The following is a 144,179-nucleotide window of genomic DNA, read 5'->3' as shown; positions in this document are numbered from 1 at the left end:
TACATACTTCCATAGCATTCCCCTCCCCCACCACAAAAGTAGAAATATCCGCTTGCTATGCTAATGCCATAGGTAAATTCAAACAAAAAGGAAAACATCATCAGCCCCCTTTCCTCGTACATTAGAGTTGGAGGGAAAAAAGGTCAACTTATATCTGCCAATCAATAGGAATTTAACAAGTCCCAGTCTTCCACAGCAAGACACACATATTTCTGCTTTGAAGACTGTGAAGAGTTGCTCTGTTCCTTCTCTGGCTCCTCAAAAGCTCTCTTCTTGCTCTTCTTTGACTCCTGGCTTGAGAGGGCTTCGTGTTTCAACAGTGGTCCATGGCAATCTGGGGCTTTCTCTTTATAGAACTGGAGTTTCTCAGAAGAATTCATGTGGGCATCTGCCAGGTGACACTTCACTGAGGCTTCTGTTCGAGCCCGCTTCCCATCTGTAAGGGTGACAGACGGAAGGGCAGTGAGCTTTCCTACACCGCTGCTAACGGTTGCCTAAGTCCAGAAAGATGATCCAAGGGAAGTGATAAGAGGCCCAAACAGGGTGAGGTTTGGATTAATTTTATTCCCTTTTGAGTGCCCTGTAAAGTAACTTACAGCAAATGCACCAGCACAGGTTGAAGGTATGTACTCACACTAGAGTATCACAGATTTGGATTCAAATCTCGTATCTGCCACTTCCTGGATAAATGACCTCGGGCAAGTGACTTGTCTGAGATTCAGTTTTCTCATCTTTAGAGGGATATAAAACCTATTTCATAAGGGTGATGTGAAGATAAAGTAATATAAGGTGCTTAGCACAATGCTTGGCACAATAGTAAAAGCTCGAAAAATGTCAGCTATCATTACTCAAAATCTGGACTTGACTCTGTCTTCTAAAAACAGTCAAGTTTGTGGCACAACTCTAGCAAATGATACAACCTTATCCTATAGTTTTTGGTTTGCCCTGAATTTTTCTTATTTTTCTACCTTTATTTTTCCTTCACTTCGATTTCATCCTTTAACTCCTTACAGAAAAAAGTACGGTAAAATACACATAACATAAATTTAGCATTTTAACCACTTTTAAGTGTATAGTTCTGTGGCATTAAGTACATTCACATTGTTGTGCAAATATCACCACCATCCACCTCCAGAACTTTTTCACCTTGGCGAAACTAAAACTTGGTATCCGGAAACTAAAACTTGGTATCTATTAAACAATAACTCCCTACCACTCCTCACCTCAGTCCCCAGCAACCACCATTCTACTTTCTGTCTCTATGAACTTGACCACTCTAGGAATCTCGTAAGACGACTCATACAACATTCGTCTTTTTGACTGGCTTAATTTCACTTAGCAGAATGTCTTTAAATTTCACCCATGTTATAGCATGTGTTAAAATTTCCTTTCTCCTTAAGGCTGAATAATATTTCATTGTATGTAAATGCTACATTTTGTTTATCCATTCATCTGTCAATGGACACTTGGGTGGCTTGTCCCTTTGGCTACACTTTAATTCCTTTTTAATGTTCTGTATCTATCTACTTTTGTACCACTGCAAATCTTTTCTGGAACAAGATGGGATATCAATAAGCACATGTGTACATACATACATACATTTAGTAAGTTATTTCCCTGGTGCTGGTACTCAAAGCTAAGTGTGAACTTACACTGTAAGCTGTGCTGACAGAATACAAGTCTCAGTGATCTAATTAAGTCAATGCTATCATAATTAATTTTCCCACTGAGTGAAGATGAGCTAAGCGCTTTAAGGGCAAATAACCTAAGGGCAAAACACTCCAAAGGAAAGGGAATTTCTCACAGAAATGCTGAGCTGCTGTTCCAGGCTCCGAGGTTTCTCGTGGCTTCACAGCTTCCGAAGTCACACGCTCCCACTGCAGAACAATCTAAAATGTATTTGGAAAGATCTGAATCCAAACAAAATCTCAAGCTTTTAATCTCAAGACTTCCTTGTTCCCCACCCCTCTCTTTCCATAAACACAAACCCCCGTGGTAATCTTACTTCAGATGATGGTGATAAGAAAAAGAACCAAGTCAAGTCTGGATTTTCTGTTTTAAGGCATGAGTTGGTCAGAATACAAACATGCTGGATATACATATTTGCAAGACTCAGAAAAAATCTACAAAGCTGACTCCCTATTTTCATCTCTATTCCAATCTAGAAATAAACTGCATATCCTTAAACTAAATACTAAAATTTAAAACCTTAGTCATAATACTTTTCACACATTCCTAGACTCACTTTCATGCCTTAAACTATACCAACCATAACTCACTCTTGTACGTGTGTGAAAGGACCATGTTTCCATATTCTCATGACACTTCATGATCAGTTTCCATTTTTTTAAACTGCTACAAATATATTTTTATTACAAGCTACTACAAATTCTTTTGAAAATTTGGTTTAGTATAAACTACACATAAAGTAAACAATTATTTCACATATAGCACAAGTAGCAAGAACTTTAAATTCAACACTTCTCATGGTATGCAATGAAATGATCATAAAAGAAAGTCAAGACAAACATTTTCAGGTCACAGAGGCAGCACAACACATAGTTTAAGAATATCGTTCCAGAGTTAGTTCCACCACTTACTAGCCAGGGGACCCTTGGCAAGTGATTTAATTTCTGTCTTTCAATTTCTTCATCTGTAAAATCGGGAATAATAATAGTACATAGCCCACTGGGCGGTTGTGAGGATTAAATGAGATAACATACATGAAGGGTTTAGCAGTGTCTGGAATATACGAAGCACTCAATAAATCTTAGTTGTCATCCCCTCTATGATACCTCCCTCCTGAGCATGGAAAATGGGGACAGATCTAAAAGAATGCTAAGATGAACTGAATCTGGTGGCTCAGGGGACAATAAGGAAAACTGTGCTTCTACTAACAGAAATAAGAATGTCAATTAGGAAGAGCTGTTTGGGGATGGGGAAGAAGAAGACAAGCCTGGTTCTGGACAAGCTGAATTTGAGGTGCCTGGCAGAGATTTATGGTGAATATTTAGGAACAGGTCTAACGTGTAAGAGAAGGTGATATCATTCCCGCAGGGACAGTAAAGGCTCTGAGAACAGTTCAGATCACCAGGACAGTGGGTGGAGATAGAAGAGAAGAGAAGAGGAAATGAGGAATCAGCAAGAGCTAAAGGGAGAAGCGAGAAAGTTAGGGGATACTGAGCAGGAAGGCCAGAGAGAAAAAGCATAAGGCATGCATGTTTATATCAGAACTGCAGAAAAGCCAAGGAAGGTGAAGAATGAGATCACATGCCACCTTCAAGACAACACCTGCAGCAGAGCCGTGGGGGCCAGAACTAGCTTACAAGGGCTTAAGAACTGAGTAGGCAGTGAGGAGGTGGGAAGGTAAGAAAAGAAAACAACTCACAATCGCAATGGGGGATGAAGAACATGTTAGAATAGAAGTAACATGTTTATACACAGAAAGAAAATGGCTGACAGAGAGCGAGATTGAAGATGTAGTGGTGGGGCAGTAGAGGAGAAATAATTATTAGTAAAATATCACAGAGTAAGCTGGAGATCTTAGGGAACAGAACTGAAAGGAAAAGAAGCCACTAAAGGGCTTATCACTGGAATAAAGAGGCATACCTGTTCCCTTAGATAGGAGGGAAGTGGGGTATGTTGCAGAATTGGAGAAATTTTGAGACAAAGGGAAGTAAATGGACTCCTGTTAGATGGCCTCATTTTTCTGTGTCACCTGCTGAGAATGAGGCAGGAGGAGGATGGAGTCGGCCTGAAACAGTTTCAATAAGGATCAACAAAAGATAGATAAAGCACTGCTGCCAAGTCCTAGGGCCCAGCTGAGATTGCATGGTGCTTTCAGTCCAGGCTGTTAGGTATTTTACTTCATCCTTAGCTCTGCAAGAAAGGTCCTGGTTTCTGCATTTTACAGATAAATAAACAGAGACTCAATGTTGCCTAAGTCGTATCCCTATTGGGTTGCTGAGCCAGGATCCTAACTCAGGCCTCTGACCCTACAGCCTATGCTCTTTCCACCATGTCACCTGCTACCATAACCAAACTACACCAAGTCCTTGTAAGACCATCCCACACCTGTCCCAAGTCTACTGGATGTATCTAGGATTCTTCCAGCACTATAAACTTTGTCTGGCAATGAACTGTTGTTAATGATTTCAGCATGCATTTTCACAAACTTCAAAGTGTTTCTGAAACACTGATTCACCAGCACCCCTTCTTGCTTACTTATAGAGAGGTGATGCTACAATCAGGTGGTTGGATAGGTCCACCACCATGCATTATTGCTTGGAGCCAAGGAGGGATCCAGAACAAAAAGTTTGGTGGGTCCTCTAGGCCTCCACCAATAAACATTGGTTTAAAGTGTCTGAAGGAGAAAGGCACCAGCCACAGGGAGGCTGGCATCTACTGGTGCTCTACTACTTGGTTACCTTCTGACTCTCTACTTAAGTCTGTATTTTACCAACTTAAGGAAGACCATCAAAAAGACAAGAGAGCATCAAAGTTCAGCTAAGAAGCTGAAAATGGAAGGGCTCAGTCTGCTCAAACTAGCATGGTCTGATCTGGAAATATGGCCTCAATACGTGTCACCAGTGTTTCTGCCAGTACTCGGAGGATATCGGCTTCACTGAGTTGGACTAAGCGAACTTCCTTGAATGGTTCATCCAGGACATCTACCTTTCCAAAGAAACAGTCCTAGTTCTTTGTACATAAAATTTTTAAAACTTCAAAAAAAAAGAAAGAAAGAAAGAAAATGGGAGAGCTCAGGATAAAAAAAGATGTTTCTTGGGCTTCCCTGGTGGCGCAGCGGTTGAGAATCTGCCTGCCAATGCAGGGGACACGGGTTCGAGCCCTGGTCTGGGAAGATCCCACATGCCGCGGAGCAACTGGGCCCGTGAGCCACAACTACTGAGCCTGCGCGTCTGGAGCCTGTGCTCCGCAACAAGAGAGGCCACAACAGTGAAAGGCCCGCGCACCGCGATGAAGAGTGGCCCCCGCTAGCCACAACTAGAGAAAGCCCTCGCACAGAAATGAAGACCCAACACAGCCATAAATAAATAAATTTAAAAAAAAAAAAAAAAAAAAAAAAAAGATGTTTCTTCACTAAGGCTCTAAGAGTTAAGAAACTTGCCCCCAAAAAGGGAAAGAGTTAGATTTGTATTCTTATCAGTGTGACTTATTCTCTTTCCAGTATACACACACTGCTAAGAGAATCTGTCCTTGTGAAGTTGGGTCATACTGCTTTTTTGCATAGCAAGCAAGAATTCATTTATTTTCTGAGTCATTTATAAGAAGGCGTTTTCTTCTAGGTCCCATATGGATGAAGCACAATCTAACAAACAGAGCATGAGATTTAAGGACTGGCATCTAACACCTTTTCTTAAGTAACTGGGTTAGTTACAAGGCCATCAGTGTCTCGGATCTGACTGAAGATGACAATTCAGCCAAGGAATACCAAGAGGATTAACATTTCTTCAAGTGTTGAATAAGACACTTGGAATTAAAATGAAGCCACATTAACTGTAGGGGAGAAAAATCTGCCTTACCTGGTCAGCCCAGCCCTCTGTCTTGCAGTTACTGTGATCAAATTCCTTCAAAGGCACTTTGGAGTGAACGAGACCTATGTGGGTCTGAAGCTTGTGTTTGACAGCTTTGACGTCCTAGTAAGGGAAAACCAGAACACTAATGCACACACATCTGGTTAACTCTTACTTGCTTTCAGTAGGAAATAAACACCATCACAGATACCAGTCCTTTCTAAATGTCAATTAGCAGAAGCAAAATATCAAATTGTAAGTTTGGAAAAGTAAAAGAAGGGAGTAGAAGTCTTACCTTGAGTCCTGTCCCAGAGATATCTAAGCAGTTTAGTTTTCTAAAAGAAAAGAGGTATCCAATCCCTGCATCTGTGATCTCAGGGTTACCTAAATGTCAAAACATAGATAGTATTCTGTTATAGTTATAAGTATTGCTACAATGCCAACAATAAGCTCAGGAAAAAAGGCCAAACAATGATAAAATAGAAAATACTGAGTAAACAAGCTTTTCAGAGTAAATTGAATATAGAAATCTTATCTTTCCTATTGTAATGTGAAGGAGCCACACTAGATGATCCTTAAGATCCTTCATAGCTTTAACTTTCTAGGAGTTGGGGGTTAGTAGAAAAATTAATGAAACAGATAGTTATTCCAAAGGGTTTAATTTGGAACCATATGAAAACAACATACATAAACATGTATTAGAATGGTATATTAGACTTTGTTCACAGCCATTTTACCTCCAAAGTAAAAGATTATTTTAAAAAGATTTTCAAGGATACTGAGGCACAGAGACTATTAATATCTCACTAACCTGCATTTTTTTTTTAATCCTTTCTTACATATCACCTTCTCATATCAGAGAGTACTGCATTTAGCACTGAGTCCTAAAGACCATGAGCACAGTGCCTGGCACATTGTAGACACTCACAAAATATTTGTTAAATGAATACACTTCCCTGGGAGGAAGGGAGGGCATTCATTATTATCTTCATTTCACAGAAGCCAAAACCAAGGCTCAGAGAGGTTAAATAACTTGCGCAAGGGCACGCAGTAGCAGAGCAAGGAGTGTCCTCTGGCCTCAAACCCCTGCTCCTTCTATTTTTTTGACACCATACCATCCTGCCACATATTTAATAAATGCTCAGTTAAATCATAAATGATCTTACCATCTTTCTATTACTGGAGTCAATAACTGGCTCATTCTGAGTAAGTTATCAAAACTGTGAATTTCATCCTGATTTTCACCAAGCAATTATTGATAAAAAATGACCTAGCTGACAGACACTATGGATCAGCAACTCAAAGAAAGTAAAAATGAGCCAAACGTCCTTTATATATGCTGTGAATATGATGAAAGGTTGCTCTGTCTGCAGAGAGTAAGTGGCATGGGTGAATCTGTAAGGGCTTTTACTACCTTACAGAGGTGGCACCATGCCAGGAAAGGTATTTGGCCAGAAGTCAAGAGCCTCTGGCTTTAGGTCCTGCTCTGCCATTAACTTGTTGTGGCACCTAAGAAAGTCACCTCCCCTCAATTTTATCACCTCTCAAACAAAGGGGAAGAACTAAATGATTTCTAAGTCTATTCTTCCAACATTAATCATCTATAACTTCTAATAAAACTTACAAGATAAATCTAATAATGTTAGATTTTCAAGGCCTCTTTTCATCACTCGAACTGGTGCCGTCATTTTCCGCACCCCAGCATCAGATAAACAATTATCCTTCAGGTGGAGTTGAGTTACACTAGAAAACAAAGTCCATAAGTAAATTGCTTAAAGAGCATTTGAGAAAGTCTAGTCATGAGAACATACTTTCATAAATTTCATTCAAAAATATATCTTCTAACCTCTGCTATTTCACACATAATGCATTTAACAGAGTTAAAGATCTTTTGGTGCTACTTCAGTTGCTAAGTGAGGGTTAACTTACAGATCAAAGTGTCATGTAGTACTAGTCTCAGATGGCAGAGGGCACTAAAGGTATATGGTGGAATGAGGTAAACAGGGACTTCATTAAGGATATAAATACACTTGTTTATCACAAAAGCTGCATTCCTGACAAATGCTGTGTGAAGACCAAAACCACTCTAAATATACTGGGAAAGTCTGCTAAAGAACTCCTCTGAGAATTCTTTATGCAAAGCACAATTCTTTCATTCTAATTATTTTATAAATCCGATTTCAGACTGAGTTTATAAGGTACAGACATAACCCAATCCATTCAGTTAACCTGTAACTGGTGTTATTAATGTGTTCCACTGTCCCCCACGCAAGAAATCCGAACCTTTACTAACCTTGTACAAAGATACCTTTGTACAAGATGAACCGGTTTGCAGGGCAGAAATACAGACACAGATGTAGAGAAGAAACGTATGGACACCGAGTGGGGGAAAGTGGCGGGGGTGTGGGTGTGGTGCTGGTGGTGGGATGAATTGGGAGATTGCGATTGACATGTATACACTAATATGTATAAAATAGATAACTAATAAGAACCTGTAGTATAAAAAAATAAAATTAAAAAAAAAAAAAACATTTGTACAGGGCAGTACGTAGGTATCACTGTCCTAGGCAGGCCCCAAGAAACAGGTTAGACTCAGGTTTGTAGTACTGTTATCCTTCTGGGTGTTTATTAAACCACAAAGGAATCCATCTGGCCTTCTCTCTGCTGGCCATACTGAGATCAGTCGGATTATTTGTGAATGGTGTGAACTGGATGATTTCTTTAAATTATGGTTCTTGAAAAGGATTTATTTGTCTGTCTTTTAATAGTTCACTTTTTAAATAATTTATAGTTCATTGGCAGTTAAAATAGAAAATGATAATGACTGTGGAAATTGTATAACTTCTCATCTCTTGCTAGAATAAACCAGGGCAAAATCATTTTTCAACGCAGGTAGCGTCAAGTACTATATGTTGAAATAAAGTTTATTTAGGTAAAGAACCTAGTGACTTACTTTCCTAAGAGTTGTCCAATCTATACTGCTTGTACCAAGTAAATGGAGATTGAATCGTTTTAGAAAAAAAAATTAGCAAATAAACACAGGATTGGGAAGTAATCAACATTCTTCAAGATGATCCCATTGGATCATCCTTTAAAAAAAGAAACTAAACAATTCATCTACAAATGGTGGCAGGTCAATACCTAGACAGGGCCTCATTGGTGAGATGTTCTAGAAGTTCATGCTCATCTCCAAGCTTGCAACAGGATAGATCCAGGCAGGTCAGCTCCCGGAAAGACTTAATCTCCTCGAGTTTTTCTGAAATCACCAGATATCTGCGGGGCGTGGAGAGCAATCAACAGCTTTTCTTTTCCTTCTTTTAAAACATCACTGTTTGTGGCTTTGTGACACATCAACATTCCATCAGGACAAGGTACTATGTAATAAGCAGACTTTACTGATTACTATGTAGGCACAGGTTGAATTTTTTAAGCTAAAAATCTTTTTACGTGATGGTAGAATAAAAACTTTAAATAAATAAATAAAAACATATGAGCAAAGGCCGGACACGAGAGAAAAAATCTGCTTTGTTAGAAGTCAGACAGACCTTGGTGTCAGTGCTGGGATTTTATCAGAGAATTCCCAAACTTTAGGATACTCAAAATTTTAATCACTCATTCTTTTAAGGTTGCTTTTTATCTAATGCTCAGTATCTAGTGCTTTGAAAACTGGAACAGGCCAAGAATTCTGGGTTCTAACCTGCACATCCCCAAGAACATACCAAGATATATTTGACAGTCAGGTTTTATCTTTTCTATTCAAACACAAGTTTGAGTAGCTGCCCACGTCACTGTGCCACTGTTATCCTGCTAACTTTACTCCGAAAGTATGTGCAGCATGACTATTATAAGAACTCACTCTAAACTAGACGGTTATTAAGGCAAACCTGTGAGCATGAACACTTTAATTACACTGGGGCATCTTGCCAAACTGCTATCGGGAAGTATCAGGAGGCCTCTGGAGAGGAAAAGATCAAAAAGACACTGCACAGCCCAGGCTATGGCCTCCACCCTGCTTTCTAGTTGTCCATCTATTTCGTATGATGTCAGTGAGAAAAAATGAAAAGGGATTAGAAGTGACAGGAAACAGGAGAGGAGTCTAAGAGAACAGGGAAATGCTTGTGGGCAAGAGCATGCCTTTCTCATCCACTTTTCTCATGGATGTCTAGAAGTTTCCACAGTGAGATGGTAAGCTAGGATCAGTGGGGTTATACTTAAAAGTGTTCACATTTCTCTACTGTGGCCAGAATCATAATTACCAAAAACAGCACTGAATAATCCAAGGACAAGAAGGGAGTTAGATCTCTTTTCTTCCTACTTCCAATCAGAATAAGATGTACTGAAGCTGATCGCTGGCCTGACTGCTGGGTACAGATGGCCTGGGGCACTGATACCCCCTCTAAGCTGCCTGGTGACTGAGCTCAGCTGGGTACACAAATGAGCCTTATTTACTCAGACATATTTTAATTGCATTGTAAATAAAGCTGCTGTTTTCCATCTTCCAATCACAGAGTTGAAGTGGGTTAATGGGAATTTGGGGAATTACTGGCAATTACAGAAAGGAAAACACACATCCTTTGATCAGTTAACCAGAAGATATTTAGTAATTCTGAAACAAGGGTTATCTGGGAAGGACACAACAACGGATAACATGATTAACAAACATTACAAAAATCAAGGCAGAGAAACGAACATGCAAAACCACAGACACTACTACATGCTTATCTAGGACGTAATTGAAGTTCTAGGGTCTCGCTCAAAATTAGTCTTCCAACTTGCCCCTTAAAAAGTTCAGCAGAGTGTAGTGGAGAAGCAACAGAAACAGCACAGATATTTTAGTGTCAGACCTGAGTTTGGATTCTAGCAATGCTAATTACTTGTATGATTGTAAGAAACTTACTTAACCTCTGTGAGCCTCAATTTCTCCAGCTAGAAAATGGAGCTGATGATCACTTCCTTTAAGGACTATTAAGAAAATCAGAAAAAATGTTCCAAAAGTAAACGGCATCTCATAGGCCCTCATTAAATGGTAGCTATTATAATTACTTCAGTTACACAGGGTGATATTTTAAGGCAAATAACTTGCCTCCCTGTGACCACCAGTGGGATTAAAAATCACAGGGAGGAGACAGTTTTGTCGGGTTGAAACCCAGTTGCAAAGACACTGGCTTCTCCCTTTTGGCAGGCAGCTTTGTGACCCAACCCCACAAAGCAAGTGCCTGTACCTACACGATTATCTTATTTTTCAATTATTTTCTCAAGCTCTTTCCCCATGACCTGAACCCTTTGGTGCTGGTAAAACCTTTGCTGCTGCAGCTTCAGCTGAGAATTGCAAATGCAAACCCAAATCTCCTGCCTTCTTCCTATTTTCCTCTGGGGATTCAAAAGAAGGAAAGTTTTTGATCACAACTGAAAAATCTTACTCTTATATCTGAATAAAGCAGCACTGTCTTAGTTATTGTCTTATTTGTAATTGTTGCAATAAAATACGAGCCAAAAGATTGTTAAAAATGTTTCTTATATTTTTCTGATTATAAAAGTAATACACATTCCTTGGAGAAAAAAATTAAGAAAATCTGGAAAACTATGAAGAAAATTAAAACCAATTTCAATCTCATTACCTAAATTACATTTCAGTGGGTTTCTCTTTTTTCCCCCCTATATATGCAATACATATAGAACTTTCTATTTTTTTTTACAAACAAAATTGGGATCATACATATAATTTTAATTTTAATTTTTTTCATTTATTATATAATGAACATTTTACCATATCATTTTAAATGATCTTTGGATATTATCTTAAAAGTTATACTCTATTTCATTATATGAATGTACTATAATTTACTTAATTAATTTCCTCTTGTTGGATATTCAGCTTTCAGATTTTCACTATTACAAATAGTACTACAATGAACACCCTTACGTGAAGTATTTGTTCTCATATCTGATTATTACATTAGAAATTAGAACAGACTCTTAATAAATGGAATTAATGGGTCAAACAAATGATATGAATATTTTTAAAGCTTTTGATACATATTGCCAAGCTTCTTTCCAGAAATGCTACATTATGTGCTCATCAAATGTGAATGAAAGTGCTATTCTCATCCAATTTGACCACTGGAACAGTATGCAGACATCATAAATGGATAAAAAGCATCTTCACTATTGTGAGAAATACTTAAGGTATAATGGTACATGGAGGAAAAAACAGAATACAATTTATAGAGTATATTCCCAAATGTATAAAGATATATATAATGGTATACTATACTGCTATTTAAAAAATCTACACATATTGATGGTAAATGATTTTCAAAATATGTGAAGAAAGCAAAGTGCCTACCAGTGTGAGCACTGTGCTGCCGTTTGTATAACAAAGGGGACAGCTATACATGCATGTATATGTTCAGAATATCTCTGGAATTATGTAAAAGAAATTGATAACAGTAGTTGCCTCTGGGGAAGGGAAACAGGAGAGAGATGGGAGGGAGGCTTATGTTCCACTTTATACCTTTTTCTGTTTGTGTTTAAATTCTTTTCTGTGTATTTTTTCAAGTTTTTCTTTTTAATTAGTAGATGCCTTGAAAGTCATTTTACACGATGGTGGTATAAAAATTTTAAATAAATCAATAAAAGTATATGGGCAAAGGCAGGTCATAAGAGAAAACATCTGCTTTGTTAGAAAATAGACAGACCTTGGTTCTGGTGTTGGGACCTTATTGAAAATTTCCAAACTTTAAGACACTTGAAATTTTAATCACTTATTCTTCTAAAGTTGCTTTTTATCTAATGCTCAATATCTAGCGGTCTGAAAACTGGAATAGAGACGGGAACTCTGGTTACTAATCTTCACATCCCCGAGAGCATATCAAGAGATATTTAGCAAATCACATTTTGTCTTTTCTATTTTCTCTTTCTAGAAAAGTTGGTAGAGGAGTATTTTCTACCTAATGGAGGAGCTGTGACAATCAACTAATCCTTGTAAAGTGTTTTCAAAATAAACCTAAGTGTTGTCTGGGAGGGTAAGGGAAGGGAGAAAGACAATGATTTTTCTCAAAATGGCCTACCACTTTGTGTATGGAAATTCTAAACTCAAGTGCTGTTTGATGGGGAAAGTGCCCAAGCCCACTAAGCCCCAGAGCTTGACAGAATTCACACACCCAATAAAATACTCACTATCGTAATCAGAACACCCACCTGTTTCGCAAACACAAGGAGCAAAGCACCAGACTTCCATAGGCCTCTGTAAATTTCTGTAAAGCCCTCAGCCCTGCACCTGGCTCTGTGAATTTCTGTCTGGCTTCAGCAGCAGAGAACAGCTTTTCAGCAATCTGCTCAGGAAAGCCAATAAGGGAATCAATGTGATCAACATTGTCAGAGATGAAGCCTAGGACGAGGCTGAAGAGGGATTTGGCAGAGTACCGAAGATTCCCCTCCCGGGTGTATGTGAAGATGAAATGATCAGTCTTCTCTTTCTGTGCAGTATCATCTTCCCTGTTCATGCAAAGCTCCACCGAAAAGCCTTTGGGAAACAGTCTGAAAGGCCTTGGTTTCTGCAGGCTACTCCTGACACCATCCAAGGCCAGACTGACCATGTGCAGTTGCCCATTTTCTCGCACGTAGACGGGCCCTGGGTCCAGGTGGTTTTCTGAGTTGAGGTAGTAAGACATTGCCTTGGTTGCAACTGTAAAAGCAAGGCACAAGGAAATCAAATCCAATTAAAATGCTATTTGTAACGTGTAACTTCATCTTGCTGTGCCCAGAGCTTTATGAGCCTTCCAGGCAGGCCCTGTGGCTGCTTTGGGGAATCAAAGCTTACCAGTTGCCTGTGAACTCTGGCACTGGAGGTTACCTCTATTACCTCGACCTGGAATGCCCTCTCCTATGCTTCCCCTTTTCTTGTCTATCTGGTGAACTCCTATTCATCTTTCAAAAGTCAGCTCAGATCTCATTTCTAAAATTCACTCTAAGGGAGTTATCACAGAAGTGGTCAAAGAGTCACCTACAAGGAAAGTCATGGCAGCACAGCTGATATTAGCAAAACAACTGAAAATAACCTAAATGTTCAACAAGGGTGTTATTATATAAATGATGATACATCCACACCATGGAATGTTATGCAGCCATTAAAATGATAAAATTTTTTATTGATTTGCAAGTTACAAATCATACACGTGGAATTTATTTCTGTTTTTTTTTAATTAATTTATTTTTATTTACTTATTTTTGGCTGCATTGGGTCTTCGTTGCAGCACGTGGGCTTTCTCAAGTTGCAGCGAGTGGGGGCTACTCATCGTTGCGGTGCACGGGCTTTTTATTGCAGTGGCTTCTCTTGTTGCAGAGCATGAGCTCTAGGAGGCGAGCTTCAGTAGTTGTGGCACATGGGCTCAGTAGTTGTGGCTCGCAGGCTCTAGAGCACAGGCTCAGTAACTGTTGCACACGGGCTCAGTTGCTCCGAGGCATGTGGGATCTTTCTGGACTAGGGCTCGAACCCATGTCCCATGCACTGGCAGGCGGATTCTTACCCACTGCGCCACCAGGGAAGTCCAACTATTTCTGTTTTTTAAAACATGTTTACACACAGAACAAAGGCTAGAAACTAATAGCTCCCTTGCTACCTTGGCACCTTCCACACATTTCTTTATTGCACTTGGCCCACAGTTCTGCTACTGATTTATTTCTGGGCGTGTTCTGCTGATTTGAGCTCCTTGAGAGCAGGGATCATGTTTAATTCATCCACCCTAACAACATAGTGCTCTGGCATGTAATAGTCCCTGAGTAGATATTCATGGAACTATAGTTTACTCCTTTGCTAAACCTTACACAGACCACAGGCAACATGGTTTTTTGGATCCACAAATAAAGACCTCCACCACAAGAGCTAACTAAAAGCTATTAAGGTGTGATGCTTCCAAGGGCTAGAATAGCTTTTAGTTAGCTCTTGTGCCTTAACTTCTTCAGTTAGCTGGCACTTCCGAAGTAAGGCAACATATCAAAAACAGCAGGGTATTTATGCAATCATATGGGTGACATTTTGGTCTAAGCGTTAACTGAAATAAACACTTGCTTTCCTGAGGAACCGTGAGGTTTCAAAATATTCGAGAAATTGCCACGTTAAATAAAATGAAAGTATATGATTATCATTGCTACAATTTTTAGGTAAAACTTAACATAAGTCAAAAAGCCGCTATTATCTCTAAAAGACTCTGACTTTTAGAGTGAACAAACCCAGCTTCTTCTGCATCAATGCAGGTCTAGGATGTAGCTCTGAAGCCACTTAAAAGTGTCAACAATCAATCAAGTCAGTGATCAAAAATGCTGAGTCTCTGGAGATCAAACACTGATCCTGTTTGTGGGTATCAGTATGATCCATGTTTCTCCTGAGGATAATTATGTGTGTAAAAGCACATCAGAAAAGAGGGCCCTGCCACGCCCGAGAGCCTCTCTCCTCCCTGCCCATCTCCTTATGCCCTACTCTCTGGCTAAGCCATACTACCCAGGTAAGTTGGCTGTGCTCTCTTGTCTCACTGGTCTTTGCACATCCTGCTCCCTTTGGCTGGAACACCCTTCTCTGCTTCCCTGACCTAGCTAATTCCTAGTTATCATAAACACTCAGCTCAACCACCATCCCTCTCCTGGGAAAACTTCCTAACCCCTGCACTAGTGCACATGTCTATCTGGTTTTCCCAGAGCACCAATGTCTCTTTCTACATAGCACTTTGCACTGTGTACTGTCCGTTCACTTGCTAATATTCCCAAAGCTGTGAGCTCTTTGAGTACACGGCACTTAACTTGATTCATCTCTTTTCTTTTCCAGGCCCAACACAGAGCCTAGCTTGAATAAATCCTCAACAGATATTTGCTGAACCAAATGAAGAGGAAGGGTGAGACCTCAAAAGGACAGACTTAGTACTCTGAGCTGCAAGGCCTGCTGATACTGTTGCTAGGAGCCAGCTCCTCTACCAGGCAACAGCTGCAGACTCCTCCCCCTCTCACCAGACCCTTCTGCAGGTGGTAGAAGCAAAGAGGATGATGGGAGTATATTGCTACTGGTACTACCAGGGAGGAAAAAAAAAATCTAAAAACCAGAAAAAAAAAATTGGCTAGCTCTCATAACCCATACTCTCGCCAGTATTCAGTGCCTGCTGCTAAGGAGATACTTCACTTATTCTAAGCTTTTCTTCCAGGAGTAAGCACCTGGCCCCTTCAGTCTCACAGAGTTTAATCTTGATAAGGAGATAAAGCAGATCCCTTTTGGTCTTTATCTCTGGATTTGGACATTCAGAGTCCTACTCTACCTGTAGATCAGAAAGTATGGCCCCAAACCAGGTATGGCCCCAAACAAGAATGACTTAATTTTAAAAGTAGAAAGACAAATTCCATGGAAGATAACATATTATAAGTAATCAGCACACTATAAGCTTCCTGGCAACGAAATAGGGTCTGCCTATCTGTAGTACCCCTAACCATCACCTGCAATAGTGTCTTCCATAAACTTTGGAGTAAAATGGACAAATGGATGAATGGATGACCACTTCCGGTGAAAATCCAAAAAATCTGATTCCATCCAGCAGAGGGCACAAGTAGCTTGGGACCAAAGTGAGGACACTTACCCAGGCTGCCTCGGCTTCCATGGATCATTTTCAAAAACGGCACAGTTCTGGCTATATTTTACCTTTAAATTACTCATCAAATGCTAGTTCTCTTTCTAAATGATGAAAAAAATCAAATATTTCCTGAAGAGTAAACCCACATCATCTGTCCAGAAACCCCAAGGGCTCTCTGTTCTTCAACTATGATACCTGAGGAACTGACCATGGTCAGGAAATCCTGGTGACCTTTGATTTCTACTACTAAATTTGTGCATCTTGCACTCTCACAATAAGGAGTTTCCTGAGAGTTTGTGAAGTACTATAAAATGATCTAAGAATTGAATTAATGTTTAAGCCTCTCAAGGTTAAGAACCATAAAGGTGAGAAAATTCCAAACAAAGCTTCTGTAACTTGGCTTTGCTTGGGCCTGGCTGTTACACAGAGTGATCTATTATAAGGGAGCCCCTCAGGAGACAGGGCCTATTCTATACCATGGCACAAATACTACATGAAAGCTCAAGCTCTTTCCACTGCATGATGCTGTCTCTCAAGAATAAAAGTATGACATCAGCCTTAAGGATAAAAAAATGTTAAAAATTAATCTCACCCACCTGTTGGATCCCTCTGGTATTCACTGACTCAAGCTGGGGTGGGGGGGGGGAGGTGAGAGAGGGAGGAGATAAAAAAAAAACAGTGCACAACTGAGGAAAGAGTTGGTGGGAACAGAGCCAGGACAGAGCTACATTGAGGCCTCCCCTCCTTCCTCTGCCAGGGCAGAAATTACCCAAATCCACACACCAGGAAAACACCTGTCAATCCATGGCCTTCATCCCAAGGCTGCAGACACCCTTGGTTTATTTGAAAATGCAGTATTCTGAAGAAAGTTTCTAACATAAAAACCTGAACAGAAACTAGTTCCAAACCACCAATAACCAACTAACAATCTCAAGTTTATTGTTCTGGGTCACCACCATTATCCAGTTTTCAACTCATTTCTGTTGTCCTATATAACTTGCACTTTCCCACCTGCCTTCTCACCCATACCTAGCTCCTTACTTCCCTCTTAGAACAGGCCAATCTCTCCTACATCCTGACATTTCACAGCTTTTCTACCTGCCAACTCTAAGCTTCTCACACAAAATCCAGTCTCCACACCAAAAATCCTAATCCGTCCCCTTCACCCACGCCCAGCTCCCCTGCCCCCACCTCTCAAACCTCACGCCCTTCCAATCCTTCCATCCCTTCTGAAATGCGGCTCCCTGTCGCCCAGCTGCAAGCCCACCTCCACCTAGCTCTCCTTCCTTCCCCCCCCCCACCATTCCACCCGCACCCTCTCTAACCCCCATGCACTCTTCCTCTGTCCTTCACCATGTACTCCTCCCTTCCTCCTATTCTGAGATTCCCTCTCCCAGGACCCCAAACTCTCCATCTTTTTCCTTGTCTTCTGCCCTCAACCTTCAAAATCTCCTTCCTTCACGGCTCACTATGCCCAACTTCACAATCCACAGCCCCAACTTCTCCCTGCCCCCAAAACCCCACCCCTTCTCCTATTCCCATCCTAGATCCTTTCCTCCTTGCACTCCTCTAATCCCACTTTCCCCCTCCCCAGTACTGCAGTTCTCCCTTTCTCTCTAAATTCCCACGCATGTCCCTCCCCAAATCCACCCCAGCTAATCCTGCTCCATTTCCCACCCAGGCCCCGAACCCCAAGTCTCACACGCCCCCATACACTACCCCAGCACCCCAACTCCACCCTTAAACCCATCTCTGACAACCCTAGACCCTCACACCTTTCACCCAACCACACCCCAGCCCCGTCCCTCTCGGTCTTCCCCTCCCCCATTCCACCCCTCCCTCAAACCTCACACCCGCCCCCACTCGCAGCCCCGAGCTCGGTGAGCGGCCCAGCCCGCGGCCGCCACCTACCTGTGCCCCTGCCTGGGGCAGCCAGCGGCAGCTCCTCGCTGACGGCTCCCTCCTCTCGCGGCGCGGCTGAGGGGGGAAGCGGCTCCGCGCCCCCGGCACAAAGCTAGGGAGGGTGGGACAGAGAGTGTGCGGGAGAAGGTAGGGGGCTGGGGACAACCTGCGCCTTGGGACCGCGGGGCTGGTGGGGGCGGGGGGAAGACTGGGCAGGGGAGGCGCGCTTGCGCGATACCCGGCATGAGGGGCGGGGTCGCGCTTGGAGGCGGGGCCGGACCTGGGGCCGGCGACCTGAGGGCCTAGGGCTCTGAGCAAGGAGAGGTGGGGATTGCGCGTGCGTGCTCGCGCGAGGGCGGGTCCCGTGGGTCTCACAAGCCCCAGGGATCCAGCTTAGCTGGGGGAGGGTAAGCAGCGCGTGTTTAGGCGCTTGCCTAGGGAAAGGCCCTTGGGCGGGGCTGCGGAGCTCAGCCCGCGCAGTAAGGAAGAGCACGGGGGCGTGGTCTGGGGGCGGAACCTGAGGGAGACTGGGCGCGTAGAGCCGGGAGTACAGCTGTGCGCGACCGGGATCTCGGAGGAGGCTGAGCGGGAGGGAGGCGGAGCTGGGGACCGGCGCGCCGCGCAGGGTGGGGCAGGACGGGGCAGAGCCTGTGGGCGGGGTGGAGCGAAGAGCCGGGAGTAGGATTTGAGCGCCCGCGAACTCCGCGGAGGCCTGCGGGAAGGGAAGGGGGCGGGGCGGTAGGGAGAACCCGAGGCCCGACAATCAGCGCGCTTGGAGCTAACCGGTGGCCCAGGCGAGCAGGGTGGTTCGGCGGGCTCGGCTGGCACGGGGGAGGTGGGAGCCTGGCTAGGCAAGGCCGACGGAGTTGGGGGGATGCTGGTGGAGGAGAGAGAGAGCGAGCGTGGCTGGGGGTTGTGAGGAGACGCGCGGCGCGGAGGCGGACGGTGGGCGGGCGCTGAGGTGACCGGGATGGTGGAAGACTGACGCATGACGCAGGTCTGTGCACTCCCAGGAGTCCTAGAGACACTAGTGCCATCCCACGAACTTTCTGGAAGCCAGAAATAATGTTTTGACCCCCAAAAGGGAAAATCAGTTCCAAATAGAAATTAATAAAGTATCCAGATGTAACCTATTAACTGGAACGTAACCCATATACTTAAGAATTATATTTGATGTAGGATGTGGGTTCATATAATATATTTTATGTAATTTGGGGCCGGGCGTCCAAAAGTATGTTTAGGGCCCTTGGAGCTCTTGAAATGGTCTTGAACTGAGTAGAAGGGTTTGGGACGGAGGTGAAAGGGTGTTGTCAGGGCTGGTTGCCTTTCAGGTGATACCAAGCTGTAGGCCCTGGCCCTGGGGAGGCAGAGGATGGCCGTTTTCTATTTACACAAAAGTTCCCAGTGGATGATGTTATGGGAAAGGTTTTGAGGAGTCTGATTCTAAGAGTACCAGATGCAAGGGGTACTCTTTCCTGACCACAGGAAGAAAGTGAACTGAAGGCTTGGCGCAGAAAGCTTTTCAGAAAGAAAGGTTACGTGAACTGGAGGTGAAAGGGTTGGGTAAGTGGCACTGGGTTTAGAGGAGAATAAGGCATCAGGGAAGTCCAGGGTCAGGGAGTTTTAAAAATGCAAAGGATGGCACCCCAGAGTGCACCACCTTTGATGAACTGAGGCCCTGTGTGAACACGTGTGAGTTAAGTAAGGCACCCCAGGATGGGGGGTTAGATTACATCCTGAACCTGCATTTTGGAGTTAAGGAAGCAACATATATGTTGAGTTGTTTTATGGGTTTCTTCGGGATTGGTGTGCCTCTTTCGCATTAAGCGCAACAAAGGAACCTTAAAGTGAACCCAAATTCTGCCACTTCTTACTTGTTATTTAAATAATTCCACCCAACACAGGAAAAAGGAAGGGTATTGGTGGCTATAGGAGGTATGAAATGAGTTTTGTATTAAAGTACATGTTTGCTTCCTTCAGACAACTTAGGTGGTAAGAATGTGACGTAAGAAAAGAACTGAACATTTGGAGAATACACTCTCTTCTTTATTTATCTACTACACGTCAATGCTAGATATATTTCCCTAAAACATATTACTTTTTTAAAGCAAATTCTCTCCTTAAGTCTCCAACCCCCACATTTCCATCGCCAAGTAGGTTACCACAGGGTTTTTCTACCTCTGCACTATTCACATTTTCCGTCAGATAATTATTTGTTTTGGGGGACTGTGCTGTGCAGTGTGGAATATTTAGGAGCATCATGAAATGCCCACTAGATGCCAATAGAATCACCCCCCCACCCCCAGTATGACAGCCAAACTGGCTCTAGACATTGACAAATGTCCCCTGGAGGGCTGAATCACCCCCAGTCCAATTGAGAACTACTGGACTACAGGCTAAAGCCTACCATCTTTACCTGGCTTTCAAGTTTTTTCATTATCTGTTCCTAATCTACCTTTCCTAGAATTTCAGTCAGGCTAAAAGAACCCCAGTGCAAGAATTCTTTCTCTGGTTCCCTCCGTAGCTTATCACCTAGTCTTCTTGGACACTTTCAGGGATGGAAAAGATTAAAAATCTTTACTTTGCTGGAAAGTTCTTACATATATGATGTCTTCCTGCTTACAGTTTGTATTTGTTGAGTCCAGTTCAAATCCTTTTTCCATTTGTGAAGACTTGTGATATTAAAACTTGTAGTCACATTTCTCTCACTAAATTATCTCTTCTTGAAACGATATTCTTTCAACTCCCTCCATGTAACATAGTTTATAGATCATCATGAACTTTCTGTTCTCCTCTGAACAATATCAAGCCTGACAATGTCCTACTTAAATTATACTACCTAGAACTGAACACAGTATTCTAGATGTGGATCACACTATTTGCACATAACAAATTATTAGTTTCATGTTTGTCCATTCTCCCTGACTCTGAGCTTAAAGGCAAAAACCAACTCTTAAGTCACCATCTTTGTCTTAGGTTTACATAGTCAAAGATTACTACGTAGGTCTTTGCATTACTAGCACAGTGCCTGGCCCATAGTTGGTTTTCAAAGATTTTGGTAGAATGTAGTTCCTTCTTAGCTACATTAATGTAATTTAAAATAACATTCCTTTACCTTTGGGGGCAGATATAGTACACTCTTGCCTTATAGTGACTTTGCAATCAACTAATCCTCTACATGTTATAGATGAAAGGTTGGCAAATTTTTTATCTAATAAAAAAGATAGATAATAAATATTTTAGGTTTTATGAGCCTTATAGTCTGTCACGGCTATTCTGCTCTGTCACTATAGCACAAAAGTAGCCATAGACAATATATAAATGAATGAGTGTGGCCATTTCTAATAAAACTATTCATGGACACTGAACTGTGAATTTCATATTTCATATAATGTTCATGTGCCACAAAACATTTTGATTTTGAAAAAATATTTTAAAATGTAAAAAACGTTCTTAGTTTATGGGCCATACAAAAACAGGTGTCAGGGTAGGTTTGGCTCACAGGCAGTAGTTTGCCAGTCCCTGATCTAGGCCGTTCCTTGATTTTTTAAGTCTGAGATATATTAAATATCTTATTCATTGCAACCTATCTTTCCAGCTTGCTCAGATCTTTTTTTTTTTTTAATATTTATACTTAATTTTTAATTAAATTAATTAATTTATTTATTTATGGCTGTGTTGGGTCCTCGTCTCTGTGCGAGGGCTTTCTCCAGTTGCGGCAAGTGGGGGCCACTCCTCATCGCGGTGCACGGGCCTCTCACCATTGCAGCCTCTTTTGTTGCGGAGCACAGGCTCCAGACGCGCAGGCTCAGCAACTGTGGCTCACGGGCCTAGCCGCTCCGCGGCATGCGGGATCCTCCCAGACCAGAGCTCGAACCCGTGCCCCCTGCACCGGCAGGCAGACTCCCAACCACTGCGCCACCATGGAAGCCCTGCTCAGATCTTTTTGTGTGCTAATTCTTTCATCCAGCATATTAGCTGACATCACAACTTTGTGTCATCTGCAAAACTGATAAACATTTTTTCCATCCTTAATTAACAATAATCTTGAATGGGATAAGGATAAAGGTCTTCCATAGTTCATTTTGTTCCATTAATCACCATTCTTTGAGTACTACCATTCCAAGAATTATAAATATCTACCTAAAGTACTGCCTATCACCCATCCCATATTTATTCATCTCATCCACAGGTTGTCTTGGGATGCTTTGTCTGAAGTTTTGTTGAAATGTTCAGAAATATCCCTAATAGTTAGTAACTCTGTCAAGCAAACAAAAGAAATATGTAGGTTTGGTATAACTTGTGAATTAATGGTACTGTTGCTTTCCAATTTTACTACTTTCTTGTTTAGATTTTCATAGCCATCCTTTTAATAATAATGAAATTTAGTAATTTTAGAATTTTGTTGAAAATTCACATCCAAGTACATCAGTCTCTATTTCCAGGAATTCACCGTATTTTTTTGTCTTCAAACTAATGTTAACAGTGTTCATATAACACCTGTTCTCTGGTATCAGTAGTATTAAAAGCTGTAATAAGATTGGCAAGAAAAAAGGCAAAATAACAACATATTAGAATATATGCTTTTTTCTTGACCACTGCTTTTAACACTTGACCAATCTTACCACAGCTTTTAACACTATCAATACTAGATTTTAAAAATCTAGAAAATGCACTTTGTGCCAATAAATATAAAAACTAGGAAGAAAGAATTTTCTCAAAATACAGATTTCAAAATTGACTCAAGAAAGTGTAAAAAACCTGAAAAGAACTATTGAATTGAAAATAGTCAAAAATCTACGTACAAACACTTTACTAGGCTTATAGGATCCAATAACCCAGCAAATAGAAAAATAAGGGAAGCTCTCCAACTTCTTTATGTTTGGGGTACAGTCTAAATTCCAAATCCGGACATGGACTAAATAACAACAAAAAAAATTATAGGCCAATTTCACTTAGAAATATATTTGCAAAATTTCTAAAAATAATAGCAAACTGAATCCAACTATGGATAAAAATACCAATACACCTTGGCTGTGTAGATAGAGTTTATGCTGCGAACTGGGGATGCTATAACATTAGAAAATCTTGATTTAATTTATCACATTATAATTGGCTCTGTGGCTTAGTTGGTGAAAGCGCCTGTCTAGTAATTTATCACATTAACAACCTGTAGAAACATCTATATGATCACCTTAGTAAATGTTAGAAGAGCATTTGATAAAATTCAGCGTTCATTTGTGCTTAAAAAAAAAAAAGCTAACAAACTAAAAAGAAGGGAATTTCTATAACCCAATGAATAGTGTCTAACAAAACCTTCAGTGAGCATCACATTTAATGGTGAAATGTTAGAAATACTCCTTGTATGGTAAAGAATAAGATTTTTTAAAAAATAATGTTATTTTTTTGAAGCTCTCATTTATAGTAGCAATGGAAATGATGAGGTATCTAAGAGTGAATCTAATGAAAGAGGTGAAGATATGTTCGTAGAAAACTAAAACAATTTAAGGACTTAAAAGAAGTCTTAAATTAATGAAAAGATACTCCAGATCCATGGATTTGAAAACTCATTATCATAAACATGTCACTTCTCTCCTAATTAATCTATAATGGAATTGAATTATAATAACATCTCAGAAAATGTTTTAATATAATTTAACAAAACTGTAATAATCAAGTATAAAGCATAAACCAAAAAATTTTTGAAAATTAAGTAGGGGAATTTACCTTACCAGATATTAAGATTTATTCTATCTTATTCTATCCTTTTACTTTCATATTTAGAGTGTGTCTCTTGAAAAGAGTACTTAGTTTTGTTTTTTTTTCTTCAGTCTTATAGTGTTTAGTTTACTAACATTTAATGGAATAATCTGTGTGTTTGTACTTAAATCTGTCTTCTGGCTATTTATTTTCAATTTGTCCTATCTGTCTTAATTCTTCTTTTCTTCCTTTTCTACCTTCTTTCAAATTTACCATGTATTTTATGGTATTCCATTTTTTCCTCTCTGTTGGCCTCCTTCCTATAACTCTTTATGTTTTTTAGCGGTTGCTTTATCCTAAGTCTAGGATTATAACATGTATCCTTACTGTTTTTTTTCTTAACATCTTTATTGCAGTATAATTGCTTTACAATGGTGTGTTAGTTTCTGCTTTATAACAAAGTGAATCAGCTATACATATATATATATCCCCATATCTCCTCCCTCTTGCGTCTCCCTCCCACCCTCCCTATCTCACCCCTCTAGGTGGTCACAGAGCACTGAGCTGATCTCCCTGTGCTATGTGGCTGCTTCCTACTAGCTATCTATTTTACATTTGGTAGTATATATAAGTCCATGCCACTCTCTCACTTTGTCCCAGCTTACCCTTCCCCCTCCCCGTGTCCTCAAGTGCATTCTCTACATCTGTGTCTTAATTCCTGTCCTGCCCCTGGGTTCATCAGAACCATTTTTTTTTAGATTCCATATATATGTGTTAGCATACGGTATTTGTATTTCTGACTTACTTCACTGTATGACAGACTCTAAGTCCATTCACCTCGCTACAAATAACTCAGCTTCGTTTCTTTTTATGGCTGAGTAATATTCCATTGTATATATGTGCCACATCTTCTTTATCCATTCATCTGTCGATGGACGCTTAGGTTGCTTCCATGTCCTGACTATTGTAAATAGTGCTGCACTGAGCATTGTGGTACATGACTCTTTATGGTTTCCTCAGGGTGTATGCCCAGTAGTGGGATTGCTGGGTCATATAGTAGTTCTATTTTTAGTTTTTTAAGGAACCTCCATACTGTTCTCCATAGTGCCTGTATCAATTTACATTCCCACCAACAGTGCAAGAGGGTTCCCATTTCTCCACACACTCTCCAGCATTTATTGTTTGAAGATTTTTTGATGATGACCATTCTGACTGGTGTGAGGTGATGCCTCACTGTAGTTTCGATTTGCATTCCTGTAATGATTAGTGATGTTGAACATCCTTTCATGTGTTTGTTGGCAGTCTGGATATCTTCTTTGGAGAAATGTCTGTTTAGGTCTTCTGCCCATTTTTGGATTGGGTTGTTTGTTTTTTTGATATTGAGCTGCATGGGCTGCTTATATATTTTGGAGATTAATCCTTTGTCAGTTGCTTCGTTTGCAAGTATTTTCTCCTATTCTGAGGGTTGTCTTTTCATCCTGTTTATGTTTTCCTTTGCTGTGCAAAAGCTTTTAAGTTTCATTAGGTCCCATTTGTTTATTTTTGTTTTTATTTCCATTTCTCTAGGAGGTGGGTCAGAAAGGATCTTGGTGTGCTTTATGTCATAGAGTGTTCTGCCTATGTTTTCCTCTAAGAGTTTTACACTTAGGTCTTTAATCCATTTTGAGGTTATCTTTCTGTGTGGTGTTAGGAAGTGTTCTAATTTCATTCTTTTACATGTAGCTGTACAGGTTTCCCAGCACCACTTGTTGAAGAGGCTGTCTTTACTCCACTGTATACTCTTGCCTCCTTTATCAAAGATAAGGTGACCATATGTGCGTGGGCTTATCTCTGGGCTTTCTATCCTGTTCCATTGATCTTATATTTCTGTTTTTGTGCCAGTACCATACTGTCTTGATTACTGTAGCTTTGTAGTGTAGTCTGAAGTCAGGAAGTCTGATTCCTCCAGCTCCGTTTTTCTTTCTCAAGATTGTTTTGGCTATTCGGGGTCTTTTGTGTTTCCATACTAATTGTGCAACTTTTTGTTCTAGTTCTGTGAAAAACGCCATTGGTAGTTTGATAGGGATTGCATTGAATCTGTAGATTGCTTTGGGTAGTATAGTCATTTTTACAATGTTGATTCTTCCAATCCAGGAACATAGTATATGTCTCCATCTGTTTGTATCATCTTTAATTTCTTTCATCAGTGTCTTACAGTTTTCTGCATAGAGGTCTTTTGTCTCCTTAGGTAGGTTTATTCCTAGGTATTTTATTCTTTTTGTTGCAGTGGTAAATGGGAGTGTTTCCTTAATTTCTCTTTCAGATTTTTCATCATTAGTGTATAGGAATGCAAGAGATTTCTGTGCATTAATTTTGTATCCTGCTACTCTACCAAATTCATTGATTAGCTCTAGTAGTTTTCTGGTGGCATCTTTAGGATTCTCTATGTATAGTATCATGTCATCTGCAAACAGTGACAGTTTTACTTCTTTTCTGATTTGGATTCCTTTTATTTTTTTTTTCTTTGATTGCTGTGGCTAAAACTTCCTAAACTATGTTGAATAATAGTGGTGAGAGTGGGCAACCTTGTCTTGCTCCTGATCTTAGTGGAAATGGTTTCAGTTTTTCACCTTTGAGAACAATGTTGGCTGTGGGTTTGTCATATATGGCCTTTATTGTGTTGAGGTAGGTTCCCTCTTTGCCTACTTTCTGGAGAGTTTTTATCATAAATGGGTGTTGAATTTTGTCAAACGCTTTTTCTGCATCTGTTGAGATTATCATATGGTTTTTATCCTTCAATTTGTTAACATGGTGCATCACATTGATTGATTTGTGTATATTGAAGAATCCTTGCATTCCTGGGATAAATCCCACTTGATCATGGTGTATGATCCTTTTAATGTGCTGTTGGATTCTGTTTGCTAGTATTTTGCTGAGGATTTTTGCATCTGTTTATCAGAGATATTGGCCTGTAGTTTTCTTTTTTTGTGACATCTTTGTCTGGTTTTGGTATCAGGGTGATAGTGACCTCATAGAATGAGTTTGGAGTGTTCCTCCCTCTGCTATATTTTGGAAGAGTTTGAGAAGGGTAGGTGTTAGCTCTTCTCTAAATGTTTGATAGAATTCGCCTGTGAAGCCATCTGGTCCTGGGCTTTTGTTTGTTGGAAGATTTTTAATCACAGGTTCAATTTCAGTGCTTGTGATTGGTCTGTTTATATTTTCTATTTCTTCCTGGTTCAGTCTCAGAAGGTTGTGCATTTCTAAGAATTTGTCCATTTCTTCCAGGTTGTCCATTTTATTGGCATATAGTTGCTTGTAGTAATCTCTTATGATCCTTTGTATTTCTGCAGTGTCAGTGGTTACTTCTCCTTTTTCATTTCTAGTTCTGTTGATTTGAGTCTTCTCCCTTTTTTTCTTGATGAGTCTGGCTAATGGTTTATCAATTTTGTTTATCTTCTCAAAGAACCAGCTTTTAGTTTTATTGATCTTTGCTATTGTTTCCTTCATTTCTTTTTCATTTATTTCTGATCTGATCTTTATGATTTCTTTCCTTCTGCCAACTTTGGGGGTTTTTTGTTCTTCTTTCTCTAATTGCTTTAGGTATAAGGTTAGGTTGTTTACTTGAGATGTTTCTTGTTTCCTGAGGTAGGCTTGTATAGCTCTAAACTTCCCTTTTAGAACTGCTTTTGCTGCATCCCATAGGTTTTGGGTCATCGTGTTTTCATTGTCATTTGTTTCTAGGTATTTTTTGATTTCCTCTTTGATTTCTTCAGTGATCTCTTGGTTATTTAGTAATGTATTGTTTAGCCTCCATGTGTTTGTATTTTTTACAGTTTTTTTCCTGTAATTGATATTTAGTCTCAGAGCGTTGTCGTCGGAAAAGATGCTTGATACAATTTCAATTTTGTTAAATTTACCAAGGCTTGATTTGTGACCCAAGATATGATTTATCCTGGAGAATGTTCCATGAGCACTTGAGAAGAATGTGTATTCTGTTGTTTTTGGATGGAATGTCCTATAAATATCAGTTAAGTCCATCTTGTTTAATGTGTCATTTAATGCTTGTGTTTCTCTATTTATTTTCATTTTGGATGATCTGTCCTTTGGTGAAAGAGGGGGGTTAAAGTCCCCTACTATGATTGTGTTACTGTCAATTTCCCCTTTTATGGCTGTTAGCATTTGCCTTATGTATTGAGGTGCTCCTATATTGGGTGCATAAATATTTATAATTGTTATGTTTTCTTCTTGGATTGATCCCTTGATCATTATGTAGTGTCCTTACTTATCTTTTGTAACAGTCTTTATTTTAAAGTCTATTTTATCTGCTATGAGTATTGCTACTCCAGCTTTCTTGTGATTTCCATTCACATGGAATATCTTTTTCCATCCCCTCACTTTCAGTCTGTATGTGTCCCTAGGTCTGAAGTGGGTCTCTTGTAGACAGCATATGTACAGGTCTTGTTTTCGTATCCATTCAGCCAGTCTGTGTCTTTTGGTTGGAGCATTTAATCCATTTACATTTAAGGTAATTATTGATATGTATGTTCCTATTACCACTTTCTTAATTGTTTTGGGTTTGTTTTTATAGGTCTTTTCCTTCTCTTGTGTTTCCCACCTAGAGAAGTTCCTTTATTATTTGTTGTAAAGCTGGTTTGGTGGAGCTGAATTCTCTTAACTTATGCTTATCTGTAAAGGTTTTAATTTTTCCGGCGAATCTGAATGAGATCCTTGCTGGGTAGAGTAATCTTGGTTGTAGGTTTTTCCCTTTCATCACTTTAAATATGTCCTGCCACTCCCTTCTGGCTGCAGAGTTTCTGCGGAAAAATCAGCTGTTAACCTTATGGGGATTTCCTTGTATGTCATTTGTTGCTTTTCCCTTGCTGCTTTTAATATTTTTTCTTTGTATTTAATTTTTGGTAGTTTGATTAGTATGTGTCTCGGCATGTTTCTCTTTGGGTTTATCTTATATGGGACTCTCTGTGCTTCCTGGACTTGGGTGACTATTTCCTTTCCCATGTTAGGGAAGTTTTTGACTGTAATCTCTTCAAATATTTTCTCAGACTTTTCTTTTTCTCTTCTTCTGCTGGGACCCCTATATTTCGAATGTCGGTGTATTTAATGTTGTCCCAGAGGTCTCTGAGATTGTCCTCAATTCTTTTCATTCTTTTTTCTGTTTTCTGCTCCCTGGCAGTTATTTCCACCATTTTATCTTCCAGCTCACTTATCTGTTCTTCTGCCTCAGTTATTCTCTTATTGATTCCTTCTAGAGTATTTTTAATATCAGTAATTGTGTTGTTCATCACTGTTTGTTTGCCCTTTACTTCTTCTAGATCCTTGTTAAATGTTTCTTGTATTTTCTCCATTGTGTTTCTGAGATTTTGGATCGTCTTTACTATCATCACTCTGAATTCATTTTCAGGTAGGTTGCCTATTTTGTCTTCATTTATTTGGTGTTTTAGGTTTTTGCCTTGCTCCTTCGTCTGTAATGTATTTTTCTGTCGTTCCATTTTTTGTTGTTTTCTTGATGGGTGGTGCTTGTATTCCTGTCTTGCTGGTTGTTTGGCCTGAGACATCCAGCACTGGAGTTTGCAGGCAGTTGGATAGAGCTGGGTCTTGGTGCTGAGATGAAGACCTCCCGGAGGCCTCACTACGACTGACATTCCCTGGGGTCTGAGGTTCTCTGTTAGTCTAGCGGTTTGGACTCGGAGCTCCCACCACAGGAGCTTGGGCCCGACCTCCGGCCTGGGGACCAAGATCCCGCAAGCCAGTCGCTGGGGGTTCCTCCCGTCCCCTTAGGTGTCCGTGGTCCCCCACCGGTGCCTGGTAGGTGCCCTAGATGTGAGGAGACACGAATTCCGTATCCTCCTAGTACGCCATCTTGATTCCGCCCCATCCTTACTATCTTACTCTACTTTGAATTAATAGCATATCACTTCATGTTCAACATAAGAACTTTACAAAAGTACTTCACAGAAAGCACAGTGTCATTTACTTTTCTATTGCGTTTTGTGTTATTATTATATTTATTACTTCTACATCTATTAAATTTCTACCATTCATTAATATTGTTTTCACTTTAGTCAGTAGTCTTTTTTTTTTTTTTCCTTTTGGCCACGCCATGCAACATGTGGGGTCTTAGTTCCCTGACCAGGGATCAAACCTGTGCCCCCTGCAGTGGAAGTGCAGAGTTTTAACCACTGGACTGCCAGGGAAGTCCCCTACTCAGTAGTCTCTTAAAGAAATTTTAAGAATATTGTTTTATGTTAGCAATATATTTGCCATCTCCAGTGCTCTTCATTCCTTCCCACAGATCCAGGATTCAACTTGGAATCATATCCAGCCTAAAGTACTTCATTTAATATTTTTTGTACTGTGGGTCTACTGGTAACAAATACTTTCTGGGTTTTTTGTCTTTATTTTGCCTTCATCTTTTTTTTTGGCTGCGTTGGGTCTTCGTTGCTGCATGCGGGTTTTCACTAGTTGCGGCAAGCAGGGGCTACTCTTTGTTGCAGTGCACGGGCTTCTCATTGCAGTGGCTTCTCTTGTTGCAGAGCATGGGCTCTAGGTGCACGGGCTCAGTAGTTGTGGCACTCAGGCCCTAGAGTGCGCGGGCTTCAGTAGTTGCGGCTCACAGACTCTAGGGCATGTGGGCTTCATTAGTTGTGGCTTGTGGGCTCTAGAGCGCAGGCTCAGTAGTTGTGCCGCACGGCCTTAGTTGCTCCATGGACATGGGATCTTCCTGGACCAGGGATCGAACCCATGTGCCCTGCATTGGCAGGCAGATTCTTAACCACTGCACCACCAGGGAAGTCCCTGCCTTCACTTTTAAAGGATATTTTTGCTGGGTATAGGATTCTATTTTTTTTTTTTCAGCACGTCAAGGATGTCATTCCTTTTTCTTTTGGCTTCCACTGTTAATGATAAGTCAGTTTTGATTCTTCTTGTTTTCCTGCATATAAGGTGTTTTTTCCTTGACTGCTTTTAACTTTTTCTCTTTTCTTTTATTTTCAACAATTGACTAAGGTGTGCCTAGGTGGGATCTTCTTTGTACTTATGCAACTTATGGTTCACTAAACTTCTTGGATCTGTCGGTTTATGTCTTTCATAGATTTTGGAAATTTTTCAGCCATATCTCCTTAAATTATTCTTCTATATTATTCTCTTTCTCCTCTCCTTTTGAGATTCTAATTACATGTATTTCAGACTAGTTTGATATTGTTTCACAGGTATATGATGCTCTGTTATTTTCATTTTTTTCCCCTCTGTTTCATTTTGGATTATTTCTATTGACCTATCTTTAAACTCACTGACCTTTTCTTGTGCTGTGTCCAATCTGATGTTAAACCCATCTAATGAATTCTTTATTTCAGATATGGTATTTTTCAGTTCTAGAATTTCCACTGTGTTCTTTTTTATAGTTTCCATTTCTCTGCTAAAATTCCCCTTCTGTTCACCCATTTTGTCCATCTTTTCACTGAATTCTCTGATCAATTTATAATTCCAGCACCTGGGTCATCTGTAGATCTGCTTCAAATGACTTTTTTTTAAGTTCTTAATTTTTAAAAAGTTTTTATTTTTAAATTTTTTATTGAAGTATAGTTTCTCTACAATATTATCTTAATTTCAGGTGTACAATATAGTGATTCAGTATTTTTACAGATTATACTCTACTAAAAGTTTTTAAAAAATAATGGTTATTAATTCCTTGTGCTATTCAGATGACTTTGCATATTCGACATAGTGTTTAAAAGAACAGTAGACACTGAAGTAGATAATGTTTTTTTCCCAGAGAGAACACACCATTTTCTTTGTCTGGTAGCTAGGATAAGGGGCAGATCATTTCAGTCCAACTAGGGGTTATGCTGGGATTGTACCGAGTTGTAGTTTTATTTAAATTGTTTCAGTTTACCTCTGATTTCACATATTTGAGAGTGAGATCAGTTCCTTCCTTCATCAGGGCTTTGGGATCTAAGTACCCAAGGCCATAGAAATCTTTCTTTGCTTTTTAGCTCACACCCAGTTTCCTGTGAAGCTCCACTTAGGGGTTGATTTCCTTGATCTGATTAAGACTTGAGCTGGGTGGGGGCTGGGTTACTTAGTTGCACTTCAACTCTGCTGTACATAACAACATGGATAAATCTCAAACACATAATGATGAGTGAAAGAAGCCAGATACAAATGAGTACAAACTGTATGATTTCCATGTACATAAAGTTCAGGTGAAATTAATCTGTAGCATTAGAAATAAGAACCACGCTACCTTTGGGAAGGAGAGAGGGGTAGTGACGAGGAGGGGGCATAAGAAGGGCTTGTCTCAAATGCTGGTGATGTTCTGTCTCTTTACCTGGGTGGTGGTTACCTGGGTGTGTTTACTTTGTGAAAATCTATTGCACCATATACTTAACGATTTGTGTTCTTTTCTCTATGTGTGTTATAGTTCAAAAACAAAAAAGAAAGTGTGTATGGTGGGGGAGGAGCTCTTGCACAAAAAAACAAAGTTAAAAAGAAAAATCTAGCTATAGAATAGAAGATATTTGCAATTCTATAACAAAGGACTTGTATCCAGGATATTTTGTTTTAAATTTTTCTACAAATCAAAAAGAAAAGAACAGAAGGAGAAAAAGCAACCCAATAGAAAATGAGCAAAGGATAAGAAAAAGCAAATAAGAGAAGACGAGGCCTGCATAGCCCATAAACATGAAAAGGTATTCAACCTCACTGGTAATCCTGGAAATACAAATTAAAACCTTATTGAGGGCTTCCCTGGTGGCACAGTGTTTGAGAATCCGCCTGCCAATGCAGGGGACATGGGTTTGATCCCTGGTCCAGGAAGATCTCACATGCTGCGGAGCAACTAAGCCCATGTGCCAGAACTACTGAAGCCCTTGTGCCTAGAGCCTGTGCTCCACAACAAGAGAAGCCACCGCAATGAGAAGCCCACGCACCGCAATGAAGAGTAGCCCCCGCTCGCCGCAACTAGAGAAAGCCCACGTGCAGCAATGAAGACCCAACACAGCCAAAAAATAAAATAAATAAATAAATAAAATAAATTTATTAAAAAAAAAAACTTATTGCGATACCATTTCACACCCACGAGATTGGCTAAAGCTAAAATGTCTAACAATACCAAGTTGGTGAGAATATGAGGGAGCAGAAAGTTTCATACACTGCTAGTGGTAATGTAAATTGTTATAATTTAGAGATCAGATAGATCAGTTATTGACTTGGAGATACAGTGATTCTAAATTTCTACAATTCTACAAAGAAAGATACTCTTTATTATAAAGATCTTGTCCCACATTTGCCAATGGATACATGCACAAGGATGTGCATTGCAAATTTGTTTTTAATAGCAAAAAATTGGAAACAGACCTAAATATCCATCATTAGAGAAACGGAGAAATACCTTACAACAGTTAAAATGAATAAAGTAGATTTACATGTATCAACATAATAAAATCTTGAAAACACAATATTGAATGAAAAAAGCAAGTAGCAAGGGGTATATATACTGTGAAAACATCTAAGTTTTAAAAGAACAGTACATATTGATACATATATGGTAAAAGTATAAAAATATAGTCAGGGACTTCCCTGGCAGTCCAGTGGTTAAGACTCTGCACTTCCGCTGCAGTGGGCGGGTTCGATCCCTGGTTGGAGAACTAAGATCCTGCATGCTGCGTGACTTGGCCAATAAATAAATAAATAAATAAATAAAAATATAGGAAGGATATTCACCAATTTCAGAATAGCTGTTACCACTGGGCAAGGAAGAGAATAAGGACAGTAAGGGGCTACTTATTTCTTAAAAAAAAAAAGTACATATGGAAAAATGTTAACATCAAATCTGGGAAGTCAGTACATAGCTGTTTAATAAGTGTAATATTCGCTCTACCTTGTTGTTTGTTTACTTGAAATAGTTTTTTTTTTTAAAGTTAGACTGGGGCTAGGGTATGAGGTGTATTGGAAGCCTTTCTTCCTTTTCCAAACACTCTTCATCTTTTAATTCTTTATAGATACAGCTTTCCCCATCACTTTACATCTATATATTGGTTTGTGCCTTATCACCAGTAGATCAAGGAGAAGGGTGAGTTCTGATGTAATCTATGGTCTTCCTTGTGTCTTACCCTCCGGGGTTCATAGTAGAGCTCAACAATATCTTTTCAGTATGCTTTTTATCAGACTTAAAATATTACTCTCCAACAGAAATGTGTTTAAGTTCAAGAACCAAGTGACTGATTTAGAATTTAAAAATAATTGAAAAGTTGTCTTTTTTCATTTCACATTTCTGCTCAAAAAAAAAATACCGATTGTAAAGTATTATTTAAGATTTAAATAATATTGCTTGCCATTTCAATTGATAAGTGTATGGATAAATAGTTATAAAGTGTCTGTTTTTATACTCTTCATTTTTTAAAATTTCTGAATTATAACTATATAAACACTTTTTAAAAACTTACCTACTAAGTCGTGTCACTCTAGCGTATTAACTGTTTCCATATAATTATTGAGGGTTTTTAATTTTAGAAACAGAAAAATTATGTTGGTGTTAGGGACTTCTTTTGTGGAGTAGAGTAGTGTAAATACTCATATCTCACAGATTATCCCTGGGAGAGATCAGAAGTTTACATAAGTAAATAAACATGTTAAGAGTCCCTCCCACTTGTTGAATAACTTGGTTGGTAAGCTTTGTGCTAGGCAACAGGCTTTCTCTCTCTTCCTTTGCTCAGATAAAATTCAGAGAATAAAAAGGTTGCTTTTGTTGTTATTGTTTTGTTTTGTTTTCCTTGCAGGTTAAACACTTTAAGATGAGAAACATTGATGTTTGTTTGAGCTCTGAAGGGACTGAAGTGATTTTAGCTACATCAAGTGATGAAAAACACCCACCTGAAAATATAATTGATGGGTAAGAGTTACTGTTCTTTCTTCCTTAAAGTCTTAATATTAGGTCAGTGAACCCCCTCAGTACCTCAGTACTGAGATTATGTGTTTTACAACAACTAGCACTGTTAAACATAGTTTAATAAATGTCTGGTGAACTAAATTACCTGACTACCCACTTTAGTACCATCCCTGGAGCTAATTCAGTTGTGTATATTTAGGGTCTTGATCCTTTTTTTTTTTTAAATTTCTTTATTTAATTTATTTATTTTTGGCCGTGTTGGGTCTTCATTGCTGCGCGCAGGCTTTCTCTAGTTGTGACAAGCGGGGGCTACTCTTAGTTGCGGTGCATGGGCTTCTCATTGCGGTGGCTTCTCTCATTGTGGAGCATGGGCTCTAGGTGTGTGGGCTTCAGTAGTTGTGGCACACGGGTTCAGTAGTTGTGGTGTGTGGGCTCTAGAGCACAGTCTCAGTAGTTGTGGTGCATGGGCTTAGTTGCTCCGCGGCATGTGGAATCTTCCCGGACCAGGGCTTGAGCCCATGTCCCTTGCATTGGCAGGCGGATTCTTAACCACTGTGCCACCAGGGAAGTCCCTGATCCTTTTCTTTATAATTCCTAAACTGAACTTTTTATAAAAATAGTTTTTAAAGATGTGGTCTAACAAGGCAAAACTTCAAACAACAGCTACCTCATTTTATGGAAGTATACATTTTAATATCTGGTTATGGTTTTATTCCAAGTTTTTCTTGGTAAATAGGAATATAAACAGTGTGACTTACTATCTACTGCCTATTTTCTTTCTGGTCTAAGCAACATCTTTGCTGAACTGAATGCTTCACTTCTTGCTACCCACCTGCATTGTTTGGTTCTCAGCTTCTTGATATCATTCCAGTTACTGCTCTTCACTGTGCTAGAGCTTATTCTAGGTAGAGATAGATATCATTCTCAGACTTCTAAATTCCAGGAAAAAAGTAGTTAATGGAAGAACTTCCTTTTTTAAAAGATTGAGGTATATGGGACTTCCCTGGTGGTTCAGTTGTTAAGACTCTACACTTCCATTACAGGGGGCGCGGGTTCAATCCCCAGTTGGGGAAGTAAGTTCCCGCATGCCACAGCCAAAAAATTTAAAAAAAAATTGAAGTATAGTTGCTTTATAATATTATGTAAGTTTCAGGTGTACAGTGTAGCAATACACAATTTTTAAAGGTTATACTCCGTTTATAGTTATTATAAAATATTGGCTATAATTCCTGTGTTGTACAGTATATCCTTGTAGCTTAATTATTTTATACATAGTAGTCTGTACCTCTTAGTCCCCCAGCCCTATCTTGCCCCTCCCCACTTCCCTCTCCCCACTAGTTTGTTCCCTTTATCTGTAAGTCTCTTTCTTTTTTGTTACGTTCACTTGTTTGTTTTATTTTTTAGGTTCTGCATATAAGTGGTATACAGTATTTGTCTTTCTCTGTCTGACTTAATTCATTAGCAAATACCCTCCAAGTCCATCCAAGAAAAACTCCTTTGTTAATAGTTCTGGCAATTTTATTACCCTCTTGAGTTCTCTTTCTTGGTATTTGTACAGTGATCTGAGTTTGACTCATGGGATCATATAATTTTAGATCTGGAAGGACTTACGAGTTCATCTTATCGAAAGCTTTCATTTAAACTTGTGGTAAGAGAGGTCTAAAGAGGTCAGGTACTTGTTTTAACTACTGAAGGCAGAGCCAGTTGTAACATAGATCTCGTGGCTCTTTGTGTTCTATTGTGAGGTCCATGTATCTGTATAAAATTCTAGTAATTGGACCTGTTCCTTTAAGCCCAGTTGTTACCTCCTCTCTGACTGACATCTGTCCCTTTCCCTCAGGTAGGATAGTTTCCCTTTTCGGTGGGCTCCAGTAGAATTTGATATATACCTCTATTATCTTATTTATTCCTTTATTATATAATTATTTATTTTTAATGTATGTCTCCCCTCTCAACTGGAAATTTCTAGAAGTCAGAGACTATGACTTCATCTTTGACTCCACAGTGTCTTAAAATATTTGTGGAGTAGCTTGTGAATTAGACCATCAAAGATTAGTCATACATACACTCACACGTATACACATATACATACACACATACTTACATATATTAATATATATTTGCATAGGGCTTTATAGTTTTATAGATGTTATGTCATTAGACCCTCACAGTAAGCTTGGGGAGTAAGAGGCCAAAAAAAAAAGTATTTTCAACCTCATTATAAAGACGGCGAAAAAAATGATCAGAGGTAAAATGACTTACTCAAAATCATACAGATAAGCAAGTGTCAGAATCAAAACTAACACTCATGTCTTCTAACTCCCAGTTTCTAAAACTTAAGGTTTGAATAAAAAACTTAATATATGTGCCTCTTAATCCTTCTTAGTTTTTTATTTTCTGAAATTCAGGTAATAGTTATTTATCTCACTCTGCCTTAGAGTAGAGATATAAATGTGGGAACTGCTATGAGGATCACAGACCTATAGAGATTTACCTTAAATCGTTTGCCAGAAATAGAGATCTTTCCAAAAATACTCCTTGTCTTTGATTGGAGATAAATCAAATTTTCAAGGCAAGATCAATTTACCTTACACCCTTTTGGTGACCTTTCTTTCAAGGGAATATGTTTATAGATCATTAAAATTGGTTGTTATATGTAACATAATATTTTAGACTTTATCAGTCCATACTAATGAATAAGTACATAATATTTTTTAGATTAGACAAAGACCCTTAATACAGAAAACTATATGGAGTAAAGTAGTTACTGACCCGATAACTGAACAGAGCACGTCAGAGACTTTTAATTCATATGCATTTCCAACAAATACAATTAGATTTTATATAGTAGATAGTAGAATTTATTCTCTGCTCATAAGTTGATTTATCTAAATGGAAGTAACAATAGAATTATTCGGAGAAAACAGTGCTATAAATTTGCCCCTAATGGATAGTGCTCCCAATTCTCAATTTCCTCAGAAATAGAGTTTTAAAAAGTGATTATATTTCTACTTCCTCTTGACTCTACTTTTGACCCCTGGTGTTTAACATGTCAATGAAAAAGGAGAAAAATTCTACACAAGAAAAATAATGAGTTAGAAAAAGTAGAAGAGAGAAAGAATTGGTTCCTTTGGCATAATGTAAAAGAATGAGAGATTCACAGTTAAAATTCCTGGGTAAGTGAACTATGTGTGTTACTTTGGGCTAAGAATATATGTGTTATTCTTTGAGCCTCAGTTTCCTGATCTGAAAAATGGGAATAATACCACCTTCCCTGACTACCTCAGAGTTGTGAAAAAATTACATGACTTTTTTTATTATCACATGAGATGATAGATGTTGAACAGTCAATGGCTATAAGGCCTTCTTTTAAAGGAAACTACTATTTTGATGACTTCATATTACTTAATTACAGGAATTCAGTTATATGTTATTTTAAAATCCAAGTGCATCTCTACATATCTTTATGTCATTGCATTGATCATGTTCATTAAAAGCACCCAAGAAAAAACATAGGGCAAGTAAATATTGTTTAATTTATTTAAATAAATAAAATTTTAAACCATATAAATATAAATAAAAAGAAATTATGAAATAGTAAGCATAGTATAAAAAAAATCAAGAATTGTGAGTTAGAGACCTGGATTCTGTTTTTTTCTTTTTTTTGTAACACCTTTATTGACATATTATTCTCATACCATAAAATTCAACCATTTAAGATATACAATTCAGTGGCTTCCAGCATATTCAGAGTTATACAGCCATCTGCACAATCCATTTCAGCACCCCAAAAAGAAACCTCACACACTTTCATTGTCATCCCCTATCCCCATGAGCCCTAGACAACCACAGATCTACTTTCTGTCCCTATAGATTTGCTTATCCAGACATTTCATATCAATGGAATAATATATATGTTGTCTTTGGACTGCCTTCTTTCACTTACATGTTTTCAAGGCTCATCCATGTTGTAGCATGTATCAGTGCTTCATTCATTTTTATTGCCAAATAATTCCATTGTATGTATATGGAAAATTTTATTTACCCATTCATCAGTTGATAGATATCTGAATTGTTTCTACTTTTTGGCTGAATTTTCCCCAGTTTTATTAAAGAATACCAACTTACAGATCCTAGGAACTCAGCAAACCCCCAGCAGGATGAATAAGAGACCACATCATAGCCAAACTGCTGAAAAACAAAGATAGAGAAAATTTTTAAACAACTGGAGCAAAAAAATACATTACATACAGGAGTACAGTGGTACCAGTGACAGCCAACTTTGCATCACAAGCAGTGGAATTCAGGTGACAATGGAACCGTATCTTTAAAATGCTGGGGAAAAAAGAGAAACAAACAAATAAGAAAACTGTCAACCCAGAATTCTGTGTCTAGTTAAAATATCACTAAAAAATATAGGATATAAGAAAGACTTTTCACTTACCACAAACAGACTTGCATCACAGGAAATGCTAAAGAAAGTTCTGCAGGTTGAAATGATAAAATACTAGATGGAAATTCAAACATTCAGGAAGAAAGTAAGTGTATTGGAAATGGTAAATATTTCAGTAAATATAAAAGACTATCTTTTCTTTTAATATTTTTGAAAGGCAACTAACCACTTAATGGGAAAAAACATTTTGTATTGTGGGATTTATTATATATGTGTGTATAAAATATATTAAAACAGTGGCACAAAAGTGGAGTTCAGTGCAAATTGACTGTCATGAGGTTTGATAACCTTGAGAGCAGCCACTAAAAATAAGAGGTATAGTTAAATAACTCATAAAGGAATTAAGCAGCATTAAAACTTTTTTTGATTCACTCAAAAGTAGATAGGAAAGGAGGGAATTACCTGGTGGTCCAGTGGGTAAGACCCCACGCTCCCAATGCAGTGGGCATGGGTTCGATCCCTGGTTGGGGAACTAGATCCCACATGTGTGCTGCAACTAAGAGTTCACATGCCACAACAAAAAATTCTGCATGCTGCACCTAAGAAGTCTGCATGCTGCAACTATAAGCCCACGTGCTGCAACTAAGAGCCGGCACAGCCAAAATAAATAAATAAATTTTTTTTAAAAAAAGTAGGTAGGAAAGGAGAAATGGTACAAGAAAAAATAGATGGGAGGGACAAATAAAAAATGAATAGCAAGACTTAAACCCAACCGTATCAATAATTGTATTAAATGCCAGTATTCTAAACACTTCAATTAAATGGCAGAGAGGGTTATACTGGGTAAAAATGAAAGACCCAAGTACATGGTGTCTGCAAGAGATGTACTTTAAATATAAAGTCATGAATATGTTGAAAATAAAAGGATGAAAAAGATGCACCCTATCAATAGTAAGCATGGGAGAGTGGCTGTGGCTATAGTCATATCAGACAAAGTAAAATATAAGATAAGGAGTATTTCCAGATATAAAGGGGACATTTTATAATGTTAAAATATCAATTCTTCAGGAAGAAATAACAATCTAAATGTACATTGACCTCATAATTGATATTAAAAATACATAAAGCAAAAACTGACAAATGGGAACTTCCCTGGTGGTCCAGTGGCTAAGACTCCACCCTCCCAGTGCAGGGGGCCTGGGTTCGATCCCTCGTCAGGGAACTAGATCCCACATGCTACAACTAAGAGTTCACATGCCACAACTAAAAATCCCATATGCCGCACCTAAGATCCTGCATGCTGCAACTAAAGATCCCACATGCCGCAACTAAAGATCCTGCATGCTGCAACTAAAGATCCCGCATGCCACAACTAAAGATTCTGCGTGCCGCAACTAAAAGATCCCGCATGCCACAACTAACGGTCCTGCATGCCGCAACAAAGACCTGACACAACCAAATAAATAAATAAATACATAAATATTCTGACTTCCCTGGTGGCACAGTGGTTAAGAATCCACCTGCCAATGCAGGGGACATGGGTTCAATCCCTGGTCCAGGAAGATCCCACATGCTGCAGAGCTACTGAGCCTGCATGCCACCCCTACTGAGCCCACGCACCGCAACTACTGAAGCCTGTGTGCCCTAGAGACCGTGCGCCACAACTACTGAGCCCACGTGCTGCAACTACTGAAGCCCATGCGCCTAGAGCCCACGCAGTGCAACAAGAGAAGCCACTGCAATGAGAAGCCCACGCACCACAATGAAGAGTAGACCCTGCTTGCCACAACTAGAGAAAGCCCGCATGCAGCAACGAAGACACAACACAGCCAAAAAAAAAAAAAAAGAATGTTTTAAAACTAGTAATTAGGGCTTCCCTGGTGGCACAGTGGTTAAGGATCTGCCTGCCAATGCAGGGGACACGGGTTCGAGCCCTGGTCTGGGAAGATCCCACATGCCGCGGAGCAACTAAGCCCGTGCGCCGCAACTACTGAGCCTGCGCTCTAGAGCCCGCGAGCCACAACTACTGAGCCCGTGTGCCGCAACTACTGAAGCCCGCGCGCCTAGAGCCCGTGCTCCGCAGCAAGAGAAGCCACCGCAATGAGAAGCCTGCGCCCCACAACAAAGAGTAGCCCCCACTCACTGCAAGTAGAGAAAGCCCACGTGCAGTAGCGAAGACCCAATGCAACCAAAAATTAAATAAATGAATAAATAAATAAATTAAAAAAAAAAAAAAAAAAAAAAAAAACTAGTAATTAAATTTCTCCCTTAGGAAGCTAGATAACAAAGAACAAATTATACCAAAAGAAAGTAGAGGACAATAAATAACAAAGGTAAGAGCAGAAATCAATGAAATAGAAAAATAGAAAAAATTATCAAAGCCAAAAGTTGACTATGTGAAAAGGTTTATAAAAGTTATAAACCTCTAGCAAGACTGACTAAAATAAAAAGAGAAAATGCAAATTACTAGTACCAGAGTTGAAAGAAGCAATATCACTAGATTCTAAAACAATAGTCAATATCAAGAACAGATTTAGGCTAATAAATTTGACAACTTAGATGAAATGGACAGATTCCTTGAAAAACTCAACCTATAAAAATGACACAATGGGGCTTCCCTGGTGGCGCAGTGGTTGAGAGTCTGCCTGCAAATGCAGGGGACACGAGTTCGAGCCCTGGTCTGGGAAGATCCCACATGCCACGGAGCGACTAGGCCCGTGAGCCACAACTACTGAGCCTGCGCGTCTGGAGCCTGTGCTCCGCAACAAGAGAGACTGCAATAGTGAGAGGCCCGCGCACCGCGATGAAGAGTGGCCCCCGCTTGCCACAACTAGAGAAAGCCCTCGCACAGAAACGAAGACCCAACACAGCCAAAAATAAAATAAATAAATTTTTTAAAAAAAAGTTAAAAAAAAAATGACACAAGATGAAATTTAATAATTTGAATAGTTTATATTGATTATAGAAATTAAATTATATAAAATATTTAGAGAAAAAGTAGTACCAATCTTTCAGAAACCCTTTCAAAAATAGAGGAGAAACATTTCCCAGATTGTTTTATGAGAACAGCGTAACCCTGATACCAAAACCTGACAAAGACATTACAAGAAAGGACAATTACAGAACAGTATTCTTTGTAAACATAGACACAAAAAACCTTATAAATTGAATTCAGCTAATGGAGTTTATCATAAGAATGCAAGATTGGCATATTCACCACATCACAGGAATACAGATTGAGTGTAATTTACCATATTGCCAGAACAAGGGAGAAAAAAAATCATATGATCATTCCAAAAAATCATTTGACAAAATTCAGCATCCATTCATGATAACAACTCTCAAAAAATTAAAAAGAGAAGGGAATTTTCTCAGTTTGATAAAGGCATCTACTAAAAATTTTCAGCGTAATAGTGAAATAAATGCTTTCCCAATAGAACAAATGAGTATATATAACAAAACAGAAACAGACTCACAGATATAGAAAACAAACTAGTGGCTATCAGTGGGGAGAGGGATGTGGGGAGGGGCAAGATAGGGGTATGAGATTAAGAGATACAAACTACTGCATACAAAATAGGTAAGCAACAAAGGTATATTGTACAGCAGCGGTCCCCAGCCTTTTTGGCACCAGGGACCGGTTTTGTGGAAGACAATTTTTCCACGGACCAGGGGTTGGGGAGGGGGTGGTTCAGGCAGTAACGCAAGCGATGGGGAGCGGCAGGTGAAGTTTCACTCGCTTGACCACCGCTCACCTCCTGCTGGGCGGCCTGGTTCCTAAAAGGCTGCAGACTGGTACTGGTCCGTGGTCCAGGGGTTGGGGACACCTGTTGTACAACACAGGGAAATATAACCATTATTTTGTAATAACCTTAAATGGAGTATAATCTATAAAAATAGTGAATCAGGGCTTCCCTGGTGGTGCAGTGGCTGAGAATCTGCCTGCCAATGCAGCGGACACGGGTTCGAACCCTGGTCTGGGAAGATCCCACATGCCACGGAGCAACTGGGCCCGTGAGCCACAACTACTGAGCCTGCGCGTCTGGAGCCTGTGCTCCGCAACCAGAGAGGCCGTGACAGTGAGAGGCCCGCGCACCGCGATGAAGAGTGGCCCCCGCTTGCCGCAACTAGAGAAAGCCCTCGCACAGAAACGAAGACCCAACACAACCAAAAAATAATAATAATAATAATTAATAAAATAAAATAAATAAATAAAATTTATTTAAAAAAAAATAGTGAATCACTGTGCTGTACATCTGAAACTAATATAATATTGTAAATCAACTATGTTCGGTTAAAAAAAAATGCTTCCCCCCAGTATTGGAAACAAATCAAGGATGTTTGTTCTCACCATTTCTATTCACTATTGTCCTGGAGGTCTTAAACAATGCAATAAGGCAAGAAAAGATATAGAAGTCTTAAAGATTGGAAAGAAAGCAAAGTTATCTTTATTCAGTATAGTATGATATCACTTATTTGTGGAATCTAAAAGATACAACAAACTAATGAATATAACAAAAAATGAAGCAGACTTACAGATCTAGAGAACAAGCTAGTGTTTACCAGTGGGGAGAGGAGAGGGGGAAACTATTGGGTTTAAGATAGGCTCAAGGATGTATTGTACAACATGGGGAATACAGCCAATATTTTGTAATAGCTATAAATGCAAAGTAACCTTTAAAATTGTATAAAATTTAAAAAAAAAATTTTTTAAAGAAAATTAGTAGACATATTATAATGAGGATAATGATCAAAATGCACCCTTGTGGTATTTCCCCAAAGAGCTTTCCTCTTCCAGATGGCAACAAGGAAAACTAAGTTTTGGAATGAGTCCTCTTTACATATCTTGTAACCAAGTAGCCTTTTGAACTATTCATAATATTTATTTGAGTTTCAGTTTCTCCAGGGGTGTGTGTGTGTGTGTGTGTGTGTGTAAAGCAAGAGCTATTGGCCACTAAAAAAAAAATTGCCTTTGTTCACAGATTATGTGAATCTACATAACCCTAAGGAATCTGCAAAAAACTGCTAGAGCTAATAAGTAAATTTAGCGAGGTCAATACACAAAAATCAATTGTATTACTATATACTAGTAGGAAACATTTAGGAAATGAAATTTAAAAAAATTCCAATTACATTAGCATTTAAGACATTAAATAGTTAAAAATAAATTTAATAAGACATGCAAGACCTTTACATTCAAAACTATAAAACGTTGCTGAGAGAAATTAAAGAACTAAGTAAATGAAAAGATATACTATATTCATGATTGGAAAACTCAATATTGTTACAGTGGCAGTTTCTCCCTTAAATGACCTATAGATTCAGTAAATCTCAATGAACTTTTACATAGAAATTAGCAAGTTGATTCTGAAATGTGTATGGAAATGCAAACTAATCTTGTCAAACTAATTTTGAAAAGAAGAAATCTTAAATTATCTGATTTCAAGATTTAAAATAAATACACAGTAATCAAAACAGCAAGGCATTTTTGTAAAGATAGATCTATATAGATCAGTGGAACAGACTAGAGAGCCCAGAAATAGACCCACACATATAAAGTCAATTACTTTTTGACAAAAGGCTAAGGATACAGAAACAGATCAATGGAATAAAATGGAGGGGCAGAAGTACATACACCCATAGACAGTCCATTAATTTTAGGAAAAGACACTAAGGTAATTCAATAGGAAAAGGAAAGTCTGTTTTTTTTTTTTTTTGGCTGCATTGGGTCTATTGCTGTGCACAGGCTTTCTCTAGCTGTGGTGAGCAGGGGCTACTCTTCATTGTGGTGCACGGTCTTCGCATTGTGGTGGCTTCTCTTGTTGCGGAGCACGGACTTTAGGTGCATGGGCTTCAGTAGTTGCAGCACACGGGCTCAGTAGTTGTGGCATGTGGGCTCTAGGGCGCACAGGCTTTAATAGTTGTGGTGCGCAGGCTCAGTAGTTGTGGTGCATGGGCTTAGTTGCTCCACAGCATGTGGGATCTATCTGGACCAGGGATCAAACCCGTGTCCCCTGCATTAGCAGGCAGATTCTTAACCACTGCGGCACCAGGGAAGTCTTTTTAATGTGTGCTGCTGGAACGACTGAATAAACATGTGGATAAAAATAAACCTCAACCCCTACCTCATACTAAACACAAAAATTAATTCAATATGGATAATAGACCTCAATTCAAAGCTAAAATAATTAAGTTTCTAAAAGAAAATCTAAGAAAGTACTTTTGTGACAATGAAGTAGCAAAGATTTCTTAATAAAGACACAGGGTTTCCCTGATGGTGCAGTGGTTAAGAATCCTCCTGCCAATGCAGGGGACATGGGTTCGAGCCCTGGTCTGGGAAGATCCCACATGCCGCGGAGCAACTAAGCCCATGCGCCACAACTGCTGAGCCTGCCCTCTAGAGCCCACGAGCCACAGCTAGTGAGCCCTTGTGCCACAACTACTGAAGCCCACACACCTAGAGCCCATGCTCCGCAACAAGAGAAGCCACCTCAGTGAGAAGCCCGCGCACTGCAATGAAGAGTAGCCCCTGCTCGCCGCACCTAGAGAAAGACCATGCACAGCAACGAAGACCCAACGCAGCCAAAAATAAAGAGAGGGAGGGAGGGAGGAAGGAAGGAAGGCAGGTACAAAAATTACTAAGCATAAAAGAAAAGAGTAATAAAACTGGACTTCACCAAAAATAAAACTAATACTCATTGAAAGACACAATTAAGGGCTTCCCTGGTGGCATAGTGGTTGAGAATACTCCTGCCAATGCAGGGGACACGGGTTTGAGCTGTGGTCCAGGAAGATCCCACATGCTGCAGAGCAACTAAGCCAGTGTGCCACAACTACTGAGCCTGCGCATCTGGAGCCTGTGCTCCTCGACAAGAGAGGCCGCGATTGTGAGAGGCCCACGCACCGCGATGAAGGGTGGCCCCCGCTTGCCACAACTAGAGAAAGCCCTCGCACAGAAACAAAAACCCAACACAGCCAAAAATAAATAAATAAATTAATTAATTAAAAAAAAAAAAACAAGCTATAGCATAGTCTATGGTGATAGGAATCAGAGCAGTGGTTGCATAAGGGAGGTTGTTTGGAGGGAAGAGAAGGGAAGTTTCTAGAGTGATGGAAATGTTCTTTATCTTGATTAGGGTATTGGTTACCTTGCGATATTGGTTACATAAGCATATACATTTATCAAAACTTTGAATTGCACACTTAAGAGAAATTCCACTGTAGGTAAATTTTACCTCCAAAAAAGAAAGAAAAACCTTATATAATTAAAATAGAAGTGATTATTTCTGTAGTCAATACTATATATGTGTGTGTGTGTCTAGGTATATATGTAATTTTACATAGTATATGACCCACATTGAGTGCATGTTTTAATTTTTTTCAACAAACATCTGTTGTGTATCTGCTGTGGGTCAGCCATTGTGATTGTTGCTGGGGATATAAAGGTGACTAAGAGAAAGTGGCTGGACTTAAAGAGGGTGTAGCTGGAGCAATAAAAACACAAGAGAAAAGTGCTAATGTAAAAATGGATGCTGTGTGTGAGGTGAGTGCAAAGGAGGGAGAAAGTTATTGTGATTTGTTGGGGTTGGAGAGATGTGACCAAAAAGTGAATAAACTTTTGCACGGGAAGAAGGGCTTTTTAGGTCAAGAGAACCTCATGGACTAAGGCACAGAGGCATGAGCCTACATGACGTGTTTGCAGAATTTTAATTGGTCCAGTGATAATGGGAGATGATATCATGATGGGGGATGATATACTTAATGATGGGACCAGATTGTACAGGGTCATAAAATGCCATACTGAGGAGTTTAGATTCATAGGCAATAAGGGGTCACTGCTTTTACACAAGAGTGACATCAGTTCCATTTTTTAAAAAATATATCTGGTAGTAGTAAAGAATTATTAAAGTTGGGGAGAGATTAGAGGCAGAATGAACAGTTAGAAAGGGGTTGTGGGACTTCCCTGGTGGTCCAGTGGTTAAGACTCTGCGCTCCCAACGCAGGAGGCCCAGGTTCGATCCCTGGTCAGGGAACTAGATCCCGCATGCCGCAAATAAAGATCCCATGTGCCACAACTAAGACCCGGTGCAGCCAAATAAATAAATAAATATTAAAAAAAGAAAAAAAAAAAGAAAGGGGTTGCAAGAATCCAGTGGTCGTTTATTTTTTTTAAATAGTTATTCACTAGAATTTTGTGATTAAACATTTCTAAACATTTGGCTATTCTTCTCTCTTTTTCTTTAAAATTAACAATAGAAATCCAGAAACATTTTGGACTACCACAGGAATGTTTCCCCAAGAGTTCATTATTTGTTTTCACAAACATGTAAGGATTGAAAGGCTTTTAATCCAGAGTTACTTTGGTAAGCATGATATTTTCATTTTACTTCATTTCATTAATTTTCATCATCTTTCAGATTTTCCATAGGCAGAAGGCACATATGTAAACTTTTGGCAAAACACTAATTTTTTTTTACCGCATGGAATCCAGTTTTATTGCTGGGGTTGATGGGTGGGGAGTATGAGTTAACTGCCTTGAACACAGTTAGCCTCTCTGAAACTGCAAATTTGAAACCCTTCCAAAGGACATCATAATTTCCATGCAATTTACTACGTGAAAGCCTTTGGCAAAAGACCGTGTTATGAATATAAGAAGCCAGCTTGCCAGAACACTAGGTTTCTTGACATCTTTATTCCAGATTCTTTTGACTAGGGGTTCTCTGTCAAATTATTTCTGAAAATCTGATAACCCTGATTATTTGCATTTGGTAATTTTGATTCTTTTATTAATAATGGCATTTTCTGAGGGATTTAGGAAGAATATCTCCCACTGGAACATCATCCTAATCCTGTCTTGTGTTTATTTAAGGATAAAGTATGTCAGACAAAATCATGGCAGGAAACAGGATATATCCCAGATGACTCAAATGAAGAGACCTTATTGATGGGACTACTTACAGAATTATGGCCTGGGTTAAGGGAACAAACTAGGGATGGTGAGACACCCAGAAAGTGGCTACAGCAGTAAGCCATTACCTCCCCTGGACCAAGGGAAGGAAATAGTATTGGTGGAGCCCAGTGAGTGCTGGAGCCCATGCATAAGAGCCTGCCCAACAGGAGCTGTAACCATGAACGGACATAACAACTGTCAGACACGGCACTGAAATGGGAAGGGCGCGGAGGAAATACAACCTGATGTCACTTCCCCACTGCTCTTCAATTTCCTTCCAGTGCTTCCAGTTGGCCAAATCCAACCAGTAGTCAGTGGGCAAGTGAGTCCAGGTGAAGCAGTCCCCGGGGTCCTCCCCGCAGGGCACAGAACAGAGAAGGGGAAGAATGGATTTGGGGTGAAGGGAACTGGTTTAGGGGTAAAGGAAAAAAACCAGTTCAGAAGGAAGATGACTGCATTCTGTCTTCTGTCATTAATTGTGAAGGCTCTGGAGTCAGACCTAAAGTCTGAATTCCAGTCTGGCACTTACTAGCTCTATATCATTGAACATTTCACCTGACTTCTCTAAGTTGCTTGATTTCTTTAAGCCTGTTTCCTCATCAGTAAAGTAAGTTAATAATACCATTCTCCTAAGAGTGAAGTCAAGAGTCAATGAATATGTCTGACTCATAGTAGTTTCTCCATAAAGTTTTATGATCAAGACCACTAATGGTATTATTTACCAGTGTACAAAAAAAACCCCCGAAAACTAGATGATTCCAAATGCAGAAAGGCCCTACTAGCTTTGTGTTGTATTCTTGCAAACACTTGTAAGATTACAGTTACACAGTCTGGATTTTACCATAGGGACTTATGGAAAAAACAGAGTGAGTGAGTGATTTTCAGAACATGTTGTTCCTGATCCCAGTACTTTGTGCAGTCCCACCAACGCCTGACGGTCTCAGACAAAGGAAAAAAAGCAATATAGGGACAGCAACATAGAATTAGGTAGATAATTAACACTTTATTTTGTTTATTTACAATGTCAGTGCGGACCTTGAGGATTGAAAAGAGCACTTCTAAAGAGCCAGTTGATTTTGAGCAGTGGATTGAAAGAGGTATGTGCTGTTTCGCCAATGTGGTTCTGATCATGAGGAAGTAGAGAATTGTCCTTTACTCTGTATTTCCAACTGGGCTGCATTTTGGTGAATAAACATGACTTGAATGATTCTTGTGACATATTTAGAGCCTAGAAAACCCAGGTTTGAATACAAAGATACTTCTTCACTTACTGGTTATGTAATTGTTAACATGTTACTTAATTTTTCTGAGTTTCAGTATCCTTAGCTGAAAAAATGGAGATGATACCTACTATTTAAAGTTTTTGAGAACACAGTGTCTGGCATATGGTAGACAAACATAAATATTAGTTTTTCATCTTTCCGTCCTTCCTGATTAATGGTACTATTTAAATATCATCAACAGAATTGGTAGCCTCTAGTTAAAAACAGCATATTGCCTTCATATGTCTATCTCTGTTCCTTCCCAAAATACCATGAAAATAATAATAAAGGAATAAAAGGAGGCATAAACCTACAAGGGCAAAAAATAAAAACAAACAAAAAGCCAAGAAACCAAAACAGATGTGAGAGATCAATATATATTATGGAAGAGAGGAAGCAGATGAAGGAGTAGTAACTTCTGTAGCAGAATAGAGTATAACCTAAGTACCTGCCGAGGAGAATATCAACTGAGAAGCAAACCAGTTTATCCAACAGAATCCCAGAAAGGTCTAGAACTTGAAGGCAAAGTTACCATGGAAAGTGTGAGTGAGGCATGGTCCAGAAAACAAAGGTGATTAGTTGAACATCTATATACAAAGTATATATATGTATATATATATTAAAAAGGATCCTAGGTACCTTCTCCTACCCTATAAAGCTAGTGACCAGTCTTTCCTCCCACAAACCACCCCCAAGAGGTGACTAGGAACATTGAATGTTGAGGCTCAGGACTCAGGGAGACCAGGCATAGTAAAGAGAGTGAGTGAGACACAGAGTGGAAAACAAGGGATTTAAGTGGAAGCCTACATATTGAGTGGTGGGAACTCCAGCCTCCTTCCTGTGCTCTGTTCAGCAACCAGGAATATAGCCCCAGCCAGATTGGAGGATTCATCTTTGGAGAAACTGAACGGTCCCAGAAGATCTATGGATACTGACACAGGCTAGCTCCTTCCTGGTTACCCTATCAAAGTCCAGTAGTCAGTGAGTCTGGCTCATGCACATTTTTCAAATGATCTATTCGTGAGTAACAGAAGCCAAAAATCACCAGACTTATGATGAAGGCCTTAAAACCTCAATATAATGAAGCCTTTAGCTCTAATTCCAATCTATAGGAAAAGGGGATAGAGAACAAATTAAATGAAACGACGAGAAGGCAATATGAGAAAATGTGGGACATTTTACAGGACAACTGACCTGGTGTCTTCAATAAGTCAGTGGTGTGGGGAAAAAAATGTGTGTGTGGGAGAGAAAGCAGTTCAAGATTAAAAGAGACTTAATTCTGATTTGAATAAACCAACTATAAAAAGACATTTAGGGGGACAATGGGGAAATTTGAATATGGACTGGGTATTATATTAAAGCATTTTTTTATTGTAATATGATAATGGCATTGTAGTTATATAAGAAAATATTCTTATTTAGAGATAGATAACCAAATATTTAAAGGTAAAATGTCATGATGTCTTAGACTTTCTCTAAAATACTTTAGCAAAAAAAATTAGATAAATCAAGTATGGTGAAATGTTAGTAATTGCAAATTCAAGATTATGGGTATATATAGGAGTTATATCCTGTCCTTTTTATGTATGTTTGAGATTTTCCAATTTTTCATAATTTAAAAAAATGAAAAGCAAATGAAAGAAGAGGTTATTATTAACTTCTAGTAGAGGAGGAGTTGTCTAAGAAAGAAAATGTGTCACAATTTATTACTTATTTCAGCAGTAAATAATGTTTATATAGATAATAGTATAACCATCAAGTATTGATTTCAAAACTGAGAGGATGGTAGGAGGGAAAATTTGCAGGAGGGGGAGGAAGAGGATATTGGTCCAAGAGACATAAATTTTACCTACCATAATATAAAGTCAGTAAAAAATTGATAAATCAAGAAAAGGAGTATAAAACATAATTCCAGGAAAAACAGCTTAAAGTGTTGAAAACATTTACCTTTAGGGAGCAGGACTGGAGGAAAAGGGGTCAAGCAGGGAATTACTATTTTTCATTACCTCAGAGAAAGGTTAGGAAACAGAAAGAAAGTCATACATAATCTTACTTCCCAGAAACTTCCCTTTTTTGTACTACATGTCTTTTAAAATTATGTACACTATTTTGATACAAACAAAATTAATTTCTAAATAATGTTGACATTATTATATCAATTAAATATTTCATGTTTCCAGAAGAATGTTTGATGTGATTAACTCATGACCAGATAAGTTAATCTGTCCTAAAATTAAACAAGTAAAGGTTTTCTATAGCTGGACACCAGAAAAGATCAATTCATGGGTGGCGTAACTCAGCATCACAGTGAAAATTCATTGTGAGAAGCTGAGCCCTAGTCAGTACACATGAGAATGGTAAGATGGCTCCTTTCAAGCCTGCAATTACTCTTAGTAACTTGATCCTTAAAAAGGACTTTCACATTTTATCAATTCTTCACTTTATATTCCTTTACTGTAATTTACATTTACATTTACTTTTATTTATACTCACTAGAGATGTTTTATAGCTCATAGTTTATCTTTCATACCTTTTATATCAAATATCTCTATTTTTATATTGAATTTTAACCCCAAAACACTGGTAAATCTGGTCTGACTATAGTTTACCAGATACCATGTGTTGCTGAATATAAATTTCAATATCTCCTCATGCATTTTGAGCCCTACCTCAATTCTGTTGAATTTGTGTTTTAGATCTGGTACATACAGAGGGGCAGCTTCAAAATGAAGAAATTATAGTAAGTAAATATACTTTGAAGAGATAAACATTATCTTTAGCCAGCACAACGTATTTAAATTTTAAACCTATCTCCATAGTCATAAAGTTAATAAATACCCTCATAATATTATAGGTTCTGTGTCTCATCAACCAATAGAGAAGGTTATTCTCAATAATATATGACAGCATAATAATAATATGACAGCAAGGATAGAACAGAATTCACTTGTTTTTGTTTTATTTTGTTTATTCATTTATTTTGAAGTATGTACTTGCTTTCCTTTCATTTGATTCTGTAGGCCTTATAGAATAGGAATCAGAAAAGGTTGAGATGCCAAAATCGGATGTTAATTTAAGCATGAAAGGACAAGGGAGATTCAGATAAGGGAACTGGAGCATAGGATCAGCAACAAATAAGCCAAAGAGAGATGAGGTGAAAAGAGAACCAGCATTTTCCAACAACATTCCATTGGGCTTTGCTTGTCAAGTGGAATGAATGCCCGTTGATGAGGAAGCTGCTGCCTCATCAGGAGTTTCTCTGTTCCTGCTAGTTTGTCAGGCCCTGGTTTTAGACAAACACAAAAAGCCAAACAACTGTGAATATGTGTTTTTTAGGTGGTAGTGTTTATTTAACTAAGGTGTCTCTAAATAAGGGTTAAAGAGTACCTTGTCCATTAGGTTTCCTTCTTCACAACTTACTGGCAGCTGCTATGAAATCGGTGTTTCAAATGCTTCTGTAGGAGTTTCTGAATCCTGTTAATTATCTTCTCTACCACCTAAGTGTGCCCAATGACTGGGGAGGCCGGTGGGGAGCAGAAAAATGATTAATTAGACTGAATTGTATCTTCCTATTTTTCTCCATATTTATTAATGGGTTATGGTTAGTAAGCCTCTGCTGAGTATTTTGTTTCAGGACTCACTGTGGATCAGGGAGGGATGCAGCATCATAGAGTATTTGGAGAAAAGTGAGGGGGAATGGAAGGCTGTAAATCACCCAAAGTTTAGTACCCTGTCACAACAGCTTTTACTATACTTATTTTCTTCTAGTTGTTAACCAGATGCATTACATAGTTATAATAGTATGTATGAAAAAATTTGTATCTTTTAAAAATTTAATATTGTATCAAAAGCTTCATAATTATAATTTTAAAATTAAGTGTATGCAGATAGACAGATGTTAACTGATTTCCTTTTTCCTCTCTCTGTCATTATAACTAATACTACAGGGGACATCTTATGCCTGTTCCTGCTACCACAATGTTCACCTTTTTAATTATTTTCTAAAATTAAATTTCAAGGAATGGAATTACTGGGTCCATGGGTATAGACATATTTATAGCTTCTTATATATACTGCCAAATTGCTTTTCAGAGACATTTTTTTACATTTTTATATAAATGTAAAAGTATAGTAATATTCAGGGTAGTGTATTCTGAGGCATCATCCAACAAATGAAATCTCTTAATTATGAAAAATACTTCAGAAAAACACTTAAAAAAAATTAATCAGGGCTTCCCTGGTGGCATAGTGGTTAAGAATCCACCTGCCAGTGCAGGGGACACAGGTTCGAGCCCTGATCCGGGAAGATCCCACATGCCACGGAGCAACTAAGCCTGTGTGCCACAATTATTGAGCCTGCACTCTAGAGCCCGCGAGCCACAACTACTGAGCCCTTGTGCCACAGCTACTGAAGCCCGTGCGCCTAGAGCCCGTGTTCCGCAACAAGAGAAACCACCGCAATGAGAAGCCTGCACACTGCAACAAAGAGTAGCCCCCGCTCGCCGCAACTAGAGAAAGCCCATGCGCAGCAACAAAGACCCAAAGCAGCCAAAAATAAATAAATAAAATAAATTAATTAAAAAAAATTAATCAGAATTGTACAGTGCAATTTTTAGCTCCACCTGATGTTCTTCCTCAAACCAAGGCTGATATTTGGCTGCTACATATCAGAATAACTGTACTGTTACATGTGGCTGGCTTCTCTTCTGAACATTATATCTTATAAATCATTATATATTTAGAATATTGCATCAAACACTTTCTTCTGCTAACTGCTTGTTTAACAGTTAACTAGAATTCTAAATCATCTGTATTGATTTTTCCCCTACAGGCACGTGATGGCCACGCCACTTACTTGAGATTCATTATTGTATCAGCCTTTGATCATTTTGCATCTGTGCATAGTGTTTCTGCAGAGGGAATAGCAGTCTCAAATCTTTCTTAATAATTATAACAAAATACTCTTGCACTATTTTTTAACAATATATTTATTTAAACATGAAGTTGTTATTATTAAAGGGATTTGTATCAATCTGTTTCAGTTTTTATTTATTTTCTCTTCAACATTTTGTAGGAATTTGGTTCATCAGACAGCAGTGACGGCCACCATGTAGGTCATAAGAAAGCTTTTGCTTCGGTATACAGCTTAATCAAGGACGTGACTATACATGAAAACAACTGGTAATACATTGTGTCCCCACAGCATCTAACATAGTACCCTTCAGATATCACTGCATTAATTTTTAAATTTATTGATTGATTGATGCAAAGGGCTAAGGGAGCAATATGGAAAGTAAACAATGTATGAGTTCAAAAACGAGAAAGTATTTATGGGATGGTTTCTTTGAGCTCATGGAACTTGAACTGGGCCCTGTAGGACAAATCATTTTATTTTTTTCTCTTTATTTTGTTTTGATTTCAAGACCTCAGAGAAGAGTTAGGAAACATATAATCTTACTTCCCAGAGACAACCATTATTGATATTATTTGATTTTCTTTATATTTTGGGGAGGTAAGGAACAGGATAGGACAGATTCGGGTGGGGATATAAGACTTCTCTGAATATATCTTATTATACAACTTGAATTTGAAAACATAAATAACTAATATAGCCAAAAGTTAAAATTAAAAAGCAATTCCAAAATGTTGAAAACAAATGCATGAACCTAACTCTATTACAATTGATAAAATAAACCCACAGGAAAAAAATGGCATTAGAATATAGTATTTTATCTATGCAGTCTATGTTAGTTTCTTACAGCTGCTGTAATAAAGTACCACAAACTTGGTAGCTTAAAACAATAGAAATCTGTTCTCTCACAGTTCTGGAGGCTGGAAGTTGGAAATCAAGGTATTGGCAGGGTTTGTTCCTACCAGAGTTCTGAGGGAGAATATGTTCCATGCCTTTCTCTTAGCTTCTGGTGTTTCTGGCAGTCCTTGGCATTCCTTGACTTGTGGCACCATAGCCCCAGTTTCAGCCTCCATCGTCATATGGCATTCTTTCTGTGTTTCTTCACATCATCGTCCCTCAATGCATATTCTGTGTCTTCTCCTCTTCTTATAAGGACACTGTCATATTGAATTAAAGGTGCACCCTACTCCAGTATTATCTCTTCTTAACTAATTACATCTGCAATGACCCTGTTTCCAAGTAAGGTTGCATTCACAGGTACCAGGGGTTAAGATTTCATCATATCTTTTTGAAGATGCAGTTCAAGCCACAACACAGTCTTAGTGAAATTTATATGTGATAGTTAATTTTATGTATCATACTGACTGGGTCACAGTGCCCAGATATTTGTTCAGACATTATTCTGGATGCTTCTGTGTAGGTATCTTTTAGATGACAGTAACATTGGTGGACATTGTGTAAAGCAGACTGCCCTCCATAATGTGGGTGGGCCTCGTCCATCAGTTGAAGACCTTAGTAGAACAAAGACTGACCTCCCCTGGGCAAGAAAGAATTCTGCCAGCAGATGGGCCTTCAGACTTGTATTGCAACATCAGCTCTTCCCTGGGTCACTGACCAACCCTACAAATTTTGGATTTGCCAGCTTTCTTGTTATCACATGATACTTTCTTACCAGTCTCAGCATTCTAAAAAGTAGCAAAAGAGGGACAGCCACAAAGTGCCAACACTTTGAGTCTCTGCTTGTATCATATTTGCTATTGTCCTGTTTCCCAAATCATGTTATATGGCCAAGCCCAGAGTCAGAACAAGAGGGGTCTACCCAAGGGCATGGATGTAAGGAGGTGCGACTAAATTGGGAGTGGGGAGGGAGTGGTGGCCACTACTGCTAGAATCTACTACAATTAAACATGGTGCCTCCTGATATGATGCAATATGAAGCACATAGACCAACCTATGAAGTGCGCTTGCCAAAATTACTGAGCCTGAATCAAATCAAATTCTAGAGTTATCTTTCACTTTCAGGAAGTTCAAGAGAGAGAGGAACAAGTAAAATGACACCACAAAGAAGCAAATAGACTTGTAGCCATTAATGCAGCTCACTGAAATGCCCAGATCTGTGCCTTCTCTGCCCATGGTAAGATATACTTCCTGGCCTTCTTTGTTTGGGTAGGGCCATGTGACCAATTCTGGCCAATGAGATGAAGGGTAGTTGAATTCTAGACTGAGCATTTAATTGCCTTCAAGAGACCCTTCAAAACTCTTTTCTCTCTCCCACAATGACCAGCAATGATATTCTCCACAGTAACTACTTCATCATTCTAGGTCTGGGAGTGAGACTAGTGATAACAGGTAGCAGAGGTCCCAGTCAATCTGAGGCACACATAGAAGGAGAAATAAAGCTTCATTGTTTTTTTTGTTTGTGTGTGTGTTTTGGCCATGTGTGGGATCTTAGTTCCCCAACCAGGGATCAAACCTGGGCCCCCCTGCAGTGGAAGTGCAGAGGCCTAACCACTGGACCACTGGGGAATTCCCAAGTCACATATTTTGGAGCTGCTTGTTACCCCGGCATAACCTGGCCTATCCTGGCTGATATACAGACAAATCTAGAATATGGCTTATCCTACAGGACAAGTGACCTGGTTTCTTCAACAAGTCAGTGGCATGAAAAATGCTAATTAGGGGCTTCCCTGGTAGCGCAGTGGTTGAGAATCTGCCTGCCAATGCAGGGGACACGGGTTCGAGCCCTGGTCTGGGAAGATCCCACATGCCGCGGAGCAGCTGGGCCCGTGAGCCACAATTGCTGAGCCTGTGCTCCGCAACAAGAGAGGCCGCGATAGTGAGAGGCCAGCGCCATGGCGATGAAAAGAAGGTGGCCCCCCGCCTTGCCGCAACTAGAGAAAGCCCTCACACAGAAACGAAGACCCAACACAGCCAAAAATAAATAAATAAATAAATTTATAAATTAAAAAAAAAAAGAATATCCTGACCTGATTCTATGATATCTACACATTTCTCCTTTAAAAAAAAAAAAAATGCTAATTAATTAAGGAAGGGGATCCACTCTAGATTCAGAGAGATGTAAGAGCCCCCAAAAACACATGCCATGTGTGGATTTTATTTGGTTGCTGATTTGAGCAAACCAACTGAAAAAAAGACATTTTAAAGATAATTAGGGAAATCTGCTTATGGACTGGGTTTTATTGTTCATTTTGCTAAGTGTGATACTGGCATTAAGCTTATCTAAGAAAAGGCCCATATTTTTCAGAGATGCATTTAGAAGTATGTAGGGTAAAATAACATGGTATCTGGGATTTGCTTTAAAATACTTGAATATTTTTTAAAGGAAAAAGTGTTCATTGAAGTAAATATAACAATAAATTGTTGAATCTAGGTTATGGATATATGGGGCTTCATTGTGCTAGTCTTTCTACTTTAATGTATGCTTGAAATTCTTCATAATAGACAAATAACAATAAATGCTTACGGAGGAGATCTCTGTGCATGAATCTTTGCCTACCCCTCAGATGATTTTTTTTTTTTTTTTTTTTTTTTTTTGCCGTGCTGCTGCGGCATGCGGGAATCTTTAGTTCCCCAACCAGGGATCGAACCCACACCCCACCTGGCAATGGAAGCACAGAAGCCTTAACCACTGAACAGCAAGGAGAAGTCCCTCAGATGAGTTTTTTTTAGAAGAGATTCCCAGAAGGGAATTAGTCAAAGTAAGGAACAGTTATAAGGCTTTTGATACTTTCTGATAATTTGCTTAACAAGATTTGTTGCACAAATTTACTTACTCTCAGAAAGGTAAGTTTTAAATAAGTGGAGGAGAGTAGAAAAGGTACTTCAAGAGTAACGTTGGTGCCGTCAAAGATATGAAGGTGAGTACTCTCATAAAATGTATTTAGGGAGTGATGAATACATACGTCTGACTAGGGCAAAGGAGAAGACTAAAACCAGACATTGCAGCCAGATCAGAAAGAGCCTTTAATGCTTTCAGATATTTTCCTGTAATGCTGGAGCCATTTAAGGTTTTTGAAAAGGAAGGGGACTTAGAGCAATTGTGTTCATGTTCAATAAAATCAAACACTGAGGATTTTCCTTTTGCCAACTTCCTAAACCGGAATGTCAGTAATTCTTCGTTTAAGAAACACTGTGTTAATTTGTATGGAAACACAAAAGACCCCCGATAGACAACAAGCAATCTGAGAAGAAAGAAAAACGGAGCTGGAGGAATCAGGCTCCCGGACTTCAGACTATACTACAAAGCTACAGTAATAAAGACAGTATGGTACAGGCACAAAAACAGGAATATAGGTCAATGGAACAGGATAGAAAGCCAAGAGATAAATCCATGCACATATGGTCACCTTATCTTTGATAAAGGAGGCAAGAATATACACTGGAGAAAAGACAGCCTCTTCAATAAGTGGTGCTGGGAGAAAACTGGACAGCTACAGGTAAAAGAATGAAATTAGAGAACACTCCCTAACACCATACACCAAAAATAAACTCAAAATGGATATTAAAGACCTAAATGTAAGGCCAGAGACACTATAAAACTCTTAGAGGAAAACATAGGCAGAACACTCTATGACATAAATCACAGCAAGATCCTTTTTGACCTACCTCCTAGAAGAAATGGAAATAAAAACAAACAAATGGGACCTAATGAAACTTAAAGATTTTTGCACAAGCAAAGGAAACCATAAAACAAGACCAAAAGACAGCCCTCAGAATGGGAGAAATACTTTCAAACGAAGCAACTGACAAAGGATTAATCTCTAAAATATACAAAGCAGCTCATGCAGCTCAATATCAAAAAAACAAACAACCCAATCCAAAAATGGGCAGAAGAGACCTCTAAATAGACATTTCTCCAAAGAAGATATCCAGAATTGCCACACAAACACCATGAAAGGCATATCTCAACATCACTAATCATTAGAGAAATGCAGATCAAAACTACAATGAGGGTTATCGCCTCACACCAGTCAGAATGGCCAATCATCCAAAAATCTACAAACGATAAATGCTGGAGAGGGTGTGGAGAAAAAGGAACCCTCTTGCACTGTTGGTGGGAATGTAAATTGATACAGCCACTATGGAGAACAGTATGGAGGTTCCTTAAAAAACTAAAAATAGAACTACCATATGACCCAGCAATCCCACTACTGGGCGTATACCCTGAGAAAACCATAATTCAGAAAGAGTCATGTACCACAATGTTCATTGCAGCTCTATTTACAATGGCCAGGACATGGAAGCAATCTAAGTGTCCATCGACAGATGAATGGATAAAGAAGATGTGGCACATATATACAATGGAATATTACTCAGCCATAAAAAGAAACAAAATTGAGTGATTTGTAGTGAGGTGGATGGACCTAGAGTCTGTCATACAGAGTGAAGTAAGAAAGAGAAAAACAAATACCGTACGCTAACACATACATATGGAATCTAAAAAAAAAAAAAAAAAAAGGGGATGAAGAACCTAGGGGCAGGACAGGAATAAAGATACAGACATAGAGAATGAACTTGAGGACACGGGGATGGGGAAGGGTAAGCTGGGACAAAGTGAGAGAGTGGCATGGACTTATATACACTACCAAATGTAAAATAGCTAGCTAGTGGGAAGCAGCCACATAGCACAGGGAGATCAACTCAGTGCTCTGTGACCATCTAGAGGGGTGAGATAGGGAGGGTGGGAGGGAGATCCAAGAAGGAGGAGATATGGGGATATATATATATATATATATATATGTATGTATGGCTGATTCACTTTGTTATAAAGCAGAAACTAACACACCATTGTAAAGCAATTATACTCCAATAAAGATGTTAAAAAAATAAATAACAAAAAGAAAGAAACACTGTGTTAGGCTTACAGATTGCTGGAAGGGATTTCCAGAGGTTATCTGATTGATCTCTTTGGCACAAGCCTAGTAAATTATCTTTAAGTCTTTTTCTCTGTCTCTCTCTTCTGTGAATGCAGATAAGAAGTTCTCAGTGCAGTGCTTGTAATACCACATTATGATATTTGAAAAGAGCATCCTTTCACCTTCATTTTCCTAGGCTTTAAAAACTCATTTTCACTTGATAAAACCACTCTAAGTCTCAAGCAATAGATACAATAATATGTGGCTTTACCTTTTGTTTTTCACTGCTGAACCCATCATCTTTTTAAAGTCTCATTTGTCCCCAGTTGGCTTGCTTCTATCCCCCTCCTTTGGCCTTGTCTCCACCTGCCCACCAACTCCTGACTGCCATTCAGACCTTTGTGTTTTTTGGGGGGTTTTTTAATTTATTTTTTTGGCTGCGTCGGGTCTTAGTTGCGGCATGCGGGATCATTGTTGCGGCGCACGGGCTTCTCTCTAGTTGTGGCATGTGGGTTTTCTCTCTCTGGTTGTGGCATGTGGGTTTTCTCTCTCTAGTTGTGGCGCACAGGCTCCAGAGCTAGTGGACTCTGTAGTTTGAGGCGTGGGGCTCTCTGGCTGAGGCGCGCGAGCTTAGTAGTTGTGGCGCACGGGCTTAGCTGCCCCGCGGCATGTGGGATCTTAGTTCCCTGACCAGGGATCGAACCTGCTTCCCCTGCATTGGAAGGCGGATTCTTTACCACTGGACCACCAGGGAACTCCTGATTTAGACCTTTGAATTTGCTGTTTCCTCTGCCTGGAAAGTTCTTTCCTTAGGTATCTATACAGCTAGCTTCCTCATTTATTTCAGATCCTTACTCAAAATCTTCTTCTCAGTGAGGCCTTCCTCACAAATTACGGAGCCTCCCTACCCTCACCACCAGACTCCCACCCCCAACCCTGCCCCCCTGCCCATGGGTTTAGGCAGCTGAGGTAGCCAGCCTGTATCCTGTGCTTCAAGGGTTCTTGTACCTTATTCCTCTTTTCTCACTACCTCTAAAATTCAACTTAGATTCTTTTTTCGTTAATGATATCCCAAGCATACTATGAAAGAGGGCAGTGCAGCCTCCTTTCAAGCGTGAATATCTTGGGTTGGGGGCTCAAATGAATGAATTGCCCTTGGCTTCCATACCCTTTTAGGGACAGCCCTGCTCATCACTATCTATTTTGTCTTACTTATCCTGTATATCATGTTTATTGTCTCTCTGCTTCACTAGAATGTAAGTTCCACAGGGCAGGGAGTTTTGTTGCTTTTGATCATGACTGTATCCTCAGGACGTAGAAAAGTGCCTGGCACATAGCAGATTTTCAATAAATATTTGTTGACTAAATGAACATTGTTCATTTATTTGCATGTCTATATCTCTTTATACTGTAAAATCCTTGAGGTGTTTTTAATAAAGCTAGCTAATAATATATACATGTTTGGATCACTTACTGTGGGCCAGTGCCTGTCACAATGCCTTGCATAAAGTTAACCAATCAGTATTTATTTAAAGGATTGGATAAAAAAGTAAAAATCTAATAACTTTTTAACCATGTACTCAAGCAAGGCAAAGAAATATTATACAGATGAAAATTGTGTCTATCACTTACTTATACAGACTTTTTCAAAAAGCACTGTGCTGTGAGTTATATCTCAAGAATGCCTCTCTGTGTGAGGCATCTTTTGGGACCTTCCCCTTCTAGGTGATATTCCAACAGCCCTTTGTAGCTTGACCCCGGTAACAAACCTTCTAAAAACTAATATGTGGCAGAGTGCATCAAAGTTTTAAACATGTGTACAGCCTTTGACACAGAAATTCCATTTCTAGGAATCTATTCTAATAAACTAATCAGATAAGTGACAAATGGACAAAGATGTCTAGCAATGCTGTTTATAAAATGGGAATCTGGAGACGACTCTGCATCCATACATTAGTAAGTATGATATATACAGACATCATATATCATACTTTATAATGGGATATAAATCATATATAAATATAGAATGGTTACTTCTGGTTAAAGATGGTAAAGGGATTTTTACTCCACCCTCTTCCTCAAAAGTCATTCACAACAAAAAAGATTATAAAGAGGAAGAAAAAAGTTTTCTCTTCAAGGAAGTAGTTACAACCTCTAACTGGGAAGCATACTCGCTAAGTACTGTGAAATCAGGATTCAGTGAAGGAGGAAGATGAGACTTGACATGCTCTCCCAGAGCTAGACACTTTCTTAAACGTGTCACAGTTCTGAAAGGTTTATCCAACAATCCTTTGATTAGATTGAAGAGATCTTGGTCTGTAGGCAGCTTCAGGAGGATGGAGAATGTCTCCACAGGGTTAATCATTCAAAATGGTGGAGGAGGTGGAGCTGAAGGAGGAACCAGGCAAGATATACCAGCAGAGGCTGCTGGAGGTAACGCATGGTGAAGGAAGGCATCTTAGATAGCTCGGGCTGCGGTAAAAAATACCATAGACTGAGCAGCTTAACACACCTTTATTTTCTCACAGTTCTGGAGGCTGAAAGTCTAAGATCAGGGTGTCAGCATGGTGAATTTCTCGTGAGATGTCCCTTCCTGGCTTGTAGATGGCCACTATCTTGCTGTGTGCGCATATGTGCTGTGTGCTCCCTCTTCTTTGTGCAAATGCAGAGGGAGGGAGGGAGGGAAGGAGGGAGGAAGAGAGAGGAAAGAGAGCACTTTCTGGTATCATTTTTAATATTTATTTTCTTTTTGGCTGCATCGAGTCTCAGTTGTGGCACGTGAGGTCTTCATTGCAGGATCTTTCATTGTGGCATGTGGTCTTCTCTCCCGTTGTGGTGCAGGCTCAGTAGTTGCGGTGCACAGCCTCTCCAGTTGTGGCGCGCAGGCTCCAGAGCATGTGGGCTCTGTAGTTGCAGCATGTGGGTTCTCCAGTTGTGACCCACGTGCTCAGTGGTTGCGGCATGTGGGATCTTAGTCCCCTGCATTGGAAGGCGGATTCTCAACTACTGGACCACCATGGAAGTCCCTCTGATGTCTCTTCTTATAATGACTAATCCTATCGTATCAGCCTCCCCCCACCCCCCCCCCCCATGAACTCATTTAATCTTAAATGAGTCCTATCTCCAAATACAGTCACATTGGGGCTTAGGGCTTCAACATATGAATGGGGGTGGGGGGAGGGCACATTAAGTCCAGAGCAGGTGGTGAGAAGGCAGCTCACCTTGGCTCTATGAGCCCTATTGCAAAGGAAATAACGAGAGTATTCAAGACAACCAATCTAAATCAAAGTTGCAGATTGCCTTAGCTTACAGTTCCTCTTTCTATATTATGTTTCAGCAAATAACAAGCCCTATTAAAAAAGAACAATCAGAAAAGACCCAGAAGAGGATTACTTTAGGTCAGGGTCTCTAGAAACAGAGCTTTAGAGAGGAATGGTTGTAAGAGTGATTTACTGAGGGAGTGCTCTCCAGAAGCAGAATAGGTCAGGGGAGAAAGTTAATCAAAGATGGCTTCAGCTGAAGTCTGGCCTCAGCCTGATGCCATAGGGAGCTCTGGAGCATGAATGACACCAGAGAGGTATGCTCTCCAACTTGGAGGCAAGGGACCAGGCCTTTGTGCTCTCACATCCATCAGTCATTGGCCATGGGCCACCCTCAGGGGAACATGACCTCTCAGGCATTGTAGCTCCTGTCACTTAGAGCAATTCTCAGGAGAAAAGACACTTTGAACCATTAGCAGCCAACACTCACAGCAGCTGTCAGATGGATGCACTGATGTGGAAAAGGGATCTGGGCAGAACACCGACAGCATCTATAGTAACAATAGTTCTCAAAGTGTGGTCCCTGGAACAGCAACCTCCTCCTCATCTGAGAACTTGTTAGAAATGCAAATTCCCTAGCCCAACGCCAGATCTATTGAATCAGAAACTCGGGGTTGGGGGGGCAGGGGGAAACCCATGAATCTGTTTTAACAATCCCTCCAGGTGATTTTGATGCATGTCAAAGTTTGAGAACCATTGTGCTATAGGGACCTATGACTAGAAACTATAAAACAAAAAGATGGGAGGGGGGCCCAGAAAAATAAGGCAGTTACAGGACCCTTGTTGCAACAGAAATTACACAAAGAACACATCAAGAATGGAGACCCAATAGTTATCTCTCAAAATGTCAAAAAGAGGGACGTCCCTGGTGGTCCAGTGTTAAGAATCCACCTTCCAGTGCAGGGGATGAGAGTTCAATCCCTGGTCGGGGAACTAAGATCCCACGTGCTGCAGGGCAACTAAGCCCACGTGCTGCAACTACTGAACCCGCCCGCTCTGGAGCCCATTTGCCACAACTAGAGAGCCTACGTGCCACAACTACTGAGCCTGCATTCTCTAGAGCCCACACGCCACAACTAGAGAGAAGCCTGCACGCTGCAGCAAACAGCCCGTGAGCCACAACGAAAGATCCCCCATGCCGCAACTAAGACCCAACACAGCCAAATAAATAAATTAATTAAAAAAAAAAAAAAGACAGCTCAAAGAAGAGATGCGAAGATTTAAAGAAAAAGAAGACACAGAAGATGAAAATTGAGCTGGCAGAGCTGAGAAAAGAAATGCAAGAGAAAAATAAACTGTTTCAGAGGTGAGAGCCACATAAGAAGCAAAGGGATGATGATGATAATTGTAGCAGTCAGCATTGAGTTAGGAAAACTGAAATCAATCTAGATATATAGTTAAAGCTGGGAAGGAAATAATTCAGGCAATTTGTTACAAAGTGTTGAAAAGGCTGGGAAAACAAACAGAAGATGGGAATGTAACCCAGAGCTGGAGCCCATGGGCCACACTCACTGTTGATCAGTGGAAGCACCATTACTGGCTCTGAACAGAAGCCACTCCACCACCATGGCTGGTGATCCCAAAGCAGCTAACATGCACAGTCTCCTGCAATCCCTACAGCCAGAGGTGGAAAAAATGACTTCTGCCTTCTGCCCACCTTTAATCTCTACCAGTGCTTCCCACTGGCAGAACCTAACCAGAATGCAGTGTTCAAGCTTCTACCTCCTGAAACCCAGAGGAGACTGTGGAAGAGTAGGAAAGAGTGAGAACAAACAAGCCGTATCTGGAACAATAACAAACCCAATTTAAGAAGAATCGGGGTCAGAGGAAAATTTTGAGAAAAATCACAACATGGAATCGAAAAGAACAAAGATTTTAAAAGTTATGGAGAAGATAATAGTTATGGAAGAAAAAAGGATACAACATACCCATAATTATAGTCTGTGAGTAAGATAATAGGACAAAAGGCAACAGAGAAGATGTTCAAGGCAACAAAAAATGTCCTTGAAATTTAAAAAAAAAAAATCTTAAGATCAAAAGAGGATATTGTATTTACCTTAGTCCTTTCGGTCTACTATAACAAAAATAACATAGACTGCCTATAGATGACAGAAACCTTTCCTACAGTTCTGGCAGCTGGAAATCTGAGATCGGGGTGTCAGCAAGGTCAGGTGAGGGCCCTTCTACAGGATTGCAGACTTCTTGTATCCTCAGATGGTGGAAGAGGGCAAGCCAGCTCTAATCCCATTCATGAAGACTCCACCCTCATGATCTAATCACCTCCTGAAGGCCCCACCTCCTGACACTATCACACTGGGCTTCAAGATTTAGCATATGAATTCTGAGGGGACACAAACATTCAGACCACAGCAGTAAATTTTGTCATAGAACAATCAACACTAGACTACGTCTTGGTGAAGTTACTGAACTTCAAATATGAAGAAAGAATCTGACAAGTTTCCAGGCAGAATAAAAGCAAGTAAGTGCCAGGGGAAATAAATTAGGCTGGCCTCAGACTTTTCCTCTCATAACAGCTAGACAACAGTGGAACAATGTCCACAAATCTCTGAGGTAAAGAGACTGAAACATAAGAATCTGAAACCCAGCCAGATATCCTTCAGGCTTAAGGACAACAGCTGGTCGTTAGAAGCATGTAAGACTTCAGGGAATACAGGATCCGTGTGCCCTTCTTCAAAAAACTGCATACTTGAGACTTTCAATGATGTAATCTATATGGTCAATTGGATATCCTGGAATGGAACATCTAACAATGCTGGATAAAATATTTTAATACACCTTTTGAAGTTAATGGCTGAACTTAGCAGAAATAAAGTTTTCTATGGCCAGGAACCAATTGAGAGCCTCACTCTGGGGAGTTGAACAAGCATTAAAGTCACTGGGCCACTCCGAGGGCATCTGCCAATTTCTGAGAGTCAGAGCCTGAGTTTCCTGGGCCTCCTGCCAGGCACATAAGGCAGTGTCTTGCATCAGCTAGAATGGGGTGTAGGCTCAGAATCCCACATAAAGCCAGGTACCACAAAGGTCATCACCCTTAGAGAATAAGTGAACTAAAGGTAAACCCTCCTGCTGAAAGCATACCGGCATGGTATTTTGAAGAAGATTCTTCAAATCAGTTGAAGTTCTGAATGCAAACTGTACTCAGAGTGGGACAAGACATATTAACAAGCTTCTTTTACTTCCTCTGGATAACAAGATCATTCTTGTTATCCAGACCCAGAGAGGTCACCTTCAAATAGGAAAGCCCTTTCTTGATCATGAATTAGAACTGGATTCAAACCTCTTGCAGTCTCCTGGGCAGGTTTTTTTCCCACATTTGCCCATGTTGTTTAGCCCACTTGAATGCTCTTCTCCCTCCCATACTCTTCAGGCTCCCATCCCAGATTATAGAAGTCCTAGGGATCCTTGAAGTCCAAGCCCAGAGGCTCCCACCCCCACAAAGCTTTCCTAGACGCACCCAGCTCAGAGGGGTTGCTCTCTCCTCTGTGCTCTCTGAGCTTCAGTCTTCACTCTAACCCTTCATAGTCTACCCTGAATTATGGTTATTGCAGTGTATGTCCACCCCCATCCCCCCTGCCCTAGGAGGTTAAGCTGCTGGAGGACCAAAGCTGGACTTTGTCATCTTTGCATCATCACTCAGCACCCAGAAAAGAATCAGTGCTCAATTAATGTCTGAAGCATTACATTGAAGAGAATTGAATTGGAATGTTTGGGATCTATTTTAGCTTTCTGAAAACTCCTCAGTTCCAGCTACTATTATTTGTTTAAAACTGGGATATTTCTATGCACTTATAGATGTGAATTGAAGGGGGCCCAAGGAGGCAGTTGTGGAACAATAATGATGGTAACCATAAGAGCCAACACTTCGATGGCATTTTCTCCAAGTCAGGCACAGTTCTGAGTGCTTTACTCAGGGATCCTCCGTGGGGTAGGCCCTATTCATACCCTGTTTTGTAATAGTTCAAGATACAAAAGCAGCTTAACCAAAGTCACACAGCCAGCAGGGAGCACAGCTAGGACTCTGGTTTGAAGTTAGAGATGGGGTTTGAATCTCAGCTTGTTACTTACTGGTTCTGAGACCTTCCACAAGTTACTTAACTCTGAGCCTTGGTTTCCTCATCTGTAAAATGGGGCTAATAATCTCCTCTTTGCGATATATAGAGATTAAATAAGACTACATATCTGAAAGTGCCTGTGCCTGATAGATGATTAACAACTATTTTTTAAAAAGTAAAATAATGACATTAATAATAACATGTATCAACTAAGGCAGAGCCAAGGAGAATGTATTTTCATATTAGAAAAAATGCTTCCCAAGTCCATTCTATTATGTCATGTTGTGAACGTAATTTGACTCCAATACGGACATTGTCTGGCAAGGAGTTCACAAGACAAAACCATGTTAGACAGGTAACACAGAGAGACTGAGTGTCCTTCCCTCCAAAGGAGGGCCTTCCAACATATGTTATTTTTGCTGATCAGATTACATTGGTCTATAATAAAAGCTAGAACAAGCTGACACACATTAGAAAAGACAGTGTAAAGATCACACTGAAGCCATCTAAAATAGCCTGATATTTTTTAATCATTCTGTATTAGCTTGCTGCATCTTAAAACATTGTCTTTCAAATCAAGTCACAGCTGTGTGTACTTTAGGCTGTGGCCGTCATAAACAAATATGAAAAGAGGCAGAGTTAAAACAGATCAATATCGGTGGTTATCCACTAGTCTGATGTAATCTAACACAAATGACCATTAGGAGACTTGTGAAGAAATCAGAGAAGCAGAATTTCAGATATGAGCTTCTGCATAACTGAATGACAGCTCTGTAGTGCCTATGGTCTAGTTTGGTCAAGGTTATAATGTTTTTAGGAAGCCAGTCCTCCCCGCAAGTGGTTCTTGGTAAGTGAAGATAGTAGAAGATTCCCGGGTATGGAGAGCCAGACTTCTATGAAATATATTCAAAGATGGTAAAGTGAGTACCCTCCTCTTTTACAGTAGAATTGAAGACATATTACCAGGGAAACTCACCTCTCATCACCCCCACCACTTTCTGGTTTAAATCTTTTGGCAAGGGAAGGGTTACCATTTGTACTGTCTGCTCCCATTCCTACTCCTTTCTCTTTAAATTCCTCATCTCTCTCTAAACACCTGGAGTTATCCCCATGCTTAGTTCTAAAAACCAACTTAGTTCTTAAATTATCAATTCCATAAATGGCAAATTTGGTAAAATGAAGTTACTTCATTTAAGGAATGCCATAGTGGAGTGGCTGGATGTTCAGAAGGAAGCCCAGGGAGTGCGCCTGCTCTCACGCCGAGACGTTGTGCAATGAACAAGGTCTCCACGGTGGGGGCAGTGTGGAGTTGTACCTTCTTTAACACTCAGCTCACTTGCAGCTTCATTTTCTCATTGTAACAGTTGTTTGCTTGGATAAGAAAAATCTGGGCTAGTGATTCAGCTGGGGACACAGGTCAAGAGGTAAATGTCAGCTGGGATGGGGGGCAAGCCAAGCCTTGAGGAGCCCTCTTGCCGAGCACCTAGAACTGGGGGATCTGTCCAGATTAACTGTGGAGCTTTTCCAGAACAGCACGAACTTCTTCTGGATGGTAGTTCCAAGGGCCAGGTTTACCCTGCAAGAGAAATGAGTCAGCATTTCCAGATTTCCACCTTGCAGGAATATGTAGGTCTGGAGCTTAATTGAGAAATCTGGGCTGGTGATATACATGTGGGAGTCATCAGGATGGTGTAGTCAAGGCAGGCACCCATGAGGTGGTTGAGATCACCCATGTGGAGTGGCACCAACACTTAATGGGAAGACTGGACAGAGAAGCAGGAGGAAAACCAGAGCAGGTAAAGTGAATAGTTTTAAAAGGAGAAAGGGGTCTATACAAATAAGCTTCTCTTCCACAGTCAGACCTTCAGACCAGCCTTATCTTCTTCTCCACCTCTCACATCAAGTTCTGCCCACTCTACATCAAACCACCTCTGCCTCTCCAGTCCCACAGCCCCAGTTCAGCCCTCTCCATCTTCTGTTTGGGCAGCTGCCACACCTCCCCCCACCCCCAGTCCTCAGCCCCTGTTCCCTCCATCCATTCTTCACCCAATAGGCCATCACCTTTCTAAAGTACGGATCTGACTGTGCCTCTCCCCTGCTCAAAATTCTTCAGTGGCTCTCTTTTGCCCTAAGATGTAGGCCAAACTCCTTGGTCCAGAATGAACCCTTTGTAACAGAAGTGCCCCCGATTCTCCATTCACACCCTTCCCTAACGTGTCTCAGTGCCTCTCCCCACCCTCTCCCCTATATTTGCAATGGTTTTCACTCACCATGTTTACGTGGCTGGCTTCAGTTTTCATCTCCTCTGAAAGGCCTACCTTTCCCCGACGTTCAGAAAATTTATAGTCTGAGAGCCAAATCTGTCCTGATGTCTCACACCCTTTCATTTACATATTGTCTGTGCTGATTTTGTGCTATAACAGCAGAACTGAATCATTTCGACGGGATTATTTGGCCCACAAAGTTGAAAATATTTACTATCTGACCTTTTACAGAAAGGCTTTGCTGATGCCTGCTCTGGAGTCTCACAGCACTCGGGCCACGTTAACATTCTATTTGTGTCTTCCTTATCACCTCAACTGTGAGCACCTTGAGGTAAGATGTGGGCCATTTTAAATTTGTGTTTGTGTTTCCAGCACTTTCCAGGGTAGGGACGCGGTACCCAGCTTGCCTCAATCGTGCCACTTTACTACCATGTCGCAGGAGAGAGGAAAGGAAGGACCTGAATCCTCGTGCTGTGACCCTTAGCACCCTGAGGATTCATCTGCAGGTTGTTGCTTGTTTCACCTGTGTGAGTAGGGCCTGCCTGACCACGTGAACATGGTGAGTGAAAACAGTTGCACTGCGGCACGTTAGCGAAGGGTATGAATGGAGAATCGGGGGCACTTCTGTTACAAAGGGCAGAGGAGCATCCACATGGCTGGGCTTCATGTGCTTGCCAAGGCTTGAATCCCTTCAGCAGCTATAAAACTTAATTTCCATCCTCTCAGGGGAGGCTACCAGTGCCCACAGGGTTGGAGGCTGTGCTAACTCCCCTCACCCTCGCCAGGCTGGAAGCATTGAAGGGTGGTGACACGATCACCAGAAAAGAAGCCTGGACGTAATGCCTGTCTCGAATTCCTGCTTCAGGGTTTCCAGCTCCTAACTGCAGAGTTGGTTCTCTTCTGGCCTCTACACCCCCTTCCATGTTCAGGCCTGTCTCAGGGATTAGCAGCTTCAAACCCTGCCACTCCTATCCCATCCCAGAGGATTTGGAATTGAAATCAGAACCTGTGCAGTGTGGCCTTGGGCAAGGCAGTTTCCTTCTCTGAGCATGGATACAAAGCCCTGTCTTTGTCCTCGCCCTCCCTGGCGCCCTGCCCCACGTCACCACCTTGTACAGGATCCTGCCGTCCTTGAGCACGTACAGCCTCTCAGGCAGCGCTGCGTAGAGCTGGCTGCTCTGGTTCTTCATTGTGTCCACCACCACGGGGCACTGGGGGCTCCTGTCCAGCAGCAGGCGGGCTGCCCGCAGGCGGTCCTGGAGATGCTGGTGATTCTTGATGTCCACGTTGTTCTTAAAAGCCCAGCCATCTGTAAGAGAAAGGCCGGACAGCAGCCCCACAGGCATGGCACCCACTTCCTGCCGGCCAAATACACCCCCGCCACACACACTTTTAACTGAGGGTTGCAGATGGAGGACTTCTCAACTTTGGCACTATTGACAACTTGGGCTAGATAATTCTTTGATAAGGGGGCTGTCCTGTGTGTTGTAAGGCATTGAGCATCATCTCTGGTCTCTACTCACTAGATGTCAGTAGCGTCCCCCTGCCTTCAATTGGTGACAACCAAAAATGTCTCAGACATTGCCAAATGTCCCCTGCAGGACAAATATTACCCTCAGTTGAGAACCACTGCTGTAACACCATCTCCTCCAGGAAGCCTTCCCTGACACACCCAGCTGTGTGATATTGGGCGAGCTGTTTAAATCTCTTTAAATTCTCAGTTTTCCCATCTGTTAAATGGGATTAACAGAACCTACATTGCAGATGGCTGTGAGGCTTACATGAGAGAACATTATAGAATTCCCAGTACTCTGCCTGGTTCATAGTAGATACTTGAAAGATATTGGTTTATTTTGCCTGACTGCCCCCAAATAGCAGACAGGTGGGAAAGAAGCCAGTTTTCATTCTTTTTTTTTTTTTGCAGTTTTCATTCTATACTGCAGGTATTCTACTACTTTGCTCTGGAGATGCCCCCCCCCACCCCCAAACCAAACCCATTTAAGCTGCTTCACTTTAAATGGAAGGGGATTTTCAATTGGCCTCGTTTGCCGAGGTGCCCATCTGCCTACTTAAAGAGAGATGGTACTCATTAGCTAATGGGCCCCCAGGTTGAAAAAATAACCATAAACTGCTACTGGCCTTGCCCTTCTACTTGGGTAGAAGGTTCTTTCAGAAGCCACGTGGCTTGCATTTATACTAATAGTTGCCTCCCAGGGTAATATAAGTTGCTGAAGTCCATCAGCAGAACTGGCTCCACCTGCTCCGTGCTTCAGAGTCCTCTCTGCTCAGTACCCTTCCCCTAGGAAACCCAGCTCTCAGGAGAAATTTCTCAGTGGCTTGAGGTGGACAGCCCTGAGTCCAGGAAAGGGTTAAACCTGCTCAGTCTGATTCCAGGAGAAATGGGGGAGGAGACAGGTATCAGGACCAGAAACAATTTCTGGGACGATCCAACCCCTTTCGTTGCAGTTTGCAATGTGTACTTTTAGAGATCGACGCGGGATCCTCTACCACCTTATTACTCCAAGTGTGGTCCCTGGGCTAGCAGCCTCAGCACCACCTGGGGAGCTGAGTAAAAATGCCAAGTCTCAGGCCCCTCCGCAGCCCCACTGAGCCAGAATCTGCATCTTTATAAGATCACCAGGTGACTTAAGTGCGCTCTAAAGACTGAGCAGCGCTGACCCCACAGGTAAATCAGCTTTGGCAGCGCTTTGGCCATCAGCTATGAGAACATCAAGGCATCGCCTCTTCTCAACCGTGGAGACCACAGACACCTGTAGGTGCCCAAGTTCTCTTTCTTTAATTGGTGGCGGCTGCTCTCCCAAAGGGTATTTAACAAAGAGGCACATTGTGCTTGCCTTTGCTCTCCTGATACCTATGCTGTTTGTTTTGAATTTTATTTTGGAAATGTTCATATATACATAAAAGTAGAGAGAACAGTTTAATGAACCTCCATGTACCTGTTACCCTATGCTAATATTTTAAGTTGCCCCAAAGCCTTAAATGAGGATAGAAATGGCCAGCTAAATGAACACAGTGTTAGGTTGAAAGCAGTTCTCCAACCTCTGGGTGCATATGAATTAAGATGCAGTGGGCCTAGGGTGGGGCCCTGAAATATGCATTTTCAACAAGCAACCCAGATGGATCAGACATGAGGGATCTAAGAACCACACTGGGGAAAGGGCTGCTGGACCAGCTTTGCTGAAAACTAATCGATAGCAATCTCTATACTTACAGCACATGGATAAGCCAGCAAGGCTAATACTGGCCTAAATGCTCACTTATTCACCCAACTTTTACTGAGCACTGACTCTGTGACATGTACTGTGCCAGGTGCTGGGTGACAGATGATCAAAACAGCCTCTCATCTTGTGGGGAGATGGTGAGTAAATGACTCGTTCCACTCAGCCACATGAGCCTTCTCCAATCTCTGGGTTTGAGACTTGGGCCAAACTCATGTGTTCAGTCCCCATGAAGATCAGGGAGACAGGGATATGTCTGACCATCTTATAAAGTTCAAGGGGCTTAGACCAAGCTGTAGAAGTTTCAGGAAGGGACATGTCTGCCCATTGTAAGGAAAGACTTTCTCACAAACAGAGCTGTGCAGCAAAGGAACAAGATTTCCCATGAGGTAATGAAGATGAGTCATCACCTATTAGGGGCTGAAGAAAGGATCCCAGCCCCAGGTAGAAGCTGGCCCAGAGCAGTGGCTCTCAAAGTGTGGTCCCCAATCCGCAGCTTCAGTGTCACCTGGAGCTGGTTAGAAATGGAAATTCCCAGGCCCCACCCCAGATCTAACTCAAACTCTGGGGTGGGGTCCAGAAGTCTGCTTTAACAAGCCCTCCAGGTGCTTCTGGTGCTCACTAATGCTTGGGAACCACTGTCCGAGATGAACCACAAAGTCCCTTTGAGCTTGGAGAGTCTTGGAATGGATTTCACAGATTGCTATAGAGCCGCCATTTCACTTGTGACATTTCAGGTCTAAATTCCTTGTGATTGTCCTCATATTAGCTCCTCTCCCTTGATTTCCCTATTTATCCATTCAGAATGTTAGATGCTCTCCCAGCTAGACCTGTCACTCCAGGTTTTCTGCTCTGTGTGCCTAGTTGAGAGCACAGACTGTGGAGTTAGCGAGTGGTGGGTAAACCTAGCAGGGACTGGGAGATGGTAGGTCCTCAACAAATAGCGGCTCTTTCTCTCTCTCCTCCTCTACTCCCTACCCCCAACCTTGAGCAAAGGGGGGAGAGAGAGAGGGAAGAGGTAGAGGCAGGAAATCTCTTTTTTACCTGATGCATGTGCTTCTTCAATGTAAATGATGAGAAAATCTGCTATGGAACTAAAATCTTCAATAAGTCTCTTGAATTGGTCAAACTTGAAAATAAATGAAGGTCAGGTGCAACTTCCAAAATTCAGCACCAATGGCCTGTTGCCTGAAACAAACAGAACCATGATCAACCAATAATCAACACACAGCATTTCTTTTGCAGGCACCATCGTCACTCCTGCTTTCATTCTATTACCTTTATTTCCCCTCTAAGATGGAGCCAGGGCACAGTGCGGGATGGAAGCCTAGAGCGCATGATTTAGCAGAGGCTGGAGCCAGTTTACTCCTCTCCAAAATGAGGGGATTCTATCAGGTGGTCTCAGCAGACCACCTGCACTCACTGGGTGGTAATTAAAATAATGACGAGGAGAGTCCCTTTCATGCAGTTTATAAGGCAGGCACACATCTATTCTCTCATTGATGTAATTAGTGTACTACAAAGTGGGTGATATTTTTCCCCTGGTTTATAGGCTGGCTCCATGTCACACAGCAGGTCAATGATGAAGTTAAAATTAACATTGTGGCTTCTAGATTCTCAATTTGGTGCTCTTTCCGTTCAAAACACCTCAGTTTCCTCACCCACAAATGGACATAATACCAATACTTACCTTATAGGCTTGTTCTAAGGATTAAATAAGTTAAAACAGAAAAGGGCTTAAAATGGTGCCTGCCCATAGTAGGTGCTCAATAAATGTAAGCTCTTATGTTCTTAGCTCTCATCTCCTCCCTGTGAAGTGGGGAGCAGTGGAGGAGACTCCACAAAGGGGAGTGAAGCGTGGGGACTGGCCGCATAATTGGCTGGGCCAGGGCAAAATGAAAATGCAGAGTCCCTTGTTCAAAAAGTGGGAGAAAGTGCCATTAAATACATTAAAATATAAAGTTTTCTTGTGCAGTATCTCTCTTGCCCTGGCATGCTGCTTTTTAGTTGCTGTTTAATGTCATGCTCCCCTGGACACAGGGATATTCATAGGGCGAATGCAGACTCTCGCAGTCACCCAGGAGCCCCCAAACTCTGTGCACATGTGTATGTGTGCTTGTGGCTGCTGGCTACCAGCTTTCCTTTCCCTCCAGCCATCAGACCAATACACCATGCCCCAGCCAGGAGCACAGAAACTGAGCCAGACATATCATCTTCCTACCTGCCATCACCCCAACCCACAGACTATTGCAACCTCCATGCAGGGACATGCTAGGTACCTTGATGAGGGGAGTGGGGGCAAAAAGCTTCTCCCACCATGTCACCCCCAGTCACTTGCCAAGTTGCTTCATGGCGCTGTCAGCCCAGGCTGGGGATGACCACCTCCACGCCCTAGTATGAGATGCGGTGGGATGCCCACACCTGACCCTAACCTTTCCCATACCTTGGTCCAGGCCCTCTCTGGGGCCAGAAGGTGGTAGCAGTCACTGGGTGGGAGCAGGAATGAGGCTGGATAGGCTGGGGCACTGGGAGTGGAGGAGTGGGCCTTAGAGAACATGTTGGGGGCAGGGAGGCTGTGGGAAGCAGGAGCCTGTGTGAGCCAAGGCTCCAAGTCTCCAGGGCGTGTTCCATTGCGGAAAAGTCTTCTCTTACAAAATGCAAATTAAAGATAAAGCTATTAAGAATTTCAAGACAGCTACTGCAGAGCATTCAGCCCAAGCTCAGGGCCCTTCTGAACATGGCACCCTGTATGATTCACTGGTCCCGTGCCCATGAAGTCAGCCCTGGTGGGAGTCTTCTGTAACTCCCCCAGCCTAGATTGGGGGTAACTCTAGGGAGCTGCTAGCACCCTGTGGCTGCTTATGCCCAGAGCTGACATTGCTGAGCCCTTACCATACACCTATTAGATAGAGCATGGCAGGTCCCGCACTGTGACACGGTTTGTGTCTGTATCCCGCAGGCTACTCACTGCACCTGAGGGTGGGGCCTGTTCCTCATTCTTCCTCATATCCCCAACATCAAGCACACTCTCATTCCATTACAAGCATTTATTCAGCGCTCATAATGTGCAAGGTTCTCCGCCACACACTGGGGACTCAGCAGAGGGCCAGAGCAGCAGGTCTCTGCCTGCATGCAGCTGGAGTTCTGTTTAATGCGGAGACAGGCAGGAAGCAAGCACATGCATAAATGACGTAATTTCAAGTTGTGATAAGTGTCACAAAAGGGACTATAAAGGAGTGACCTCCTTGAGACAGGTGGGTCGGGGGAGGCCTCTGAGGAGATGCCATTTATCCGGAGAAACAGGAAAGAGCCAGCTACATATGGGCAAAGGGAGGAGAAGAGCATTCCAGGCAAAGGGGCTCCATGTCCAAAGGCCCAAAGAGGGACAGAGCTTGGTGTGTTCAAGGACCTGCAAGGCCACTGTGACTGGAACCAGGCCAGGGGCAATGAGAGACATGACTGGAGAGGTAGGTATGGGCCAAAGCAGGCAGGCTCTCCTATGCCTTGTATAGAATCTGGATTTTCTTCCAGGTACAAGGGGACATCATGGAGATAAAGCAAGGATGGTGGATATTTGTTGCAATTTTGGCTGCTCAGTCACTAGCCCTCCTTCCTCCTTGGAATTCCCTATTTTGTGTACTATTGATGGGGGAGTGTGCCCAGCCTTGCTCTGTAGAAGGCAGGGGGGCCAGGTCCATTCTCGTTCCCAGCAGCCAGGGCACAGGCAGTGACCCAGGCTGATTGGACTCTCTCACATAGCTCTTTGATTCTGGAGTTATTGAGATGGTAGAATTCATCACGGCCCAGTGGTAGTGCCCCATCAGGGATGGCGGAGTCCTATAGTGGTGACGAATTCCCATGGCAACCACAGTGACAGCAGCTTCCAGGCCCAACTGTTGATGCTAAAAGATGGTCCAGGCCCAGTGCTCCAGCTGTGGTTGATTCTGGGGAGCCTGCAACATCTTTCTAATACACTTTGTACGTGTGTAAATGTGTATGACTAAGAAAATCAGAGTGAGTTTCTGTTGCTTGCAAGGCAGAACTCTGACTGCTACAGTAGGCTGTGAGATGAAAAATGATCAGCTTACACTTGAAGATCACTCTGGTTGCTCAATGGCAAAAGGACTGAGGCTGAGAATGGAGGCAGTTAGGGGGAGGTGGTGGAATCCACATGAGAAATAATGGGAGTCTGGGCTAGTTTGTGTGCAGTGGGGAAGGGGAAAAGGTAGAACTGACAGGACTTGTTGATGGATGGGGAGTAGAGGGCATCTTAACTTACTTGTGGTTTATTGGGTTAGTTATTCCCTCACCTCGTTCTGCAAAGGATTTGAAGCAGCTTATACATATAATAAATAAAATTATTTATTTATACATATGATAATAAAATATCAAATAAAAATTTTTAAAAACCATGGCCCTCTGGGAGGCACAGAACAGATCTCATGCATTCAGTATAACTGAGCTAACATTTGACTCTGAGTTTCCAGGTGGCCAAGGAAAAGGAGAAACATGATTGCTTATATATTCCTCATTTTTCGGTACCTGAGGAGGAAGCAGGCCAGTTTCTCTGGAGAAACAAAGTTCTCCTTGTCCTTGTCTCACAGATTTCCTCATAGGAGGCCCTAGGAGGCATTGAGAGGGCCTCAGTTGGTTGCATCCTCACCCATGTGAAGGGTTTGCCCAGGTCACAGCAGGAGAGGCTCAGAGGCCAGTCATGGCCAAGTGGCCGGCCACTGGCCTCCAGTGACCCCAGGGAGTCACCCTTCAGATAAGAACAGAGGAGATTTAAGGTCAGGACCTGTGCAAAATATGAGCTGTCTGGAATTTTGTTCTTAATTGGAAAAAAAATTTCAACATCCACTGGTTCGGACACTGGAAGAAACAGAGCCATTTGTTTAATTATTTATAGTGTGTCTGGGTGCAGTGACCAGTACTGAGGGCAAAGTTTAAACTTAGTTCCCTGCTTTCCTGGTAGCAGAGAGAGGAAGGATGGGTGCAAGTGGGTGTCTGTACCGGGGGCTGGCACCCTGCCCATGTCCACAGGCCACAGTGCAGAGGACACCAGTTCAAGAACATCAGGCAAGGACTGTCAAGTCCAGCTTGCTTGTATAAGTGGGAAAACAGCTCTGTGGTAGCACTAGACTCGAACCCACCATTGGTTAACTTACTGGTTGACCCCCAAACCAGTAAATCAACTCTCCACGCCAGGCTCTCTCAGCAGAGAAAGCCAGTTTATAGTTGACCCCTCATAAGTATACTTGGAGAGATTTTAGAAGATTTTAAATGGGGGCTGAAATAAATCCTGTTTCAGATTAACTGCTAGGTTCCAAGAAAAGAAATCATTCGGACTTGCCTTCTACCCCAACATGCCAGTTAATCAATGTTTTGCAGTGCATGTGTGTCTGAGAGTGTGTGTATGTCTTGTGTGTGCATGTACATGCAGAGGATAAGAGGTGGCTGGGAATTTCTCTGAGCCTCTGTTGTTTTATCCAACAACAGAATGTACACTAGCTGAGAGTCATAAGGCTCAAGCCTGGTTCTCACTCTACAGGAACTCTCTGTGTGACTCTGAGCAAGTCCTTTACCTTCCTGGGCCTTTGCATCTGAAAAATGTAAAGGTTGCTTTAGATTATCTGTGAAGAGTTTTCCAGACTTTCCAGTCTATGGCTCTAAAATGAGTTCATATTTATACCTAAAGCATACAACAGAGCTTTTTAGTGAACTGGTGGGTTTCCAAAACACTTACAGAATGTCTTTCTAATAAGCAGAACTGATCATGTTAACTTCCTGCTTGAAAATCCTTCTAGAACTCACCAAAACAGGATAAAGGATACCCTCTTTGCTAAGACGCATGAGGCCCCACAAGCTCTGATCCCTGATGATGTCTCCAGCCTCATTCTTCACCCCTTCATACCTCCCACACCCCACTTCTGCCAAACTTGACTGAAGCCCCTCCACATATCAGACCTCTGCTGCTCCTCCCCTCTGCGCTGCTCTGGTCACCACTCTCCTCTTCCTCACCCACCTCAAGGCTTCGGTCCCTAGACCATCAGCTCACCATCCTCGTCTCCAGGAAAACTTCCCCTGACCACCTTCCTACCCCACCCGACTCCTCCCAGAACTGCTGGGTTCCCTCTCCCACTCCATCATCTCCCACTGTGAGTTATGAGATCTTCCAGTTGTGTTGATTTCTGTGTCGTCAGTATCTATTATTTCAGGGGACTCTGGGCCAATGTGCTGAAAGCCAACCCTATTTTATAAATAGAGTTTTCTTTTGTCTCTCAGACTCCTTCTCTCTCCATCTTCAGTTTCAGGTGTAGCAGCAGGGAGCAGAGACAAATAGAACAGTCTTTAAAACGTACACTGGCTCACTGGAAAGTAAACTGTTAAAATAAGCAAGTGAATGCTGTGAATTGGCTGTGAGGCAAGTTGGCTTTCATGGAACTGATCACTAGACCATCAAAAGTCAGCAAATTGGCCTGGTTCTATCACAGTGCTTGGCACGAGGTAGACGCACAGTAAAGATTAGCTATTATTCTCATTGCTCTTATTATCAGTGGTCACTTAGTGAATGTTTATTGAATAACTAGAGGTCATTTCAGCACAATGGTTTAAAGTCATGAGCAAAAAACTCTTCCCCTTCCGTCTGATTGAAACATTCTTTTCAAGCTATAAAAATCTTACTCATTCTTCAAGGCCTAACTTCAAAGCTACCTCCTCCAGGAAATCTTCCAAGCCCTGTAGGCAAAGTTCATACCTTTGTCTGCCCGCCTCATGGAACTGTACGGATTTGTTTATTACATCTGTCTGTTCCGTGGAACCATACATTCCTCAAGCAAAACAGCAAGCTCTTTCCTAGCTCTGAGTGTCTGGCATTTGGCTAAGGGTCTGGCTCGTAGGGAGCACTCACAAATGTCTGTTGAGGTGTATTGAAAAAACAGGGTGAAGAAGCCCTGATTCTGGGTCTGACTTGGTCTCTCACTGTCCCTGTAACCTTTGCTCTCAGTTTCCTCCATTTCCGTTTTAAAATGAGAGCATTGGATCAGGTCAGCATTTCCCAGAGGTCGTTCTTTGGAACGAATATGATGATGATAAGATTTTCCTCTGGTGGAGAGTGGGGAGTTGTATGTGTATGTTAGGAAAATTAGTCAGTGCTGTGTTAAAGTTTTTTCAAGTTTTGTTTGTTTTTAAGCTTCAGGGTGTCTTAGAGCCCTTTATATGTTCATGTGCACGATGAACTTCCAGGAGGAGAGTATAGTATGCAGTGTTTCCCAAACTATTTTGACCAGGGAACTCTATGTAGTAAAGCACATGTGTGGGATTTGGGTTCCAAAAAGCATGCTTTGAAAATCACTAGATTAGCACGATGAACTTCCAGGAGGAGAGTATAGTATGCAGTGTTTCCCAAACTATTTTGACCAGGGAACTCTATGTAGTAAAGCACATGTGTGGGATTTGGGTTCCAAAAAGCACACTTTGAAAATCACTAGATTAGCCAGCTGCCTCAGGGACCTTCTCTACTCTGCTGTGTCTATACCCTGGGAATTCAGAGATGAATCAGACACAGCCCTGTCCCAAGCCTCCCCATTGGGCAGAAGGATGACACTTGAGCTTCGGTAGCCAGGTGCTGGGTAGGAAGGATCAATGTCCAGGAGAGGTGCAAGCAGAGATCCATGAGCTCAGAAGGGAGGGAGAGCGGGCCTCAGTGTAGGGATCTGAGCTGGCTTCACAGGGGGACGCACGAGAGCAGGACCCTGACGATGAGGAGTGTTGGTGACAGAGGGGAAGGGCCAACAACATCAGCAAAGGCAAAGAGAAGGGAAAGCACAAGGGATGTACAAGAACCAGCAGTTCATCTGGAGGCAGTGGGCCTGAGGGGAAGCCTGCAGGTGAAGTTGGGAAGAAAAACTGGAGTCAGATCAGGGAGGACCTTCAGCACAAGGCTGAGCCTGGGTTTCATCCCAAGTGCAGATGGGGGCTGTGGAAGGTTGGTGAGCTGGGGTACCAGTCATCCAGGGATGTGCTTGTGGAAGGGGAATCTGGCAGCCATCCACAAGTTCGGTGGGAAGAGAGGGCAAGACGGGGAGGAGGAAGGACAAAAAGAGAAAACTGACCAGAGAGGCCTTTAAGAACCCAAATAGAGCTGGTTTGCCTGGAAGAGAGAGAGAGAGAGAGAGAGATCTTCAACAAGTATTTACTGAGCAACTACCATGAGCCAGCAGCAGCCAGGGGGATCCAATAGTGAGTTAGAGGCATGATCTCCACCTGCACAGGGCTTGCAGGCTAGTGAAGGGGACAGACATTTATCAAATACCCACACATAATTACAAACCACAATGGGTGTGATAAAGAAAAGTTTAGGATGTTAAGCATAGAAGAGGGAGTAACCTAGTCCAGGGGACCGGGGGTTGGCTTGTCGCAGGAAGTGTCACTGAGCAAGAGTCTGAAGGATGAACAGGAGTGGACCAGGTGGGGGGTTGGGGGGTGGGGTGGGGTGGCAGTGAAGAGCATCCTAGGCAGAGTGACTATGCAGTAAGAGAGGTGCTGAAGGAGCTGACAGCCAGTGTGGCTGGTTTGCAGTTTGATTACCTGGGAAGGGGATGATGCCACTTAGAAGAACAGAACCCAGGAAAGGTGCTAGTTTCAGGAAGTGGGGAGAGGACAAGAAGCCAAAAAAGGAGCAGCTGGATTAGTAGCATTCAGGCTCTCCAACCCCCCTGCCCACCCCCATCAAGCACCCCCATCCAAGCACCTCTCAAGCGTGGACCAGCCTCCTGACCTTGCATGAAGTCCCAGATGTTGCACCTCTGTCCTGACAGGCGGACCACGGGGCAGTTTGGGGCTAGACCCCCTTGCTCCGTCATGTCCTCCAGTCGCTGCCAACGGACCTTCAGGATGAACCAGAAATACTGGGCACTGAAGAAAGTGGGGATCCAGTTTTCATAGGAGAAGTGGGGATTCTTGGCCATGCCAGTCTTCTCACTCATGGCCAGGATGTTCTGCTTGACTCTCCCAGGAAACAGTGTCAGAAGCACTTTGCCCATGGCCACGTGCAGGCCCACCTGAAAGAGCACCCAAAGCCTCTTCAGCCACAGCCCTGGCAGGGGCAGCCCCATTATGGCAGAGCCAGAGCTGGCTCTGAGGCCGGTGGGCAGAGCGGAAACCGCCGGGCCACAAGGGGTGGAGCTGAACAAAGGTGCAGGGTAGCAGCAGCCAACCCGGACATGAAGAAGGTGCCAGGACAGAAGGTGTTTGCCTTCCTGTCAGTGGAATGGAAAATTCCAAGCCAGGTGCTAAAGGTCTGTTCTGATGATCATTTCTGATTCTTTGCCTTAGCCTTTGGGAGATACTTGGACTGGGAAACTTCAGATCTTAAATTCTCCCTCTGATAAATTTTAAAAACAAAAGCTTTAAAAGGTCACACTTAGAGGGACTCTGTGTTTCTTTAGAAAGGCTCTGCTGTAAGTTCTAATGTTAAGTAGTCTTTTAATAACGTAAATTGTTCTTTCCCACTGAAGGATGCTTTTCCCACTCACAGCTTCTAGCTGGTGGTTGAGTGTTTCTGGAGGCATAGCCCTTCCCAGAGGATCTGGGTCTGGAAGCTCTCCAGGTAGACAGAACTGGGAAATCTGGAACTGCGCCTCCACTTAGCACTGGGGGTAGAGTAATAAGTACAGCACTCTGCTCTCGGCAGGGTGCAGTGTAGAGCGGGGAAGGGTCAAGTAAACAGAAAATTATCATTTAGTGTATTAAGTACAGAGAGGGAGGTTGAGTGGGGGCTATGGGAGCATGGAGAAGGGGCAGCTTATTCTGTTTAGAGAGGCCAAGAGGAATTCCCCAAGGAAGTGATGTCTATGCTGAAACCAGAAAGACAGAAGAGCAAGCAGTAAACCAGGCAAGTGGGGTCAGTGGTCCTGGTGGAAGGAGCCACACGTCCAAAGAACTACAAGCCAGAGAGAGCCTGGCTCATTAGAGAAACTAAGAGAAGAATCACAGAAGCTCAGAGAGGGAAAGTGTCTTAGAAAACATCGAAAACCACTTTCTGTTTTAAGCAGGGAAACTGAGGCCCAGAGAGGGGAAGTGGCCTCAGGCCAGTTCTGCCATTAATAATTTCTAAGGAGTTAATTCACAAAGCTTAAGTTTACCCCTCCTGAGACATTTACATACCTGTGTGTTAGGGCAGAAGGAAGAATGACAGGAAAGTGTCTGTCACCTCTAAAAAGTGTCAACCTTGGCCTCTAGCACACAAACATTATTTGGAGAAAGAAAAACCGGCTCCAAAAGATGTTCTCTTTCTGAGCATCTCAATGCAAATGCCACATGCTGTGCCCACAAAGTGCAGGCACCTGCCTCTTCAAGCCATAATAACCCTCATGTGTATGTAGCATTTTGCCAGGTACAAAGCAATCTTATATCCCTGGTGTTACTTGTTTTTTCTTGTTGTTGTTTGTTTTTAAATAGGCTATTTTTTGAGCAGTTTTAGATTCACAGCAAATTAAACAGAAAGTACAGTGAGTTCCCATATACCTCCTGCCTCCACACATGCACAGCCTCCCGCACTATCCATATCCCACCAGAGTAGTACATCTGCTACAACTGATGAACCTATGTTAACACATCATTATCACCCAAAGTCCATAGCTTACATTAGAGTTCACTCTCGGTGGTGTACAATCTATGGGTTTTGACAAATATGTGATATATATGTATCCACCATTATGGTATCATAAAGAATAGTTTTGCTGCCCTAAAATCCTCTATGCTCCACCTGTTCATCCCTCCCTCTCCCCTGGCAACCATTCATCTTTTCAGTGTTTCCAAAGTTTTACCTTTTCCAGAATATCATATTGTTGGAATCATACAGTATGTAGCCTTTTCAGATTGGTTTCTTACCCTTAGTAATATGCATTTAAGAAACCTCCATGTCTTTTCATGACTTGATAGCTCATTTCTTTTCATTATTGAAGAATATTCCATTGTCTGGATGTACCACAGTTCATCTATTCACCTAATAAAGGACATCTTGGTTGTTTCCAAATTTGGGCAATTATGAATAAAGCTGCTGCTATAGCCTGAATGTTTGTATCTCCCCAAAATTCATGTGTTGAAACCTAATCCCTAAAGATGGTATTTGGAGGTGGAGTCTTTGTGAGGTGATTAGGTAATTACAGTAGAGCCCTAGTGAATGGGATTAGTGCCCTTATAAGAGAGACCCCAGGGAACTCCCTTGCCCCTTCACCATGTGAGGATGCAACAAGAAGGTGGCTGTCTAGGAACCAGGAAGTGGACACTCACTAGATACCAAATCTACTGATCCCTTGATTTTGGACTTCCCAGCCTCCAAAGCTGTGAGAAATAAATTTCTGTTGTTTATAATCTACCCAGTCTATATATGGTATTCTGTTATAGCAGCCTGAATGGACTAAGACAGCTGCCATAAATATCTGTGTGAGGTTTTTTCGTGGACCTAAGTTTTCAACTCATGTGGGTAAATACAAAGGAACACAATTGCTGGATCATATGGTAAGAGTATGGTTAGTTTTGTAAGAAATTGCCAAACTGTCTTCTAAAGTGGATGCACCATTCTATATTCCCACCATCAATGAATGAGAGTTCCTGTTGTTCCACATCCTCACCAGCATTTGATGGTGTCTGTGTTCTGAAATTTGGCCATTCTAAGAGGTACGTAATGGTATCTCACTTGTTTTAATTTTCAATTCCCTAATGGCATATGATGTTAAGCATCTTTTTATATATTTATTTGCCATCTGTATATCTTCTTTGGTGAAGTGTCTGTTCCAATCTTCTGCTCATTTTTAAATCAGATTGTTCTTTTTTTAATCATTGAGTTTTAAGAGTTCTTCGTTTACTTTAGATAACAGTCCTTTATCAGCTATGTCTTTTGCAAACATTTTCTCCCAGTCTGTAGCTTGTCTTCTCAGCCTCTTGACAGTGTCCTTTTCAGAGCAGATGTTTTTAATTTTAATGAAGTCCAACTTAATTCTTTTTTCATGAATTGTGACTTTGGTGTTGTATCTAAAAGTCATCACCAAACTCAAGGTCATCTAGTTTTTCTCCTGTGTTATCTGCAAGTTTTATGGTTTTGTGTTTTATATTTAGGTCTAAGATCCATTTCAAGTTAATATTTGTGAAAGGTGTAAGGTCTGTGCCTAGATTCATTTTTCTTGCATGTGGCTGTCTGGTTGTTCCAGACCATTTGTCAAAGAGACTTTCTTTTCTCCTTTGTATTGCCTTTGTTCCTTTGTCAAAGATTACATGGCTATATTGTGTGGGTCTGTTTCTGGACTCTCTCGTCTTTCCATTGACCTATTTGTCTATTCTTTTGCCAATATCATACTCTCTTGATTACTATATCTTTAAATTAAGTCTTGAAGTTAAGTAGTGTCAGTCTTTCAGCTTTGTTCTTCTCCTTCAATATTGTGCTAGCTATTCTGGGTCTTTTGCCTCTCTGTATAAACTTTGAAATCAGTTTGTCAATATCCACAAAATAACTTGCTCGGATTTCGTTCGGTATCGTGTTGACTCTATAGATTAAGTTAGGAAGAACTGGCACCTTGACAATATTGAGTCTTCCTATTCATGAACATGGAATATCTCTCCATTTATTTAGCTCTTCCTTGATTTCTTTTATCAGAGTTTTATAGGTGTCCTTGTATAGATCTTCTACATATTTTGTTAGATTTATACCTAAGTATTTCATTGTGGAGGGTGCTAATGTAAATGGTATTATGATTTTTAATTTCAGATTCCAGTTGTTCATTGCTGGTATATAGGAAAGCAATTGACTTTTGTGCATTAGCCTTGTATCATGCAAACTTGCTATAATGACTTATTAGTTCCAGTAGTTTTTTGGTCAATTCATTCAGATTTTCTTTTTTAAAATTTATTTATTTTATTTATTTATTTTTGGCTGTGTTGGGTCTTCCTTGCTGTGCACGGGCTTTCTCTAATTGCAGCGAGCTGGGGCTACTCTTCATTGTGGTGCACGGGCTTTTCGTTGTGGTGGTTCCTCTTGTTGCAGAGCACAGGTTCTAGGCATGCGGGCTTCAGTAGTTGCAGGATGCGGGCTCAGTAGTTGTGGCTCGCCAGCTCTAGAGCACAGGCTCAGTAGTTGTGGCGCACGGGGTTAGTTGCTTCACGGCATGTGGGATCTTCCCGGACCAGGGCTCGAACCCGTGTCCCCTGCATTGGCAGGCAGATTCTCAACCACTGCGCCACCAGGGAAGCCCCATTCAGATTTTCTACATAAACAATTGTGTAATCTATGAGCAAAGACAGCTTTATTTATTTCTTCCTGATCTGTATACACTTATTTCCTTTTCTTTTATTGCATTAGCTAGGACTTCCAGTATGATGTTGAGAGAGTGGTGAGAGGGGATATTGGAAGAGATTACTGAGAGGACATGACCACTGGTTAACCTGTAAGCGGGACTTGGGCAATCAGAAGCTCCTCACCTCCTCCCCTGTCTTTGGAATGTGTGTTCTGCTTGCCTTCCCCATGCTAGAAGCTACCCAAGTATGCAGCCTGAGATAGTAATGTGATGTTGAGACCATCTGGATGGTATATATGACTGAACCCAGTTAAGTCCTCTGTATAAACTTTTAAGATAATGGTGGGTGTGTTCAGAGATCTACTTGTCTTGTGGCTGCCCAAGACAAGCCTTGTAAGTCCCCTTGCTTTTTTAAAATGCCATCCTGCCACCTACCAATCTGGAGTGATCTGCCTCTTTCTTTGGTCTCTCCCTGCCTTCCATGTAAGGGGGCCAGTTTGCAAATCATCAGGGTATATTCTTGCCTTATTCCTGATCTTAGCAGGAGAGCTTCTAGTTGTAACATCATTAAGTATGATGTTAGCTGTAGGTTTTTTGTAGACGTTCTTTATCAAGTTGAGGAAGTTCCCCCTTTATTCCTAGTTTGCTGAGAATTTTTATAATTAAGGGGTGTTGAATTTTGTCAAATGCTTTTTCTGCATGTATTGATATGATCATGTGATTCTTATTCTTTAGGCTTTTTATGTAATAGATTACATTAATTGATTTTTTAATGTTGAACCAGCTTTATATATCTGGAATAAATCTCACTTGGTCATGATGTATAATTTTTTTATCATTGTTGGATTAAATTTGCTAATATTTTGTTGAGGATGTTTGCATCTATATTCATGAAAGATATTGGCCTCTAATTTTCTTTTCTTGTAATGTCTTTGTCTGGTTTTGGTATTAGGGTAATGCTGGCTTCATAGAATGAGTTAGGAAGTATTCCCTCTCCTTCTAATTTCTGGATGAGATTGTAGAAAATTGGTATAATTTCTTCCTTAATTGTTTGGTAGAATTCACCAGTGAACCTATCTGAGCCTGTACTTTTTCTGTTTTGGAAGGTTATTAATTTATTCAAATTCTTTAATAAGATATAGGCCTATTCAGATTGTTTATTTCTTCTGGTGTCAGTTTACACAGATTGTGTCTTTCAAAGAATTGGTCCATTTTACTATGTTATCACATATGTGGGTATAGAATTATTAGTATCCCTTTATTATCCTTTTAATATCCATGGGATCGGTAGTGATGTCCCTTCTTTCATTTCTGATACTAGAAACTTGCATCTTCTTTCTTTTTTTCTTACTTAGCCTGGTTTATCAATTTTATTGATCTTTTCAAAGAACCAGCTTTTGGTTCATGGATCTTCCCTATTGATTTCCTGTTTCCAGTTTCATTGATTTCTGCTCTAATTTTAATTTATTTTCTTCTGACTACTTTGAATTTAATTTTCTCTTCTTTTTCCAAATCGCTAAGGTGGAAGCTTAGATTATTGATTTTAGATTTCTCTCTCTTTTTTTTTTTTTTTTTGGCCACACTGCACTGTTCGTGGGATCTCAGTTCTCCGACCAGGGATTGAACCTGGGCCTTTCTTTCCTAATATATGCTTTCAATGCTATTAATTTCCTTGTAGGTACTACTTCTGCTGCATCTCACAAATGTTGTTAAGTTGTATTTTCATTTTCATTTAGTTCAAAATATCTCTTAATTTCTCTTGAGGTTTCTTATTTGGCCCTGTGTTATTTAGAAGTGTTTTGTTTAATCTACAAGTATTCTGGAGTTTTCCAAGTATTTTTCTGTTATTGATTTCTAGTTTGATTCCACTGTGGTCTGACAGCATACATTGTATGATTTCTGTTTTTTGTTTGTTTTGTTAAGGTATGTTTTATGGCTTCAAATGTTGTCTATCTTGGTGAATGTTCCATGTAAGCTCGAGAAGAATGTGTATTCCACTGTTGTTGGGTGAAGTGGTCTATAGATGTTAATTACATCCAGTTGACCAATGGTGCTGTTGAATTCTCCTATGCCCTTTCTGATTTTCTGCCTGCTAGATCCATCCATTTCTGACAGAGGGGTATTAAAGTCTCCAACTATAAGAGTGGATTTGTCTATTTCTCCTTTCAGTTCTATCAGTTTTTGCCTCATGTATTTTGATGCTCTATTGTTAGGCACATACACATTAAAGCTTATGCCTTCTTGGAGAATTGACCCCTTTATCATTATAAAATGTCTTTATCCCTGATAATTTTCCTTACTCTGAAGTTTGCTCTGTCTGAAAGTAATATAGTCATTCCAGCTCTCTTTTGATTAGTGTTAGCATAGTGTATCTTTTTCTATTCCCTTACCTTTTTTTTTGGAAAGAGTTGTTATGTAAAGTTATTAGAACTGTATCATCTACATCTACAATCACTGGCCCTATTACTTTTTTATTTGTTTTTTTATTGTGATAAAATACACATAACATAAAATTTACCATTATAACCATTTTTAAGTGTATAGTTCAGTGGCATTAAGAACATCCACATTGTTGTGCAGCCATCACCATAACTCTTTTCATCTTGTAAAACTGAAATGATACTCATTAAACAATAATCCTCCGTTCCCTCCTCCTGCTAGCTCCTAGCAACCACCATTACATTTTCTGTCTTTATGATTTTTGACTACTGTAAATACTTAATATAAGTGGAATTATACAGTACTTATCTGTTTATATGACTGTCTTATTTCACTTAGCATAGTCCTCAAGTTTCTTCCATGTGGTAGCATACTGTGAAATTTCCTTCTTTCTTAAGGATGAATAATATTCCATTGTATGTATATAAAACATTTGCTTATCCCTTCATCTGTTGATGGACATTTGGGTTCCTTTCACATTTTAGCTACTGTGAAAACCTGCTTTCCTCTGGGAATTTGGAATTTAGGTACATGCTAGACAGAGGATGACTATGTGACCAGCCCCCGGTAGAAACCTTGGGCATTGTTCTCTGATGAGATTCCCTGGTAGACGATATTTCAGCCATGTTGTCACAGCTGTTGCTGGAAGAGTTAAGTGTATCCTGTGTGACTCCACTGGGAGAGAACTCTTGGAAGCTTATGCCAGGTTTTCCCTGGACTTTGACCCCATGTGCCTTTCCCCTTTGCTGATTTTCTCTTGTATCCTTTCACTGTTAAAGCATAGCTATGAGTATGACTATATGATAAGTTCTCTGAGACCTCCTACAAATCACTGGACCTTGGGATGGACCTCTGATACACCATGTTACACATATGTTACACATATGCTGCCCATAAATATTTCAAAACTCCAGTAATTCTGTTATTTCAGCAGTACATCAACCATCACTTTGGAAGCTGACAATTGTTTAGAATACAAAGTAGTTATAAATATGTATAACTGAAATCTAAAAAGTAGTTAAATATGTTTTGCCCTTCCTTTCCAATTGCAGATATGTATTGGGAGTTGGGATTCTTGGTGCTATAACATCAAAACCAAAAGACAGAATCATGTTATTATTCTAGAAACTAATCCTTATTTTAAATGAAGAAACAATGAGTTTAATATACATATCTTCATTACTGATTGATCATAAGTTATTCCTTTATTCTCATTGAAAAACTTTTCAGGTATGTATTTGTATAAATCAATTCATTATTGCTTTTATATCTTATTATTTTATTAATTTTTAATAACTTTGATTTTCATTTTATTTATTATTATGGTTGCATTCTATTACTGGCAAGAGATCATGGTTTTTTCATTTCATGGAGTCAATATAAGTTTCTCTTCAAAACAAATGTGTTTAAGTTTTAAAATTGACCTCACAAAACCATAAAAAGAAAGAAGGAAAAGGGGGATCAATAGCAAAATTGCAATAAGTAAATATAGATGATGGTATACGGGATTTCATTATATTGTTCTTTACTTTTTTGTGCATTTTTGGAATTCTGAGTAACAGAAAGGTTAGTTGAGAATTTCATTTCTGGCAGTACGTCAGAACTTTTGCTCACTAAACAGTTTAGCTTTTCCATGAAATAACTATTTAATGTACTGCTTTCATAAGAGTTTAAGGGAATATCTCCAAGCATTCACACATATGTATATACATAAACATAAATAATATCATTGGGTAAAACCAAAATAGGGAACTGGGCAAAATAGTCCTGGGCAAATAGAAAAGTTAGAGCAGCCCTGAGAAGCACCAATAACAGCTCTGTGGTTGTGAAACTAAGCCCTGAATCAGCTGTAGAATAGGGGAGCTGACTCTGAGATTCTTGTATTAAGATGGAAACTCCTCAAAGGATATGAAAGTGGTCCCCTATCAGCAGTGACTCCTGGCTTCTGGAAGATGCAATAGCAACTTGTCTCTGAAGAGGTATCACCTGTATCTTGGTGTCAAAAATGACCATGTACTTTTGATAAAAGAGCCAAATAGGACTTTTTAGAAAAGACAAAATATTTAGATATTGAGGATTCACATAGATTAGGATGAAACTAATATGAACTCACAAAGATTATCAACACACAAAGAAACAAACCACCATGAGTGAGAATCAGCAGAAACAACAACATTTAGATCCTCAAGAATTTCAGACATTGGAATTATCAATAAGACTATTTAAATAGCTATAACTATGTATTAAATGTTTAAAGCACTCATAGGCGCCAGGGCACCCTGATAGCAAAGATCAGCTTCCACCAGTAAGCTATTAAATCATTTGCCTTCCTGGATTTAAAAACAAAAAAAGCATTAATAGGCTATCCAAAATGATTTTTAAAAGAGTCAAATAGAAGTTTTAGGAAACAAATACACAATTGTTGAATTAAAGACTGGGGGAGGACTTCCCTGGTGGCACAGTGGTTAAGAATCCGCCTGCCAATGCAGGGGACACGGGTTCGAGTCCTGGTCCGGGAAGATCCCACATGCTGCCGGGCAACTGAGCCCGTGCGCCATAACTACTAAGCCTGCGCTCTAGAGCCACAACTACTGAGCCCGCATGCCACAACTACTGAAACCTGCATGCCTAGAGCCCATGCTCCACAACAAGAGGGGCCACAGCAATGAGAAGCCCGCACACCACAATGAAGAGTAGCCCCCGCTCACCACAACTAGAGAAAGCCTGCGCACAGCAACGAAGACCCAACGCAGCCAAAATTAAATTTTAAAAATTAAAAATAAACACAACAATGTAAATATATATATATATGTATATAAAACAATAAGCTTAAAAAAGCAGACAGGAAAAAATAAATAAAATGGGTTAAAAGCAACAACCAAAATAAAATAAAATGGATGTATAACTTTGAACTAGCAAGAAAAAAATAGCTAGTGAAAGAAGGGAAAGAACATGAAAAGATGCTCAACATCACTAATCATTAGAGAAATGCAAATCAAAACCACAATGAGGTATCACCTCACACCAGTCAGAATGGCCATCATCCAAAAATCTACAAACAATAAATGCTGGAGAGGGTGTGGAGAAAAGGGAACCCTCCCGCACTGTTGGTGGGAATGTAAATTGATACAGCCACTATGGAGAACAGTATGGAGTTTCCTTAAAAAACTAAAAATAGAACTACCATATGACCCAGTAATTCCACTACTGGGCATATACCCTGAGAAAACCATAATTCAAAAAGATACATGTAGGGGACTTCCCTGGCGGTCCAGGGGTTAAGACTCCGCTCTCCCACTGCAGGAAGCGCAGGTTCGATCCCTGGTCGGGGAAGTAAGATCCTGCATGCCGCACAGCACGGCCAAAAAACTAAAAAAAAAAAAAAAAAGATACATGTACCACAATGTTCATTGCAGCACTATTTACAATAGCCAGGACATGGAAGCAACCTAAATGTCCATTGACAGATGAATGGATAAAGAAGATGTGGCACATATATACAATGGAATATTACTCAGCCATAAAAGAAACGAAATTGAGTTATTTGTAGTGAGGTGGATGGACCTAGAGTCTGTCATACAGAGTGAAGTAAGTCAGAAAGAAAAACAAATACCATATGCTAACACATATATATGGAATCTAAAAAAGCGGTACTGATGAACCTAGTGGCGGCGCAGGAATAAAGACGCAGACGTAGAGAACGGACTTGAGGACATGGGCGGGGAGGGGAAGCTGGGACGAAGTGAGAGAGTAGCACTGACATATATACACTACCAAATGTAAAATGGATGGCTAGTGGGAAGCTGCTGCATAGCACAAGGAGATCAGCTCGGTGCTTTCTGACAACCTAGAGGGGTGGGATAAAGGAGGCTCAAGAGGGAGGGGATATGGGGATATATGTATACATATAGTTGATTCACTTTGTTGTACAGCAGAAACTAACACAACAATGTAAAGCAATTATACTCCAATAAAGATACAAAAAAAAAAAAAAAGGTAAAGAAGATATAAAGAAGTAATGGAAGTAATTAACGTGAAAAAGATGACTGAAATATCTACATATAAAAATAAATGCATTTAATGTAAATGAATTAGCAGCACTTCTGGAATGGAAGAGTAAGAATCTCTGAAAACCCACTCCTTCATAAAAGCGTGAGAACACTGGCAAAAATTGTCAAAATCAACTTCTTTCGGTATTCTGTAAATTAATCAAAGAAAGGTTTGTGATAATCAGAGAAGTGTCTATTCAATAAAAACAGCTGAATCTCAGTAAGAACAGTGAGCTTTGTGGTGTTTTAACTTGCTCTAGCCCCATTCCCCTCTCCCGGCTCCAAGGTAGCCTTGAAAAACAACAGCTTCACAACCATGGTCGTTGCGAAAATTAGCAATTTAGTAACCACTGGAAGGGGAAGAATAGGATTGGAGCTCTTCAAAAAGTCCCATTCACAGAGAATTGTCATTATGTGACTTGTCTGACATCTCCTTTGGAAAGCTCCATTCTCAGGTCTTGGTTTTATTTGACCTGACTCAGAGCTCACACTATAAAAACAGGGCATTTGCCAAAATAATCAGTAGCAGTTCTCTAACACTGCATCACCTGAGACGATGATGCAAAGGCCAGCAGCCTTCTCCCTGGGATGGGTGTCACTCAGCAGGTGTTGGAGACACTTTCTGGAGCATGACTCAGCTGTGTGGTCACCAGCTTTCCCCTGCGGAAAGCCAGGGGACTCTGTCAGGATCACATGCAGCATCTAACAAGGCTCATACTTTTCAGTATGAAAAGTCCCCTTCACTCCATCCCTGCCCATCAAAGCAAGGCTTGCTCCTCTGCTTCTCTTCGTCCTGCGTTCTTCCCCCATTCTATCTAGGTGAGGGTGGGGTGGGTTCTCTCTCACTGGTTCATTCCCCTCGCAGAGCAGTAAGGGGTCTAATTAGTATCATCAGCTGGGCTCACCTTCCTTACCATAGTTGGACAGATGAGTTAAGGAAATATGAACGTTTTGAGCTCAGAGTTTTTCAACCTTGACACCATTGACATTTTGAACTAGATAATTCTTTGTTGAGAAGGGCTATCCTGTGCATTGTAGGATGTTTAGAAGCACCCTGGCCAGTAGCACCTCACAAGTCATGACAATCAAAAATGCCTTCATAAGTCAGGCAGCGAAAGACAAATATCATGATATCACTCATCTGTGGACTCTAAAAAAAATGGTATAAACGAACTTCTTTACAAAACAGAAACAGACTCACAGATTTTGAAAACAAACTTAGGGTTACCAAAGGGGAAACGTGCGGGGGAGGGATAAATTAGGAGCTTGGGATTAACATACACACACTACTATATATAAAACAGATAACCAACAAGGACCTACTGTATAGCACAGGGAACTCTACTCAATATTCTGTAATAACCTATATGGGAAAAGAATCTGAAAAAGATGAATATATATATATATATATATATATATGTAGCTGAATCACTTTGCTGTACACCTGAAACTAACACAACATTGTAAATCAACTATACTCCAATAAAATTATTTTTTTTTAAGTGAATGATGGTTTTTATTTTTTAATTTTTTTTTTTTGCTGCATTGGGTCTTTGCTGCTGCGCGTGGGCTTTCTCTAGTTGTGGCAAGCGGGGGCTACTCTTTGCTGCAGTGCGTGGGCTTCTCATTGCAGTGGCTTCTCTTCCTGCAGAGCGTGGGCACTAGAGGGTGCGGGCTTCAGCAGTTGCGGCGTGTGAGCTCTGGAGTGCTGGCTCAGTAGTTGTGGCGCACGGGCTTAGTTGCTCCACAGCATGTGGGATCTTCCCTGACCAGGGATCGAACCTGTGTCCCCTGCATTGGCAGGCGGATTCCTAACCACTGCGCCACCAGGGAAATCCCAATAAAATTCTTTAAAAAAAAAAATGTCTTCAGATATTGCCAAATATCCCTGGGAGCAAAATAGTCCCCAGTTGAGAATTGCTGTTTTAGTTAAACCGGTATAGTTATCTTTGATTCTTGTCTCGTTTTGAGCCAAAACTTACATATCATTATAATTAATATATCAATAAAACTTTTACTTCTGTTTCCAAGAGAAGAAATATATAGTCTAGGTGTTATCACCGCCCCCCCCCGCCCCCCGACACACACACACTTATCACTAGCAATGGGGCTGTTGTTGCCATCTGACTGGTGAGCAGCCTGGTTCCAAAATTCCATCCTGAGAGCTGCTTTCTGGGGCCACTCTTCGTATCAACATGCCTTAGTGTGAGTTCCTCATCTCATGTGAGTACTTTACTGGCAAGTGTGAGTCCAAGGGTCAGGAGTGAAGGACAGGAGTTGTAAAACAGAGGAGAAAGGAGAGCCACTGCAAGGGTGCATTGCAATGCAATGGGGGAGGGGAGGAAGGAGAGCCAGTGCAAGGGTGCAATTCTTTGTTGAGGGTGCTCTACAAAGAATTATCTAGTCAAATTGGCCACTTCCAAAGGCATTTGGTTGTTTGATCCTGCAAGACAGTTTGAAAGCTGTATGAAATATCTGAGGAGAGTCTGAGGGGAAAAAGAGAGAAGCATGTATTCATCAGTTACTGACTCCATTGGTCAAAGATTTGTCCCATGAGGCATTGACCGCTCCCCACTTCTGCACTTCTGGCTTGCACCTGTCCCAGTGCTGAACGGTTCCAGCAGTCCCTTAATCCCAAGGTACCAAGACACAAGCCCTGATGCAGAAAGCGAGAAGCCTGAGTTATGGACTTGAGGTGAAGCTCACTTAGGTTATAGCTGCTGCAGCTGGAATAAGATCAGTGGTGGTGAAATAAGCAGCTAATGAAGCCAAGAGGATTTGCCATGGGGCATAAGAAGTGTTTGATACATTTGCACACCGAATTTGTGCGTTGCAATTCATTCCTGGTACACATTCAACCAAAGTACCCTGCACATACATACGCTAACCTCAGCTTTCTCTTTATAAAATGAGGATAATCACCTCAAGCTTGCTGGATTGTTCTGAGAATTAGAGATCTGCATGTATAAAGCCTGATAACAATGTCAGTTCAATAAATATGCTCCGTATGTGTTTAACTATTTTATTAGCCAGATGTAATAAGCCATTCCCATTGACCATAAGGACCCAGTGTGGTGAGGCCAAAGTCAAAGGTTCCACCTTGTGTAGGCAGTGAATTTGGCTTATGCTGCTCAGACAGCCAGAACTTGATCGCTCTACAATTAACCTTCAGTGAGCAACTATCGTGTCCCTGGTTCTGGGCTGCCTTGAGGACCTGGAGACCAGAGTCATTCCTGATCCTTCCCCCCAAAGCACTCCCACGCCGGCAAAGATGGGCAAACAATAACAACTGCCACGGTTTAAGCAAGCACAGGGGACTATGGGCGCAAAAGAAGTCCTGGGAGGCGAAGGCAGGCTTTCCCTAGGAGGAGGAAAGGGTACCGACATCTGGAGGGATGTGTAGGTGATAACCAAGCAAAGACTGGCGGCGGGGCAAAATGTTTCTCACCGGCTCACTCAGTGCAACTTCACCGTCGTTTACTGGGCCGCTGCTGTAGTCAAGGTGGTGGTCAGATGCCGAGGCGGGGACAGAGCGGAGAGTGAGGCCAATCCCCAGCCACCCCTCACTGCCCCAAGGGCATAAGGTAGACCGTCGCAGGAGTGAAGGAACAAATTACCACACTTACGGGGGTGTCCCTAGGAACAGACATCATCCTTTCCCAGATCACTGGTTCAACACTCAAAAACTAATTGACTCGTTCTCCCTCACTGGTTAATTAAATTTTTATGGCCAAAAAAGAATGGGAGGATTGAGGACATTTTTTCCTTTTCACAATCGTCTTCCGTCACGCTACTTTATATTTCAACAAGAAAAGAGGTATAACCAAACATAAAATAAACCCCACTCTCCAGAGAATTCTCTGCGCCCCCCCACCCCCGGAGCGAGGCGAGCCGAGGCGGACCCTCTCCACATCCCCACTGGTCTGCCCGGCGCCACCTGCCTCTTTAAGAGCCGAAGCCTCGCCCTTCGAGGGGCCGCGGAGGGAGCGAGCTTTGGATGCAGTCGCCCGCTGAGGTCTCGGGAAGAGGCGTCTCCGGGAGCTGCTGTCTTTTTAAGGAGGCGGGACTCTGCCCGGAGGAGGTGGAGAAGGTCTGCCCCCCGGATCTCCGGTTTCCGGCAACTCGGCGGGACCAGAACCTGCGCGGAGAATCTGAGGCCCGAGGCTTCCCGGCACCAGCTGGACGCCGAGCCCCCCCGAGGTGAGGCCGCGGGGTCTGTGGGGCCGGCCTGGGACTGAGGGAGCTCGGGATCTCCTGCCTACCCGGGCCGCTGCGGCCCAGCTTCTCCTCCTAAAACACTGTACGTGCTTCTTGGGCAGCTCTTTCCCAGACCGTCCTGGACTCACGGTGCCCCAGGGTGTAGGGTCCCCATCACTCCAGCGCCTACTAATTGCTTCGCTGTGCACTAAGCGCCTTACACTTACTTGCCTCAGTTAATGGTACCCAACATCGTGTGAGTAGGTACAATTATGAACCCATTTTACAGATGAGGAAATTGAGGCCCCCAGGAGCCCACAGTCTTACGGCCAGAAGCAGCAGAATCGGGAATCAAACCCAGGTCTGTTCGACTCCAGAGCCTGTGCCCTTAACCACTGGCTAGGCTGACTGCCTTTGCTCTCCACTGCCCTCATAGCCACCTCTCAAATCCCAGCCTCCCCTTCCTTATCCTTCCATCTCCAGGCTGCACCTGGCCCTTAAACACCCACACAGTGAGATTGCATGGAACCAATGGAGCCCCCCACCATTAGTTTTTTTATAACAGTTTTAATAGTATCTGATGCTAAATGGTTATCTTTATATAAACCTATCGGATCCCACTAAAAAAGGACGCAAGGGAAAGCAATACCATTTCTAACGCTGAAATAAGATTCGTTTGTAGATTTTTTTTTATGTTATCGTATGAAATTTATTTATTTTTCCTTTTTAGACCTCTGTAAATTATCTTCCTAATAATTGGGAGAAGACCCTTGGCTGAATGGCAGCTGTAGATGACTTGCGGTTTGAAGGTACATCCGTTGGGTGCCCCCCTTTTATGATCAGTGTTTCTGTAGTCACAGCAGAATTTCCGTTGCTATGCTGGTGCATATATTAAAGAAGATTATTTCAGACATCTTGGTAAAAGAATGTTTGCCACACTCAGGTTATTCTATTTGTTCACATCAGCTGTTCTTTTTTGCCAAACAGCCCTTCAGATTGGTAATATCATAAATTTAGTGCAGTGATTACAGAAAATGTTTATAGAGTTCTTGCTTTAGTTCAACACGCATTTATTGAGCATGTATTTTGTGCTTAGAATTGTACTAGATACAGGAGATCAAAAGATAAAGGAGAAGTGTTTTACACTGCTAGAGTAGATAAAAGTGTAAAAAGATAATTATAATGAAATGTGATCAGGTCATTCCTTCACTGAGTCAATAAATCTGTCATGAGTGTGACCATGAACCAGGCAATTGTTCTAGTTACCAGGGTAGAAGAGTGAACAGTTTCTTCCCTTATGAAGCTCTCAGTCTAGTGAGGGAGACATTTATTTGTTAAATGATCACTTAAATATATATCTATAAACTATGAAAGTGCTGGAGGAAAAGTTCATAACTCATAACCCAGAGCCTGACCTAACCTGGGGATTGACGAATGCTCATTTGCCTTGTAAACACTTGTATAGTGTTTCCTAAATGGCAGGCAGTGTTCTAAGTGCTTTACAAATATTTACTCATTTACTCCTTATGTCAACTTTATGAAATAGTTATTTTATTCTCCCTATTTTACCAATGAGGAAACTGAAGCACAGAAAAATTAAGTCATTTGCTTAAAGGTTATAGTAAGTAGTAAAGCAGGGTTTGACCCCAGGCATCACAACCTATGCTATCTTACTACTATCTAAGGAAGAGATACAATGTTTAAAGAGAAATCCACTTCATTGGCCAATACTGTCAGCTCCATCTGCAAATACAACCAGCATCTGACCACTTCTCGCCCACCTCTACCACTCTCCCACCGTGCTCAAGGTCACCATCACCTCATGTCTGGATTATAGACCTTACCTTCCTTCAGGTCTTCCTGCATCCTCCCTTACCCCCTATGGTCTGTATTTTGCAGCCAGAGTAGTCCTTTAAAACCAAGTCAGATCATGTCATTCCTTCTAAACCTTCCAGTGGCTCCCATCTCACTAGGAGTGGAAGGCAGAGCCTTTTCTGTGCTTAGGAGACCCTACATGATCCAGGCCTCCGCTGCCTCTGATTTCATCTCCTGCTACTCTAGCCCTTTCTCTCTGCCTACCCACATGGGCCTCATCACTGTCCCTCCTAGACGCCAGGTACACTAACAGCTTAGGGCTTCTGAGCCATCCTTCTGTTTGGGACATTCTTAGTCCAGATAGCCACATGGCTTGTTCCCTTGCTCTGCTCAAATCTCACTTCATTCCAGAGGCCTTCCTTGGTCATCGTATCTGGGAGTACAGTGCAAGAAAGTTCACGTGTAAAGAACAGCACGTGCAGAGTACTTGATAAGGGAGGAAGTCTGTTTCATTTTCTTTCCCAAGGAATTAAAAGAAGGCCAATGTACCAGAGCACAGATGGTCGGGGAGGCCTGTCACAAGGTGAGGTTTGAGAGGAAGCAGGAGCCAAGTCACACAGGACTTTATACACCATGTTAAAGACTTTGCTCTTTAGAAAAGAACACAGGATGCTGCGGGGGTCATGGAAAGCTTCTCAGAGGAAAAATGGTAGTGTTAAATGAAAAAGTGAAGCTCAGGGCCCTGCAGGTGGGAGACATTGTGTCAGGAAAGGAACAGAGGCAAAACAGCATAGGATGTAGAAGCAGATAATGTTGGTGGCAGAAATAAGAAACATACCAATCTTGCCCTCAAGGCACTGAGATGGACAAGAATAACGAATACAGAGCAGAATATGTGAATAGTCATCATGTGCGAGGTACACACATCCTACATTCAAATCAAACTTTCCATCTGCTGTTCTTCACACATGGAACACATTTTCTGTCTTCTGGGTCTTGCTCATCCCATACCCTTTGCCTGAGATGCCATCCTCCCTGCTTCTGGCCATCCTTCTCATACGGCAGCTTCTCCAAGTAGCCTTTCCTAATCCCATCAGCTAGATGAGTTATCATCTCTTGAACCTCTTTGGACTTGGTACCTCTAAAGTGACGCTCTCTGTTCCTCCTTCTGGCATGTCCTTTCCCCTGGTAAACTACTGTTTTTAAAATATGAAACTTAAATATATCTTCCTTGGACTGATTCCCTCAGGCAAACTTATAACCATCTTTTTAAATGTCAGTGCCCTGTCCAGTCAGTAAATGATAGCTATAACAGTATTTATTATTATCTCATATCATCCTCAAAATCTCTCTGCGAGATAAGTATTATCTACTTTTTATAGTTGAAGAAACAGAGACTCAGAGATATGGAGTGATTTGCCCAAGGTCATGGAGTGCTAGAGTCTTATCTTAAACAGAGGACCCTCTCATTCCAGAGTCTCATGCTGCCAAAACATGGGAGACTGAAGCTTGAGTAATTGTTACAGATCAGCCACCTTATTAATTTCAGTCACTTTAATTCTCTCCATAAAACTATTTGCGTAGCTGAAAGGCAGTAAGATTGGGCTCAGTTATCCAAGAGCCCCATCCTACTGCCATGATTGTAGTGTTACAGTGGTGCCCTGCTGGCATCCTTCCTGAGTCCTGCCAAATTCCACAGCTGCCCTAAATTTTATCTGAGAGCGGCTAAATAAAGTTTGTTAGGATGCCCAGAGACAGGAAGTCACAATCATTGCTGGTGGACATGAATAGGTGAGGTTCTTTTGGAGAAAAGTTTAGCAGTATGGCTCAAGAGCCTTAAAAATGGTCTGCACCCTTTGACCTGGTGATCACACTGATAGTGTTCATACTAAGACAATAACCCCAAAAACTTCCTCCTCACAGATGCTCCTTACAGTGTTATTTGTACTAATGAAAAACGAGAAGCACCCAAACATCCAATAACAGTGGAATAATTGTGTTAACTTGTGGTGTCTCTCTCCTACTATTCCCACCTCCAGCTGATGAACTGTTATGTAGCCACGTAACTGATCATTTTAAAGACTGATATAATATGAAAAAAAAATTTTTTATATAATCCCTGGCAGATGGAGCAGGGTACAACATTGTTTACATAGTACTGTCACATCCTAAATCAGTACTTGGTACACTGTAGGCACGCAGTAAATATTTGTTGAGTGAATGATCATCACTGGCATGAATCTACTCTATAGAGAAAAGGAAATATACCAAAAGTTAATAGTGTTTGCTTTTTATGTGGATGGGACTAAGAGTGATTTTTATTCTGTTGTTTCTACTTTCATTTTTGTCCTTGTGTTTTCTGTAGTGATTACATAGGACTTACTGGAAAAAATAACTTCCATTAAGTTTTTTTGAACTTGAATCAAAGAAGAGAAGGTTAGATTGGTTACTTGCAATGGGCCAGGCACTCTGCTAAGGGCTTTACTTAAGTAATATTCCTAACTTTCCCAAAATTCCTGAAAATAAATATTATTCTCCCCATCGTATAGATGAGAACACTGAAGCTTATAGAGGTTAAGTTACTTACTCAGGCTTGAATACTTAGTAAGTAACTGAGCCAGGACTAAAATTCAGGTCTGACTTCAAATTCTGTTGTTTTCATAATCATTTTTCTTTGTCAGCTTGATTTCTAGATGAGATTTTTTTCAGAGCCTTTTGCCACTTGTCTCAGATAGGGTCTATAGCAAAGCTGAGGTTGTAACAGCTTGTCTTTAAATTTAAAAGTATGGCATTTCCAGTGTGGGTAAGGTCATTGATACCCTTGTACTATAACTGATTTCAGAATTTGGTGATACAGCCACTTCTCTAGCAGCAAACCCAGATGCCACCACAATAAGCATCGAGGATCCTGGTGAAACCCCAAAACACCAGCCAGGACCCCCAGGAGGCTCAAGGAGAGAAGAGGATGATGAGTTACTAGGAAATGATGACTCTGACAAAACTGAGGTTTGAACTGTCTTTTAAATTGTTTTTTTTCTTTTAAATTTTTTTTTTTAACATCTTTATTGGAGTATAATTGCTTTACAATGGTGTGTTAGTTTCTGCTTTATAACAAAGTGAATCAGCTATACATATACATATATCCCCATATCTCCTCCCTCTTGCGTCTCCCTCCCACCCGCCCTATCCCATCCCTCTAGGTGGTCACAGAGCACTGAGCTGATCTCCTTGTGCTATGCGGCTGCTTCCCACTAGCTATCTATTTTACATTTGGTAGTGTATATAAGTCTATGCCACTATCTCACTTCGTCCCAGCTTACTCTTTTAACTTCTAAAAACCTCGTTCACGCATTTATTCACTGTCTCCTGTGTGCCAGGTAGAATGCCAAGCAGTGGCAACACGAAGGTAAATCATGTAAATCAAGGTAAATCTGCCTTGGGGGAGAAACAGACAAGCAAACAGACCATTGTTACCCATGGGAAGCACGCTGGGGTTGTGGGAGCAGAGAGAAGGGGGTTACGGAAGGCTTCCTGGAGGCAGTGACACTTAAACTGAATCTTGTTGAAAGAATAGGTGAACCCGGGAAGAAGGTGTGGAAGGGTGATCTGGGCAAAGGGAACAGTTTCGGTGAAGTCACAGAGGCATGAAAGAACATGGTACAGAAAGCACATCTTCCATCTTCATGGACGTTGGGAGCAAAATATAGGTGAAGACAGGAGATGAGGCTCACAGATAGGCAAGGACTCAACCCTCTGAGTATGAATTGTATTCTGAAAACTGTTGGGAGCCATTGAAAGATTTTAAACAATATGACCAGATACGTTTAAAGATATTTAAGATACAGTGGCCCTGTGGAGTGTGAATTGGTGGGAGACGGACTAGAGGCCAGAAAACCAGGTAGGAGACTGGTGAAGTGGCCTGAACTAGAACTGGATACAGATGTTTAGCAGATGGACTCACTAGGACTTGGTGGAAAAGGGGTGAGGAAGAGAGGGAGGATTCTATGGAGAGTTCTAGGTTTCTGCATCTGGTTGAATTTTGAATATCAGAGCTGTTTTTGATCACAAAAATTTACTGCCGTGTACACTGTTGGTGCATTCCAGAAAAACAGTATTTCTAGTAATATTTTATAAATGGAACATGATCGTGATTCACCAGAGGAGTACTCAATTTATAGCAGTGTGTTCACAGGCTCATGAAACAGTGGAGTGGCAAGTGCTCTTCGTGGAACTCCATGAAATATCAAAATAAGTACCAAAGTGTATGTCAAATTAAATAGCATTGTATACTAGATATTGTGGCAAGAGCTCAGACTTAGGACCCTGAGTTTGAATCCAGGTCTGGCCAGTAGTAATAGCTCTGTGGTCTTGGGTAAGGTACTTTAATTTCCCTAAACCTGGATTTCCTCATCGGAAATATAAGAAAATAGTATACTGACTATTGTCATCATTATCATCACAACAGCTAATATTTATTCAGTGTTTAATAGCTGCCAGGTACCATTTAAAGTTCCTTACTTGGATCATCTCATTTAATCCTTAAAACAACCCTATATGCAAGGAACTATTAGCTTCATTTTGTAAATGAGAAACCTGAGGCACAGAATTTAAGTGACTTGCCCCAGGACACACAACTGGCAGGTGCAGACAGAACTTTAAACCAAGGCACTCTGAGTCCCTCTGTATTAGAGTAGTGTATGTTAAGTGCTTATCAAAGTTGTTGACACCCTCAGGATACAGGAATGATTTTTAGTATAACTGAGTGTATTAATTAGTTACGGTTCTCCAGAGAAATAGATCGATAGGATATGTATATGTAGAGAAAGAGATTTACTTTTTTTTAAATTGGTTCACATGATTGTGGTTGCTTGGTGAGTCCAAAATCTGATGGAGGATGCTGGCAGGCTGGAGACTCAGGAAAGAGAATTTGAATCCAAAGGCATCGTGCTGGAGAACTAGGAAGAGCTGATATTGCAGATGAAGTCTTAGGGCATCTGCTGGAGGAGTCCCTCTTGCTCAGGGGGTCAGCCTTTGGTTCTATTCAGGCCTTCACCTGATTGGCTGTGGTCCACCCACATTATGGAGGGCAATCTGCTTTATTCAAAAAGTCCACCAATTTAAATGTAAAGCTCATCCAAAAACACCCTTACAGAAACATCCAGAACAATGTTTGATCAAATATCTGGGCATCATGGCCCAGCCAAGTTGACACATAAAATTTACCATCACACTGAACAACAGCAGCCATCAAAAGTTTAAGAAGAAATGTCTGGGGGAAAAAAATCTTAAAACTGAAAACATTTTATCCATTATCTTAATTTCGTCAGGGAATCAGGAAGAGGTTACCAATATTCTATGATAGTGACAGAATTTCTTGACCTAGCTTATGGAACATGGGTCTCTGGTGTTCAGTATCTTGCAATATTAGAGTTGGAAAGAATCTACAGTTTCCTCTACAGTTAAGTCCCCTACATACGAACCTTCAAGTTGCAAACTTTCAAAGATTTGAACGTGTGTTCGCATGTCCAATCATGTAAGTTAGTTCATGTGTCTGGCGTACATTGTCACATGTGTGCATCCTCTACAAGTGTTTGTGCTTTTGTGAACTTTACTGTACAGTACTGTATAGAGTACAGTATCTTTATTTCAAGCCCAGGATGTCCAGAAGCAAGCGTAAAAGCAGTGGTGATATAGCTGGTACAGTACTACCCAGACATCACTGGATCGTTTTTTTAGGAGGGTAGATAGAATTGAATCCAGCAAGGAACCAGAACCTGTGCCATCAGTGGCAGGCGTGAGTGAAATTGCACCGTGACCTCCGTGTCCTACTGCTGACAATCCTTCAGCTCTACCATCTCCCACCTCCTCTCCCTCCTCCAGTCAGTAACTCTTCTTGCCTGTTCACTCAATGCCAGCCCCTGTATGCCAGCTGTTACACTGTACTACTGTACTTTTCAAGGTATTGTACTGTAAGATTAAAAAGGTTTTCTTTATATTTTGTTTGTTTTTCATGTGTTATTTGTGTGAAAAGTATTATAAACCTATTACAGTGCCGTACTATATAGCTGATTGTGTTAGTTGGGTACCTAGGCTAACTTTGTTGGACTTAGGAACAAATTGGATTTCCAAACGCACTCTCGGCATGGAACTTGTACGTATATAGGGGACTTACTGTATTTCAGCTTCCCTCTCAAGATATTAATGCTGTCCGTGGTATGTCAGAAAGACAGCACTTGAATGCCTCTAGGAGCAGGCTGCTCATGATCATGTAAAGCAGCCCCTACCACTTTTGGAAAACTTTAATGGTGGAAAGTTTTTCCTGTATAGTGAACAAAAAATATCTGCCTATAGTAACTTCCCTCGTCTTGCAAAGGTCCTTAGAGTGCATCTGTACTTTTTGCTGTATGAGTCCTCTTCAGATATCTGGGGATGGCAGTCACAATTCCTGGCATGGGGCGTGCATTCTTCTGTAGAGAGCTGTGCTCTTGGTACAGGCATGGCCCTCCTAGTGCGCCTCTTCTAAATAAGAATTTTGGTTTTTTGTTAGAGCAGTATATTTTAAGTTTTTAATTCTTCAGAGTGAGTCAGTGTATCAGATTTTTGAGAATTCAGGTGCTGATAGTAGTGAGGATGTTGAAGTGGAGGAAGGGGAAAAGATATTTACACTGACTGCCTTCTGTAGGTACATGTTTGTGTGTGTGTATATACATATATATGTTGTTTTGCATAGTAATTAAGCTAATCCTTCCTATTATCCTATAAGGTAGATCTTGTTACATGTACTTTTTAAATATTTGTCTCACAAATGACTTTTACTTATTTATTTATTGGCTGTGTTGGGTCTTCGTTTCTGTGCGAGGGCTTTCCCTAGTTGCGGTGAGCGGGGGCCACTCCTCATCGCGGTGCGCGGGCCTCTCACGGTTGCGGCCTCTCTTGCTGTGGAGCACAGGCTCCAGACGCGCAGGCTCAGTAATTGTGGCTCACGGGCCTAGTTGCTCCGCGGCACGTGGGATCCTCCCAGACCAGGGCTCGAACCCGTGTCCCCTGCATTGGCAGGCAGATTCTCAACCACTGCGCCACCAGGGAAGCCCACCTGTACTTTTTAGATAAGGAAGACTGAGATGAGTCTAGTGATTTGATGAAGCCATCCCCTAGTGGAGGGACCAGGATTTGAAACCTTTTGGTGTGTCTTCAGAACTGATGCTTTTATGTCAGGCTGAGAATTGGGCATGGCTATGGTAAAATTGATTGATGAATGCAGAAGAGTTTGGTCTTTCGTACATCTTGATTTTCCATTAGACCCTCTCTCTTTCTCTTTCTCTTTCTCTGGGTAGCTAGAATAAGGAAATTGCTTCTGTGTTCATTATGTTTTTTATTTTAACCTCTGACAGTTACTTGCTGGACAGAAGAAAAGCTCCCCCTTCTGGACATTTGAATACTATCAAACATTCTTTGATGTAGACACTTACCAGGTTTGTAAACCAGTTTTACCTTTCTTTTGTCATATAATGCAGACTTGTTTCTTCTATGGTTAAACAATCGAGTAATGTGAAAGGTTTTGTATACTGGATATGGTCTTCAAAAGTAAAAGATCAATTAGCACTTGAAAATACTAAATGAAATAATAAAAAAATACTAAATAAATAATAAAAGCTCTAATCACTGAGTTTCAATTTTGCAGTGCAAACTTATTAAACTTTAAGAAAAAAATCTTCAGTAGACTTACTGCTGTGCTGTTTTGCAGGTCTTTGACAGAATAAAGGGGTCTCTTTTGCCAATACCAGGAAAAAACTTTGTGAGGTTGTATATCCGCAGCAACCCAGATCTCTATGGTATGTGTAGTGCTGTTTTGATTCTTTTCCGTGTCCCAGCTAAGCTCAGGTGAGTGTGCGGGTTGCCTGGAAAGTTGGAGAAGCGCACTGTTGGTGGGGCATGCAGTGTTTTATTTGACTCTTCTGAGCTTTGGTAGCAACTGTTGCAAAGAATTTGGAGAAAATGCAATTGTATGTTCTATTAATGCCCTGATGACAAGTAATAGTATGTCCTTTGAAAGTCTTCAAATGACATTACAAATTCAAGACAAATTAAGTCACTTGTGTAAGAGGAGATTGTTGATTTTAATTTTAGAGGATTTCATGGTAGGGGTGAGTGTGGAGGAGCTTCTCTCACGCTTATTCATAATGTGCTGAGTTCCAGCTCTGCACAGGCTGGCTTCCCCTTGAAAGTCTGTAAGAGGATGGGCCAAGGGGTAATGTCATTCCAACCTCCGTGCTATCCGAGAAGGGGTCAGAGGTCCATCCAGTGATCCTGAAGGAAAGGGTTCCAACAACGGTGGCCTGTGTTTGAGGGGAGAAGTGAGCCAGCGGCTCTGAGTGCTTCTGTGTGCAGGTGCTGTACGAAAGACTTGGTGCACGCGGGCACACTTAATTCTTGCATCAACCTTTGGGTAGGTATTATTATCCCCATTTTTCAAAAGAGGAAGCTGGTGCTCAGTGGCGTTCAGTAATATATATGCTCAATCCTAAACATTAAGTTTTAGAGTGATTATACTTGTTGATTATAAAAGGAAAAGGAATTCAGGAGAATCTATTGTGTGCCAATCACTACATACACTCTTTAATCGTTTTCAACAAGGCTATGTATTAAGTGCTCTTATCCCTGTTTTCCATGTGAGAAAACTAAAACTGGGATTTGCAACATCATGGATGAACTTGGAGGGTGTTAATGCTTAGTGAAATATGTCAGACAGAGAAAGACAAATGCTGTATGATATCACTTATATGTGGAATCTAAACACTAAAACAAACTAGTGAATCTAACAAAAAAGATACAGACTCACAGATATAGAGAACAAACTAGTAGTCACCAGTGGGTAGAGGGAAGGGAGGAGGGGCAAGATAAGGGGTAGGGGATTAAGAGGTACAAACTAGTTAAGTGTAAAATAAATAAGCTATAAGGATATACTATGCAGCACAGGGAATATAGCGAATATTTTATAATAACGATAAATGGAATGTAACCTTTAAAAATTGTGACTCACCGTGTTGTACACTTGAAACTTATGTAATATTGTAAATCAACTATACATCAGTTAAAAAGTAAAAGTAGGGAATTCCCTGGTGGTCCAGTGGTTAGGACTCCGAGCTTCCACTGCAGGGGCCACGGGTTCAGTTCCTGGAACTAAGATCCCACAAGTCGCACAGCATGGCCCCCCCCAAAAAAAGTAGAACTAGCTCCTAGTTTAGTTTTATGTAAAAGCCCCCATTTATTCTATTAGACTGGTGTTTTTAAGCTACAGAACCTTTTCATCAAATGGCACGGATGTCCAATATTTAAAACCAGTCAAAGTGGAGCAGCTATGATGGAGGTTGAGGAAAGTCTCCCTTCCACTCAGCTTCCTCCCTCAGGGACAGACACAGAAGTTCCATCCAGATGTCCGTGGAATTCCTGGAGCTCCGGTGAGCATAGTGTGAAAACCATTGCCTTGGCCCAGGCCTCTCAGCTAAAGGTTGCCAAGGTGGCATTTCTTTCTAGCTCTCTCATTCATCCTCACTTCTAGCCTGAGAACTTCTTGAGAAGCAGACTCTGTGTCTGAGGAATCCACGTCATCAGCACCTGGCAGAGGGCTTGGTGCAGAGTAGGTACTCAAACAGTTTTTGAGCGCCTTATTTTGTGCTAGAGACTGAGGATTCAAAGATAAAGTCATGATCTCCACCCCCAAGGAGAAAGAAGAGAGGGACCCAGCGTTTGTTGAGCACCTAACAGGTGCCAAGCATGGAGTTCAGCACTGTTTTACTGTGTTACACTGTTTTATTTCCCATGCTCCAAGGTAGCCTTATCATACAAAAGAGAAAAATTGAGGTTTGGGGAGGACAGCCTGCCCATAGTCACAGAGTTAGCAACAACAACAACAACAACAATAATAATAGCAAACACACATAGAATGCTTGATATATGCCAGACACTGTTATTAGGGAAGAACCTGTATTAACTCATGTAATCCTCATAATGACCCCAACTTTATGAGGTAGGTACTATTATTATCCCCATTGTATAGATGAGGACACTGTGTCGCATAGAAGTCTAGCAACTGGCCTAAGATCACGCAGCTAGTAAGTGGCGGAGGATTCAAATCAGCACCGTAGCTCATAATCCATATTCTTCATCACTGTGTTTGGCTGTCTCTTGTGACAAGGCCAGGATATGAACCCAAAGCATCCTTCTTCCCACAACACTATTAACCTCACGAGCCCATAGACCTGGTTAAAAAAAGAAGGTAGAATATCGGTAAAGTGTTTTCTAGCAGAGAGGGCTGGGCCTCGTGGGGTGGGTTGGAGGAAAGTGGTCAGGAACAAGATGACAGAAGAGCCAGTCTGCAGAATCTGAGGGAAAGACTGATGAATTTGACTACATTTAAACTAAAATTTAAAATTTCTGGGCTTCCCTGGTAGTGCAGTGGTTAAGAATCTGCCTGCCAATGCAAGGGACATGGGTTCGAGCCCTGGCCCGGGAAGATCCCACATGCCGCGGAGCAGCTAAGCCCGTGCGCCACAGCTACTGAGCCGGAGCTCTAGAGCCCGCAAGCCACAACTACTGAGCCTACCTGCCACAACTACTGAAGCCTGCGCGCCTAGGGCTCGTGCTCCGCAACAAGAGAAGCCACGACAATGAGAAGCCCGTGCGCCACAGCGAAGAGTAGCCCCCGCTCACCACAACTAGAGAAAGCCCGTGCACGGCAACGAAGACCTAACACAGCCAAAAAAATAAATAAAAATTTCTACACCACAAAATAAACCATAAGCAAGGTAAAAAATAAATAAATAAATAAATAAACCACAGACCAGAGATAATATTTCAATGCACATAACCCACAAAGGATGCAAAGCAAGTGTACATGTAGGATGCCTACCGATTATGAGAATAAAACCAAGTATAAGTTCTGGGGGAAAATGAGCAATTCACAGAAAAGGAAACCCAAATGGCCAATAAATATATGAAAAGATATTTATCCCTACCTGAAATAAAAATTTAAACAGGATATTATTTATGTCCATTATTTTAGCAAGCATACAAATTGGCTTGTCTTCATTCATTCATTCGGTTAATTCAACAAACACGGAACACTTACTCTTCTAGGCATTGGAGGTACAGTAGTAAATAACACAGACAAAAATCCCTGGCCTGAGGGAGTTTATAATCTAAGTTTAACAATAGACAAAGAAAATAGGTAAAATACCAATACATAGTGTGCTAGTGAGAAATGCTAAGGTGAAAATTTAAAAGCAGAGAAGAAAGACAGTAAATGTTTGCATAGGTGGGTGGATTTGAAATTTAAAAAAAATTTAAATTTATTTGAGTAAATACCAGAAGGAATTGGGAGCAATACGTATAGGTATCTCAGGGAAGAGCATTTGAAACAGAGAGCTCAGCACGTGCAAAGGCCCTAGGGTAGGAACTTGCCTCATGTGCTCAAAGAACAGTGAAGAGTCTAGTGTGACTGGACCAAAGTGAACAAGGATGTCTAGTGGCTGAGGTCAGAGGGACAGTGTGGAGGGGCACATCATGTAGGGTCTTGTAAGCAAGTGAAGACTTCGGCTTTTGCTTGAGTGAGATGCCATCAAAGGGTCTGAACAGAGGAATGACCTACTCTAAGTCAGCTTTTCATAAACATTGATACCAACTGTTGCCAAGGATGTGGAGCAAGGGGAACTTTTGTATAATGTGGGTGGGTAGGTAACTGGTGCCACAAATTGGAGCAGTTTGAAGATGCTCATACCCTACAACTTAGTTCTATTCCTAGATAAATAGTCTTAGAGAAACTCACATATATACAAGAAGGCATGTAGAAGAAGATTATTATTCATTGCCTCAGCATTGCTTGTAATAGCAAATATTTAGAAATGACCAAAATATTCATCAGCAGGAGAATGGATCAGTAAATTATGGTGTGTTCATATACGGAATTCTGTAGGTTTTAGAAATGAATGTGATCTATAAGCATCAACATGGTTACATCTCAGAACGATAGTCAATTAAAAAAAAAAAAAAAAAAAAAAAAAAAAAGGTGGGCTTCCCTGGTAGCACAGTGGTTAAGAATCCGCCTGCCAATGCAGGGGACATGGGTTCAAGCCCTGGTCTGGGAAGATCCCACATGCCGCAGGGCAACTAAGCCCATGCACCACAACTACTGAGCCTGCGTGCCACAACTACTGAGCCCGTGTGCCACAACTACTGAAGCCCACACGCCTAGAGCCTGTGCTCCACAAGAGTAGCCACCACAATGAAGCCCGCGCACCGCAACGAAGAGTAGCCCCCGCTCGCCGCAACTAGAGAAAGCCCACGCGCAGCAATGAAGACCCAACGCAGCCAAAAATAAATTAAAAAAAAACCAAAACATGTTGTAGAAGGATATAAGTAGTATGACAGCATTAGAAAGATTTGAAAAAAAGGCATGATGGGTATACCAGTTTTTGTTTTATCAGTTTTGGGCTTTTCTGTATGTTAGAAATATTTTATAACATAAAATGCACAAACTAAATTAACGCTCCCTCCCACCCCACCCCATAATTAGAGTAGGAATTTGGCAGGAACGAGGAAGAGAGAAGACGGAGTGAAGCACTGTGGCAGGCCTGGTGGTTGTGTTTCTCTAGAGGCCAAGCAGGTGGTTGTGTTTCTCTAGAGGCCAGGCTTCCTGTGTGCCTGAGTGCACCAGAGGCAGCAACTGTGTCTGTCACACATCATTGTGTCCCCAGCACCAGCCCAGGGCCCAGAGGATAGTAGGTATTTAGTAAATAATGGCTGACAGGATCCGATAGTCTCTGCTTTCTAGTTACGGGTAGTATAATATTTTGACCACTTGTGGTCGCATGCTTTGATGGTCTCAGCCCATCAACAACACGTTGTCAGTTTTGTTCATTTGTTCAATAAAGCTTCTGGGGAGTTTTAAATTATTGTTGTTGGTTGTCGGTTTTTTTTGTTGTTGTTGTTAAATATTTTATGTGTTAGTCACTCAGAATAATACAGTGAACAGGACCTAATCCTTGGCTATATCAGAGCGCCTGCAGGCTAGTGAGTAAATGGCGCTCCTTGGGAAGCTGATGTTGGTGGCTCTTTGGAGCCTCCCAGTCAAGTGCTTGTGCTCCCTTTCCCACCTTAAGGAAGCAACTTGACTTTGAAAAGTGCTCATCCATTTCTGCTAGTCATCTCCCCCAACACAATAATTTTCTTAATTTTATATGTCAAGGTGCCTGCAGTTATCCCAAAAGATATTGCAGAATATTAGTGAAATTGAAAAATGAAATTCATAAAATTTATTAAAATCTCTAAATTTAAAAATTGTATTTGTTCTAATAGTCCTTTTTCTAGATGGGGAGAAACAAGGATGGTGTTCATGAAATCAAGCGAAATGATGAAAGGGATTTACAAAGCATGGTGCACTCATCCACGTAGTGGAATTTTTTATAATCACTAAAAAAGAATTAGCTGATTTTTATGAATAGCTATAGTAGAATCTCCAGAACATAATAAGGTGGAAATACATATGCTTGTTAGCGTTTGTATAAAGCACGTACACACACACACACACACACACACACACATATATGCATTTGCTTATATGTGTATAGGAATCTCTGGCAGGATTCACCAGGAACTGGTTACAGCGGTGAGCTCTGTAGAGGCAAAATGCATAGCTAGGGAACAGAGAGGAAAGGAATTTTACTTTTCTCTATATTCCCTTTTTGTGCCTTTTGAACACTGAACTATGTGCATGTATTACTTTTTGATTAAAAAAAGAAAGAAAAAAATAAAGACACACATACACATACACGGTGATTTGTTAGATTAAATGAACCCTTTCCTAAAGTGTTTTGCTTGCCCTACTCTTCCATTTAGACAACAAAGGACCTATCTGATTTAAAATATTTTTCTCTGGCATTAACATTTGGTACTTAAGTAAAGGAAGTAACCTTTGCTTCCTGTATCCTGATGGTGAAGGTTTAACAAAATGTCCATGAATTTTTTTGGATGATCCTCCAATAAAAGAAACTATAAGCAAATCAGTGTCTTTATTCATCTAATCATGGAAGGTGTTTTGGTCTGTGCATTTCAATCCCCCTTGTCTTTAAGGCAGCTAATTACTGAGTTGTATGTTTGACCTTTTAAAAAAGAAAATCCCCACTAAACGAGTACTGATTCCATCTAAAATTCATTTTCCGTTCCCTTTAGATTCCATCTAAAATTCATATTCACCTCACATGAATAGGGTGAGGGAGATAAGAAATTATTCTGTGAGAGCCTAAAAGCTGGTTCTTCATTTTCTTGTCTGAATTTTCTGGTTTGCTTTGCAGGCCCCTTTTGGATATGTGCCACGTTGGTCTTTGCCATAGCAATTAGTGGGAATCTTTCCAACTTCTTAATCCATCTGGGAAGGAAGACATACCATTATGTGCCCGAATTCCGAAAAGGTTGGTGAATAGCTTGACTCATTTGGAATGCTGTTAGTTGGTAACCGTGAGTTCTTTTTACCCACTGAGCTCTTAGACCCCTGTCTGTAGGTCCTGCAGCCCTTTTTTCTGTATTTAAGGGCTCAAAATTAATCATCCGTCTATATAAATCCACATAGCCTTTTTATTTTCTATTGTGGTAAAATATATATAACCTACAATGTACCATTTTAACCATTTTTAAGTGTACAGTTCAGTGGCATTAAGTATATTCAATATTGTGAATCCATATACTCTTTTGGAAAACTGTAAGGCAAGACCCCATAGCAATCGGAATTTATCCAAAGAAAAATGTACAAAATAAGTAAAAAGCAATGTGCATGAAAGTCTCCACTGTAGCATTATTTGTATTATCCAAATGTTGGAAACAGTAGGGGCATTGTTATTTAAGGCATGATGACTCAACTAGCTGGGTCTGTAGCCATTAATTATGAAGCACTTAGAGCAACACGGAAAACTCATAATCCAAGCTTAGGCCAGTGCTGTTAGCAACTTTGTTAAAGAGAAGTTTGCAAATGGTCAGGGCCTAGAAGGGAAAATGCAGAAGTGAACGTGTCCTAGTGATGGGCTTGTGGATGACATTCTTATTTTAAAACGTCCTTTCTTGTGGCAGTATTGGATAGCTGGGGAAAAAATAACAAACAGCTTTGAGGGATTTGCAGATGTCAGCCACCCCAAGTTGGAGGTGTTTGGCTCTGCAGGAGATTGGCCTCTGCCACTTTCTCCATTCTCTCCTTCCCTCCCTCCGTCCCTTCTGGCCTGCTCTCCCGTTGAAAGGCTGTATAAGAGCATGGGCTCGGGAACCAGGCCATCGGCTTCAGGCTCCAGCTCCACCATTCACTAGCTTCTACCTTGCTGGGCAAATTATTTCATCTCTCTTGGCCTCAGATTCCTTATCAGTGAAATGGGAATAAGAATACCTATATTATAGGGCTATTTTAAGAATAAAGATGTGATGTATGTAAAGAGGTTAGAATAGTGCCTTGTACAAAAAGAGTTCAGTAAAATTAACTATTGCTATATATGTATGTACACATATCTGTGTGTCTGTAGAGAAATGTATTTACCTGTGTGTATGTCCAAGTAGCTTTCCTTTCCTCCCCTCTACTCTCCATGCCCATTTTCCCTTCTTCTCTCCTCCATTAGGGAGTCAGACCTGGATTCAGTCCCAACTCCATTTGTCAAGTAACCTTGGTTTAAGTTTAACTCAATAAATATTATCCATGAACTATCAATATGCCTTCAAGTAGCTCAGTGGTTAAGTAAAGAAAAACAGGTAAATGGATATTGCTGTAATAAATGGTATGTGTTAATTTCTATATCAGAAGTCTGTAGAGGTATATTGACAGAGAAGAGGAGTGAATCACCCTGCCTGAGGGTGTGGAAGCTGTGGGGGGAGGGGGAGGGCACGGTCGGGGTCCTTGTCTGTTCTTATCCTGTTTGGCTGGGCATCCCAGTATCAGGGAGTCATGGGATGTATGTGCCAGTAAGATAGTCGTTGACTCGATCAATAAATATTTTTCCATTTTATGTAAAGATTATAAGTCACACATCCAAGGTCATGTCCCGCTTCTACCACTTATTAATTATTTGACCCTAACCAAACCACTTAGCTCTCTGATCCTGTTTCCTCATCTCTAAAATAAAGATATAGATTATATGAAATAATGTGTTTATATATCAGTTAACAATATAAAAAGCTTATTCTTGATTGGGCATTTATTATTTATCAACAGTGTTCTAATATACCTGTTTTACTCATTGAATTCTCCTAATAATCTTATAAGGTAGTGTATTATTATTATTCCCATTTTACAGATGAGAGGCAGGAAGGTTAAGTAATTCACCACCCAGGTCTACTCAGCTGTAAGTGGCAGAGCTAGGATTAGAGTCTGCATATACAGTCTGTAGCTCTGACTGTTGTACAACGTTACCTCTCAGTAAAGCACTCAGTGTAATGCCTGACACCCAGTGGAGAGCTGTAGTCACTGAAGCAATTCCCTTCCCCTCCCTTTAGTTATTCAAGAAAAAGGCAGTATATCAGCAAAATTACATTTGGCTTAATGCTGGAGTTCCCCATGTGAAAAAAACTGCTCTGGGAGCTGAAAATGTTTTGGACAATCACATATCTTACCCAGAGTCTGACTGTAGTTACTAGGAGTGCCTTTGTTCTTACCAAGAGCGTTCAGTGGATTACCTGGTGACTTTCATCTGGGAAGGGCTGGTGTTGTGGACTGAGCCGATTATGATCCTCCACTCCAGAAGAGGAAGGATGAATCCTCTAGGGCGTGCTGCTGGAGGAGGGGGAGGGAGGGACAGTAAGTAATACACTGAGCATTGCTGCTCTGAGGAGCCGCTAAGTAGCATTTCCACCACAGAGACCGAATTATTTAAAGAAGAAAGTGGAACTGGAGACTATTCCAAGCAATTCATTGGTGAGCTGGAACTCCCTATTTCAGAGACAGAAGGAACTCTAAGTAACATGTAGAACAAGTTAATCTGTACCCAGGTCATTTTCATAAATTTGCTAAAGAAAGATGTGTTCTTCCAAGGGGATAGTTGACTTGTATTTGATTGAAATGTTCTGTGTATTTAAACACTTGCAGTGTGGCCCTCGTAAGTATTTCAGTTGCATAATTCAGTTGTTTAATACTATTAGTTGTTAGTTATTAAGTGAATTATAGAAACCATAGGAAAGACTACTGGTCATCACCACAAACGCAAATGCTAAAGGGGCATGGATTCAGCACATTTATAGAGCACCTACTGCTTGTTGGGTACTGTGCCAGGCTCAGGGGTTGAGACCAGTAAGACACGATCCCCTGATCCAGTGAGGCAGGTGGACACTCCTGCAGGAAGTAAGTCCAGCAGGTACCGGAAGTGCCGTGACAGTGCATTAAAGGCATGGTGGAATTAAAACTTGTGTCCTCTCGCCCTCAGTGTCCATCGCAGCCACAATCATCTATGCCTATGCCTGGCTGGTTCCCCTTGCACTCTGGGGTTTCCTTGTGTGGAGAAACAGTAAAGTTATGAACATCGTTTCCTATTCATTTTTGGAGATTGTGTGCGTCTATGGATATTCACTCTTCATTTATATCCCCACGGCGGTAAGTACCACACTGATTCTGAGTGAGGCCCTGTTCTTAGTGGAAAAGTCAACCAGCATCATTATTTCTAGCCTAACACTGATGTGCATCTGAAAAATACCCCTTGAATTTAGAAGTTTAGTGGGAATGGGGGCCGGGGAGCCAAGTGCCTTCCCTGGATCTTGAGCCCTTTGTTAGGAAAGCGTTCCCCTCAGTCTGCACGCTGGTGGCGTTTCTCTGGGCTGTTCCGGGAAACGTGAGTGGCAGTGAAGGCCCAGCTGTTGACAGGCTCCTGGGCCTTTATGAACACATGTGCCTGGAATGAACAAATGCCTCGCTGAATGCCTCCCCCAAACCCTCCCCGCCCTCCTTTTCTTTCAGATACTGTGGATCATCCCCCAGAAAGTGGTCCGCTGGATTCTAGTTACGATTGCCCTGGGCATCTCAGGCTCTGTCTTGGCAATGACATTTTGGCCAGCAGTTCGTGAGGACAACCGACGCATCGCATTGGCCACAATTGTGACAATTGTGTTGCTTCACATGCTGCTTTCTGTGGGCTGCCTGGTATGGTCTCATTCCGATGCTCTTCCGGTGCGCTTTAGATGCAAATGCTCAAAATGTTAGACACCACGGTTCTTTAAAAATTGGCTCCGTGAAATAAATAACGTTTTAAATAGACTGTCCTAGATGAGAAATAATAGTCATGAGAATTTGATTATAATCTCTGACTTCACCTAACTTCTGAAGTTTGGTTGAGATTTGGTGTCTGGACAGAGGAAGTAGGGGTGGATGAGTGTCTACATATAGAGCTGGGGAGCGGAGGGTCCGGGCGGCGGGTGTTCCACCTCTGGATGCTTTTACTGGTTTTCTGCACAGACTCAGAAAGAGTTTTGAAATTCAGCGTTTCATAGGTAGAAAGCTCGAGAATGAAGTCAAAATAGGAAAAAGTTATCTTTAAGATGAACAACATTTAAAACAATGTTTGAAGTAATGTGTTTAGGTATCTTTTTAGGGAAAGCATGTGCTTTTGAGTCAGACAGGCCCAGATTGAAGACCAGCTGTGTCACTCACTGGCTGTATGAGCTTGGGCAGGGAACCTAACTTCTCTGAATCTGAATTTCTTAATCTGTAACATGGGTATAATAGTTCTTGCCACAGAGGGTTGTTCTGAGGATAAAATAAAATAATACGTATAAAGCACTTAACATGGAATTTGTCCCATAAATGCCCATAAATTAGATCCCTTTCCTTTGATCCTAAGGAGACATGTTCTTTGTAATTTCTGTACACATTGTGTGTAAAAATTGCTGCCCATGGCCTTAACAAGGCCTGGTATAGGTTTTTTAAAAAATCCAAATGCAAGAATGTTAAGGTCATGGCTGCCCACAGGAAGGTGTTCACATAGCTCATGGCCAGACCCTTGGTCAGGCTTTGCAGTTACAGAGTAAGATTTCTTGGCACTGTTTGATCTTGAATATTTTCTGTAGACAACCATGGTCTCATGAAGTGCTTTAATAAGATCCCAAAACTTTATCATTGAACAAGTCTCACAAAAAGTGCCAAGTTCTTGGTTGACATGCATTTTACATATGCCTAAGCTTAACCCCTTGAGACAGCAGAGTGACACTATTAATGTCTGGCACTTGGAATCTCTGGGCTGATGCCTAGAAATGCTGCTGTGACCTTCCTGTGACCCTCCTGTCTGCTGAGGAAGAATGTGCTTTGCACTGTGACTAACTCTCTCGCTATAATGCCTCTCACTGGCGTCTTCCCATCTCTCTTTTGAATTTTGTGTGTGTGTGTGTGTGTGCGTGTTATGTACCTTGTTAAGAAGTTAGTAAGGGGAAGGAGGCAGGAGAAAGGCATCGCCGTGTCCGGTTCTATAAAGAGTAGAGGGGAGCAAGGCAGATGGGGCTGTGGAGCAGGGGTGTTGTTATTAACACGTTTAATTTGGTACCTGTGGCCAGGATCTTTTACCTCCTATGCCTACTCCTCCCTTTTGGGGTAAATGACACTGAAGTTTGGGTTTACCTGCCCATCTTGCTACTCAGGAACTTTCTAAAAGAGAGCATCATAATGAAGTAGAAAGAGCACTGGGCTGGGAGCTGCTTAGCATTGAGAGCCTAGGCTAGTGACTTAACTCAGAACCTGGGTTTCCTTGTCTGTCAGGGAGATTCATATTTCGTGGGCTTTTGTGAGACTCAGTGAAATGGCTGTGAAAGCCCTTCATATGCTGTGATAGTTCCTTCAGATATAAAGAAGTTATTAAACGAGCCCTGTGTCATCAGAAACTGCCAGGGCCACTCTGCTGCCTGTTCCTCCGAGTGCCCCAGTAAGAGCGGTCCCAGGCCACAACTCTAGGGACAGTGCCCTTTCATTGGTGCCTCTCCCTGGCATCTTCCCATCTCTCTCCTGAACTTCTTACACACGCACACACGGTTGAGAAGTTGGAGGAGAGGAGGAGGCAGGAGAAAAGACATTGCCCTGTTCAGTTTTAAGGGACTCAGAGGAGCGGGGCAGATTGGATGGTGGAGCAGGTAGCTAATCGCAGGTGTAGGACCGCTTCTTGGACGGGAGGCACAGTTTTCTTTCCTCAAGGAAGGGAACCATTTATTTAGCCAGGGGCCCACTGGGTCTGGGGTTTTGTTGTTCACACTGGAGATGGCCTCCTCCTTTCTCTTACAGAGGAGATGCACAATGCAAGAGGGCGGAAACAGACATTAGGAGACGGGTTTTAGCCTCAGCTCCATCACTCCCTGCTTTTCTGCTTATTAGTTCACCCCTCTGGACCCCCACCTCCTCACTTAGAAAAAGAAGTAAAGATGTTACCACAAGGATGAATGATATGTGCAATTCTTATCACTGGAAAGGCAGGGAGAGGAAACGGCAGGGGAGCTACTTGAGCTGAGGGGCACTGGCTGAACCAGACAGCTTGGCCTTCTCACTGTCCCCTGGGGAACACGAATTAGTGTTTTTGCCTGAGTGCAGTGAAGCATATGACAGCCCAGCACCTGCCGTGGGTCCCTCGGTGCTTATACTTGTACACGATCTCTAAGTTGGTCCTGGAACACACCTGGCAGGGAGACTAAGGAGGCACTAGAGGTTGCATCCTTGGCTGGTATGTTTGGAGATGCACAAACCTATGTTTGAGGTGGTACTGCTCCGAGTAGAGGGTCTGTGCCCTAGTGTTTGTGGAATTAATTATTTTTATTTTTTTTTCCAGTCCTTTCATTTAACAGATAAGACTTGTCCAAAGTCATAGTGCGAGTTCCTAGCAGAGCCAGGTTTAGAAGCTGGGCTTCCTGGCTTATTCCATCTGGTGAGGGTTTCCTCCAGGAACCTGGAGGATAGTCGTTGTTCTTGCATCCTGGGGGCTTCTTGGCTCAGTGCACCTGCAAGATAACTGGAGGGGCCCAACGCTAGTAATATGGCCCCTGCCCCTGCTCGGGTTAGGGACCATTCTTCTCCTTCCTTGGAAAACAGCTGCCGGAAGGGGCCTTGGGAGGAAGGCTTTTAAAAACTACTAGAATTGCCCAGGGGATGTGACAAACTAGAGGGAGTCTGCAGCTAGGAACTTTTTGAAATGGATCGTTGAAGAGTTAACTCGAAATAGGAATTATGTTGGGGGAGGCTCCAGCGTGTTGTGTTGGTGCCCCCTTCTGGCTGATAGAGAGCAGAGCTGGTGAGATGGTTCTTGACTTGGTGGCTTTTTATCTTTTTTACCTTCCTGAGGCCCCGGCTCCAGGGGCGAGTCATGCGCAGGCAGTGATCCCTGATTTACTAACGGGTTCACCTGTCCTTCGAACAACCTGAGTTCAAGGCTAGTGAGATTGGCATTTTCCTGGGCTCACGTTAGGCTTCTCAGACCCCGAAACAGGTGGGAAGATCCTCCCTGATGTTTTTCCATCTTCCACCTCCTTCTGATTTTTGATAGTTAAATTGTAGATGGTGAGTGGAAGCACTTATCAAACCTTTCATTTCCAAGTTGAAGAATTAAGAGGTAAAGCCTGCCTAGCACTTTCTTTGAAAGGTCTTTACGGGGAGCCGACTGGTTTGGCAGCAGTCTACCTTGGTTCAATTCATTAAGTATCGATTGTTTACACAGTGTGCCCGGCCCTGTGTGAGGGGCTGGTGACGCAGAGACAAGAAGGACACGGTCTTTGGAGGAGAGACTGTGGTGATTAACAGCTTGAGCTTTGCAGTCGGAAAGACCAAGCATTGAGTCCTGACTGCACCACTTGGTGCCACGTGCACCTAAGCGAATGGCAGCGTGTCTGGGCCTCAGTTTCTTCATCTGTCAGACGGGGGTAATGATAACAACCTCACCAAGTTGTTATAAAGAATAAGTCATAGGTAGCAAGTGCTTAATAAATGGTAGCAAAATTTAAAAAGGCACTCTCAGTCGAGTAAGAGACAGAAACAGAGACAGTTCAGTGATGACCAGTGCAGTGGGGGAAATGTAGGGGCCACGAGAGCCCAGAGGTACTGTCAGCATGGAGTCTAGGACACGCACCTGGACCATTATTTATTAACCACCCTCATGGGTCTCCTTTTCCTGCAGGCCTACTTTTTTGATGCACCAGAGATGGACCATCTCCCAACAAGCACAGCTGCTCCAAACCAAACAGTTGCAGCAGCCAAGTCCAGCTAAAGGGGAAAGTGAGAGATTATCTTTTCATCTTCTCGCTATGAGGTACAGTAAAAATGGGCGGGGGCATCAGTCCTGTTGCTGTTAGCATCAAGCACTGAGAGGGCCAGGCCCTTCTATCTGTCTGAATGATTCAGTGTGGTGTGTGTGCACACGCATGTCCCTGTGTGTGTCCCTCTTGCTGAGGCTTCAGTTGGAAAGTAGACTCATCTGGCTTTATACATTTGGGAAACACAAGCTCTCAGATTCTTCTGTAAGAGGAGTTCCTGCCTTTTGGCCCCAGCATCCCCTCTCCTCTGCTCCCTGTCCCCTTCCCAGCAGCACAGCATGGGTTTGTTCCATTTGATCACAGTCTAGTGGTTTTCTCCAGTTTCTCTGTGACATCTCAGGCTGGCCTCAGACCCTGAGTGTGACCGCTCTCGAATTACTCATGCAGTTCTCCGAAGCTTACCAGTTCTCACGCCCAGTTTGTTCTTGGGCCTCTTTGATGATTCCACTGTTGGTGGTTAGCTCAGAGGGTCAGAGTACAGGAAAAAGACCCTGTTCCTCCATGGCTGATCTGTCGCCTCCCCGTTCCACCTCCTCCGTGTTCTGAGCCTGCAGCCATGCTGAGCTCCTTGCCATCTCCAGAACACATCCTGCCTTTGCGCTTGCTGATCCAGTTGTCTGAAATGTTCCTTCCCTTCCAGCAGTCATCACTTCATCACTTACCTGTGAACCCATTACACCCTATATTATACATCACTTTATTAGTGGTGCTCGAAACACCAGTCACTCACTGTCAGTGTGTCCACCTGCTTATCCATTTGTTCACGCATTTATTCATCCATTTGTCCTCCATGTACTAGGGTGTCTCCCCATAAGAACAAGGAATGGGTATTTCTCTGTTTCTTCATTGTCCACCACATGACGTGGTATACAGTGGGTGCTCAGTAAATGTTTGTGGAATGAATGAATGAAGCCACACTCTGCACATGATCTCGCTGTGGGCCAAGAACCTTTACTCTATGTTGTAATCATGGGCTGACCTTTCTGCCCAAGCTGCTATCTCCCAGAGCAACAGGGTGTGGTGCAATGACCAGGGCCTTTAGAGTCAAACAGAATGAAAATCCCTGCCCTACCATGTACTAGCAATGTGCCTGGGGCAAGGGGCTGACTCTCTCTGAGCCTCAGCTAACTTACTATGAAATAAAGATGATACAGTCTACAGGCCTACCTCGGAGATATTGTGGGCTCGGTTCCAGACCACCACAGTAAAGTGAGTATTGCAGTAAAGCAAGTCACATGAATTTTCTGGTTTCCTAGTGCATATACAAGTTATATTTACACTATGCTGTAGCCTATTAAGTGTGCAACAGCATTATGTCTAGAAAAGCAATGCACATACCTTAATTAAAAAGTATCAATACTTCATTGCTTAAAAAAATGCTAACCATCATCTGAGCCTTCAGTGAGTCCTAGTAGTAGTAACATCAGAGATCACTGATCAGAGATCACCATAACAAATCGGATAATAATGGAAAAGTTTGAAATATTTCAAGAATTACCAAAATGTGACACAGAGATGAATGCTCATGAGAAACTGGTGCCAATAGACTCGCTCAATGTGGAGTTGCCACAAACCTTCAATTTGTAAAAAACAACAATATCTGCAAAGTGTAATAAAGTGAAGAACAATGAAGTGAGGTATGTGTGTGTTTATATTATAAGATTGTAGTGAAAGTAGAGATCATGTTTATAAAAGCTCCTGGCACATAGTTGGTGCTCAGTAATAGAATCAAGCTGCTGCCCTTCTGAAAGGGGTTAGTAATCTGTGCTGGAATTTGGTGGTTCTTACTGACTTTACTGTCACCCTTTATTTCCTTTTTGTAAAACAAATGGAGATTTTCCCTCTTCGTTGAGGAATTTAGGTCGCCGACCCTGCAAGGTGACAAGATGTGATTGGTCAAACAGAGGCCTCTCCAGTTGCCTTGTTGGTGCGACAGTCATCCTGGCCAATGGCGTGACGAGGAAACCACTGTAAATGTCAGAGCCTGATTTCCCCGCTTCCTCTCTTCACATTGTAGGTGATGCTAGAATCAAAGAAGGTCAGAGCCCTTGGAGATGGGATGTGCTTCCCTCCTCTTTTTACAGTAAGGAAGCTGAGGCCGAGAGAGGACAGTGCCCTGCCCAAGGCCAGGTTTGGTAGCAATCTAACGTGTATATCACATTCTATGTTACAAAATACTGTCCAGGTCACTCTCATTGGCCGCTCTTACTAGCCTTGTTGTCCCCATTATATGGATGAGGAAGCTGGGCTTTAGTAAGTCTGAGTCGACTAAGATCACCCCTCTCTTAGAGGCAGAGCTGGGAATCAAACCCAGGTCTTAGGGAACCAGTTCCTGAGGTTTTTTCCACTTTCCCACTTTTTAGGCTGATGTTCTTTTTACCACGAAAACTTGCAGTCTCCCCTGCTGACCTTTGGCTCTTTTGGGGGTGGGGAATGCCTACTTTGCTAATCTAGAGGTCTCCACACTACTTTGATTGCACAACCTGTCAGTTAAGAATTTGAGGACAGTATTAATTATCTATTTCTGCCTAACAATATTGCCACAAACCTAGCAGCTCAAAAAACACACATTCATTATCTCACTGTCTCTGTGAGTCAGGAATCCGGGTGTAGCTTTGCTTAGTTCTCTCCTTCTCCTCCTTGCTTAGTACTCTCACAAGGCTGCACTCAAACTGTTGCCTGCGCCGGGGTCTCGGCTGAAAACTGGGCTGGGGAAGGATCTTCTTCCGAGCTCACATAGTTCTTGTCAGGATTCAGTTCCTTGCGGCCTGCCAGACCAATGGCCTCCTTGCTGATGGTCAGCTGGAAGCTGCCCTCAGTTCCTTGCCACATAGGCCCCTCCATGTGAGGACTTTTACTTCATCAAAGCCACAAATGGAGATAATCAAGAGAGACTCTGTTAGGAAGATGCAAGTTACCGTCTATGTAATGTAATCACAGAAATGACCTCCATCACCTTTGCCGTATTCTTTGGATTAGAGGCAAGTTGCAAGTCTTGCCCACACTCCAGGGGACAGGACACATCAGGGCATAAATACCTGGAGGCAAGGATCATTAGAGGCCATTTTTATTTTTTAATTTAATTTAATTTTTCAGCTTTATTGAGGATGAACTGACAAAATTGTAAGATATTTAAAGTGCACATTGTGATGATTTGCTATACATATACATCATATGGAGGCCATTTTAGAGTCTCTCTGCCACAAGCACACACCTTTAGTGACACGTTTATATTTGAAGCATTTACAAAGACTGTTGTCAATCCATATAGTAACTATTAAAGCTTAATTCCTTATTTTTTGATGAAAAATAAATATTGATAGAAGTTCTAATATTTTGCTTCCACTACCTCAGTGGGTTGTTTTTGGAGCCCACTGCCTTAGAATGAACACGTGGTAGGTTGTTTGCATTACTGTTGAATTGCCTGCACACTTGTCCAGCTCATCCTGCAAATGGACCCCATTGACTGTTAGCAGAGAAGGCCCCAGAGCAGGATGGATCTTCATCTGAGGTCCATGGGGAAGGGACTCTTATTTCACTTGGACTCCCTGGTCTTGGCCTAATGCCCGCCTAGCACAGACAGGGCGAGTGCTTCGTTAATTGAGTGGGTGGAGGTGACTTTGTAAGATTCAAGCAAGAGTCAGGATGTGGGCTTTTACCAGAAGTGCCTTGGCTCACTGAGTCCTGGATCATAATTTACTTTCTCTCTCAATGTTTATTTGAGGCCACTTTGTGGCCTCTGTGAGCTGGGCACTGGGGACCTGCAAAATCAGATAGAGTCTGCCTCAAGGCGCCTTGGTCCATGGGTAAAACAGTTCACCAGATAAGGACCAGGCGGTGGGCCAGGCTGTGTGAGAAGTGCCATGGCCAAGTTGTGAGTTGATGGGCACTGTGGGAGCACAGAAACACTGACTCATTTGGCCTGGGGGAAGGCTTCACAGAGGGGGTCTTGCGTGAGCAGAAAGCAATTAGTTACCCGTTTTTCTGAAAAGAGTAGTCAACTTCCCGTGGCTTTTGGGAAAGTGAAGACATAGGCTGTTCATTGAGACACAGTGATGCACTGTGGGCTCACATCACCTAGAACAAGAAAACCTGAGCTCAGCTGCAGAGGGACAGAGGTGGAGGACACAGTGGCCACAGCTGCCTGGCTCTCTGCCTTGCCTCAGAATACCTGACATCAACCTGGAGAGGGGCTCTCTCAGCCTGCTCCTGGGCTGAGACTTCATACATACAGTTCCTTCCATACATTTTGGTTATGAAGTCTCCAGACCAAGTGTCCCAGGTGCTATACACCTTCAGAGAGTCAGAAGCTGGCATCTTGGAAGATCCTGGCCCTTAGGGCCCTTGCAGACCTCCCATCCTGATTTACACAGATTTGGTACCTATGGGCTTTGCTCAGATCTATAAACTTGGGTGTCAGTGTTTCCATTTGGGTGTCAAGTTTCTAAATGAGATAGTGACGAACAGTTTCTTTGGACCCTCCCTGGCAGAAGCATCAATCGCTTTGCCAATGAGAGGGCTGTCCAGAGCCCTGAGCGCTGCAGATTTATGAGCTGGCTGTGCCTCTCACTGTAAGCTCTGGACTCCCAGCTTTCACTGGAAAAGAATGACTTCTAATGTCACAGATAACTTTCCTCATGTAAATCTGTGCAGTGGAGGGCTTAGCCTGGAAGGGATCACTGGGAGAGCATTAACCACTTCTCTTCCTAGAACCTCAGGATCACGAGGGAGCCTCCAATTACTTGTAATCAGGGAAGCTACCCCTACATAAGTCACTGAGACATTATAAAGAACATCTGGCTTTCTTCTTTCCTTCCTTCCTTCCTTCCTTCGTTCTTTCCTTTCTGTTTTATATTAACTTATCACCTGAGGGCCAATGCCATTTCTTCTCTGAGCCAGGACCCTTGTGAACCTAGGGAGTCTTACTTTGGCTTGAGGGATGGAGTATCTGAAGGACTGTATTCAGATTGGGGCTACCTTCCCAGGGGCAATGACAAGTGGCTCTGTCCAGAGGAGGACGGCCAGCAGGTAAATATACCGCAGTGTGATAAGGGCTTTAATAAGGGATGAGCAGAGGGCTTCAGGAGACTCCTTTGTAATTAAAACCCTCCTGATTTGATACACAGGGTTTATACGCAATTATCCTTTCACTCACTCATGCCAAGAGTTCATTTTATAAGCCAAAGCTTCAAATGTTCTTACTAGGTTTATACACATCAGTTCTTTTATTCTGAAATCAGCTTTAACTCAATGAATGCTGTAATCCCCTTTAACACAGTGTCCAAACTGCATGATCTCACACCATAGCTAACACTGTTTTCTACAGCCCCTTATTCTTTTCCACTCAATGTCGGGAAATGTCCCTTCCCAGAGAATCCATTTTCAGTTTCTGGGCTATTTCTTTTTCAGTTTTCGTCTTAGTTCCCTTTCTCTGAGGAAAATTGGGAGAACCTGGGATGGTAAGTGGGTCAACACAATAACTTTTTATTCTTTTATTTGACTTATTTAGTGGAAACTTTTAAACATAGACAAAAGTAGAGTGAATAGTATAATGAATCCCTATGTACCCCTCCCCTCTTTCACTTTCAACAGTTGTCAACTCATGGCCAGTCTTGTCTCATCCATATACCCATATATTCCCCACCTCTTTCCCCTGTATTATTTGGAAGCAAATATAGAACATCCTATTATTTCATCCATAAACACTTAAATTCTATATCTATAAAAGATACTCTTTTCAAGGACTTCCCTGGCGGTCCAGTGGTTAGGACTCCGCACTTTCACTGCCATGGGCCCTGGTTCAATCCCCAGTCGGGAAATAAGATCCCACAAGCCACGAGGAATAGCCAAAAATAAATAAATATTTAAAATAAGAGGCTAAAACAACCTTTAAAAAAAAAGAAAGATACTCTTCAAAACCTAACCATAGTACCATAATCACATCTTAAGAAATAATAACTCTTGGGGCTTCCCTGGTGGTCCAGTGGGTAAGACTCCATGCTCCCAATTCAGGGGGCCCAGGTTCGATCCCTGGTCGGGAAACTAGATCCCACATACGTGCCGCAACTAAGAGTTTGCATGGCGCAGCTAAGGGTCCGCATGCCGCAACTAAGAGTCCACATGCTGCAGCTAGAAGATCCCACATGCCACAACTAAGACCCAGTGCAGCCAAAATAAAAAATAATAATAATAAATATTTTTAAAAAAGAAATAACTCTAATATCAAATACATTTCAGTGTTTGAGTTTCATATTGCAATTGGGTGTTGTACCTCTTAAATGCCTTTTAAATTATAGAGTCCTACTCCATCTTTCTCTTTCCCTTTGCCACTTATTTGTTGAAAAATCATTTATCCTATAGTTTTTCACTGTCTGGATTTTGCTGATTGTTTCTCCATGGTATCATTTAACATATAGCTCTGTCCTCTGTTTTCTGTGAATTGGTGGTTGTATCTAAAGGTTTGATCAGATTCAGATTGATTTTTTTTTTTGGCAAGATTACTTGATATATGCCGTAAAACCCTTCCATCCATAAACTCATAATGTCTAATTATCTCTCTGTCTTTTTTTTTTTTTTTTTAAAGAAATCTCCATTTTAATTTTTATTTATTAATTTATTTATTTCTGGCTGTGTTGGGTCTTCGTTTCTGTGTGAGGGCTTTCTCTAGTTGCGGCAAGTGGGGGGGGGGTCACTCTTCATCGCGGTGCGCGGGCCTCTCACTATCGCGGCCTCTCTTGTTGCGGAGCACAGGCTCCAGACGCGCAGGCTCAGTAATTGTGGCTCACGGGCCTAGTTGCTCCGCGGCATGTGGGATCTTCCCAGACCAGGGCTTGAACCCGTGTCCCCTGCATTGGCAGGCGGATTCTCAACCACTGCGCCACCAGGGAAGCCCTCTCTCTGTCTTTTTGATATTAGTAGTCATTAATAAGCAATGCCTAGACCCATTAATTCAGTAGGGGGTTCAAAATGGTGATATTTCAGTTCTATCTTTCCTTCTTTATTTATTTACTAGAATACTTCTTTAATTAAAATTTCCCTTCATCTGTGTGGTTCCAGTGATACAGTTTATATTAGAAAAGCAAGATAAATAATTTTTTTCTCTTTATTTACCTGCTTTCAAAATAGTAGTTGGCTCACTAGGATCTGCAGCAATGACCAATTAGTTTCAGTCCATTGCAAATACTATGCTTATTGATGCTCAAATTGTCCTGTACTTGGCCACCGGGAGCCTCTTCAGGTTGGCGCCTGAGTCCTGTCGGCACGACCCTAGGAGTCTCTGATGTTATGACCAAATGTTCTAGGCTCATTTTGAACTTTTCCTGTCCCAGACCCAGACTGAGCCATTTCTCTAAGGAGTCCTGGTTCCATTCAGTGGGGAGATAGTATTTCCAGGTCACAATTTGGATGCTAGTGGTGCTCATTGCAACTGGCTTAGTCATTGTTTTCAGGCCTTTTCAATGTTCAGAGCTAGGAAATATGATTGTTGTTTGCTTGATAGAACATATGTTGTGAGTTCATACTGATACTTCCAATTCCTGTTTAGTACAGTACTAAACTGCTTGTATCTTATATTCATATCTCCTTTCTCCTGTACTGAGGATCTCATTTCTCACTGACACCATCAATGATAGAATTGGGCTATCACATAAGTACTTATGTTTTATCCCACTGTGCACTTACAGGGATCTAGTAGTAAAAGTACCAAACTACCTCTAATTACTGGAAATGTTACTTTATAATCTTTGAAGGGAATTCCCTAGTGGTCCAGTGTTTAGGACTTTGCACTTTCACTGCCATGGCCCGGGTTCAATCCCTAGTCGGGGAACTAAGATCCCGCAAGCTGTGAGGCGCAGCATAAAAAATAAATAAATAATTTTTAAAAAATAAATAAAATCTTTCAAGATTTTTTTTTTAAGTTCTGGAATATGCTTTTCCCTCCCTTGTCTGCTTGGAAACTTCCTATTTATTCTTCAGGGCCTACTTCAGATACTCTGTCCTTGGTGAAGTTTTGCTTTACTTCTCCAGGTAATATTACTTACTTATTTCTCTGGGCTCTGCTACAGTTCTTTGTTTGTTTCTCTATTGTGGCCATTTTCTTATTAACCATAACTTCATAGACTGAGAGTTCCTTGAGGTCAGAGATTTATTTACCAATATAGTCCCAGCACTCAGCAGGCATTTGGGGAAAGCTAGATTTTGAACAAGCAAGGGTTATATACATACCATGTGGCACTCAAAACTTTCCTGGGATCATTTGCCAAGTTATTTGGAAACTCTTGTTCATTCATTGAGGACCTACTCTGTGCTAGGTGCTGGGCTACTGGTGAACAATGGAGATAGGTTCTTACCTTCCCAGATTTTACAGCCCAACTTTATATCTCCTGCATCACACAGCAGGCCTAGCAGGCCTTGCTGAGTTAAGAAGAGAATCATGACTTTGGGAACTTCTGATTGGAACACTCCAGATCAGGCAATGGTGATACTGTCCAGGCTTGGTTGCAGGGATGGGGCCAGGAAGGGAGTAGGGCATGCCACAGGGGGCCACCGTGGTGGGGAGCCAGAAGTGGCCAGGGAAGCCTTACCCAGGTCTTAGGCCTGGAAGTGGCGAGGGAGCCCTGGCTGATGGTAACATTGTGGACCAAATCTTTCCATATTTATGAAAATAAATCTTTAGTGCCTGCCCTGTGGACTGGTTTGCCCCTACCTTTACTTAGCATTTCAGAAACCAGAGCCGATGTTTACCAGAAGGCCAATCAGGACTTTAGGTTCTTTCACTCCAACAAATTACAGCATCCACCCTTCTCCAACCACTTTTCACAGCTATTTTGTTGGCAACTTTTCCCTTTTCTAGAGCCAGTGGATTTAGGCAAATCTCCCTTGCCTCAGCCTCACCTTCATGGTGTGCTTAAATGCTGACATTGGTTGTGATATTTCCCCTGATGAGATCGCCAGGGAGGCCTGGCTTATTCTCTTAGGGGGAAGGCCATGCATTAGGAACCCCTCTCTGCCACATTCCTTAATCTCCCCTGGATTTGACCATATATCTAGCCTCTTTTTCCAAGTTCCCGTCTCTTGCAAATCCTCAACTAGGTGTACCAACAGATGCCTCAAATTCATTATGTTCGAAACTAAACTCATCCCCCCAACAACCAGATCCTCTTTCATTTTCCTGTCTCAGTGAATGGCACTGCCATCCACACTGCCCCGATTTCAGACTAGGTTAGATTCTTTATCATACCCTCTCATGGTACCTTGTAATCGTAATTACATAAATAATGTTTTATGTATTTGTTTACTCTGTAGTTTCCCTTGCTGGACTGTAAGTTTCTTGAGAGTTAGAACCACGTCTGCCTTATTCATCGTATCCGGTGCCTGGCACGTGAGTCCTCCATCAATATTTGTTGGATAAATTAAGAAATCTACCTGGTCACCCAAGCTAGAAACCTCAGCATCAGTGTAGATTCCTCCCTCTTATCTTCCACATCTTATCTGTCAGCAAGACTTGTCTATGCTACCTCTGAAATATTTCTCAAATCTGTCCTATCAGTACCGTACCCAGCGTTCAGGACCTGATCATCTCACACTTAGACTATGGTAAGAGCTTGATGGGTTTCTCTGTCTCTTTTCTTCTCCTCCTTCTGATCCATCCTAGATGTAGCCATAGGGGTCTTTGAAAATCTATAAATCTGACTGTGCCTTTGACTGCATCACTCTTCTACTTAGAAACTTTTTTTTGGCCTCCTGTTGTCTAAGGAAAACCCAAACTCCCTGGATTGCCATGATCCATCCCTAATCCATTTGTCCTGCCTCATATCCTGCCATTGTCCCCTGTATAACCGTATGTTTCAGCAACCACAAACAGCTCTCACTTTCCAAATCTTTTTATGTCTTTTTATGTAAAAAGATATTTACTTTTATCTTTCCTCCTCTAGCACCAAACACAGATCAGTCACAAAGAAGAGAGAAAGGAGGATGGGTGAAGGTAGCTTTGGGATGTGTGTCAGAGAAAGTCACTGGGTTTCCAAAGAAATAGAGGAAAACTTTTAAAAATGTCATCTCCCCTCCAGCAGGAAGTCTTCCGTGGAGTCTATAAATCAGGGCTCAAGGCTCTAGGTTTAGGGAGCTGGTGGAGGCAGACTGCTCTGGTGTTGAAGTTATATCTCTAAATCCTTTCTGTACGGGGGCATCTTGATCTTGAAAGTTACTCTTTTTGTTTTTCAGTTCTCTTCAGTGGGTTTTGGAGTATGGTTCTTTTGGACGTGGCATCCATTGCAGGAAAGCAGAACGACCAAAGCGCGGGAAAACGGATGGAATGGCCCCAACCCCCAACATCTGGGGGGTGCCACACTGAAGCCTAATCACCTGTTTAACAAACAAAAATTAAATGTTGTTGAGTTGAGACGTGTCATTCAGCTCTTCTCTCACTGTCAGTTGTCACTGTGACTGTGCACTGGTTTGGAGAGAAATACGAGGGGATGGGTGAGGCTGCCCAAGTGCCCTGCGTTTGCCTCTCATGGTCACGTGGTGTGCTTCACGTTAGGTACACCCTTAATCCCTGAAATGGATCCATCCTAACTCGGGTGTCTTTTCTCTGGATCGTGTACAGATTACCTAGGTGAGCCTCTGCTCCTCTTGCCATCCTAAAGTGGCCAAACAGCATGAACTTTGGTTGGGATTCATTGGGAGCCTGAAGATTTGTCTTTGGTGACCTGACTCTGGGCAACTGAACCTAATGGTTGCAAAATAAATACAAAATACAAAAAATAATAATAATGTCTGTGTCTGCACTTCGTGACTTTGACCTCAGGTTCTTCCTTGATGTTTTATCTTCAGCCTGCTGGAGGTTGCTGGGAGTCTGATTTAATGTGCTAGCTGTTGGAGTGCGGGGGTTAGAATGGACATCCGAATTTTTCTTCCTCTAAGCATGGAACAGTGTGTTTAAAGAACATGCTTACCTATAACCTAATTTGACATACAGATTTTAGAAAATTCTTTTAGTGCCCTTTGAGTGCCTCTTCAAGGCAGTGTGACTTCCTGGCTAGAGACCATGAAAGGGAGAAACCAGTGACACCTCAAAGATACTTGTTTATGCTTTGTGTTCAAAACATACACCATCTGGGAGGCTTAGCTTCTGCCAGGTCAGGATTGCTGATTTCCCACTTTTTTCTGTTGTCCTCTTCAGGACAGGAGTTTCCTGTGTATTTCTGAGACAACTACAAAGACACATTTGGACTAAAAAGGATGATCATGCAGATAAAGGAAGCAGCACACAAATTCAGGCTACAGTGAGCTTAAGGTCACCATGGCAAACTTCCCATCGAATGCTGACTGTCACCCCCATTACTTTATTCAACAAATATAGTGCACCTACTATGTGCTGATCACCTTTCTAGGTACTGGGGCAGCAAACAAAACAGACAAGGTCCCTGTTCCCATGGATCTGACAGTCCAGTGATCCCTGCTAAGGGATCACCAGCCTCAGCCTCACCAAGGCAGCCATTCCTCCTGAACCACTCCTGCTGTTAGAAGCGCCTCTGCGGTTTTCACTGATTGGTCCGAGCTCCAACCCTGGGCTCTCAGATCAAAGTCTGAGCTTCTTTCCCTTTGTTAACTTCTGATGTTTGAAAGCAACTGTTCTGCGCCCCCTGAGTCCTCTCCAGCTAAATATTTCTTTTGTCTTCAAGGACTCTTCAAATAACTTGGTATTCATACTTTCCAGTCACCATCTGAACTGGTGCCCTGGCTCGCTCTTTCTTTAATACTTAACTCCTGCTGCCCAAGGCAGTGATTCTTATACATGTGCATCTGTGCATTCCCCTGTACAAGCCATCTGCAACCTCCCATTCCTATCTCTTACCGAAAGTGACAGGATTTTTCTCCTATTGAAGAATAGAAGCATATTGTGAAATTTTATATATATATATATATCTCAATATATAAGGTTTCTGCCCCAGTTCAGTTCCTGACACAAAGCCCCTAAAGCCCTTGTAAATAGGGGTGCTAGGAGAATCTTTTGTTCTAATATTTGGTCTTTGACCCCAGTTCCTGACAGAGAGCCCTTAAGACCCTGAGTGATAGAAGTGACTGACAGAGCTCCTAAATCCCTTGGAACTTCCTGGATAGTGGAGCATTTGGGGTTCTAATTAGGAGACTCTTGGGGGCTCCTGGATGGGGCTGGTCACCAGAAAGACCAAGCCATGATTAGAAGCTTGGAACTTTCATCCCCACCCCGTATTCTCCAGAGAGAGGAGAGGGACTGGAATGGAGTTACTAATCAGTCATGCCTATGTGATGAATTCTCCATAAAAATCCCAAAAGAATGGGGTTTGGAGAGTTTCTGGTTTGGTGAATACATCCATGTGCTGGGAGGGTGGTACACCCCTAACTCCAGATGGACACAAGCTCCTGCATTTGGGACCCTCCTAGACCTCACCCTATGTATCTCTTCGTCTGGCTGTTCATTTGTATCCTTTAAAATGTCTTTTGTAATTAACCAGCAGTAGTAAGTTAACTATTTTCCTGGGTTCTGTGAGCAAATTATCAAACCCACGGGGGGGGGGGTCGTGGGAACCTCCAATTTATAAGCCAAGTCAGACAGAAGTCATGGGTAACCTGGGGACCCACTGCTTGCAATTAGCATTAAGACCCCCTAACCTGTGGGTCTGCACTAACTCCAGGCAGTTAGTGTCAAAATTGTTTAGGGTGGAAAAACCCACATATCTGGTCTCAGAAATGTTGTAAGTGTTCAAGTAAAGAAAAACAGGTTTTTTTCCAGGCACATGTAAATATCTGATTTTGAGGTGGAAATTAGTTACTACTAAGTATTTTTAAGTTTGACATGACTTGTACATTTTTCCAAAATTATGTTTAGAGATTCTGTGATACAGTGGTCAGAATTTAATATTTTTAATTAATTAATTTGTTTATTATTTATTTTTGGCTGTGTTGGGTTTCCGTTGCTGCGCGCGGGCTTTCTCTATTTGCGGCAAGCGGGGGCTATTCTTCATTGCGGTGCGCGGGCTTCTCATTGCGGTGGCTTCTCTTGTTGCAGAGCACGGGCTCTAGGCGAGTGGGCTCAGTAGTTGTGGCTCACGGACTCTAGAGCGTAGGCTCAGTAATTGTGGCGCACGGGCTTAGTTGCTCCGCGGCGTGTGGGATCTTCCCAGACCAGGGCTTGAACCCGTGTCCCCTGCATTGTCAGGCGGATTCTTAACCTCGGCGCCACCAGGGAAGTCCCAGAACTTAATTTTTAAGTAAAGATTTTAGACACAACCAGCATCATAAATTACCACCATCATCTCGTGAAAGAGAGGACATTATAATGTCAAATAATCTGGAAGGGCATAATCTCAGTACTAAAAGTTTGAATAAATTTAGTTTACGAAAAACCGACTACATTGTTCATTCTTTCTCACCTACCAAGTACCAGTGAAAACTTCATGAACGAACCAGCATCACCCTTTTGGAAGCCACTGCCCTTAGGAACCCCATGTAGCCCTTAAGAATTGCATTCAGCTGTAAAAGAACCCAGAAAAGCAGTGGCTTAAACAAATTAGTAGTTTTATTTTTCTCATGTAAATAGAACTTTGGAGATAGTCCCAGGCTAACGTGGCTGCTCCATGAGGCCATCAGGGACTCTGCCTTCTATCTTTCTATTTTTCTTTTGTTCAGCAGTCTCTAGCATGAATTTGTCATCATCTGATCCCAAGATTCCTGCTTCCCTCTCCAGCAAAGTGTAGGCAGTGAGGAGTCCGCCTCTAAGCCAAAAACCTGTGTCATATTTCAGACCCAACCATAGGCAGTTACAAAGCTTTGCCCACAGGCCTCCCGGGAAGGTACATAGCCTGTGCACTGCACTCTCTGAGGGGATTTGCAGTCAAGGGCTCTGGCCCCATCCTACCATCACCCCAGTCTTAGCCCAGGCTCCTTATGCGGAGAAGGGGGAGCCTAGCCATGGCCTCTCTTAGGTGTCTCTGCAGAGACCAACTTACTGGCTGTTGGCGGGGGGAGGGGGAGAAGGGGGCGAGAGTGGGGCCTTGAAATGTTTCCTCCACTCTGACTCAGTAGGCAGTACTTTTCCACTCCTAGCCCTTCCCCCCTCCCTTCTCCCTGCCTCCCTGGTCTGCAAAAAGGCAGGAGCCTTTTGTTCAGGGATCCTTCAGCAGTGAGACAATCCCGGCATCTGTACTAATCCACCTGACTCTCGCCTGGCACTGTTCCAGGGAGAAAAATGGAACATTAGGGGAGCCAGCGCTTTCTCCTGTTTAGTCTCTTGCTTATACTGTCACAGTAGATGATTAAATCCTTGACCGTTAGTTTCATTTTTACTATTCTACACAGATGCCTAGCAGCTCAGCTCTCTGCAGCTCAGCTCAGCTTTTGGCAGGAAGAAAGAAGGGAAAGGGCAAAAGGGGTTGGTTGGCCAGCTGAGTTGATCTGCCTTTTGGTGAGCTTTCTCCAATGCCCCACTGATATCTTATGCTTATATCTTATTGGTCAGAACTGGATCACATAGTCATCCCTAGCTGCAAGGGAGGCTGGGAAATGCTTTTTAGCTGGGCACACTGCCACCCTGAGTGAAACCAGAATGGGTTTTATATATTTTTATTTTTATTTTTTAATTTATTTATTTTGGTTGTGCTGGGTCTTTGTTGCGGCAGGTGGGCTCCTTTGTTGTGGCTCACCGGCTCCTTTAGTTGTGGCACGTGTGCTCCTTAGTTGTAGCAGATGGGCTCCTTAGTTGTGGCTCGCAGGCTCCTTAGTTTGCAGCTCACCAGCTCCTTAGTTGCGGTACATGTGCTCCTTAGTTGCGTCTGGCGCGCTCCATAGTTGTGGAATGCAAACTCTTAGTTGCGGCATGCATGTGGGATCTCGTTCCCTGACCAGGGATCAAACCTGCATCCCCTGAATTGGGAGGTGGATTCTTAACCACTGTGGCACCAGGGAAGTCCCCAGAATGGGTTTTAGATAGATAACTATTACATCTTGGAATCCCCTACTTTTAGAAAAGTTAGTGGATGGTGGTTTGTCCATTGTCTGTTTGATTTCACTGGTTGGCATTATATAAAGAATTGGGAGAAAAGCATTCTGGGAAGATAGCAGTGGCATTTTTCAATCTCCCTGAATTCCCCCATTAAAAAACAAAACAAAACAAAACAAGCAAACAAACAACAACAACAAAAAAGCCACAGAGCAATTGGGATAGCAAAACCAAAAACCTACGGACATCTATAACAAAACTGGGAGACAAGACAGCACTGCAAACCCCAAAATTCATGGAGGTGGAAGTCACTGGTGGCTCAAAGACTTGCATGGTATCAGCATTTTTGTGGAAAGAAGCAGGGGGAAGCAAAGAGTGTCTGAGAAATCTGAAAATAAGAGAACCCCAAAACAGGTACTCCCTGGAAAGTACAGTGGGCCAATAGGAGAACAGCAGCTGGAACTGCGGGGAGCAGGGGGTTGTACAACCCTGTTTGCAGCTGATGAGGGCAAGGGGTCCAAAGTAAGGACTGAAGAAGCTGGAGCAGCCCGGGTCCTGTGAACCCTCAAAACCAGACAAAGTGTCTTTGCAGGACACTTTGGAAAGCCGCAGGGAATATACTACAAATAGGGTAGGCCAGGGATATTTGGGACAAAGGAAGGGGAAGTCCAAATGAGAGTTGGGGAGGGGAACAGAGCCAGAAGATCTCGGAAAGTATGAAGCCATTCTTCTGACCACTTCATGGAAACATAGACAAGGAAGCTGTAGAGCCTTGAATTTAGCAAAGCTATCCTAACTCACTCCTCCCCACTAAATGTGCAGGAAAACTAACTTCATCTAAAAATGAGCAACAGAAAGGACTGGAGTGAAATCTCATAATGAAGTTATTATAAGAAAAATGAGAACAAGGAGCAGAAGAACATCCTTAATGAAATAAAGCATTCCAGAAAGATATGCCCACAAAACCAGGTAAAAACTGTAACAATATTTCAAAATGAGCTAAAGTAAATTAAGGAAATATTACAAGATACGAAAGAAAAGTACAAGTCAGAATTAGAAAGCAAAAATTAGGTAATCAAACTTAGGAAAGAATTGGAAAGAAAAGGGAAAACTCATCTTACAAGTGAAGACTGAACTAGAAGGAATATAAGAGTAACATGGTTTTTGCACAACAGATAATGCCTTAAGGGAATAAAAAGTGAAAAGAAGGAAAACAGTTAAATTCCAGAATGAATAAAGAGAAATCTGAGAATTCAAGAGAAAATGACAAATATAGAAGATAGGCAAAAATATCTAAAACTGTATTATACAAGTCCCTGAAGGAGAAAAGAATAATGGGGCAATGGAGGAGAAATAATATATTAAAAAAACTACATAAAAGAAACTTCCCTGAAAAAAAAATTTAAAAGACTCGATTGCATATAGAAAGGGCACACCTTGTACCTGGGGAAATCAACCCAGAAGATCAATACTGAGACATATTCTAGTAAAATTAATGGATTTTAAAGAAAAAATATTTGGGGCATCCAGGCTAAAAGACAAATTCACTTATAAGGGAAAGAAAATCAGACTGTGATCAGACTTGACAACAGCACTTTATGTTAGGCGACTATAGAGTAACAATATATCTAAGATACCCAAAGAAAGGAAACCAAACCAACCGACTTCCAGGTGTGAAGGCCACAGACAAAATGTTATCAACGTGGAAGAACACAGGGACTATTCTCATGAGACCTTTCTGAGGCATCTTCTAGGGAACATACCTCAGACAACCAGACTAGTGAGACATTGACATAACAGGTGGTGAGCACTAAATATATTTACTTGTATAACTAAGAATAAGTGATGGTTATAAGGGAAAGAATATAGTTTTTAATGGTTATGTGCCCTTAAATATACAGTATAACTAACAAAATAGAAAGAGAATGGGGAGAACATTTATAAGAGGCAGACAAAGCTTGCTGATTGCCTTATAGTTATTAACCAAAATATTGCTTCCAACCTGGGGCTGGAGAAGAAGGGGAGGAGGAAGAAGTTACTAGATAATGTCAATATTGTTCATAAGAGGAAAAAATAGACAATAGTTGCCTTCCCCAAATAGAGGGGATTAAAGATGTAACACAGAGGAAATGATTAGAACAAAAGTACAAACTTTTGTAAATATTAAAACCAAAAAAGGAGTGAGCAAGCAAATAAACAGACCACAGAGTGAAAAATTATTTATATAAAAGAGTTGAAATTTTCACATAGATGTGGGTGTGAATCCCTGCTTCACTTTACCTCTCTCTGCTTGGCTTCCTGTGTAAAAGTCTATATATATGTATGTAGACTTAAGTGCCTGGGAGCACATCTTGTTTATATGTGTATATGTGTATATATATATATATATATATATATATATATATATACACATATACACACACACACACACATATAATATATATAATTGATCTTGAAGGGCAAGTGTGAGAATTAAATTTATATAATATGATTTTCAGTACCCAGTATATAATAAGCATTCAACCAAAGCAAGATCTGTAGCCTTTTCAGCAAGGGAGGGGCAAAGCTAGGACTTGAAAGTAGGATTGTCCAGCTATGAAGTTTGCTCTTTCTCTACTGTGCTACTCAAGGCAGCACGTATCCACTGAATGGTGGAATTACAGGATTTTTCAGAAGGAGAGATTCCATGCTTCATGGAAGACATGGCATTCAAAGGTATAGAGTCCAGCTTAAGTAGAGGCATGAAAGAGAAAACAAGATGTGTTGGTGAGGAGGTGAGGGTCTGTAAAAGATCAGTTTTAGTGTCTTAGACCTGTCCTCATCCTTTTTCCAAGAACAACTTATAAACGAAAAACTGATAGCCAGTTCTACCAGATGTATTAGTTGAGAGTATGGTTTAGGAGAATGAGTGTCTAAAGATAGGACCTTGTATACTAATTAGACAGGAAGGTCCTGACAGCAGCGACTCTGCTCTGATGTACACCCCCAGGGCCCAGCACAGTGTGTGGCCTACACTCAACCTATACTCATTGCTGAGTAAATGCTGGTGGGGTGAATTAATAAGGTAATACCTAAAACATAAACCAAGTTTTTCAAGGAGTTTTCAAGCCCTCATCAGGTAACTGTATTTATCGACTCACTATTTGTATCATTTGGGATAGGTTAGGTTATTCTACAGTAATAAACAACTCCAAAATTTCAACAGTTTAAAACAAAAAGTTTCATTTCTTGCTCATGTTACAAGTTCACCACAGCTTGGCGGGGAAACTCTGTTCTTCGTAGTCACTCAGGCCCCTGGGTTGTTGGAATGAGCACCATCTCATATATTGTTGGTCACTGTGCCAGGGGAAAAGAGAGCTCTGGAGGGTCTCTCAGTGGCAATTAAATCTTCCTCCTGTAAGTGACACGTGTCACTTCTGCTCACAATTTATTGGCCAGAAGCGTCACATGGCCATACCTAACTTTAAAGAAGGCCATGAAGTGCAATCCTATTATATGCCTAGAAAACAAGAGACCTGAAATGCTTGGTGAACAGTATTAATGACCATCACATTATCTGAAGGTGGGTAATGGGGCTCCATTTAGATAGGTAGATAGAAAGAAAGGACAGTGTACACTAGTATCCCCCCTTTTTACAGTTGAGGACCCTTGTGCACTAAGAGGTTGTTACTTGCTCACACTAACTTGCTATTAGCAGGGAGCTAGGATTCAAATCTGCATCTGTCTGACTCTAAAACCTTTACCTGCCTTTGATCCTGCCTTTGATCCTGCCTCTTCCTCATATACTTGGAGATGAGGCAGCAAGTAGCCTCACCTTCGCCCATGGATTTCATTTTACTGTCTCTGTGTCACTGGCAGAAGTTTAAATCAGACTTTGCAAACAACCCAGGCCAGTTTAAAAGGAAGAAAAAGTCGTTTCTGAAGCCTGGATTACATACTTTGTTTGTACTGTGTGGATTTTCCCTCAAGGTTCTCCCTCTCTCTTCATTGCACTTTCCTTTGAAATCTAATCCACCAAACAGCCATCAAGAGGTGAAGCCTGGCTCCAGAGAGGGGGTATCAAAGGAAGGAGGAGGAGCTTGAGCCTCATTTTCAATTTGCTAAACCTTTCAAATTCTTCCCCAAGGCTTCAGTTTGGTAAAAGAAAAATAGTAATGACTTATGTTTATCCCGGGGAATATGTGTTTTCCATGCCCCCTTAGGAAATGTCATCAATGTGTTTTGAATTTATTTTTTGCTTGATTCATCAAAATATTGTTGCACAAGAGACTTTGGATGTCCAAAGAGCTGTCTTTTAAAATAAATGTCTTTTATTTTGCCTTCGGAAACAGCTAATCACATTTTATCAAGAGTCAGCAGCCTTCTTTCTTCAAAGGACTGAATTTAACACTAAAAGGGTTACAGATGGGGAGAAAGAGGGGTCATGTACGACAACCACCCCATAACATTAACAGGCTATAAGATGCCCAGGACTATACAGTGTGAAAGTTTTGAAATGAAAACTTCAGGAAAATGATGGCTCATTTTAAAATATTAGGAAAATTTGAGCAAAAAGTAATTCCCATATTCCTTACCTCGTTGGGAGAGAGTGGTGGTTAAAAATGAGAGTCCAGATTCTTCAGGGACTCCCATTATTCATATGTTAGATCATCTTTGCCTATCTTCTTTATTTATTGCTTTTTAAAAATCCTTTTTGTTTCTTTCTCTTTTCATTTTTGGTTGAAAAATGTCCTTCCCTTTTTTATGGCATTAATCTTCTGTTTCTTTGCTCTTGAGTTCCTCCTAGTTCAACCTTCATTTCTATAGTGATCTTTCCTATATTTCTATTCTTATATTCCTATATATCTATTTACATAGATAATCTCTTTTTCTTTACAGCTATTCATAATATTTTATTTTCAGTAAGAGTAGACTCATAAGGTATTCATTTTTTCATATGTGATTTTGGTAATGTGTATTTACTTTTTCATTCATCTATCTCTTCAATAAACAAAATTGGCTTTGATTATTGTCTCTATTATGGGTCTGTTTCTATTTTTTCTTTCTTTTTTTTTTAACATCTTTATTGGAGTATAATTGCTTTACAATGGTGTGTTAGTTTCTGTTTTATAACGAAGTGAATCAGCTGTACATATACATATATCCCCATATCCCCTCCCTCTTGCGTCTCCCTCCCTCCCACTCTCCCTATCCCACCTCTCTAGGTGGTCACAAAGCACTGAGCTGATCTCCCTGTGCTATGCGGCTGCTTCCCACTAGCTATCTATTTTACATTTGGTAGTGTATATATGTCCATGCCGCTCTCTCACTTTGTCCCAGCTTACACTTCCCTCTCCCCGTGTCCTCAAGTCCATTCTCTACAACTGCGTCTTTATTCCTGTCCTGCCCCTAGGTTCTTCAGAACCTTTTTTTTTTTTAGATTCCATATATATGTGTTAGCATACGGTATTTGTTTTTCTCTTTCTGACTTACTTCACTCTGTATGACAGACTCTAGGTCCATCCACCTCACTACAAATAACTCAATTTCGTTTCTTTTTATGGCTGAGTAATATTCCATTGTATATGTGTGCCACATCTTCTTTATCCATTCATCTGTCGATGGACACTTAGGTTGCTTCCATGTCCTGGCTACTGTGACTAGAGCTGCAATGAACATTGTGGTACATGACTGTTTTTGAATTATGGTTTTATCAGGGTATATGCCCAGTAGTGGGATCGCTGGGTCATATGGTACTTCTATTTTTAGTTTTTTAAGGAACCTCCATACTGTTCTCCATAGTGACTGTATCAATTTACATTCCCACCAACAGTGCAAGAGGGTTCCCTTTTCTCCACACCCTCTCCAGCATTTATTGTTTGTAGATTTTTTGATGATGGCCATTCTGACTGGTGTGAGGTGATACCTCATTGTAGTTTTTTTTCATTGTAGTTTTGATTTGCATTTCCCTGATTATTAGTGATGTTGAGCACCCTTTCAGGTGTTTGTTATATAGATAATTCTATTGCTATATATTTCCTATATTTCTATTCCTATATATCTATTTCTTCCTGGTGTTCTATATCATAATCCTGAGTTTTTCTAGTCCTAATTAGTGTTGTTCTTTCATCTTTTGTATCATTTTCTTAATTAATTTTATTCCATTTTGGAGGATTAGGTTATAGTTTCATCTATTTAGTGCATGTGTCTTTCTAGTATGCTTTCGGTGTCCATAGGGATTTTTTTTTTTTTTTTTTTAAAGCAGAGGTTCTTTTTTTCTTTTTTTTAAATTAATTAATTGATTTATTTATTTTTGGCTGTGTTGGGTCTTCATTTCTGTGCGAGGGCTTTCTCTAGTTGCGGCAAGCGGGGGCCACTCTTCATCGCGGTGCGTAGGCCTCTCACTATCGCAGCCTCTCTTGTTGCGGAGCACAGGCTCCAGACGCGCAGGCTCAGTAGTTGTGGCTCACGGGCCTAGTTGCTCCGCGGCATGTGGGATCTTCCCAGACCAGGGCTCGAACCCGTGTCCCCTGCATTAGCAGGCAGATTCTCAACCACTGCGCCACCAGGGAAGCCCCATAGGGATGCTTTTAAATCTTCTTTTCATATAAGCCAAGAAAGATAAAGTGACTTTCCCAAGATCAAATAGCTACTAAGTGGCAGAGCAGGTATTCACACACATGTTTATCTGACTCCAAAGCCTGTTAATCTTCTTACTAATCATATTTATCATATATTGAAAATCTACTGTGTGGCAGACAATTTACAAACAAAATCTAATTTAATACAGCATCTTGCAACATCTTTTTATTATTGATGAAGAAACCAAAGCTTGGAGAGCAACTGCAGATGGTTGTGGGCACTTGTGGTGGTTTCAACAGCTCTAGGGTACTAGCTCCTTAGTTCCTGCTCAACAGAAATGGTGTGGTTTTAACAGCAGTAATGGAACTACCTCAGCAGCTGAGCACTGCATGTGGGCTGATGAGCTCTAATGCAGAGGGAGTAGCATCTTCCTGATATTTGGGTAATAATTCCTTTCTTCCTTTTGCTACTACAACCCTGTTCTTTCTCCCCTATGCTCTTTTAGCCCTTCCAATACTTTTGTTATCAATTCTCTGAATTAAATCCCCCTTTGATTTAAATAACAAAGTTTGTCTTCCTGAATCAGACACTATCTGATGCACTTACTTGTTTCCGTTCATTATTTTGTTCATTTAACAAACATTTATTGACTACCTACTAATGTTAAGGGTATTTTGGAAACAATGATTAACAAGATAGACAAATTCCCTGCCCTCATGAAGCTTGTAGACTAGTGGGAAGAAAGATAATAACTAAGGAGTTACACAATATGATTTCAGATTGTAGTAAGTGCTGTAAAAATAGAAGTCGATTAAACAATAAATAATTGTCTCTCTTGTATAAATTAAGTCAGAAGGTAAAGGCAGGTAGCCCAAGAATAGTATGATTGCTCCAAGTAATCAAGTCTCCTTTTAGTTCAGTACCTAATTTGCCTAGAGTGTGACCCTCTTCCTGTGGTTCAATATGGCAGGCAACACATCCAAGTTCCATACAGCTGGATGGAGGAAGGGATTAAGAAAGGGGCAAAGAACAAGAGCTAGCTCTCTTTTAAGGGGAGGTTTCTGGGAGGCTACCATGCAATACTTTGATTATATTTTACTGGCCTGAACTCAGCTACCTGGCTCCACTTAGCTGCAAGAGAGTCTGAGAGATGTAGCCACAGGCCCAGTTAAAAGTGGGAGGGGGGGCAGTCTACTACTAAGAAAGAAGGGGAGAATAGACACTGGTGTAGACAACTACTAGTCTTTACCAAAGGAACTAAACAAAGGGATCTGATTGCAAGTAACCTGAGGTCTGTTTATGGACACTCATTTAGAATGATTCTTCTTTTTTTTTTCATTATTTTATTTTATTTTTAATTAATTTATTATTATTATTAAAAAATTTTTGCTTGCATTGGGTCTTTGTTGCTGCACGCGGGCTTTCTCTAGTTGCAGTGAGAAGGGGCTATTCTTCATTGCAGTGTGCAGGTTTCTCATTGCAGTGGCTTCTCTTGTTGCAGAGCACGGGCTCTAGGCACGTGGGCTTCAGTAGTTGTGGCTCGTGGGTTCAGTAGTTGTGGCTCACAGGCTCTGGAGCACAGGCTCCATAGTTGTGGCACACAGGCTTAGTTGCTCAGCGGCATATGGGATCTTCCTGGACC

General features: G+C 41.5%; 4 protein-coding genes and 1 non-coding gene across 21 annotated transcripts in view; 3 read left to right on the top strand and 2 right to left on the bottom strand.

The window, feature by feature from the left end:
* The window catches only part of LRRC42 (leucine rich repeat containing 42), an 18,300-nt gene extending 61 nt beyond the window's left edge, over positions 1-18,239 (bottom strand). The window contains exons 1-9 of one of the 4 annotated variants that reach the window (XM_036831700.1): positions 18,056-18,239; positions 16,741-16,773; positions 12,735-13,221; positions 8,676-8,807; positions 7,159-7,277; positions 5,830-5,918; positions 5,544-5,657; positions 1,805-1,889; positions 1-436 (exon numbers count right to left, since the gene is read on the bottom strand). The exon at positions 1-436 is cut by the window's left edge and continues 61 nt beyond it. In XM_036831700.1, the coding sequence (XP_036687595.1) occupies positions 162-436; positions 1,805-1,889; positions 5,544-5,657; positions 5,830-5,918; positions 7,159-7,277; positions 8,676-8,807; positions 12,735-13,207 (1,287 nt within the window). In that variant the 5' untranslated portion in view covers positions 13,208-13,221; positions 16,741-16,773; positions 18,056-18,239 and the 3' untranslated portion in view covers positions 1-161. The remainder of the gene's footprint in view (positions 437-1,804; positions 1,890-5,543; positions 5,658-5,829; positions 5,919-7,158; positions 7,278-8,675; positions 8,808-12,734; positions 13,222-16,740; positions 16,774-18,055) is intronic. The other 3 variants (XM_036831690.1, XM_036831710.1, XM_036831718.1) reach the window with 3 other exon arrangements.
* Positions 18,240-18,763: 524 nt separating this feature from the next.
* HSPB11 (heat shock protein family B (small) member 11) lies at positions 18,764-54,265 on the top strand. 10 transcript variants are annotated; one of them, XM_036834835.1, is made up of 8 exons: positions 18,904-19,043; positions 30,036-30,071; positions 33,742-33,812; positions 34,519-34,631; positions 47,278-47,384; positions 49,000-49,068; positions 51,930-51,973; positions 54,065-54,265. In XM_036834835.1, the coding sequence occupies exons 4-8, from the start codon at positions 34,534-34,536 to the stop codon at positions 54,176-54,178; spliced, it is 432 nt and encodes a 143-aa protein (XP_036690730.1). In that variant the 5' UTR covers positions 18,904-19,043; positions 30,036-30,071; positions 33,742-33,812; positions 34,519-34,533; the 3' UTR covers positions 54,179-54,265. The 10 variants fall into 10 exon arrangements, with proteins under 10 accessions (XP_036690757.1, XP_036690766.1, XP_036690711.1 ...); XM_036834871.1 differs by lacking the exons at positions 18,904-19,043; positions 30,036-30,071 and adding an exon at positions 18,794-18,840; XM_036834816.1 differs by lacking the exons at positions 18,904-19,043; positions 30,036-30,071 and adding an exon at positions 18,809-18,881.
* On the top strand, positions 46,982-47,054 carry TRNAG-CCC. Its single transcript has one exon. It is a non-coding gene; the product is annotated as a tRNA-Gly (tRNA).
* A 13,656-nt stretch (positions 54,266-67,921) lies between the features above and the next one.
* On the bottom strand, positions 67,922-82,071 carry DIO1 (iodothyronine deiodinase 1). The gene is made up of 4 exons (XM_036836906.1): positions 81,697-82,071; positions 73,962-74,105; positions 70,788-70,987; positions 67,922-68,990 (listed from the first exon to the last, which is right to left on the bottom strand). Exons 1-4 carry the CDS (start codon positions 82,031-82,033, stop codon positions 68,922-68,924), a joined length of 750 nt encoding a protein of 249 aa, XP_036692801.1. The 5' UTR covers positions 82,034-82,071; the 3' UTR covers positions 67,922-68,921.
* A 14,687-nt stretch (positions 82,072-96,758) lies between these two features.
* On the top strand, positions 96,759-131,751 carry YIPF1 (Yip1 domain family member 1). Of its 5 annotated transcripts, none has more exons than XR_005017239.1 (11): positions 96,759-96,897; positions 97,625-97,703; positions 101,552-101,715; positions 106,101-106,181; positions 106,454-106,541; positions 113,058-113,174; positions 116,154-116,320; positions 116,681-116,863; positions 120,861-120,992; positions 126,406-126,455; positions 131,218-131,751. XR_005017239.1 is itself a non-coding variant. In XM_036831740.1 (11 exons), the coding sequence occupies exons 3-10, from the start codon at positions 97,673-97,675 to the stop codon at positions 120,948-120,950; spliced, it is 921 nt and encodes a 306-aa protein (XP_036687635.1). In that variant the 5' UTR covers positions 96,773-96,897; positions 97,184-97,255; positions 97,625-97,672; the 3' UTR covers positions 120,951-120,992; positions 131,218-131,751. The 5 variants fall into 5 exon arrangements, 4 of the variants coding, with proteins under 4 accessions (XP_036687626.1, XP_036687652.1, XP_036687635.1 ...); XM_036831740.1 differs by lacking the exon at positions 126,406-126,455 and adding an exon at positions 97,184-97,255 and having other exon boundaries at positions 96,773-96,897; XM_036831731.1 differs by lacking the exon at positions 126,406-126,455 and having other exon boundaries at positions 131,218-131,391.
* Positions 131,752-144,179: the final 12,428 nt, after the last annotated feature.

The sequence above is a fragment of the Balaenoptera musculus genome, chromosome 1 (assembly GCF_009873245.2).
Source record: "Balaenoptera musculus isolate JJ_BM4_2016_0621 chromosome 1, mBalMus1.pri.v3, whole genome shotgun sequence".
Lineage (NCBI taxonomy): Eukaryota > Metazoa > Chordata > Mammalia > Artiodactyla > Balaenopteridae > Balaenoptera > Balaenoptera musculus.
The sequence above is the reverse complement of the archived record's forward strand: the minus strand, read 5'-3'. Positions and strand labels throughout refer to the sequence as shown.

Coding starts and splice junctions, on each gene's coding strand:
- YIPF1 (XM_036831740.1), top strand. CDS start 97,673: ATGGCAGCTGTAGATGACTTGCGGTTTGAAG. Junction 113,175..116,153: donor TGTGCCCGAATTCCGAAAAG/GTTGGTGAATAG, acceptor TCTCGCCCTCAG/TGTCCATCGCAGCCACAATC. Junction 116,864..120,860: donor TGCTTTCTGTGGGCTGCCTG/GTATGGTCTCAT, acceptor CTTTTCCTGCAG/GCCTACTTTTTTGATGCACC.
- HSPB11 (XM_036834786.1), top strand. Junction 34,632..47,277: donor CCTGAAAATATAATTGATGG/GTAAGAGTTACT, acceptor AATTAACAATAG/AAATCCAGAAACATTTTGGA. Junction 51,974..54,064: donor TTCAAAATGAAGAAATTATA/GTAAGTAAATAT, acceptor TTTCCCCTACAG/GCACGTGATGGCCACGCCAC.